We start from the raw sequence: 139,101 nt of genomic DNA, 5'->3' as shown, positions 1-139,101 counted from the left end.
GAGGGGGGCGATGGAGAGGGTAAAGGGGAGACGGTTGCTATAGGCAATGTGGTTAAGATGTGGTCAATCGGTCAGTGGGTCCAAACGCACCCTGAACCCATAAAAGATGACATCTACGAATGGTACAAAGTCACACTCAGATCGCTACGCAACACTCTTTCATCTTTGACTTGTTTAAAGAATACTTAAGAGTAACTTTTCTCTGTATACATCAATGATGTCGCTCTTGCTGCTGGTGATTCTCTAATCCACCTCTACGCAGACGACACCATTCTGTATACGTCTGGCCCTTCTTTGGACACTGTGTTAACTAACCTCCAGACAAGCTTCAATGTCATACAACTCTCCTTCCGTGGCCTCCAACTGCTCTTAAATGCATGCAAAACTAAATGCATGCTCTTCAACCGATCGCTGCCCACACCTACCCACCCGTCCAGCATCACTACTCTGGACGGTTCTGACTTAGAACATGTGGACAACTACAAATACCTAGGTCTCTAGTTAGACTGTAAACTCTCTTTCCAGACTCCTATTAAGCATCTCCAATCCAAAATTGAATCTAGAATTGGCTTCCTATTTCGCAACAAAGCCTCCTTCACTCACACGGCCAAACATACCCTCGTAAAACTGACTACTGATCCTTGACTTCGGCAATGCACCTGTACATAGCCAATCTGTAAATAGCCCACCCAACTACCTCATCACTATATTGTTATTTATTTTGCTCCTTTGCACCCCAGTACCGCTACTTGCACACTCATCTTCTGCACATCTATCACCCCAGTGTTTTAATTTGCTATACTGTAATAATTTCGCCACTATGGCCTATTTATTGCCTCACCCCCCCTTATCCTACCTCATTTGCACACACTGTATATAGACTTTCTCTATTGTATTATTGACTGCATGTTTGTTTTATTCCATGTGTAACTCTGTGTTGTTTGTGTCACACTGCTTTGCTTTATCTTGGCCAGGTCACAGTTGTAAGATGAGAACTTGTTCTCAACTAGACTATCTGGTTAAGTAAAGGTGAATGAATTTAAAAAAAATAAAAAGTCGTGTGTGTGTGTGTGTGTGTGTGTGTGTGTGTGTGTGTGTGTGTGTGTGTGTGTGTGTGTGTGTGTGTGTGTGTGTGTGTGTGTGTGTGTTCATTCCAGGGTGCTGTGCTGTGTTCCACGGGCTGGGTACCACAGGCTGTTGTGTCTGGGAGCGGAGGAGCCCTCTGCCTGCACCGCTACTGACTGCCTTGTGGGGGTGTTGTTTTCTCCACAGAGCCCAGTGGCAGGCCCCAGTCATGAAACAACATAACAGAGACAAGCCACTGTTCTAGTACTGCCTTTGGTCATATCATGTTCTCGTTGATTAAAGGATTTAACATGGCTTATTGTTAGTTTTACATTGTGTTATGTTCGGCTAATGTTTTCAAATCTAAATAACTATTGGGAAGGACTTTTAAGGGCTGAACTCTCGTTCCTACTAGCCAATGTTTCCTTAAGGTTCCTTACGTATTGTATAAAAATGAATATAATTTATAAAGACAGCAAGTTTTATTACCAATTCTAGTGATACATTTGAACTGTATCTGATGTCTGTTCATATTCAAGGTTTTATTGAGCGCTAATGTATGTTACTGTATTGTGTGGTTGTTGGAAATCATTTTGTATGATGTTAAGAATAAAAGTATTGACCTGTCATTCATTTGTACGGGAGCATTATTTTATGAAATAAAACTTGAAAATATATTATTGTGTTTCATTAAACAAAAATACTTTTATATTTTAAAAACATGGGGTTTCTGTACTGTACTTAAAGTGTAAATGATTTGTTTGTAAACAATGGAGTAAATAGCCAACTGTGACAACTAGGCAGAATGAAGACCGTTCTGTTTCAGAATACTTTTCCTTGCAGTTATTTTTTGCTCACTTGAACCATCTAGTGGTGACATCGCAATGTCTTACGGTGGGCTCCAAAATTACTGGCACCCCTGACTGGCAATGCACAAACAATACTTTAATAAATATAAACAATATAATTATAGAGATCTCAAAATACCAACGTGAGAAATACTATACTTTAATGGAACCCACCAAAATCATTTATTGATTTAATTAAAAATCAATGTCCTCCAAATCAAGGTTTCACAATTAATGGCACCCTTAAATATTATTGTAAATAACATCTACCAAAATTAAACCAGGAATTAAATTCCACTTATTGTGTTAATGAACTATATTGAGCCATTACAGCACTTCCTTTTTCACTAGGGTATAAAAATGAGGTAACACGCATGCAATATCCCTTTGTCATCCAACACCATGAAGAAAATAAAAGTTCAAAAGGGACAGATGTTTCTAGACCTTCAAAAATCTGGTAATGGCTACAAGAAGATCCACAAATGATTGAATATACCACTGAGCACTGCCATATAAATTATTTAAACATTCAAAAGATATGGAACAGTTGAAAATCTCATGGGTAGAGGACGCAAATGCATTTTGCCCTCCAGGATAGGGAGGAGGATTATGAGAAGAGAAGCAACAAAATCCCCAAGAATCACTGTGAAAGAATTGCAGGCCTTGGTGGCGTCTTGGGGTCACCAGGTTTAAAAAGACGCCACCTCCACAACCACAGGCTCTTTGGAAGGGTTGCCAGAAAAAAGCCCTTAATGACCCCAAGATACAGATGCAAGCCCTCGGAGTTTGCCAAACATCATTTAAATTATGATTGGAAGAAGGTGCTCTGGTCAGATGAGACCAAAATTGAGCATTTTGGTCAGATACAGCATTGGCATGTTTGGCGTCAAAACAGAGATGCATACAAGGAGAGGCACCTCATACACATGGTGAAACAGAGATGCATACAAGGAGAGGCACCTCATACACATGGTGAAACAGAGATGCATACAAGGAGAGGCACCTCATACACATGGTGAAATATGGTGGTGGGTTAGTGATGTTTTGGGGCTGTTTTAATTCCATAGGTCCAGGGGCACTGGTTAAGATTGATGATGTAATGAATTCCACCAAGTATCAGGCAATTTTTGCTGACAATCTGGTTGCATCTGCCAGAAGGCTGGGACTTGCCCGTATGTGGACTTTCCAACAAGACAATGACCCAAAACATACCTCAAGATCCACACAGAAAGGGTTCTGTGACAACAAAATCAATGTTCTGCCATGGCCATCTCAGTAGCCGGACCTCAATCCAATCAAAAACCTGTGGGCTGAGTGGAAGAGGGCAGTTGATAAGCGCAAACACAAGAATGTGAAGGATCATGAAAGGATCTGCATAGAGGGATGGTCCAAAATCCATCCAAATGTGTTCCTTAACCTTGTCAAACATTACAGGAAAAGACCATGCTGTTATCCTTGCCAGAGGTGGTGGCACAAAGTACTAAATGAGGAGTGCCAATAATTATGAAACCTTGATTTTGGTGAAATGTATTTTGTATAAAATAATTGTATGATTTTGGTGGGTTCCATTGAAACATAAATAAAGTACAGTATTTCTCACATGGTGGTGTTTTGAGTTTATCTCCATAATTATATTGTTTATATTTTTTTAAGTATTGTTTGTGCATTGCCAGTCAGGGGTACCAGTAATTTTGGAGCCCACTGTATGTTTGACAAAGATTCTAAAGTTCTATATTCATACACATGTATTCTGAATTCAGACTGCTATAATACAGCACTCGTGTTGGTTGCAATTGCTGATTGTTTAGTTCTTATTTAGGATTTAGTTCTAGCACAGTTTTGAAGTTTTTAGTTGAGTTTTCTGTAAATAAATATTTTCTAGCTTACTGGTCTCCTCCATCCAAGGGTCTTCTTGGGTCGATTGTTACCTTGATGAGCGGGTAAGTTTGCCATTAATTATACAATAGCTCTCATGTGTATATGCATCTGTTTTGATGTTCTCCTTTACTATTTAATACATTTTGGGCTGACCACATTCATTATAAATCTGTGATATCCTGAACAAAATGACATTGTCTTGGCCATAAAATAAAATGTCCTGTGTGATTCCACTGCTAATATTAAACTCCTACTGTGTGTACAGATGCTGAAGGTGAAGGGTCGCCAGAGACTTCGTGAGATTGAGCAGGAAGTTCATAGAGAGCTGAGTGTGACACCAAGCCAATGTCACCAGCCTCCAGGAGAGGTATACTCATACTTTTCCATTCCATAAACTATAGTACACCATTGCTATGTAGTATACCATTGCTATCACCCACATAGACTGTTTATTGACCTGTTATTGCACCTTTAGTTCACAAAACAGTATGAACTTCCATCTGAAGGTAAACATGGAGGGGCAGCAGCTCCTGACTGATAAGGCCAAGCCATCGATTCCTTCCCCTGAGCCTCTTGATTCTGCAGTTCTGATGAGTGGCGACACAGGAGATATGCTCCCAGAGAAACAGGCCCAACAGGCCCTCCCAGGTGGAGATTCCACAAGAGGTCAGGGAGGTCATGGACAGCCTGCTGGCAGATGGAGAAGCCCAGGAGAAGAAGGCTGAAGTCCTCGTTGCAAACCTGATCCCCTATCCTCTCTCATCCTCAGAATGTTATGTCATGAGGGTCCTTGAGAGCCAGGTAGACAAGGTAAGACTGGATCCTTTATTTGTGCATTTTTGTTATATACTACACTCTTAAAAAAAGGGATCCAAAAGGGTTCTTTGGCTGTCCCCATAAGAGTACCCTTTTTGGTTCCAGGTAGAACCTTTTTCGTTTCCATATAGAATCCTCTGTATAAAGGGTTCTACCCCTCTTCAAAGGGTTATCTATGGGGACAGCCTTTAAGGTTCTAGATAGCACCTTTTTTCTAAGTGCAGGTAGTAAAGCCATTACAATGCCTCTCTTTCTATTCTATGTGAAGGAGAAGACGGTTGAGGCCCTTGGCCTTAGCACATGTCCCATACTCCAAACGGCCCTCACAGACACTGAGACCATGATGAAGACTGCATACAAGACTGCATGAAGCATATCCTCACCCAGGTGCTTCTTCAAGTAGATCCCCAAGCCTTTCAGCTCTTCTGTGGTATATTCCCTGGGTCGAGGTCACTGAGAAGGAGGACCTGTCTAACGGTCAGCAGTGCATTGACACTTATGAGGTGGCTAAGGCTGTCATCAACAACCTGGAGCAGGTGCTAAGCCCAAAACCTGTGCTGGCGAGAGCACTGGGAATCGGGTCACACATCTTGACAAGGTACATTGTTCATCTCGTAGGTCTATGCATTGCTAAGACAGTGCCTGTTATTTATGCTGCCAATGAAGAGGAGAGACGTATTAGTCAGGATATGGTGAACATTTGTCCTCTACCTGCTAGATTTATCATTAGCAGAGATCTATTCAGTGACTTCGTAGTGAAGTTTATATCTAAACTTCATCCAATGAACGGACACGGTACTAAACAGCTTGACCAACAGGCTCTGCTCTTACTGGTCGTTAAAATGGCCTCTGTTGCATTTAACATCTTGAGGAAGATTCCAGGTATTTCTGTGGATGAAATGTTGTGCCCCCCCTTCTGCAACATGAGGCAGACAGTGTTGCACATGCAGACTGCCATGATACATCAGTTTGGCATGACAATCAAGATTTTTAAAAACTGGTTGCCATGAAGGACAAGGTGATCATCTCCACCATCCTCAGCGCTATCTGTGAGGGGATCCTGATGGTGTACAAGGGCATCAGTGACACCTATCCACTTCAAGTCCTCGGCCCACAGTGTCCAATAGCTAGGAGCTGCGAAGAGGCTATGGAGAGCAAGCTCTTTGCAGTAGACCTACCCGAGGACCTTAGGAAGACCATCTACAATCACTACGGGTCCCGGGTCGGGAAACTGGCACTGTTCCAGAAGGCTTTCCCCCTGAATGACCACATCAAGTTGGAATACATCCATCGTGTTTCTCTGCCTCGTTCCTCCAACAGAGATGTAGTCTGGATCAACCCCAAATACTTTGTTGCGGAAGACGATGAAGAGGTTGTAACATCAAGCAGCACAATGCCTGATAATCCTCTTGCTCTCGACGTCAGTCAGGCTGCCTTTTTGCAGCAGTTCCCACAGGCTGATGTTTCTGATGTAACCACAAAGGACTGTGGGAAAGCCTGTGCAAGACCAGGCTCAGATGGAGACAGAGAGGAACAAACCAAAGGTGACAAACCTTGATATTGTTCCTGTTATTCTTGTCAGGAAAGTATTTGACTCTGTCTTCCCAGATTCATGTACAATCAAGCAGCAATACGGTTCATGGGAAGACGTCCCACTTTGCAATGATATGGTTGAGCACATACATATCCAGGTTCAGAAAGAGACATTGAAATACCAGAACCAAAGACTGTTCTTACGCACTCTGAAGAAGCTCAACGATGAGCCAGACAAGATGGCCAAATTCTTAGAAGACGTCTCACTCTCTATCAGGAGCAAGTACTTCAGGACTTTCCATGAGTGGCCATTGGTTAAAGCCCAGCTATACCCATACATACGGTCTCTGGTGGTCTGCGATATCATGGTCCGAGAGGTTATGGCTCACCTGAGGTCTACCGTGACCTTCACCAAGGACACCAAGAAGAGTGATGACCGGCCATACTTCATCAACATCCCGGGCAAGAGAGAGACTAGCACCCTGGATGATACAGGTAGAACACTGTTACTGTTGGTGTGGTACATTCAGAATCAGGCCTCGTCTCTTGTAAATGACTTGTATTCCATAATGTTCTTTCATTCACAATTTCACAACAGAATCCGATGTAGAGTAAACAGCTACATGTAACAGTCAGCTAACCAGTTGGATAAGAACAACTTGAACTCTTCACTTCCGTTCAAATGTCCTATCTTGTCACATTTCCATGTCCCCTAGACAAGACCAAGCTGGGGCTTTGCATTGAGAAAGCCAGCGCTGACAGAATGAAGATTACTCCTCACCCCACTTGAGAAGGTAAGCTACGCTGTATTCTGTGTTGTCTCATTGATAATATCGGTCAACTTGAATGTTGTCTGTCCCGTACTGAGCTGCAGCTTCAGCATTGAATGGTTGCAGATGGTGATGGCTTCCTGAGGTTTTTTTCCCACCACAGGAGGCTTCTGAGGAGAGGTGGGCTAATAATAACGTCTGGATTGGAGTAACTGGAATGGCATCAAACACATGGAAACCGTGTGTTTGATGTGTTCGATACCATTCCGTTGGTGCCATTCCAGCCATTACTATGAGCCCGTCCTCCCCAATTAAGGTGCCTGTAGTTTCGACTCACCAACTCTCTTTGTTCACAGGAACCCGAACCCTTCTGGATGAAGGGATGGATGACAATGATGGAGGAGGAAAATAATAAAAAGAAGAAGAAGGAGAAGAAGAAGGGTTGCGGCTGGTTCTGGGGTTTGTTTTTCCGTGGGAAAAAAAAACTGAGAAAGATTTGTAGATGGAGGATTGTCGCAGGCGCGGATACTAGAAATCACATCCACACAAACCAAACGTATGGACGCACACACATTTACACAGAGGTAGATATAACAACAAATCCTACCTCATATCCCAAACAGACAACATGTGTGGCCTGTCTAATAGCATGTCTTATTTTCCATTTTGGGAGACAGGATGTGTATTTATAGCGTGTTCTCTGTAATATTTGATTTGAAATATAAACATAGTTTATTTGATGTATTTTGCATGACTTTTTATTCTAAAGACATATCTTTTATATGACTTTTATTTCTGATATATTTCTTTAAATCCATATAGAGGAGCCTGATTCTCAATGTAACCAATAACCATCCATTTGATTGTTTTATGGTGTAGCCTGAAAATCAGTGTTTTTAACATATGGTTTTTGATTAGATAAACACATTTACTTTGCTGAAAATACAGTATGTTTAGAATTTTGTGCTTTTGTGATCATTTAGAAGACTTTTCAAATGAATTGGTTAATTAACAGCAATTAACATTTGGTGTATAAATACGCTTTAAATAAAAACACTTCCATGAATAGTCTAGTTATCTGAAACGGATCATTTACAAGAATAAATGGTACAAAGAGTAGAATATGAAATGCTGTAGCCGGGAAAGTGGAAAAAAATCTAGTTGGACCCCTGGACATTTCTAACACTTCTTGACAATCTTGCTCAGAAACGCAGCAAGACCACAGCTGTAATGTAAGGCAGGTGTTTGGAAAGGAGAGCTCACCTCTACATTCAGTAGTCTACATGATATGACCAAGTAGTACCAGAGTGGGGCAGCATGGGATTATAGCTTCGCAACCTCGGTGCGTAAGTGATGATGACGGAACTCCCTCAATCATAACCATGCTAAGATATTTTTCGTATTCTTTATTTAAAAACAATATAACACTTTGTAAAAAGATATTACTTGTAAATTAGAATGCATATCTGTTATGTAGTCTATCAAACGTATCAGGTCTGAGGTTTTTAGGAGTACATTCATGATGTGATTCCAAGGAATGAAGGGAATTATTAACCTGGAGAAGGTCTTTGTAAGCCTGGGTACCAGTCTTGCTAACATTCCACTCCTTGTCACCCCTGTCAAAGACATGGTACCCAGGCTAGGTCTTTGTACCTTCTTACATATAAATACAATTCAAATTAAATTCAAATGACATACAGTATTTACATATAAGACTTCTGTAACCTTCTTGCACTTTGCACATTGACATTATTCTGTCTCCAAATAGGGACCAAGTTGAAACAACATAGATACAGGAGTGTTGTAAGCATAGTGTGGCTCATACAATGTGTGGAAGTAAAAATGGGAGATTTCATTTAGGAGATAAAAACAACGCAAATTAATTGCATATTATGTTTTGTATTGTTGAAGGAGTTTTATTTGCCTACTGTAACCTACAGTTTGTACATAGTCCGCATATGTCCTCTCTAGAGAATCTAGATGTACTGTATCCTGTACAGCCAATCAATACAATTTCCAGCTTCCAGCTTTTAATGCAATTGCACACTCCTCTGTGTAGAAAGCTGGTACCCACAAAAGATGATCTCAGGTCTGATGTTTTTACATAATCCATTGAAATCCCCTTATTCTAAAGAGCTTGCTATATGGAGTCCCTTCAAAAGCAATCTCTTAGTTCTAGTCCGAAATTATACCATATACCCTACTACCTACATAGTGCACTACTTCTAACCAGAGCCCTATGTGGGCTATATAGGGAATAGGGTGCCATTTGAGAGACACTCCCAGTGTTCCCCAGTCACACGTAGCGTCCACTGGACTTGATCTCCGGACACAGGCGGGCCTCCAGGTCCTCTATCTTCATGGACTCTTTCCGGCTGGTCAGACTGGCGGCACGCGTGATCTTGGTCAGCGTCTCCTCGTAGGGCGGCGGCAGGTAGACCATGACGAACACACTGTCCGACATGTCAGAGCTGGTGCTGGTGCGGCGTTCGCCGTGGCTGGTGAGCGAGGAGAGGAACTCATCGCTGCTCTCGGGGTCCTGGAGGTCCAGGGTGATGATTTGGGCCAGGCTGAGCTTTGGAGAGGAGCACCTCCAGTAGGCCAGGAGTACCAGGAGGCCCAGCATGAGGAGGGAGGTGACGGGGAGGACCACGTAGAGGAACAGCTCTGACCTCCCTTCCTGGTTGAGGTTCAGATCATTCCAGTTGTAGCCCTGGTGGTTTTGAAGGGGAAAGGGTTAATAAATCATAAATCACGTAAATTGAAAGGACAGAAAAAAGATTCCCATAAAATACATTCAGGACTATTTTGAAGAATTGAAATCAGAAAATCAGTAATGTGTTCCACTGGATCAGTGTTGATCCTTTTCCATCTTCTCAAACCTGAACATACATGGTTGTGAAATCAAGATATCCTACAGAGGCTCAATAGAGCTTATGCCTTTTGATATTGCCTGAGTGTTATATTCCCCTGTTGACACAATCAGTGTCCCAAATTCACCAGACCAATCGGTTTCAGTGCTCAGATAACGCTGATCCTCATCTGGATGACTGACTAAAGACCGATCAACATCACTCCACTCTGCTGAAAGCTTTTCTTTGCCATTGCCCTGACATGAACTGCACCCAGAAGCACTCACCATAGACATGACATCCAAGACTATTTTAAGGCACTCAACTAACAACAGCAAGTGTGTAACCTGCAAAAGTCTGTATAGCCCAAAGTATGTGGAGTCTGGCTGAAGTACCTTGGACAGCGATCCTCCAGTGAGGAAAAATAAAAGATAATATAAAATAAAAACAATCCACCTAAAAATGTATTTTTCAGAATGATTTTCAGTCTGCTCGTTAGATTGTTAAACCACTATGCCACCTACCTACTCCTAGGTGTCACGCAAAAAAGTAAACTCAAAATCTGCTGCAGCTCTCCAGGACTCGGGTTGCCTACCAAAACTCTCTGGGTCTCACAGCAGTCTATATGTAAAGACAACTACTGAATCAGACTCACTCAGTAACAACAAGCTGATGATCCCTTACCTGTAACTGTCTCTCCACCATGGGGGGAGAAGGTGACCCAGTCACCCAATCCATGGACCCTCTGCCAGCTGGCCCAAACTTTATCCAGCTGCTGTCCAGTAGCGTTCTCATGCTGCCGTGGTGTCGTGGTAGGCAAACAAGGGCCAAACTGAGTAGCAGAACTCAAGACAAACACGTCCGAATACTAAGCGAGCGCGCGAAACAGAGGGTGATTTGGTCGGTAGCGATCCAGCTGTGTGTCCCTCGGTGCCCGAACAGAGTTTGACAGAGAAAGCAGTACTGCCAGGGGTAGGGGGGGGGGGGGGGGGGGGGGGGGGGGGGGGGGGGGCAGGGGAGTGGTGAGACATATCGTGTGCTATAAGCAGGGCAGAACAGGATCCAGGCCAGGGAACCGCCCAATGACTGTGGAGCTAAAAGTCCCAAGGGCAATCTCCTCTTGGGGGGATTTGAGGTAGCTAGTTTTGGCTTTATTGGAGAGAATAGAGGCAGGGGGGGAGGGGACAATGGTTGTCCCCATTTGTCAGTCAACATCGGTGTGATGATGGTAGCTGTATCGAGAGTCTAGACTAATAGCCACATGGAAATGACTTGGGCAGGATAATTGAATATCTTACAATACAGATGGTAAGATGGAATATAGATTACACAGCTGCTGCTGGACCATTGAGTTTGGTGTTGTTTTGTTTTATTGTCACATACACCAGATAGGTGCAGTGAAATGTGTTGTTTGTTGGCTCACATCAGCACCATTATCCCAGAAACCTTAGACCTACTCCAATTTGCATACTGCCCCAACAGATCCACAGATGATGCAATCTCTATTGCACTCCACACTTCCCTTTCCCACCCGGACAAAAGGAACACCTACGTGAGAGTGCTATTCATTGACTACAGCTCAGCGTTCAACACCATAGTGCCCTCAAAGCTCATCACTTAGCTAAGGACCCTGGGGCTAAACACCTCCCTCTGCAACTGAATCCTGGACTTCCTGATGGGCCGCCCCCAGGTGGTAAGGGTATGTAACAACACATCTGCCACACTGATCCTCAAAACACTGCTCAGTCTCCTCCTGCACTCCCTGTTCACCCATGACTGCATATCCAAGCATGACTCCAACACCATCATTACGTTTGCCGACGACACAACAGTGATCACTGATCACTGACAACGATGAGAGCCTACAGGGAGGAGATCAGTGACTTGGCAGTGTGGTGCCAGGATAACAACCTCTCCCTCAAGAAAAAGGAGATGATTGTGGACTACAGAAAAAGGAGGACCGAGCACGCCCCCATTCTCATTGACGGGGCTGTAGTGGAGCAGGTTGAATGCTTCAAGTTCCTTGGTGTCCACATCACCAACAAACTATCATGGTCCAAATACACCAAGACAGGTGTGAAGAAGGCACGACAACGGCTATTCCCCCTTAGGAGACTGAAAAGATTTGGCATGGGTCCTGAGATCCTCAAAATGTTCTACAGCTGCACCAGCGAGAGCATCCTGACTGGTTGCAACTGCACGGCCTCCGACTGCAAAGCACTACAGAGAGTAGTGCGTACGTCCCAGTATATCACTGGGGCCAAGTTTCCTGCCATCCAGGTCCTCTTTCCCAGGCGGTGTCAGAGGAAGGCCTAAAAAAATTGCAAAAAACTCCAGCCACCCTAGTCATAGATTGTTCTCTCTGCTACGACACGGCAAGAAGTACCGAAGAGTCAAGTCTAGGTCAAAAAGGCTTCTTAACAGCTTCTACTCCCAAGCCGTAAGACTCTTGAACAGTTAATCAAATGGCTACCCGGACTATTTGCATTGTCCCCACCCACCCCCATTTTTTACACTGCTGCTACTCTCTGTTTATTATCCATGCATAGTCACTTTACCTCTACCTACATGTACATATTACCTCAATGACCTCGACTAACCGGTGTCCCCGCACATTGACTATGTACTGGTACCCCCTGTATATAGCCTCGCAACTGTTATTTTTTTGTTGCTACTTAATTATTTGTTATATTTCAATTTTTTTAAATTTCTATTTTCTTAAAACTACATTGTTGTTAAGGGCTTGTAAGTAAACATTTCACTGTAAGGGCTACACCTGTTGTATCCGGCGCATGTGACAAATACAATTCGATTTTGATTTGATTTGACGCACACACACCCTTGATAGAAACCTAAAATCCTGACTCAAACAGGTCCGTTTGCTCTTTGGTTTCAGGCATAGGACGGACAGAGCTAAAGAGGTCACACTGACAGATAAGAGATTGAGGTTGTGACGGAGTGCCAAATATCCCACAGACAGCAGCCAAACACAACATGTCCAGTAATGAAGTGATGCATTAGAACAGTGGGATAGAGAATAAGGTCAGGATTTAGGACGAGGAAACACAAGGTTTACAGGAATGAATCCCTTATAAAGGGTATAAATGGTGTTAAAAGCTGACCTGTCATTTAGGTTGGACACCATCAGCTGTCAACCATCAACTAGCGTCATCAAGAAATGTATTGGATGAAACATTTGGCATGGAAATATAGGTCTCTGTGTACTGTCTGTGTGACCTCAATTTGTGTGATTTTTTTTTTTGAAACTGCACATGGGGACAAAGATCATACTTTTTGGAGAAATGTCCTCTGGTCTGATGAAACAAAAATAGAACTGTTTGGCCATAATGACCATCGTTATGTTTGGAGGGAAAAGGGGGATGCTTGCAAGCTGAAGAACACCTCAATCCTATAGAAAATTTGTGGGCAGAATTGAAAAAGCATGTGCAAGCATGGAGGCCTACAAACCTGACTCAGTTACACCAGCTCTGTCAGGAGGAATGGGTCAAAAATCACCCAACTTATTGTGGGAAGCTTGTGGAAGGCTACCCAAAACGTTTGATCCAAGTTAAACAATTTAAAGGCAATGCTACCAAATACTAATTGAGTGTATGTAAACTTCTGACCCACTGGGAATGTGATGAAAGAAATAAAAGCTGAAATAAACCACTCTCTACTATTATTCTGACATTTCACATTCTTAAAATAAACTGGTGATCCTAATTGAACTACGACAGGGAATTTTTACTAGGATTAAATGTCAGGAATTGTGAAAAACTGAGTTTAAATATATTTGGCTAAGGTGTATATAAACTTCCGACTTCAACTGTATAAAAGCATTTGAGACGACAGAAAAACAAAATATAACACCATTGTAATTTATGCTTTATTTGACCAAATCCTGACATGTATTGTTAGCCACTGCCAGCAGTCTTTACCTTTAGCTCAGACACCAGATGCTTTAGCCCGGATAGCTTGGATAATACCTGCCAGTCTGCACAGCGCGATATCAGCCCTGAGCATATCAGACTGCTTTATTCCACGACATCACCGGATTCCTGCTGAAAGCTCTGGACCATTACACCGGATCATCGCAGCTAGCTAGCTTCTACCGAGTGGCTATTTTGGCTAACGCCCTTGTCCAGAAGCAAGCACCAGTTAGCCTCAAGCTAGCCTAATCTTTCGGCTAGCAAACGAAGTATACCAACTACAATACCTCTCTTGCCAAATGGCCTGGACCTTTTGTCGACACAGCAACTGGTCTGCTGACGTGATTCGGCCGATGTGCTCTCAACCAGCCTCTGCTAGCCCCAGCCCACTAGCTTTTCTGAACGCTGTGTCTCCCGCTCGCCCAGCATAGTAACGAGTACCGAACGGCTCCCTGTTTCATCTATTGCTGCTAATTGGACCCTATGACCCTATGATCAGAGTTCTGTCATACTATCCAGGTCTATGCCCAAACAGCTAGAGCTTCTACTTTTAAAAATCCATCTCGCCAGAAATAAGTCCCTCACTGTTTCCGCTTGTTATAGACCTCCCTCAGCTCCCAACTGTGCCCTGGACACCATATGTGAATTGATTGCCCCCCATCTATTGTCAGAGTTCCTACTGTTAGGTGACCTAAACTGGGATATCTTGACACCCCGGCTGTCCTACAATCTAAGCTAGATGCCCTCAATCTCACACAAATTATCAAGGAACCTACCAGGTACAACCCCAAATCCGTAAACATGGGCACCCTCATAGGTATCATCCTGACCAACTGGCCCTCTAAATACACCTCTGCTGTTTTCAACCAAGATCTCAGTGATCACTGCCTCATTGCCTGCGTCCGTAATTGGTCCGCAGTCAAACAACCACCCCTCATCACTGTCTAACGCACCATAAAACACTTCTGCAAACTGGCCTTCCTAATCGACTTGGCCCGGGTATCCTGGAAGGATATTGACCTCATCCTGTCAGTAGTGGATGCCTGGTTGTTCTTTAAAAAAGCCCCTTTCAAAAAATGTAGAACTAAGAACAGATATAGCCCTTGGTTCACTCCAGACTTGACTGCCCTTAACCAGCACAAAAACATCCTGTGGCGTACTGCACTAGCATCGAATAGTCCCCGCGATGCGGGAACCAAAGTCAGGAACCAATATACATAGTCGGTTAGGAAAGCGAAGACTAGCTTTTTCAAACAGAAATTTGCATCCTGCAGCACTAATTCCAAAAGGTATTGGGACACTGTAAAGTGGAGAATAAGAGCACCTCCTCCCAGCTCCAATGAGCTACAATGAGGCTAGAAAACACTGTGACCACCGATAAATCCACTATAATCAAGAATTTCAATGAGCATACCCCTACGGCTGGCCGTGCTTTCCACCTGGCTACCCCAAACCCGGCCAACAGCTCTGCACCCCCTGCAGCAACTGGCCCAGGTCACCTTTCCTTCCACTTCTCTGCTGCCAATGACTGGGACGAATTGCAAAAATCACTGAAGTTGGAGACTTATATCTCCCTCACTAACTTTAAGCATCAGCTGTCAGAGCAGCTTACCGATCGCTGCAGCTGTAAATAGCCCCTCCAATCAACTACCTACCTTATCCCATATTTGTTTTTTGTTTTTTTCTGCTCTTTTGCACACCAGTATTTCTACTTGCACATCCTCATCTGCACATTTATCACTCCAGTGTTAATTGATCAATTGTAATTACTTTGCCACTATGGCCTATTTATTGCCTTACCTACTTACTTCATTTACACACACTGTATACCGATTTTATATTGTGTTATTGTACGTTTGTTTATCCTATGTGTAACTCTGTGTTGTTTTTGTCGCACTGCTTCGCTCGCAGTTGTAAATGAGAACTGGTTAAATAAAGGTGAAATAAAAAAAACGGGAAGAAATAAGTCCCTTGCGTTCATCTTCACTTGCTCTGGGATGCTCTTTAAGACCCACATGTTTGAGACATTACGCAACACCTTTTACTGGAGATTTGCTTGCAGTGCCCATAATTCTAAAATCATGTATTTATTTTTTCCCATCAGCCTTTTGATACTAAATTGTGTGTTGTCTGACTTGTCTGTCTCTGTCTGAGGATGAGTGTCCTCTTCTTGGAAAAGGGGGGCTCTTACAAACAGAGCAATCTTCCTCAGATTTTCTGCCCCCTTGTTTAACCCAGAGACGGAAAATTACAGTTTGGATTATATTGGGAATTATTTGAACAGGGGATTTCAGTCTGCCTGAACTCTTATTTTGCGGCCCTGCTCTACATGGATTTATCTCCATACTCTAAAGCTGTGCAGCAGAAACTGAGATAATTATATCCCTTTCTCTTAATTAAAGATGGCTGCCCACTGTTCAGCTATTCAGTTATTATCTGCATCCATCTCCATCCATTATCCCTGTGTCCAGATTGAGCCATGTATGATGTCCACCAACTGCAGTGGGTCCAGCTGTCAGGCCCAACATCTGTCTCCAATCGGCCTGATGTCAAACAGGAGAGAGATTGGGATTTGTCCGAGCCAGGGGGGATTTGGGAGGCGTGCGGGGGACTGTAATTACAGCTCACGTGGCGTCCAGAGTGGGCCGATCAGTCTGTCTAGTGCACAACTAGGGCCCTGGTCAAAAGTAATGCACTATATAGGGAATAGGGTGCCATTAAAAAGTCTGCCTGGTGCAGTGGTTCCCCTGCAATAAAGAGAAAATAGAGCATAGATGGAGGCATAGTTCAGACATATTAACCCATTCTAAGCTAATCCTGGCATCCTAGTTAACACTACAGCTGGATTATAGGCCAATATGATAGAATATCATTCACGCCATGGACTTAGTGTGACCGACTGGGTCCGAACCTGGGTCTCATGGGCAAAACAAGACTGTGTTAGTCCGATGAGCTTCAAGCCTAGGCATTAATGGCAGGTTCAGGTCTCAGGCAAGGTTACTCATTAATGTGAGCGTGACTCACTGAACGACAGGGTAGGTGGAAAGGAGTGGAAGGACAGGTGATAAAAGAAGCAGAATTGTATGGATTTATATGTGATAATAAACAAGCATTTCCATCATGGCTGGCTGTTGTGAGAAACTCCCACAGGGCATGTGGCATGAAAGCCAGGTCTATTTCATAACACAGTATGTTATGTGTATTGTCATCATAGGCTACATAACATGCAATCAGGTACATATGTGCCAAAGCACTTATGGAAAGCACATTAACCTGTGTGGATTTGGATACACTCTACACACAGACCCAAGTGTTATCGAGGACATTTCCCAAGACTCCATATACAGAAAGAATGTTGTCATTTTTTTGCTCAGCTCTTTTTTTCTATGTCTGCTTCTATAAAAGACTGCAGCTGTAATCTCATAAGAGCCTTAGTTTTTGGTTGTCATGAAGTCACACGGTGTTGATGGTGCAGCACTAAGCATGCTTCGTCATAGCTTTGCCAAAATAACACCCACAGTACCTTGTCATCCAGTGTAAAATCATACCACAGATTTAACTGAAATAAACTATACAATTGTTCTCAACAAGATGCCATATAAAGGATCACTGAGTATTGCTGTAAATGTCATGCTTGTTCATATGCAAAGTGTGCCAACTAGGAACTATATATTTAAACACAGTCACTAAAAGGACCTAAAAAGAGGCTACACCTCAAAAGGCCCAACATGAACACAGGCTGAGATTTTGGCCAGTTTACTACAGTTCTAGTGAAACTCAGCATTACGTCATACAGGGACTTAAAACAATAAATATCCCCCAGGAGAGCAGGGTTCAGCAATAGAAATACAATCTCACTGATTGACCATGTCAAGTCCCTTTTATATTGAAGGAGAAAATAAATGCATGAGCATCCAAGCCCGGCGTCACGAGGGTGCAAAAGGTGGCAGTGCCCCCTTAGTTGGAATATTGCGCCCCCTCAGTTTTGTATCCCTATTGTGTCCCACAATCTGCCCTCTCCGTCATGCCCAACCGATTTGTTGTGTATGCTTCATTCATGCAACTCCCTTGCATGCATCATACGTATGTCATACACATTCTACCGGTTGAATCATTACTTTCAAAGTTACTTACTACCAAAAAAAGTTTAACCGCACAGCTGGATGGAATTTAGCTAATGTTAACAGTTAGCTAGGTAGCTGATAGCATGATGGATATTAGAAAGTGGCTTTTCCAGGGCACACCGGCAGCATCGGATCAAGCGGCGGGGAGGGGGAGTAGCCTGCCACAGAGGCCGAGGCTGCTGAGCCGACGCTAATCACCTAGGCCAAGGCCGTGGAGCCCAGCAGCAAAGGCACCTGCACAACCGTCTTGCAGCCTGGTGACATAGGAGGTACCCAAACCGAGCAGGGGCCTGCAGCCGCCAAGATACCCAACCCACCTGTACTGTGGGAGAAAACTGGCATTTTGTAGCGCGTGGTTCAAAGGCAGAGAGTGGCTGGAATATTCCTGTAAGGAAATACAAGCACCCGCTCCAAGCAAACGGCAAAAAGTAGTGAGTAGTAATCTGAAAGAATATGTGGTCGAAACAACAATGGGCCAGCAAGAAGAGGATAATGAGAGGGAGTGTAAAAGACAGTGTTTTTTAGCACTCTGGATGCTGTACTGGGAGAAATGTCAGCATCAGAAATGTCAACGAACGAAACAGCCAACTTGTTGAGGCCCTGTGTGCCTTGTACCCAGAGAATGAAACCCTTATATGGATGTGGAAAAGGTGAAAACACTGCTTGACTTAATCTCAGGAGATTTTGTGGAAATTGAATACAGTTGAAGTCGGAAGTTTACATACACCTTAGCCAAATACATTTCAACTCAGTTTTTCACAATTCCTGACATTTAATCCTAGTAACAATTCCCTGTCTTAGGTCAGTTAGGATCACCACTTTATTTTAAGAATGTGAAATGTCGAAGTGAAGTGCACCAGTCCCTCCAGCACAAAGCACCCCCACAACATGAGGCTGCCACCCCTGTGCGTCACGGTTGGGATGGTGTTCTTCGGCTTGCATGCATCCCCCCTTTTCCTCCAAACTTAAAGATGGTCATTATGGCCAAACAGTTCTATTTTTGTTTCATCAGACCAGAGGACATTTCTCCAAAAAGTACAATCTTTGTCCCCATGTGCAGTTGCAAACAGTAGTCTGGCTTTTTTATAGTGGTTTTGGAGCAGTGGCTTCTTCCTTGCTCAGTAGCCTTTCAGGTTAAGGCGATATAGGGCTCGTTTTACTGTGGATATAGATACTTTTGTACCTGTTTCCTACAGCATCTTCACAAGGTCCTTTGCTGTTGTTCTGGGATTGATTTGCACTTTTCGCACCAAAGTACGTCCATCTCTAGGAGACAGAACGCGTCTCCTTCCTGAGTGGTTTGACGGCTGTGTAGTCCCATGGTTTTTATACTTGCGTGCTAAGGTTTGTGCAGATGAAAGTGGTACCTTCAGGCATTTGGAAATTGCTCCAAGGATGAATCAGACTTGTGGAGGTCTACACATTTTTTGTGAGGTCTTGGCTGATTTATTTTGATTTTCCCATGATGTCAAGCAAAGAGTTTGAAGGTAGGCCTTGAAATACATCCACAGGTACACCTCCAATTGACTATAATGATGTCAATTAGCCTATCAGAAGCTCCTAAAGCCATGACATCATTTTATGGAATTTTCCAAGCTGTTTAAAGGCACAGTCAATTTAGTGTATGTAAACTTCTGACCCACTGGAATTGTTATACAGTGAATTATGTGTGAAATAATCTGTCTGTAAACAATTTTTTGAAAAATGACATGTGTCATGCACAACGTAGATGTCCTAACCGACTTGCCAAAACTATAATTTGTTAACAAGAAATTTGTGGAGTGCTTGAAAAACGAGTTTTACTGACTCCAACCTAAGTGTATGTACACTTCCGACTTCAACTGTAAGTTTACTGTTGCACGCCAGTTTCTACAGACTGAAATCGCCCGATCTGGAGAAGAAAAATTGACCAACTTTATGCAGAGCATTTTTATTAGATATCCCGAGCCTCTAACAGCTACAGTTGAATTCGGGAAATGCGTGGCAAATGTCAGAAATAGGCGTATACGTGATTTTCTTTATTGGCGTTGCTGCCAAGTCTACTGCTTGATCTCTGTGATTGGATTGGAAATGTTTGGTTTATAATATAATCGGATTGTTTTTCATGTTGTTTGATATAGTAGAAGAGGTGCTTTGCATTACATTGATGAGGGTGGGCAGATCTTGACCAATGGTGGAGTAACAATGTAGCTATAGTGTTGCCATAAACAACTCGTTGTTACGGAATACACATTTCTCTGTTGTCATACGCAGCGTAGTAAGGAACTCTTGTGGGAAGACAGCTTGGTACCTGCGTCCAAGCGCCATTGTACTGATAAATCGTGGTAGTTCATTGTACATTGTACACTTGAATGAATTAGGGAGCGTAAACAAAGTACAATTTTTTTTACATTCGAATTTCAATAGCTCCTTGGTCATGTGACCTACTTGACTCAAGTCAGTTAAGTTCCCATTGACTAAGCACCACGGAGACCAATCAGGAGAGAATACATACAGGTCAAGGGTGCCAATTGAAGGTCAAGGGGTGTGTCTGTGCCTTTTGGATTACTCTCTCTTTACAGAGAACCTCTGTGGTTCAAGTCAAGAGCTACCCTTTCCCCTTCAGTCTGCTCTGCGCATGTCTGAAAGTGACAGAGCCAGCAGCCAAGTTTTTCCACAGTATGTCATAAAAAATTATTATACTTATGAATGTATGTAAAATGCTAATATGAATTAGATCCAGTACAATGGAATAACTATAGTCCACTGACTATGTAAGGGTAGTCAGTGGACATTCTGAACCTTGTTTGAAGTCAGTAGGTCACATGACCAAGGAGCGATTTAAATGTTCAATTTTGAAAAATTAATGTAAAAACGTGTGAGATTAAAATGGACAAACTAAATGGTGTGTGATGTGTAGGCCCACTGAGTGTACAATCTGAACCTTGTTTGGAGTCAGTAGGGCATATCACCAAAGAGCTATTGAAATTTAAAAATGTAAATAAATATTTGAAAATAGTGTGAGATGTAAATCGACAAAACAAAAGTGTGTACAATGTGTGTCTATGCCATCAGGTTAGCTACAACCAGTTTTGAAAGTTTTAGGAGTAATGGTTAAAGAGCTATGGAAATGTGAACATTTTGATTTGTCACTATGTTGATGGTCCCTAACTGCTGTTGGTGGACATAAGGAAAACTATTTTTTATTTTTTTATTTCACCTTTATTTAACCAGGTAGGCTAGTTGAAAACAAGTTCTCATTTACAACTGTGACCTGGCCTAGATAAAGCAAAGCAGTGAGACACAAACAACAACACAGAGTTACACATGGAATAAACAAACATACAGTCGATAACACAATAGAGAAAAGGCCTATATACAGTGTGTGCAAATGAGGTAAGATAAGGGAGGTAAAGGCAATAAATAGGCCATAGTGGTGAAATAATTACAATATGGCAATTACACACTGGAGTGATAGATGTGCAGAGATGAATGTGCAAGTAGAGATACTGGGGTCCAAAGGAGCAAAAATTTTAAAAAAATAACAGTATGGGGATGAGGTAGTTGGATGTGCTATTTACGGATGGGCTATGTACAGGTGCAGTGATCTGTGAGCTGCTCTGACAGCTGGTGCTTAAAGTTAGTGAGGGAGATATGGGTCTCCAGCTTCCGTTATTTTTGCAATTCGTTCCAGTCATTGGCAGCAGAGAACTGGAAGGAAAGGCGGCTAAAAGAGGAATTGGCTTTTGGGGGTGACCAGTGGAATATACCTGCTGGAGCGCGTGCTACGGGTGGGTGCTGCTATGGTGACCAGTGAGCTGAGATAAGGCGGGGCTTTACCTAGCAAAGACTTATAGATGACCTGGAGCCAGTGGGGTTTGGTGACGAATATGAAGCGAGGGCCAGCCAGCGAGAGCATACAGGTCGCAGTGGTGGGTAGTATATGGGGCTTTGGTGACAAAACAGATGGCACTGTGATAGACTGCATCCAACTTGCTGAATATCCCTGACAACCCTGAATATCCGTTGAATATTAGAATATTCAACCAATCTGAAACTGTCTTTACCTCGATACCAGAAATCCAGCTATGTATCATTTTTCCTTGATAGACAAAGGCCTAAAAAGTATATGAAGCTATTATTGGGGCGGCAGGTAGCCTAATGGTTAGAGCGTTGGGCCAGTAAACGAAAGGTTGCTGAATTGAATCCCTGAGCTGACAAGGTAAAGATCTGTCTTTCTATCCCTGAACAAGGCAGTTAACCCACTGTTCCCCGGTAGGCTGTCATTGTAAATAAGAATTTGTTCTTAACTGACTTGCCTAGTTACATTTAAAAAATGGACCATGTGCTACAATGTCATCACTATAGCCTGTACAACAATCCTAGCAGTTTCAAAAGTTTTCCAAGGTGGACATTTGATGTCGCTTTCACAGGGGTGCAATGAACAACATTCATTGTGAAATGCTTGTGTCAATTCTTTGTTGTTATGTTATGTTTGACCACAAATCAGCAGTAGGAGGTGGCATTGATCAAGGTAGGCTGACATGTTTTTACCTGTCCTTTGATGTCCTGCGACTGGAGAGAGATTGGGTTGAGGTCAAGCATCCGATTAGCCACCAATCACCCCATTAAAAGGTGGAAAATATTACCAATCACTCCATTCATATGGTGAATATGATATCCCACACGTGGCTAATCGGGTGCACCAAGGTGTGACTCCTCATGTTTCTTGTACTCAACTCAGATGGGACGGACATATAGTCCTTTTAGGATATATTTACTTTAGTTAACTGCCTAATAATTGCTAGGATTTTCCCCTAGAGTAGGCATATATTCTACAGAAGTCTTTAGAATTAATTATTAGAATGAAATGAGGAAACGGAGGTGTGTCAATTCGAAGAAACGGTGAAGTAATACACCTATGTGTCATTTCCTGCCGGAGAAACTGCGTCCAGTTACTTCAACGACCGATACTAGTCTGATAACACACTTTAGCTTTGCGGTTATGTCTTATAATTTAGGTTAAAGGTAGATTGCTGTTTTTTTTAAATCTAAGAATAAGTATCTCATTGTTTTTTCGGTTCCTTAAATTTCGTGGATTTGTATTTGAAAACGCATGATGTTGGCTTTTTGTGGTTCACTGACATTCCTGATGGTTTTGGTCACAGCGGTTTCCACACTGGGTAAGTTGTTTAACCTGAATGAAAACTTAGAAAACTACATTGCTTTGATTGAAGAATAGTGTGGGTTATTATTCTGATTACAAATGGGAAGGGATGATTTGCGGTAATAGGCGTAGCTATGTAATAATACTGTAATAACAATTTTGTCTGTAGGTTATCTTTTAAAGTCATGGTGTTTTGCCCACTTGTAATAATTCGACACACTATGTACTAAATCAGCTCACATCATCTTTTGTCAGTATCCTAACCTCGAAATGTCCCCAAATGATGTTATAAAAATACAAATGGGCAGTAATTCTGAGAAGTCTGCATGCGTTTGAACCTTCCCTTAGCATAAACCGACTCTACAACTCCCCATTATGTCTCATCCGCTCCTCAATTCTAACTATTAAAACCACAGGTTGATTAGTCTTGTATTGAATTCTAACATACAGTATGTAGGCAACAATTTGCTTAGGACATAGCTGTTAGATAAATGTACTTTGATCTTACATTAGCTTACCTAAACTATAATCTTACATTAGTTTACCTAAACTATAATGAAATGTTAACATCAGATTCCGTGGTATCATAATAAACCAAATCAAATTGTATTAGTCACATGCGCCGAATACAACAGAGCCCCTAACCAACAATGCGGGTAAACAAAAATATGGATGAGAATAAGAGATAAAAGTAACAAGTAATTAAAGAGAAGCAGTAAAATAACAATAGCGAGACTATATACAGGGGGGTACCGGTAATGAAAATGGTCTGGGTATCCCTTCGATTAGATGTTCAGGAGTTTTTTGTCTTGGGGGTAGAAGCTGTTTAGAAGCCGCTTGGTTTAACACGGGTGGTTTAACACGGGTGTGGTGTGTGGCAAATCCCTGGACTGGTTATCTTCTTGAGTGCTTGCTTAGACTGTTAAACACTCTTGACCTGACGAAGAAACGTTGTCAATAAAAGTGGTAATTCAATGTGCAGACCTTTCTGTTATTTTCAAGTAGGCTCATAAAACAAACATTAGTACTTTACTGTGATAAGCATGAACAGGACAATGCTTAGGTGCTTTCTGAAATTGATTGTGGGTAAGGCAGTGTTGCAAAATGGGTGTAATAGTTTATGAGAAGGAATTTTGAATGAATGCAGACGGGCAACAATGTAGCCCAACTCACCTGGACAAAGTAACACTCTTATTTGCTTCCTCATTGCTGCCAATATTCACCTGGCATTTTCAAGGAGGACAAAAGCAGTGTCTTATACATTACAATTGGCTCATTCATCCCCCTGTAACTATTCCCCAGGTCGTTGCTGTAAATGAGAACGTGTTCTCAGTCAACTTACCTGGTAAAATAATGGTCAAATAAATACAAATAAAAAAAGTTAATGGAGATCTCTGGTTGAGATGAGAGTTGTGTCGTTTGGTTGAACATATAGCTGTCTAACAGAAATTGCCCAAGGTGCTGACATGAGGAAGTTAGTGTTGCTCAATCACACTTTGATAAACAAATTGTTTCATTTGATTTAGTGTGTATAGAGGGGTTGGTTATTTAGCAACAAAACCGACGCTTGAACAACTATGGGACAAAACAGACAGGGTTGGCTTAGATTGTTGACAACATAAACTATATTCATCCTTCAAATGTTTATTGAAAACAAACTAAATCATATCAAAGCGCTTTCTCCCCCATCGGTGGAAGTGCATCATTTTCATGATGCGATTGATTGGGGCAGAAATCTGTGTGTTGTTGTGATACTTGATAGCCAGATAGTTAGCAACAATTACAAGAAGCTGCCATATGGGGAATCGTAGGTGGCTCGTTTTGTCTTGTTATTGATACCATCCCTTAGAAAAAAGATTGCAGTTCTGAAACTGCAGGAAAAGTGCAGTAACTGCAGTCAACTGTGGTATTTTGGACCCAGTAGTTGCAGAATAATTGCAGTGTACTGCAGTTGCACTGGAAAATTACTGCAGTAAAAAAAACGGTTATTTTTGAAGTAGTGTTTGCATCATACTGCATTTATACTGCACTCTAACTGCAATTATTAACTGGTTGGTTCGAGCCCTGAATGCTGATTGGCTGACAGCCATGGTATATCAGAACGCATACCTCAGGTATTACGAAACATGTATTATTACTGCTTTAATTACATTGGTAACCAGTTTATAATAGCAATAAGGCACCTTGGGCGTTTGTGACGTATGGCCAATATACCACGGCTAAGGGCTGTGTTCAGGAACTCTGCGTTGCGTCGTGCGTAAGAACAGCCCTTAGCCGTGGTATATTGACCATATACCACACCTCCTCAAGCCATATTGCTTAATTATACCACAGTGTACTGCAGTTATAGTTATAGTACACTCTGACTGCAATTTATTTTCATAAGGGATGTTTTGAGGTGTTTTGACTGTCATTCAAGGTTTTACTGCTAACCTACAAAGCATTACATGGGCTTGCTCCTACCTATCTCTCTGATTTGGTCCTGCCGTACATACCTATACGTACGCTACGGTCACAAGACGCAGGCCTCCTAATTGTCCCTAGAATTTCTAAGCAAACAGCTGGAGGCAGGGCTTTCTCCTATAGAGCTCCATTTTTATGGAACGGTCTGCCTACCCATGTCAGAGACGCAAACTCGGTCTCAACCTTTAAGTCTTTACTGAAGACTCATCTCTTCAGTGGGTCATATGATTGAGTGTAGTCTGGCCCAGGAGTGGGAAGGTGAACGGAAAGGCTCTGGAGCAACGAACCGCCCTTGCTGTCTCTGCCTGGCCGGTTCCCCTCTTTCCACTGGGATTCTCTGCCTCTAACCCTATTACAGGGGCTGAGTCACTGGCTTGCTGGGGCTCTCTCATGCTGTCCCTGGAGGGGGTGCGTCACCTGAGTGGGTTGATTCACTGTTGTGGTCATCCTGTCTGGGTTGGCCCCCCCCCCCCCCCTTGGGTTGTGCCGTGGCGGAGATCTTTGTGGGCTATACTCAGCCTTGTCTCAGGATGGTAAGTTGGTGGTTGAAGATATCCCTCTAGTGGTGTGGGGGCTGTGCTTTGGCAAAGTGGGTGGGGTTATATCCTTCCTGTTTGGCCCTGTCCGGGGGTGTCCTCGGATGGGGCCACAGTGTCTCCTGACCCCTCCTGTCTCAGCCTCCAGTATTTATGCTGCAGTAGTTTATGTGTCGGGGGGCTGGGGTCAGTTTGTTATATCTGGAGTACTTCTCCTGTCCTATTCGGTGTCCTGTGTGAATCTAAGTGTGCGTTCTCTAATTCTCTCCTTCTCTCTTTCTTTCTCTCTCTCGGAGGACCTGAGCCCTAGGACCATGCCCCAGGACTACCTGACATGATGACTCCTTGCTGTCCCCAGTCCACCTGGCCATGCTGCTGTTCCAGTTTCAACTGACCTGAGCCCTAGGACCATGCCCCAGGACTACCTGACATGATGACTCCTTGCTGTCCCCAGTCTACCTGGCCATGCTGCTGCTCCAGTTTCAACTTCCACCTGACTGTGCTGCTGCTCTAGTTTCAACTGTTCTGCCTTATTATTATTCGACCATGCTGGTCATTTATGAACATTGAACATCTTGACCATGTTCTGTTATAATCTCCACCCGGCACAGCCAGAAGAGGACTGGCCACCCCACATAGCCTGGTTCCTCTCTAGGTTTCTTCCTAGGTATTGGCCTTTCTAGGGAGTTTTTCCTAGCCACTGTGCTTCTCCACCTGCATTGCTTGCTGTTTGGGGTTTTAGGCTGGGTTTCTGTACAGCACTTTGAGATATCAGCTGATGTACGAAGGGCTATATAAATAAATTTGATTTGATTTGATTTGATGTCTATGCTAAAATGTGCTAGCTCGTTAACCATTAACTGTAATGATGTATTTGAGAGACAAGTGCTCATTGTGCAAATGTATTTATATTTTCAATAAGAAAAATAATGATTTGTTCTGTAGTCTAGATGACACCAATGGGGGATTGCCTTATTTAGCTTATACATGGGGGGGGTTACGGAGGAAACAGGTTGCATTATCTCAGGGGCATCAACAAGCACATACTGCATACACTCAATCTTCAAAGTTTAGATCACATTTGAAATTATACCTATGATTGAATACATAACTTTACCAAGACAGGTGGAACTGTTTCGCCTTTGCTCCAAAGCTGTTGCCATGAACAACCAGTCGAGTCAATGTACTCTGGTGAAGGTTCCCTTGGTACTAACCCTCATGAGCAAAGCCTCAAGACGTTAACACTGAGACAACCTGCATGGCAGGTTCTTCACCTTGCCTGCATAAGCCTACTAACTAAATGTAATGTCTTCTTTTCCTGGACAGTTCCACCTCCAGAAAATGTGACAGTGAGCTGCAACAACTTTCAGACAACTGTTTATTGGAACTACAGTGAACTGCTTCGTCAACCTCTCTTCAAATTGAAAATAAATAGTGATCTCAAGTGAGCTCTGCTGGTATTCTAATGAGTAGTAGCTACTACAGGCTACTGCTGACTTGGTTTTGGATGACTTCATAATGGCTTACATATGACATATACACCATTGTAGGAGGCTGGTGGGAGGAACTATAGGAAGATGGGAACATTGTAATGGCTTGAATGGAATGGTACAAAAACACACATAAAGAACATGTTTGACTCCGTTCCAGAACTCCATTCCAGCTATTACGATGAGCCCGTCCTCCTATAGCTCCTCCCAATAAGTTCCTCTGATATACACTATGAAAGAACAATGAGGGACAGTGTCCCGGACACAGATTAAACCTAGTCATGAACTAAGAAGCATGTTACAATGGAGATTCAAATTTTAGTCCTGGACTAGGCTTAGTCTGTGTCTGGGAAACCGTCCCTAAATGTTTATTCATGTTTGTAAAATCATGCTTTAATTGTTGATGAAATATGAGTTTGTCTAACTATACTGAACAAAAATATAAACACAACCTGTAAAGTGTTGGTCCCATGTTTCATGAGCTGAAATAAAAGATCCCAGAAATGTTCAATACACACTAAAGAAATCTTATTTCTCTCAAATTTTGTGCACAAATTTGTTAACGTCGCTGTTAGTGAGCATATCTCCTGACAGTTGTATCATATAAAGAAGCAGATTAAACAGGATGATCATTACACAGGTGCACCTTGTGCTGTGGACAATAAAAGGTCACTCTAGAATGTGTAGTTTTGTCACACAACACAATCGCCTCATGTTTCAGCATGATAATGCACGGGCCCCATGTCACAAGGATCTGTACACAATTCCTGGAAGCTGAAAATGTGCCAGTTCTTCCATGGCATGCATACTCACCAGACATGTCAACCATTGAGCTTTTTTTGGGGGTGCTCTCGATCGACTTGTATGACAGCATGTTCCAGTTCCTGCCAATATCCAGCAACTCCGCACATCCATTGAAGAGGAGTGGGACAACATTCAACAGGCCACAATAAACAGCCTGATCAATTCTGTACAAAAGAGATGTGACGAGCTACATGAAGCAAATGGTGGTCACACCAGATACTGACTGGTTTTCTAATCCACGCCCCTATTTTTTTTTAAAGGTATCTGTGACCATATCTCTTTTCCCAGCCATGTGACATCTATAGATTAGAGCCTAAATAATGTATTATATGAACTGTGACGCAGTAAAATCTTTGAAATTGTTGCATGTTACGTTTATATTTTTGTTCAGTGTATATCATTTGTTTGAAAAGAATAGCATCAGATACCTTAACCACAGGGATTAGCCTGTTACTTGAAACGATATCCTAACAGAGGTATCTGCTTATTCAACTATGACACATGATCTATTAACAGTTTCTAACTCTGTTTGTTGGTTGAGTGCCGTCTTTCTGTTAAATGTATCTAATGCTCCCCGTTTTTTTGTAGCCTTAGTTTTCCACTGGATTCCACTAAACAGCATCATTATGACCTCTCCCCCTTCATATGGAATGCTAAAGAATTGGATCGCTACTTTGTGACTATAACGGCCAGTGATGAAACGGAGGAATCGGCATCTCTGGAGTCCTCGATATTCACATTTAGTAGAGACCTTACAGCTGACATCAAGTGTAAGTACAATGTTTTCAAAAGTGTGTTTTCAAAGTGAACATTGAAAACATACCAATATTTTTCCTCCTTGTAAGAAATGTGATTTTTTTGGGACATAAAAAATGACATCCATCCAAGCAACAGAGAGGTACAGTATCAGTCAAAAGTTTTGACATACCTACTCCTTCAAGAGTGTGCAAACTGTCATCAAGGCAAAGGGTGGCTACTTTGAAGAATCTCAAATATAAAATATATTTTGATTTGTTTAACACTTTTTTGGTTACTACATGATTCCATATGTGTTATTTCATAGTCTTTATATCTTCACTATTATTCTACAATGTAGAAAATTGTACAAATAAAGAAAAACTCTTTCATGAGTAGGCGTATCCAAACTTTTGACTGGTACTGTGTAAATATGACAAAATCGAAGTACTGTAGTCCTCCTCCAGGTCAGTATATTGAGGGAGTCCTCCTCCAGGTCAGTATATTGAGGTAGTTCTCCTCCAGGTCAGTATATTGAGGTAGTCCTCCTCCAGGTCAGTATATTGAGGTAGTCCTCCTCCAGGTCAGTATATTGAGGTAGTCCTCCTCCAGGTCAGTATGTTGAGGTAGTCCTCCTCCAGGTCAGTATGTTGAGGTAGTCCTCCTCCAGGTCAGTATATTGAGGGAGTCCTCCTCCAGGTCAGTATATTGAGGTAGTCCTCCTCCAGGTCAGTATATTGAGGTAGTCCTCCTCCAGGTCAGTATGTTGAGGTAGTCCTCCTCCAGGTCAGTATAGTCATTACTGCAGGCTTTTTCTCTAACTCTACTCTAATACCCTTTTCATTTTATCTCAGGCAAGTTGGATTTCCCTGCTGTAAAAGTGTCAATGAAGGATATGGAGGTCACAGTTAGCTTCGACAACCCTTACCACCTGTACACAGAACTGAAAGAGTCTCACATACGTGAAGATGACAAACACTTCCTTTACCATGTAACCTATGAAAATGTAAGTATGATTAAAATGTCCCTTAATTGGTTACAATCTACAGTATACATACAGAGGGTACACAGTGGGTACACAGTGAATAAGTAATGATGACTAATGGATACTTAACGATGGTGTTGGCATTAGCTGATTTACTGGTTTCATATTCTTTCTTCTGTCTGCAGACTGAAGGCTCTTTTAAGTGTCAGATAAAAGACAAAGTCTGTCGCCATCACTTCACAGTCCGGGAGAACAAGGAGCAGTACTGTGTTAGTCTGGAGGGGAATGCAATGAGCCGCAAAGTGATGTTCAGCAGAATAGGACCCATCTGTGGCGATGAAGACAGTAAGTACACTACCGTGGTTGACATTACATCTGTTTGTTATGTCTGGTCCAAGTAGGTGCTATGTAATTCTAGCGTTTTGTTTGTATGAATTATTGCAGTTTTGATGAATTATTATAGTCAAAATGAATAATGGCTATGGAAAGTTCTCACAATGAAATGGTGTGCTAGTTAAGTGATTCAGTGACTGATATGTTTATCTATCTGCAGAAACAATTTCACTGAAATCATCTTTGCTCATGCTTTTGCCATTGATCATCATTGGCATTGTGGCCTTTGTAGTCTTTGTGACAATAAGGCTCTGCAAGAGAAGTATGAGGAAAAGAAACTTGTCCAATTTTCCAAAGACTTTGGTAAGCGCATAATGTGTATGGTGGGTAACGTGCAATGTATGCATTATGTAGAATGTGTAAAATATAGTGTATATTATGTATACAGCAGTACTGTGTGTCGTATACTATTTTCCCCTCTGGGACAAGATCATCTTATCCGATGCTTTTGCTTGTTGCTAGAACAGTATATGTTATCGGTTTCTTTTCTGGTCCAAAAGAGTAACCATACACCCCGAGCTGACTAATCTCAATTTGGCTATGTATTATTGTTTCACAGGCTTCAATCCTATCAAACCCACATGACAAGAATATAATGCAACTGCAATGCGAGATCATAGCGCCCATCAGTGGCATAGAACCAGCTACCACCACATCCCAGAGCATGTTGGAAACTTCCGAAGAGGAGGAACCGACCACTAACGTTGGATTTTCATCTTACCTGCAATACCCCATTAGTTCTGGGCAGGTGGGAGAGGGCTTATTTGACAGAAGAAGCCAATTATGGTCTGAGCTTCTGAAGGTGACACAGCCATGCTCTGTGCTGCTGTGTGGAGATGATGACTCAGAGGAATCAGACTCAAGGACATTGGAGGTGGAGGACATGGATTCCCCAGCCTCTGGCTATGACACACAACACATTCCTCTACTGGAGGTGGAGATGAGTGCAGGAGATGTAGTGGTGCACTATGGCTCCACCTGAGCACCTCTGAACTCAGGCCTCTGTAAATCACACCTTTCACTGTATAGGTGAAAGACAATGACTTCACAGAACTGGTTTACCTAGGTACACTGATACACTGTCGTGCCTCACTGATTTTCAATCACGTCTTCAGTGGTGTAGCTCTTCATTCCAAGACTCAATCATGGACACGCTTACTGACAGTTGTGGCTGCTTAGTGCGATGTATTGTCTTAACCTTCTTGCCCTTTGTGCTGTTGTCTGTGCCCAATAATGTTTGTGCCATGTTTTGCTGCTGCCATGCTGTGTTTTCATGTGTTGCTGCCATGCTATGTTGTCATCTTAGGTCTCTATGTAGTGTTGGGGTTTCTCTCATCGTGACTTTTGTCTTATAATTTTAGATAACGATTAACACTTTGAATATTGTTATTTTCTGTTGTTGTGTTTCTTTTTTTATGGTCCCTGTGAGATTTCTGGAAATCTATCGCCAGTCCAAATCTGTGGGCTGAACTAATCCTCAGTAAACTTTACTCAGGCTGTAAAAAACTTTGGGCTTGTTGGGCATTGAAATATAATTGAATAACCAAATGAATGACACACTACTCCAAATCAAACACTCAGTATTTACTAAAGATATCCACTGACTTTTATTTTCTGTAATTCCTCTCGACAAAACCCCCCCAGGAAGAATCTTTAGCTTTATTGTATAAGGTAGAATGGTTTGTGAACTGCACTCTGATGATTGACATGCTACCTTCAGAACAGTTGATCTATAAAAAAAACTAACATCTGAATTACCCTGGTCCTAGATCTGTTTGTGCAGTCTTGGAGACTCTTACTGTGATGACCATAGGGGTTGGGGAGAGCACAAACAGATCTGGGACCAGGCTACATCAATCTCTGAACACTTCGCAAAGAATGTCACACGGCCCATAGTCCTCGTGTTGGGGTCCTCTGCAAAATGGCAGTTGCAGGGTTGTTATTCATCAGTAAACCAGTTAAGAGGATGAGCACAAAGTCAGTCCCAATTCATCTTCCATCTGGGCAGCTAAGACAGCTTTAGACCCTGGACGTTGGAACGCAGGTTCAACATTTGTTTCTCTTGATAGACCTTTTCCTGTTTGAACGCCTCTTTGTTGGCCTTCTTTTCTGTTCTTCGCTCCTGTAGAAACATTCAAGCAATATGGTGTCAATGGTGAAGGACAAAAAGCTTTCTACAAGATATCTAAATACTTGAACCGTATTCATAGATGACACTTACAAAAAAAATTATTATAGAATGTGATATATATATATATATATATATACAGTGCCTTGCGAAAGTATTCGGCCCCCTTGAACTTTGCGACCTTTTGCCACATTTCAGGCTTCAAACATAAAAATGTAAAACTGTTTTTTTTTGTGAAGAATCAACAACAAGTGGGACACAATCATGAAGTGGAACGATTTTTAACAAATCAAAAACAGAAAAATTGGGCGTGCAAAATTATTCAGCCCCCTTAAGTTAATACTTTGTAGCGCCACCTTTTGCTGTGATTATAGCTGTAAGTTGCTTGGGGTATGTCTCTATCAGTTTTGCACATCGAGAGACTGACATTATTTCCCATTCCTCCTTGCAAAACAGCTCGAGCTCAGTGAGGTTGGATGGAGAGCATTTGTGAACAGCAGTTTTCAGTTCTTTCCACAGATTCTCGATTGGATTCAGGTCTGGACTTTGACTTGGCCATTCTAACACCTGGATATGTTTATTTTTGAACCATTCCATTGTAGATTTTGCTTTATGTTTTGGATCATTGTCTTGTTGGAAGACAAATCTCCGTCCCAGTCTCAGGTCTTTTGCAGACTCCATCAGGTTTTCTTCCAGAATGGTCCTGTATTTGGCTCCATCCATCTTCCCATCAATTTTAACCATCTTCCCTGTCCCTGCTGAAGAAAAGCAGGCCCAAACCATGATGCTGCCACCACCATGTTGACAGTGGGGATGGTGTGGTCAGGGTGATGAGCTGTGTTGCTTTTACACCAAACATAACATTTTGCATTGTTGCCAAAAAGTTAAATTTTGGTTTCATCTGACCAGAGCACCTTCTTCCACATGTTTGGTGTGTCTCCCAGGTGGCTTGTGGCAAACTTTAAACAACACTTTTTATGGATGTCTTTAAGAAATGGCTTTCTTGCCACTCTTCCATAAAGGCCATATTTGTGCAATATACGACTGATTGTTGTCCTATGGACAGAGTCTCCCACCTCAGCTGCAGAGATCTACAGTTCATCCAGAGTGATCATGGGCCTCTTGGCTGCATCTCTGATCAGTCTTCTCCTTGTATGAGCTGAAAGTTTAGAGGGACGGCCAGGTCTTGGTAGATTTGCAGTGGTCTGATACTCCTTCCATTTCAATATTATCGCTTGCACAGTGCTCCTTGGGATGTTTAAAGCTTGGGAAATCTTTTTGTATCCAAATCCGGCTTTAAACTTCTTCACAACAGTATCTCGGACCTGCCTGGTGTGTTCCTTGTTCTTCATGATGCTCTTTGCGCTTTTAACGGACCTCTGAGACTATCACAGTGCAGGTGCATTTATACGGAGACTTGATTACACACAGGTGGATTGTATTTATCATCATTAGTCATTTAGGTCGACATTGGATAATTCAGAGATCCTCACTGAACTTCTGGAGAGAGTTTGCTGCACTGAAAGTAAAGGGGCTGAATAATTTTGCACGCCCAATTTTTCAGTTTTTGATTTGTTAAAAAAGTTTAAATGTCGTTCCACTTCATGATTGTGTCCCACTTGTTGTTGATTCTTCACAAAAAAATCCAGTTTTATATCTTTATGTTTGAAGCCTGAAATGTGGCAAAAGGTTGCAAAGTTCAAGGGGGCCGAATACTTTCGCAAGGCACTGTATATAGAGAGAGATATATAGTGATATTTAAATGGAGCACACTATGACCATTGTTCCAGGAGCTTTTTCAACAATTTTGTTACCCACCCAATAATAAATGAATTCTCCACATGAACACCCAGTAGGGAGGGCCAGACAGAACTATTAGTCGTGAGTATAGTAACCTACCTTGCGCTCCTCTTTGATGGCCCGTTTCCTGGCTTTCCGCTCCTCCTTGCTCTCCTCGCGAGGCCGGTACTGTGTGGCGACGCGGGGCAGGTCTGAGTCGTTGATACGCTCCATGCGCTCAGCCTGCTTGGCTGTCAGGCCCCTCCCGGGAAGGACGTCCAGAGGAATGCCTGTCCTGGTGGATACTCGGATGGGCTTGGCCTGATTAGAGAACACAGAAATACACCACTATCGGTCTGTACTGTGTAGCATCTCATATCAACAGCAACAATGGCCCTGAGCTGATGCCTTGAATTCACAACTTAGTAGCTAATGTTGGGTAGGAAGACGAGCTAAAAGCCTCTCAAAATATTGAACGTTAGACATGCAACTTAATACGTGACAACGTATTTCTTTCTGTCATCTTCGCTCAAACAACCGACAGAGGAAAACATTTCTTACCTTTGGTGGATCTTTGATGATTTTGGGATGGTTATACAAATTCGAATAGGTACCTTGGATAGTAAAGAAAAACAAAGGATTTCAAATATTCATTAAAAAAAAGAAAATGTAGTAATTATGGTAACAAACATCTAGCCAATTCGTATGTCATCAGAACTAAATTATGTCATCAGGCATGTACTACAATGGTAATCTTAAAGTGTTAGTTACTGAACAGAGAGGTAATAGCAACACGGTTAGTAGACTCACTTACTGATAATGGTTTCACAGTCCCACTTCTCTGCTGGTGCCGTCAGGACAATGGTCTCCATCTCCTGTTCCTCTTCGTCCTCATCTTCCTCCTCCTCCCTCACCACTGGCAGCTCTTTAGGACCCAGGGCGTCAGGCCTCTGGTAGCTGAAAGAATACAGTTGATTCGATTACTGTCATTATCTATAGTTAAACACACATACACAAAGACATATAATCCATTGTGTCCAATGAGGATGTCTACTTCGGTCTTTATCTAAGAGTATTGCTATGGCTAGAGTTATACACACACTCACTCTAACTCCTTCTGCTTGAAGTAGTCTTTGATGACCTCCTCCAGGCGAGCACTGTCTGGCTCGATATGCCCTTCCAGCTCAGCGTTGTCCAGGGCCCCAATCTCATCCTCGTCAAACTGCTCGAAAAACTATGCGAGACAGACAGAAACAAGTTTGGAAAACGATACAATGATATTAATTGAAATAATTGTTTGAATTAAATGAATATCATTAGTTGAAATCAGCACCTGAGTGTAGAGTGACAGTATTACCGCCACACCGGTGGTCACGAGTCATGAAGCCAGTCAAATTCCACATGACTGTTTAGTCACGGTAATTAGGCTTCTCCAAGCTGAAGCTGCTGGTCATTAGTAGCCTACCAAACTGCCTGGTACTCAGCGCTCAATTTTCCCTCTAATCACTCTGACATCAATGCAAATGTATTCAAAAATGTATTCAAAACACTTCATGAGAGCCCATGAGCTCATGTTGCGCAACATTTCCATAGGCTATGCAATTGGGGGAGAAAACAGAGTGATGGCCTCTATTAAAAAGAAGATTCCATCAGCTTTCTATAGGCTAGCCCTACTACATTTATTTCTCAACATTCCTAATATTAAGCACATTGCTTCTCTTTACGACAGGAGTATAGCCTACCTGGCTGGCATGAAAATAAACCACGGGGAAAAGCGTCCCCCATTCGCTATTTAAGTGCATAGATGACATGTATTTTTCACGCTGTCCGTGTTGACACATGATAATGGTCAAATCTAAATACAAATTCACACATATGTTATTTAGCATATGTAAAGACAATATTAAATTAAGAATAGTCTGATGGGTGACAATATTAGCCTATCACTTGTGAATCTTTTTTTGTGTGACGTGTTCGAATCATAGTCACACACCTCATGTAGCCTAGCCCATCGGCCTATATGTTGTAATAAGGTTTGTATCGCAACTAAAGTGGCCAAATAACTTCTTAAAATTAGGCACATTAATCTGCTTTACAAGGGGTGTAGCCTAACTGGCATACATAAGCAAACATAAGTTTGGGAAAGATCATTTACACCATACAAATGCACCTTAATAATAAAAGCACTACATACATAATCCTATTTGCAGTCACTTTTGATGGTGTTTTTCGCTAATGGAACATTTGCGCTTATAATGTGAAGAAATAGCTGAATAGTTTATCAACATTTTAAGCTAAATGTTCTGATCTGTGGCTTCACATTGCATAAAAACGTTTTTGTTGATGCTAGTGGTTGTATTAATTTGGGATCCATTGCATCCCACAACTGTCCCAGACTATGTTTGGAATATTTATTTCTCGCACAAAATAGATAGACTTTTGTACTATGGGGGATAGTAGATAGACATAGGCTAGTGCTTTTGCTGTTCTTTAGGCCTACTCATCTTTTTGGCTGACAAAAAGTAAATGTGGACAGCTCTTCCAAGATCTTCAATATGCACCTCGGAATTGGATAAGGATGCCAGCAGTTGCGCATGTCTTAACTTGTAGCCTGTGGACAAGACCCGGTCACGTGACGGAGAGCCGTGTGAGTGAGAGACGCTTCAGATTGCGCAGCGCACTCAGGGAGAAGGGCACAACGCAGCACTCCGGGCTGCAAAAGGCACAGATTTTTTTAGGGTGCATTACGGCCACAAAGGGGATGCCGCTGTGAAATCCGAGGCATTATCAATTGCTTGTCGAATTGTCAATGAGAGGCTATTGGAGTGTGTACAGGTTGCAGAAAAAAACTAAGCAGAGCTCATGCATTTTCAAGCAACTTATTTAAGTTCAGTCTCATCAGTCTCATCATGCAGCCGTACAATGTATTAAAAATCAAAACATAAAACCCAAACGTGTATTAGGCTTCTTAAAATGTGGAAGACAGGAGAGGCTAAATGTGTTTATGTCAATTACCGTGAGACCAACAGTTATTTGCTTGACAATCAACAACTGACTTAATTGTGACCTCCACAGCCCTACCACAGTGTTTATGCTGTTAGAACAGCCAGTCACTCACAGTTTATCTTTACCTAAGGTCACAAAATGCAACCCAGGTCCAAACCCAAAAAGGATGTCCAGGGCTCACTGACCTTCTCAAAGCGGTCGTCCAGCAGCGTGAGCTGTTCGTTCCTCCTCATGACTGACGAGGTCATGGAGTATTCTGTGAAGCGAGTTTTCGTCTCCTCGTCCATGAACATGAACTCCCTGGGGCGCCCCTCGCCATCCTCATCACCAGAGGCCATGTCCCCCTCAGAGTCGCTCTCTTCTTCCTCTGTATCCTCCCACTCTTCATCATCGTCACTGCAATGAGCGAGACAGAGAGGTTTCCAACAGCACAAAGAGCCTTGGGAGAGCACAGCCTTATTGAGACACGACTTCAATTAGCAGATATCAACCAGCTCTCAGTAAGAAACTGAAACCACAAAAAGCAATCCTCTTTCTCAACAATTGTAGCTTGATTGGTATAGCTCATATTAATGGGACTAAGGGTTGGTAAAAACAAATGAAACTGATATAAAGTATATATTCTTACCCCACGCCAACAGCTCCATTGACATCGTTGGCCTTCAAAATGAAATCGTCATCCAGCATGTTGTCTGGGTCGTCAAAGTCAAAGTCCTCATCGAGAGCAGCTACGATGTCTGGGTCCATGTCCAGCCTGGGTCCTTTGAGACAAAACATTTTATTAATTTTTTTTTTTAAATCACCTTTATTTAACCAGGTAGGCAAGTTGAGAACAACTTCTCATTTACAATTGCGACCTGGCCAAGATAAAGCAAAGCAGTTCAACACATACAACGACACAGAGTTACACATGGAGTAAAACAAACAAAGTCAATAATACAGTATACACAAGTCTATATATACGATGTGAGCAAATGAGGTGAGATAAGGGAGGTAAAGGCAAAAAAAGGCCATGGTGGCAAAGTAAATACAATATAGCAAGTAAACACTGGAATGGTAGATTTGCAGTGGAAGAATGTGCAAAGTAGAAATAAAAATAATGGGGTGCAAAGGAGCTAAATAAATAAATAAATAAAATAAATACAGTAGGGAAAGAGGTAGTTGTTTGGGCTAAATTACAGGTGGACTATGTACAGGTGCAGTAATCTGTGAGCTGCTCTGACAGTTGATGCTTAAAGCTAGTGAGGGAGATAAGGGTTTCCAGTTTCAGAGATTTTTGCAGTTCGTTCCAGTCATTCGCAGCAGAGAACTGGAAGGAGAGGCGGCCAAAGAAAGAATTGGTTTTGGGGGTGACTAGAGAGATATACCTGCTGGAGCGTGTGCTACAGGTGGGAGATGCTATGGTGACCAGCGAGCTGAGATAAGGGGGGACTTTACCTAGCAGGGTCTTGTAGATGACATGGAGCCAGTGGGTTTGGTGACGAGTATGAAGCGAGGCCCAGCCAACGAGAGCGTACAGGTCGCAATGGTGGGTAGTATATGGGGCTTTGGTGACAAAACGGATTGCACTGTGATAGACTGCATCCAATTTTTTGAGTAGGGTATTGGAGGCTATTTTGAAAATGACATCGCCGAAGTCGAGGACTGGTAGGATGGTCAGTTTTACAAGGGTATGTTTGGCAGCATGAGTGAAGGATGCTTTGTTGCGAAATAGGAAGCCAATTCTAGATTTAACTTTGGATTGGAGATGTTTGATATGGGTCTGGAAGGAGAGTTTACAGTCTAACCAAACACCTAAGTATTTGTAGTTGTCCACGTATTCTAAGTCAGAGCCGTCCAGAGTAGTGATGTTGGACAGGCGGGCAGGTGCAGGTAGCGATCGGTTGAAGAGCATGCATTTAGTTTTACTTGTATTTAAGAGCAATTGGAGGCCACGGAAGGAGAGTTGTATGGCATTGAAGCTTGCCATGAGGGACAAGAGTTAACTTGAAGAATTCACTGATTTAGAATAATGACCTGGCCATAAAACAAATAACCCAAAATGGCATCTTTCTGGAGTTTGGTTTTGTTACTGGCAGAGGCCTCTTACCTGAGATGGGGGCAGCTTTGTTCAACATTCCCACCTCCTCCTCAAACTCTGACGCAAACACAGAGGAGGGCAAGTTGAAGGAGACGGTCTGCTGAAGTTAAAAAAGAATGTTTAATACTTTCATTTATCACAATTACCTCAAATAAAACTGCTACCCTACGCACTGTGGCTATAAAATGCAAAGTGGTTACTCATAGAAATGTAGTCATGATAGCTAATGTTGCCCCCACACCCCATCCTACAGTCACTCCTACCACAACCTATACAATATGATTTTTGTTTTTAATTGAAGCTTTATTTAACTTGGCAAGTCTGTTAAGAACAAATTCTTATTTACAATGACAGCGGGTTAACTGCCTTGTTCAAGCGCAGAACAACAGATTTTTACCTTGTCAACTCTGGGATTTGATCCAGCAAACGTTATGTTAATGGCCCAATGCTCTAACCACAAGGCTACCTGCCACCCCATCGTGAAAGCCACTGTCATGTGTTGACATGTCACAACTGGGGAAATTTGATCTCCCAAATTCCAGCCTTTAAAAACGAATCCAGCTATCTACAGTGTTAACAAAGGACCAGATAATTTTGCCTTGTATTTACACCATAAGCAGTTTGGTCCAATATATAGCCCAAACATTTTCACAACCGTTCCACACAGCAACAACCACTGGACCTCCTGCTAAACTTACAGGAGTAACCTTTTCCTCCTCCTCCTCATCTTCCTCGTCATCCCCATCCTGGAGGTCATGGGTACGTTTGCCTCTCTGTGATTTGCCAGATGAAGCCCACTCTACAGGCCGAGCCGTTTCTCTCAGGTGCTGCAGATAGTTGTAGTCATCGTCGAAAAACACCCCAAACTCCCTCTGCTCCTCTTGCCGCTTCTCCACCTCCACCTGAACACAGACAGTGGTTACAGACTGACACAAAACATACAATTGTGCACATAAAGCAGGATTACACACACCAAATATCTTGGTTGTCCTTGGTCAATGAAAATCTACAACAAATATGTTTTTGACTTGAAGATTAACTCTTCTACTATGATAAGTAGCCTAAATATTGTAACCAATGGATGTCTTTAGATGAAAACTGTGACCATTTCTTCCATTGCAACACTAAATACCTTAGTACATGTACCAGACTTTACTAACACAGTGGTTCCCAATAAGGGGTACTAGAACCCCTGGGGGTACTTGGTCTATCCACAGGGGGTACTTGACAAGACTCTCAATCAAATGTATTTATAAAGCCCGTCCTACATCAGCAGATGTCAAAGTGCTATACAGAAACCCAGCCTAAAATCCCAAACAGTAAGCAATGCAGATGTTGAAGCACGATACTCAAGACTCATGAGACCATAGGTCCTACTGGTAAAATGCACACGAGTGGGTACTTCAGCAGTACTCAGGGCAGAGCAAAATTCAGTTGATGGTACAGTGAGTACGTTTTCTATGCAATACTCATGTAAACACCTTACTCTGTTTGTCTTAATCGACATAAGGACATAATCGATGTAAACATATGCCGAATAAAACACTTGCTTTTCTGAACAATCTTTCAAATTATTTGGGCATGTAAACACCTTAATCGGCATTCCAGCCGTGTATTTGATCTGTGCTGGCGAGCCTCCTTTAACACGAATGAAGTAAGTATGGTACAACTGAACATATGCGTCTTACAAGTAGTTTTCACATACAAACTTTACATGTTCGAACTCAGAATTAAATATGCTTCCCGAAAATAACATGTTCACTGTGGTAGAACGTTCATTTTGATTAGCGATTTTCGTCATTTATCAGAGCGCCAACAGGTAGCCTTTTCAGACGTGTCCATGTAAACGGATTAGGGGAATTGTTCTTCTTGGAAAACATGTATACGTTTTAATCAAATGTATATTAATCTGACTATCCACAATCTCATTATTTTGTGCGTGTAACCATACTCAGTAACCAGAAAAGCTTGGGAACCACTGTACACGTTACCTTTTGTGCGGGTAGGAGGACATGCTGCGGTGCTTTCTCGTCAGCAGCGAGGGGGTCCCTCTGACTTCTGTGGACCAGGTGGAAGGTCACCGCTTTCTTCTTGTCAATAAATGCCTTCTTCCTTTTGTTAGGCTAGAAAAGAAAGGCATGTAGATAATGTAACTTGTTACATAGTCTTAGGGTCAACTGTATCAGGCTCAGATGCAGCAATATGTCAGTGACCTGTGTTGAGTGGTCACTGTTCATCACAAGCCTTTTGTATATGAGGATCAGGCAGTACACAAAGAACTGTTTTGAAATGTAAATTGTTGTTGATGGACTAGCTAGTTAGCTAACAACAAACACCAACACACAAGCTAGTTGGTTGGCTATTGCTAAAGCTATCAATCTCACCCATATTTGAAAGAACAGATATTAACTAACACATTTGATTTAATAGTCATTGACAATCACAACAGTTGGTATTATGTATGTGACGTTAACGTTAGTAAGTTAGCTACTTATCCGTCGACATATATATATATATAGCATGCTAAGCTAGCAAAGCTAAGACAACATTGGCAGCTGAAAGTGTGCTTACCATAGTTCAATTGGACCGCTGTGAACACACTTCAAAATTATTTTTACAAAAACGTTTGTTACAGTTTATTTCGCGCTAAAAGTGTAATTTACGGGGATTTAAATAGAAAAAATGGTCAATGTTGTTTATCCACGCCGACTCCTTCCTCACACGCTGCTTCTACCATTTTTGGAACAAACCATTTCACAGGACTAAAGGGGTGTAGTTTGTTCACTTCATACACTACATCAGATTGCTATACATTCTTGAATTTGTATTAATATATTATGTTGCCAAAGTATGTATTCTCTGTATGAAATAATTGTTAATTGAAAACCAAGCAAGTGGAATGTAAGTAGCCTGGCGGGTAGGAAGGAGCGTTGGGCCAGTAACCGAAAGGTTGCTGGATCGAATCCCCGAGCTGACAAGGTAAAAATGTGTCGTTGTACGCAAGGCAGTAATTTTGTATAAATATATTATTCTTATTTATTGTTATTAACAAATGAATACAGAAAGTACATGGGGAACACAAGTATATATAAATAATATACAAAGGACAATTGGGCTAGGGGGTACAATATCACATTACACAAGGACCTTAAGGGACAGACATTTATAATTCTAACAGCTTTTTTGTTAGAGTATTTAATTGTCTTAAAATATAGTTCAATTTATTTTTGTAAGGTAAGAAAATGTTTTGTTTAGAAATGTACATTTGTGAATATGAAATGTGGCCAAAATAATGAAATTAATTACATAAAATTGTTTCAACTTATTTCTATCGTAGGTAAAGAATCCAAGCAGTACATCTCTCAACAATAGTGTCAAATCTTCATAAATGCGTTCAATTATAAATATACTGATGTCTTGCCACAGTTTCCTTACATGAATACAATGCCAAAAGGCACGATTTTAATTTTTCTTCAAGTTGTTCATATAGTGGTTGGCAGGATAATATTTATTAATAATTTTAAAGGAAACTTCATTAATTTAGTTAACAAGTAGGTATGTGTGTGGGAACATCCAAACTTTTTCCCCGACACATATCAATAAAACCGTTCCAATAAGGCGGTTACCTTTTGTGCGGGTAGGAGGACATGCTGTCAATAAGGTATGGATAGATACAACATACAACATCTCTGAAACTGGAAACACTTATCTCCCTCACTAGCTTTAAGCACCAACTGTCAGAGCAGCTCACAGATTACTGCACCTGTACATAGCCCACCTATAATTTAGCCCAAACAACTACCTCTTTCCCAACTGTATTTAATTTTTATTTATTTATTTATTTTGCTCCTTTGCACCCCATTATTTTTTTATTTCTACTTTGCACATTCTTCCATTGCAAAACTACCATTCCAGTATTTTACTTGCTATATTGTATTTACTTTGCCATCATGGCCTTTTTTGCCTTTACCTCCCTTCTCACCTCACATTGTATATAGACTTGTTTATACTGCATTATTGACTGTATGTTTGTTTTTACTCCATGTGTAACTCTGTGTCGTTTTATCTGTCGAACTGCTTTGCTTTATCTTGGCCAGGTCGCAATTGTAAATGAGAACTTGTTCTCAACTTGCCTACCTGGTTAAATAAAGGTAAAATAAAAATAAATAAAAATAAAAATAAATACTGCTGAAACAAGGTTCAAATCGCTATGTTGTTGAATGGACCAAATGAGAAACAAATCTTTCCTACAATGAGTCAACAGGATTAATGGAAGGTAGGTTCTGAGGGTCAGGTATTGATTGACACGTTCCTGAATAATAAAGCAAGGCAGTTAACCCACTGTTCCCCGGGCGCCGATGTTGATTAAGGCTAAATGCGGAAGACACATTTCAGTGGAATGCATTCAGTTGTTCAACTGGCTAGGTATCCCCCTTTCCCTAATACACGTGTTCCCCATCTTCCGTTGGTATAGCCCAGACGACCAAACTAATCGTTAATGAACAACAGGAATCGATGCCAAACACTGACGAAGCTGGGCCAATTGTACGCCGCCCTATGGGACTCTCAATCACCGCCGGTTGTGATACAGCCCGTTTTATTTATTAGCACAAAACATACAAAGCTTTTGTAGCGTGAGATGAGCAATAGCCAATGAGAGCTCGCCAAAGAATCCAGTGAGATGACTTTATTTCGCATCACCCATAACGTGTACTCTAGAGAAGGAGCGATGACTACTGTTAGTATACGTTTGTGCTTGCCTTTAATCAAAGCCACATTGTGAAATCGCTAAATCTCTGACGTTCACAAGCAATGTTATTCAATTCTAAATGTTGGCTAGATATTTCAACTCTGGCAAGCGTGAATGTCTGACAGAAAATATTTGAGGCTGCTTTGTGCCACAGCTCCTTCTAGCTACATTAAATCACATTGTTTTCTCGAGACAGCGTGGTATCGATAATCCTCAACACCAAGTGAAGAATCTTGCAGCGTGTGATATCAGAGCCCAAAATCAATATCGATTCATTGGAGATCCACCAAAATATTTGTTTAATTCCCTCTTACCATGCTGAGATACAGTATTCTACATTTTAATATTTTACGGAGAAATCTAAAGATCAGACACAAACAGCAGATATTACATTTATAATATATTTTAATTTGGTTTCATCCCAAACTGAGAAATCAACTGACACAGGGTGTCAACATGATGCAACGTTTATTTTTGGAGCATCTCTGTAAACAGAATTTAATACAAATTCTCCTGATTGTCAAATACAATGTGCATAAGATCCAAACTGTGGCACAATCATGTTGGTTTAGTTTTAAACAAAAGAGTGAATTCAAAACAGACAAAGGCATACAACATTAAAACATAGCTATTACTACATAGCATATGTTCCCAGCAGGAACGACTCGAGATTAGTGTATTTGCAAGCAACACATATTGCATCCCAAGCCTGTTATTTAACTTTGTTCTTCTGCTGGATCCTCTTCAGACATTCATGGAAAGAAGGAGGAACTGAAAAGACAAAAGTCATTTCATAATCAAAAGCAAATCATGTCTTGGTGGGCACATCACACCGGATGGACTTTACCGTGGAAACATATACACTTATTATACAAAATGTAATGTTCATATTATACACATTTTTATTATACCTGCAGTATGTTCATGTTGACCTGGCCTGTCTGGCCTTTGTCCAATGCTTGGAACACCCCTGGGGGAGGAGAAATGTATATATTTTTGTCAACAACCAACAGATTATTGGGTATGTCCAACAACTCCAAAGCATTAAACATCTTGAGTGTTTACTTGTTCCACAAAAATACAAGTTATTTGACCAGCTACATCCCATAAGGTGGTACAGTCCCTTGGTACTCACTGAACATATTTTCTAGGCGGATGATGCAGGTGAGGTAGTCATCAAAGTCGATATCGTAGTTCTCATCAGCGAACCTCAAGCCAAGCAGCTGGAGGAGCTTGGTGTTCAGATGCATGCCTTGGATGGTGGAGACAGAATGTTACTAGTTCGGCTCTGATTCACACCTCAAGTCACACATTTGCCTTCGTCTTTCTGGCCCCCTGAAATGTCTTCTTGAGAGAGCGTGGGAGTACTCACAGAGAAAGAGACCTTCAAGATCAAAGGCAGGATTCAACACTAGCATTCTACCATTGAGATATGACCTTCTATGCAGGCATTTTGTTCTAACCCTATGTACCACGCAGCAGTCTCTCACCTGCTGCTTTGAGAGCTATGCGGAGCTCATAGGAGGACATCTTCCCTGACCGGTCTGTGTCATAAGAAATGAAGAGCATCTGCAACCAACACCATAGACATCGTTACCACCTCCAATCCACACACATGTTCAATATTAAATTGCAGTCATAGGCTATTGTATAACAATGTATATGATATTGTAACTGACAGCAAAATGTAGTCCTGCTGTACTTACAATCCATTTCTTCATCTTTTCCCAGAAGACCTTGAACTCCTGGAACTCAAGCTGCCCTGAATTGTCAACCTGGATTGATCTGTCAAGGGAAGTAGCCTACATGACCAAAAGTGTGTGGACATGCTTGTCAAACATCTCATTCCAAAATCATGGGCATTAATATTGAGTTGGTCCCCACTTTGCTGCTATAACAGCCTCCACTCTTCTGGGAAGGCTTTCCACTCGATGTTGGAACATTGCTGCGGGGACTTGCTTACTTTCAGCTACAAGAGCATTAGTGAGGACGGGCACTGACGTTGGGCGATAAGGCCTGGCTCACAGTCGGCGTTCCAATTCTTCCCAAAGGTGTTCGATGGGGTTGAGGTCAGGGTTCTGTGCAAGCCAGTCAAGTTCTTCCACACCGATCTCGACAAAACATTTCTGTGTGGATCTCACTTTGTGCACAGGGGCATTGTCATGCTGAAACAGTAAAGGTCCATCCCAAACTGTTGCCACAAAGTTGGAAACACAAAATTGTCTAAAATGTAATTGTAGACTGTAGCATTAAGATTTCCCTTCACTGGAACTAAGAGTCCTAGCCCAAACCACGAAAAACAACCCCATTATTCCTCTTCCACCAAACCTAACAGTTGGCACTATGCATTCCGTCAGGTAGCGTTCTCTTGACATCCCCCAATCCACATTCATCCATCAGACTTTCCAGATGGTGAAGTGTAACAGTATAACTTTAGACCGTCCCCTCGCCCATACCCGGGCGCGAACCAGGGACCCTCTGCACACATCAACAACAGTCACCCACAAAGCATCGTTACCCATCGCTCCACAAAAGCCGCGGCCCTTGCAGAGCAAGGGGAACTACTACTTCAAGGTCTCAGAGCAAGTGACGTCACCGATTGAAACGCTATTAGCGCGAACCACCGCTAACTCACATCCGTTACAGAAGCATGATTCATCTTTCTAGAAAACGCCTTTCCACTGCCCCAGGGTCCAGTGGCGGCGAGCTTGACATCACTCCAGCCGATGTTTGGCATTGCGCATGGTGATCTTTGGCCTGTGTGCGGCTGCTCGACCATGGAAATTATTTTAATGAAACTCCTGATGAACAGTCATTGTGCTGACGTTGCTTCCAGAGGCAGTTTGGAACTCGGTAGTGAGTGTTGCAACCGAGGACAGACAATTTTTACACGCTTCAGCACTCGGCAATCCCGTTCTGTGAGCTTGTGTGACCTACCACTTCACGGCTGAGCCGTTGTTGCTCCTAGATGTTTCCACTTCACAATAACAGCACTTACAGTTGACCAAGGCAGCTCTAGCAGGGCAGAAATTTGATGAACTGACTTGCTGGAAAGGTGGCATCCTATGACAGTGAAAGTCACGGAGCTCTTCAGTAAGGCCATTCTACTTCCAATGTTTGTCTATGGAGATTGCATGACTGTGTGCTTGATTTTATACACCTGTCAGCAACTGTGTGGCTGAAATAGCCAAATCCCCTAATTTGAAGGAGTGTCCACATATTTTTGTATATATAGTGTATATTGTAAAAGAATGACTCCAATATTGATCACAATAATGCATTTTCCAAAGCCTCATTATAGGCGTTTAGGACAGGTAGAGGATACATCCATCAGGTTGATGATGCTGTGGCAGGTGTTGAGACTCAGACCATCAAACTTGATCTCTCTCCCTGAAGGAAGAGAGAGGAACATCATAACAAATCCTTAAAATAATCACAATAATATTATAAAATCTGTAATCACAGACCCAGAGTGTGAGTCTGCTTTAAAGAGTCAAGAGTCAACCTATGTGCGTGTGGACGTGTATTCAAATGACATTCGCTGAATTGCTCTTTATGCTAACGCCGGAGTTGTAATAACACACAATGGATGTGACTTTAGAGGAGGGCTGCTTACTCCTGCTAAGTACTCCATTCAACACCTGCTGAAGCTCCATGGCAGAGATGGCCTGGTCCTAAGGAGAAGACACAATAGACAAAATATGATATTCTGGCTATGACCAATGAGTGGCGCGCACGTTTCAAAGTTTATTCGCCACAGGACACAACAGGTGTAAACCAGTACAGTGAAATTCTTACGTTGAGAGCTCTTTCAGGCCAGTACCTTATTCAATGTAGGGGTACTGGAGTGGTTGAGGTGGGTTTATACATAAAAAGTGACTGGTAGTAGGATATACATGTAAACAGGGCTGAAAAGTGACTGGTAGCAGGAATATATAAATACATTGTGGTAATATATACATGTATAGAGGAGTAACAGTGACCAGCAGCAGAAATAGCTAGATACTAATGGAAATCAATAATCAATTAATCACAGCGTAAATGGTAGTAATAAATCGAATCACTAATCATTTTAGCAGCAGCGTAGGTGTGAGGGGGTGTGTGGCGTCAATAATGAGTTTTTGAGTAAGGCTGTATGCGAGCGTGTGCGCGTGTGAGTAAGAGTGACAGTGAAGGTGTGTGCGTGTCAGAGTGGGTAGAGTGTGTGGATCGTCTGTGGGAGTGGGATATTATAAGAGGGAGAGCAGTAGTTGTTAGCCATTTAACAGTCTTATGACCAGGGGGTACGACATTACTGTTTTCCTTCGACATGCTCATAGTATCTGAATCAGTGACATTGCCAGTTTAGCAGAAACAGCTCTCCTCATTTCTTATAATATTTTTACTTTCTTACCGAACCAGCAATCTTTTCAAACATTCTCCTCAGTCCCTTCTCCTCATCCGTCTCCTCCTCTGGTAGACTGGGCATTGGGGGCTGAGAGATACATCACAATACATCATCAACGGGAAGTAAAGAGCATTGCAGTTTTGTGGTATTCAATAGCAGAGTACTTACATCGGGCAAATCAGCATCTACTGTGTTTCCCATCTCCCTGTTGATGACAACATCCTGTGATTAGCTTTCTATCACATACATTAACTTGTCCAGCAAATCTTACATTGAATGACAATTTAGGCTACACGCAATATTTAAAGTCAAACAAATCTTAGTGTGGATTGGCTACAGCCATCAAGGGCTTTCCTTTAACCTATCTGCTTGAAACTAATACTGATTCACAGACAATACTCCCAAACGTAAATATCATACATGGTTCCAGCTGCCCTCTCTGAGAAGATGCGTATGATGAAGTCGGCCTCGTCATGGGGCTGGAAGGTGGTGGGCACCAGCAGGTAGTTTCCTGGAGGCAAAGTGAAGCGCTCGGAGATCTCCCTCACGTTGATGTAGGTCTTACTGCGAGCCTTGGACCCATTGTACCGGAAGAAGTCTTTCCCCAGATGGTCCTCATCTGCAGGGGCCTGAGGGAGAAGAGAGAGGGAGGGACATGTTTTTAGAGACCCTTCAAATTCTAATAGGGAACTTTGTGATGAACCACAATAACAGTAACTATAGGTAGCATGTACTAGGAAATTGAAAGGCAATGGATTCCTATTGTTTGTGCATGTGGTCTCTTTGCCTGTTGTCTCTCTAACCTCGTAAAGAGCAAAGCCGATGGTTTGCAGGTCCAGTCCCTCTTTCCTCAGCGCACGGCGGTTCTTCTGCATCAGAGCGATGACCACGCTGCACTTATCATTATTATCGTCAGCATGCAGCAGGGTCAGCTTGAACTGAGGGTTGGTCCAAAATGTATCTGGGGGAAAACAGGTTTAAATGGTTGTATTGTTGCTGGGCTGGAACAAAAGCCTACATACACTATCTGGCATTCCAGAATCAGTGTTGGTCACTTCTGGCACAGTGGATTCATCATAAAGATACAATTGCCATTCCTTTTATCTGAGTCATCAAACTTGTATGAACCAAGCTGACTGTCACATTACAAAGCTCAGATAGAAATGTACAGTGTAGAACATACATGTTCATCTCTCATGTAGAATAGGGAATCAAGTCAAGTCTATTTATTACATTTCGGTCTGCAACCTTGTCCTCTCACCTATGAAGTTCCTGCAGCCGCCTGCGGTGGAGCCACGGATCCAGTTGCCCTCGAACATGTTCACCTCCCACTTCCGCTTGGTTTCGTCCGTCAGAGAGTCCGGCGTCAGGTTGCAGATCTCTATCTTGTCGTAGTTGGCCTTGAAGTCCTCAAACTCCATCCTGAAATAAGCAACCATTTTGATTCAGAAAAGTCTTGTATACACGAGTGGTCCCCAAGCCACTGGAAAACCTATTGCTGTTGAACATGCGGGAAACTTTGATGCAGTGCCAGATGTAAAACTATTACAATCGCTGTTGTTACTAACCAGAATTCACCATCATCCATGGAGTTCTGAAGAATGCGTTTCTTCTCAGAACTGTCGATCACATTCCACTCCCTGGACCTGTAAGAGAGAGAACAGATGACAGAATAACCACTCTCCTATAATGCATAGTGTATGCTGGTTTTTATTCCTACTCATCTCAGCAACACCTGTTGGAAATTAACTGGACTCACTCATCACTCCAGGCACCGTTCCATTCCACCTGTCCCCAAGGGTTCCTGATCCGGATCAGCTTGACCTTTTTCCCTCTGTAGTTAACCTCCTCAAGGCCTGTGATGGAGTAGGCGTGTCCCTTCACCAGTCCTGAAGCTGTCTGGGCCTCTGACTCAGCAGAGCTGGTGATCTGGAGAGAAGAAAAAACAGAAATTGTATCAGCCACAAAAGACCAGGACTATGTCTCTCAAACCTGGACCCATATTCACAAAGTGTCTCATAGTAGTAGGAGTGCAGATCTAGGATCAGGTTCACCCTGTTTATATTATCTATATTATATTCATCTTATTCAAAACAAAAACTGATCCTATATCTGACCACCACTCCTATTCTGAGAAGCTTTGGAAATACGGGACCTGGTGTCTAAGGACCACATGTATAATGGTCTTTCATTGAAACTGGTCTGGAGGCCCTTACGTCGATAGAGCAGCCCATCATTGAGCCTCTGTCGTAGGCCTTCTTCATGATGTTGAACAGGTCAGTTGGAGCACTTTTGGTCTCGTACGTCTCCCCCACGCCGCCGGTGAAGTCCTCCATGGCCTCCAGGGTAGAGCCTCCCTTCAGGGACTCATAGCTCCCGTTCAACCTGACAGGACAAGGAATGGGTTAACTAGAGATATAATTGGCATCAAATAGCAGGCATCTGAAAATGAATCCAAGCTTTGCGGAGTGTCTGCATGCATTTGGTGAAAAATTGGTTACAATCATCCAATACTCATGTTTTACATGAACTACACACTATCAAGCAAACGTGACGATAAGTGACAATAGTTGTACAAAACACCTATTTGAGTTTGCATAAATGTTATACCTGTACTTTTCAAAGTTTACAAGTTAAACATACTTGGCATAGGCCTTCTCCAGCAGTGCGCTCCAAAACTCGTTGTTGGAGGCAGAGTGGAGCAGCACCAGGCGGTTCCTCACAGCAGGCAGTCGGTCATCCACCACCACGTCCAGCCATCTGTTGTGCTGCCAGAACTGGAGGAGAGAGACTATACTTAAGCAATAAGGCCCGAGATGGTGAGGTATAAGGCCAATATACCACGGCTAAGGGCTGTATCCAGGCACGGCGCAACGCGAAGTTCAGGGCTCGAACCACCCAGTTTATAATTACGGATGACTTCCTTTAACTAAAGAATTGTGTAATCACTGATGTCAATACAGTCAGTACTATGTACAGTGGGAAGAAAAAGGATGTGAACCCTTTGGAATTACCTGGATTTCTGCAGATATTGGTCATAACATTTTCTGATCTTCCTCTAAGTCACAACAATAGACAAACAGCCTGCTTAAACTAATAACACGCAAACAATTAATTGTTAATGTCTATTGAACACACCGTGTAAATATTCACAGTGCAGGTTGGAAAAAATATGTGAACCCTTGGATTTAATAACAGGTTGACCCTCCTTTGGCAGCAATAACCTCAAACAAACATTTTCTGTAGTTGCGGATCAGACCTGCACAACGGTCAGTGGCTTTTTCCATGGTGTCCTCCCATGAACACCATTCTTGTATCGTAGACTCGTCAACAGAGATGTTAGCATCTTCCAGAGATTTCTGTAAGTCTTTAGCTGACACTCTAGGATTCTTCTTAACCTCATTGAGCATTCTGTGCTGTGCTCTTGCAGTCAACTTTGCAGGACGGCCACTCCTAGGGAGAGTAGCAACAGTGATGAAATTTCTCCATTTATAGACAATTTGTCTTACTGTGGACTGACTTTTAGAAATACTTTTGTAACCCTTTCCAGCTTCATGCATGGCAACATTTCTTAATCTTAGGTCTTCTGAGATCTCTTTTGTTCGTGGCATGTTTAGCCAACTCAAATTCTAAGAGTTTTTTATTGGGCAGGGCAGCTCTAATCAATATCTCCAATCTCGCCTCATTGATTCGACTCCAGGTTAGTTGACACCCGACTCCAATTAGCTTCTGGAGAAGTCATTAGCCTAGGGGTTCACATACTTTTTCCCAACCTACACTGTGAATGCTTAAATGATGTATTCAATATAGACAAGAAAAACACAATAATTTGTGTGTTATTAGTATAAGCACACTGTGTTTGTCTGTTGTTGTGACTTAAATGAAGATCAGATCAAATTGTATGTCAAATTAATTCAGAAATCCAGATAATTCCAAATGGTTTACATAATTGTTACAGTGGCAAGAAAAAGTAACATTTAAGACTCTGTGAATATTCTGTGAATATTCATTCTGTGAATAATGTAATATTGTCATATAGATAAAATGCAATGTTCTGTCAATAAAAGTTGATAGTGGGCGATTTTTTGTGGGCGATTCTACCTGGAAGTGGAAGATGCCAGCGTAGCTGCGGTCAAAGCCCTGGTCGTTGGGCACCACTCTGGCCAGGGTCTCCTTATGGAGGGTCAGAGAGGCAATGGCTGCCAGGAGCCAGCAGTCCCCTGGGTGACACAGACAGTGACAGACAGAGAGAGAGAGATTTAGTGAGTCAGGACCTACACACTGAAAGCCATGGACATAACCCCCCATCTTAGCTGTCGTATGTGATGCTAGAGTCTAAGTTTTAAATTCAATGCCCGGGGGCCTTTTCAGGCCGGCAATCTGCTTTCTTGTGGTCCCCAGACAAATATCTCATTGTTATTTCTAGTGTTTGGATATGGATGTATGATATACGATTTGTATCATATAAGAAGCATTATGTATACAAACCTAGTGCTCCTTGACATATGTCTGTCCTGTCAGCCCCACCGACTATGAATTCGGGATTCTCGCAAAGTTCCTGTAAAAGAATAGGAGCAGGTGTAAGAGGCTTAGTGACAGTGGAGAAACAGGTTTAAACGGAGATGGGGTTAGGAGTGACTCTGCCGCCTCGGGTAGGTGTGTTCACATTCCTGGCGTCTTAATCAGTCCCCAGTCACTGGAACGCAGAAACACAGAGAGGCGGTACAGGTATTCATTCACAAGGGTCACCCGAGAGAAAAATGTGTAAGGATCATAAATAGAATCTTAGTTGGATCTTTCCCATTTTAGTATCTAATGTTACAGGGAGAGATGGTTTTCTTGGAGGTTTGAGGTATGCTAGTTTTAATGGTTGATCACCGATCTTATTCGTTACACACTGCTGTATCAACCTTGGCAAGGCACTCACTCTCAATGGCAGTGTATGGTCAGCGGTATGTATTGAAATGCACAGTGTGAAAGTTGTTGTGGATATACAATGAGTGAAAACTGGCTAGCGTAAACTCCTAAGATTAGCTAACCTCTGAGCACATAACCACCACTCCCAGCAAAGTCAACAGAGAGAAAACATTCAATGCATGCTTCAAGGCTACATTCCAGAAGACTGTGCCCTACACGTGAGACAGGCATGTACAGCATCTCTAGCTTCATTTGTGTACATAGGACATTTTAAAGTTCCAAGTTTCAAGACATGAACACTGCAGAAAGGGAATTCGATATTAGCCAAATAAAAGTATCAGCTAATACATTACTTTCTTACAGTACTGGCTTTAAAGGGATGGTTGGATAAAAGCTTGTCATCAACGGACAGAACTGGCCAGGTCATGAGGTTTGATATAATGTGAACAAGGTAAATATAAGGATTATAGTCTTCTGTACTTTAACATTGTAGTGTCTTGCCTTCAGATCAAATTAGCACAATCTACCTACAACAGAGACCCCACCCAGGCCATTCCTTCTCAATGATCAACTACAAATAATCTAATTACACTGTAATTACCACTAATTACTGTATTTGTCACATTAGCGCCCTCGTAGACGACCATTTGTACTATAGCTTACATACCCCAGGCCTCTTCCATTCAAAGTTGATGGGCACGCTCTGGCTGTAGTAGAGGGATGAGTCGCAGGCAGGGAAGTCTGGGTCCTCAAACAGTTTCTTCTTCTGTAGACACTCCTGCCTCAGCTGCTCAAACGTCTTCCCATCCCCTTGGGTGCTGATCGACTTGGCGGGCATCTTGAGGGCTCAGACTAAAGGGGAAACTAGGGAGAGATGGAGAAGGATGGTGTGTGTGTGTGGGAGAGATGTCCCTTGTTTGTGAGCAGTGACAGAGACTGGGAGAGAGAGAGAGAGGGGCGTTGGTGTTTTGCCAGTCCTGTTTCTTTGATGTGTATGTGGTTTGGACGGAGTGACAAGCTTGTCAAGCAGGTGGGTAGATAGGTACACACCCTCCAGACATAAACTGGTTTGTCCACTCCCATGGCAACACACCTGACCTCGCCCACTTTCCCTGCCCAACTGGCTGTTACTGCTCACTCTCTGATATGAGAGTTCACTATAGAATGTGTTCTAGAATGTCTGATTTTAGGTAGTGACAGATTTTAAGTCACTGCTAACATGTTATGTATATTTGAAGTGGAACAGCACAAGATCAAGTTTTAGATCTTAAAGATCAGGATCAATTTGTGGAGAAATAGTTGATCCTATGACGTTATTAAAAAGGCCATTTAAAAAGAAACGATAGTTTACAAATAAAAGGCTGATATGAACAGAAAATGTATGTCAACTGACAAGATTATCCATTTGTTTTATCTTTACCATTATAGATATGAAACAATAAACACTCCAAGTCCAAATCTTTCTCTTAAATTTTCACCTACAAAGAAAAACACGCAACAGGGTGCCATCTCTCTTGGAAAAGAAAAACCAGGTACAGCCAGTCAGAGATTACAAAAATATATTTACACTTCAACATATTACAAATAATGCCACTAACAGAATGGTAAGAAACAAAGTACAGCTGTCATTCTTTCCCTGTGACTACTCTCATATTGATCACAGTTCAGCATTTTATAGCATACCAACATTCTCAATTAGCGGTGATGATGTTTAACATGAGGACAAATGAGGACAAATTCTGGGGAGATGCAGATTTTAAACAACAAGTAATCGAATAGCCAGAGACCCATTTTTAAGATCAATGTGAATTTTGTGCGTGACCGAATAAAACAGGTGTTGACCATCAAGGCACTAGACCCAAAATGCAATCCTCATCCGTAATCATGCCAAGCTAACATTCTACTTTGATGTAAATTTATTGGAAACATTTCATGAGCCTGAAAAGTTGAGGTCTCACTAGTAGGACCCATCAGGTAGTTCTCAGTGAAAATGCCATAAATCAAAAGTCCTTCCCTACCCTCTTCCATGTAACTTCTCATTTTGGTATTGTGGATAAGCATCAAAATAAAACCAAGTCATTTTTTTGCAGTATGTTCAGATTAACAGCTCTTATTCTACTCAGAGATCTTGTCAAAAACAACCTTGAGTGGGCAATTTTAGCAAGTGACCTTTTGGACTGAAATTAAGCCTCTCTGTGATTGGCTTAAGGAAGAAAACATGTATGTCTCCATGGTGACCATGTTTGAGATGGACACAACAGTCTTTTGAACAAAACTAAACAGACAGGCCAAACAAAACAAAATGGCTACTGTCCATGTTTCTCCTGCGCTGTTCCCGTCACCAGGAGCAAGTTACAGGCCATGAACTGGACGTTGAGCACGTTGCTGGTGTTGCCTGTGTAGAGCCCCACCAGCTCGCTGGACGAGCCATCCGCGTGGGTTGTGCTGTGGGAGTTTCGGATGTCCCACACCCTGACTGAGTTGTCCATGGAAGAGGAGGCCACCAGGCTGCTGTCGGGGCTGAACGACAGGCTGGTGACACTGTCCGTGTGGCCCCTCAGGTCCTTGACCAGAGCCCCTGAGGCCAGATCCCACAGCTTCACCCGTTGGTCCTCGCCCGCCGATGCCAGGTACTTCCCATTGGGCGCGAAGGCTACGGACAACACGGGGCCGCGGTGGCCTGTGAACAGGCGCACTGACGCCCCCTGCTGGGTACTCCAGAGGCGGACGGTTTTATCCGTTGAGCCTGTGGCCAGGTAGTTTGAGTTGGGGTGGAACTTGACGCAGTCCACGTCCGCTAGGTGGCCGGCATAGAGCCTCAGAGGGTAGGTCCTGGAGAAGGTCCAGAGGCGGGCGGTGCGGTCATGGGAGCCGCTGGCAAAGTAGAGGCTGCAGGGGCTGACGTCCACGTCCCAGACGGGGTAGGCATGACCCTGGTAGAGGGCCGTGTTGGTGAAGCTGCCCAGGTCCCAGTAGCGAATGGACGTGTCCTCTGAGCAGGACAGCAGGCCCGAGCTGTCTGTCAGGAAGGCTGTGCGGAACACCGGACCGCTGTGGCCACGCAGGGTCTTGATCTCGCTGCCTGAGCCGTCCTCTTCATCTGCCTGAATACAGGGGGGAAAGAGTAAATTGACATTTTCAGAGGACACACCATTGTACTGCCTAGATATGTAAAAGTTTCCCATATTTGGCGGCAGAGATACTAACAACCGCCATGCCATTTATCTAACAACTGACTATTTCTGTAAAAATCACCTCCTCTTCCAGCACGTCACATGCTAGGCGGATGTGTGACACGTCGGTCCGGTGTGGCCTGGCCTTCAGTTTCCTGGCCCTAAGACTCCATAGCTTGACGGCCGAGCTGTCGAACCCGGCGGCAAGCAGCTTGCTGTCAGCTGACACCTCTGCCGTGTTCAGTAGCTGCTCTGTGTGCTGGAAGGCATAGAAGCACACGGTGGTGAGTGACGGCGGCCCCTCACGCACCTTCTTAATGCAGTCCTGCAGTGCCTCCAGGGCCGCCTCGCTCTGCGGGATCCCTGTGGGGACCTCCACCCCCGCCGCCTCTCCTCGCTCAGGGCCATCCGCACCCGACCACAAGGAGGTAGAGTTGGGGGCCGTGGTGGTGGCCCCGGTAGCTCCCGCACCCGTCGTCCCGTACAGCTGGTAGTCAGTGCGTGGTGAGGAGGTGACCTCTACCTGGATGTGGGTGCTGAGGGCCCTGCAGAGGGTACTGTTGTCTTCGCTCTGCAGGTAGCGTAACAAGTAACTGTAGGCCGGCTCCGTCAGGTTCACCACGTACTTGTGGTCGAGTAAGGCCAGGAGCTTGGGGTTGGCGGTGACATCCTGCTGGGTGAGGACATGGCGAAGCTGCTCCACGGTGGAGCGCTGCTCGGCGTCCCCCAGGAAGAGGCTGTGGAAGCGGCTGTAGAAGCCATCCACCGCCCCCTTCAGGCTGCAGCGCACCATGTCCAGGTGGAGGTAAACGAAGAGTGGGTACAGGACGCAGCTCACCTCCTGGCCCCATGGCAACACCGCTTCTGGACCAGAGAAAAATAAACAGAGTAGGGCCACGATCCTATGCCAACAATAACTAGCATAGCATTTACAATACATTGCTTAATACTAAGTGGTAAGCTAGTACGGACACTGGAACATAGCCCAATGTTGCATAGCAGCGTACATATCATCAGTCTCTATGCAATTGTGAAGTACCTGAAAGAAAATTGCGAAGTCTGGAAAATTGGGTCTCGTACTGTTGAGGGTCAGCTTGGCAAGGGGCAGCAGAGACTATGTTTGCACACCCCGACTCTGTCTGCACTGCTCAAAGAAAGAGAGACAATAAGATTAGGTATATGTCCATGAGTAATCACCTGGTACTACTCATCCTAAACTAAAAGATAATGCTTGAGCTTCTCAATAAGTGAGATTTGCTTAATCATGTCTGCAAAAATAGTTGGCATCATTCCCCCATTACATCTGTGATACTAGTTTAACTTGATTTGGTCATAGATCTTTGCAGAAGATACCGGCCAGCTGCCACTTCAAAGCCTCACCTGTGAGGTTGGCAGCCATCTCCTCTGCGGACTGGGACAGTTTAGTCCCCTTCAGGGAACTTTCAGTGTCCACATACTGCCTCCGCTTCAGGTACTGAGCTACAGTGTACTGGATCTGCTCCGTGCGTACCCGCTTCATAACCTCGGAAAATATTAAATAGTATAACACCATGGGCAAAAGTAAATGTTTACCTGCATTAAGACGTTGTTTATCTGCTGTAACTTACTGCATTGAATTTCCATAAATGAGTTAACTCCTTACAAACACTGCTAGAAATTAGATAGCTCTATTAATAACTTGCTGGAATTACAGACCCATGAGTAACTCACTTCAGTGGTGTTGATGATAAAAATGTGCTATATGGCTAGCTAACACTTTCCAACACAACAACCATTCAATAGAACTGCTAGCATGGGTCACCATGCAAACTTGGGAGAATCATGAATGACATGTGCGTACAAGTGAGCAACAAATGCACTGGTAAAATGATGCACCAAACAGCTTAAGCAAAGAGTATTGCAGTCCTGTCATTAGCAAGCTAGCCAGCAGCTAACGTTAGCTAAGCTAGCTAGTCGATAGAAGGGCCACACGGCCCTTTCGGAACTTTAAGCCGGTTTAGCGAAAAACATCTTATCAACAACAACTTGGCCACTCACTGCATATCGTGCTGATATTCTTCGTTGTCAATTACAGCTATTAAGGAGATTATATTTATGCAGTGTGATTGTTTTTTATCACAAATATCCTGTTGCCTATCGTAGCAACCCCATCACGTATGTCTACCTCTTCCATCAAATAGCAGCTCGCTCTCATCTTGCAGTCATCGATCGATTGACTTATCTTGCCTGAATGTGATGGCAAAAAATCTATTTTGTGTTCTGTTTACTGACACCCAAAACACTACAACTAGCTACTTGCAAAAGTCAATAAATTCACAATCAGAAATGTTGTAATGCTGATTTTAATTGAATGGGTTATTCGTAACAATTAGTGGCCAAACAAATGTATTCAGTGGACCAACTATGTACTGCGAATTTGATTTTGTATTTCATGACGTATATTTAATGCGCCTGAAGTTTCATATTGTGCGCGCAAAATAAGAAGAGCTGTCTGAAGTTGAATTAATATTGAGCATTTTGGGGCATAGCTACGATGTTTAGCCCTCGTCCCACCCCTTGTTCAGGCCGATGGCAGTCCTCAAGGGTCACCGGTAGAAAGAGTCTCGCCGGTACACCTACAGGGCTTCTCTTTTCCCCACGTAGGACGTCGTTAGCAGCGAGGTGAGTGTCCATGCTCCATCATGCCATTGTCAACAGTGTCTCTTCAGGCACAGTCAATCGTGGAGTGTTTTTAAACAACTGCTGGCCCTCTCATTTCCAGATCAACTCCCACGCGTGTGCAGAGCTACTCAACTTCAGAAGCACTCCACTTCGATGTCCAGACGTTTGGCTCTTCTCTACCTGTCAAAGTCATGGAGGCTTTGACTATGGCTGATGGTGGGTCATTGACTCTTTCCTGTCATTATCTCTCTGCGAGTTATACATGCTGTAGAATGCATTGTACAGGTCATCCCGATCAATGCTCTACTCTCCCACGGGTTTTGTGTCCCTCAGCTGATGACCAGATCTCTGTGAAGGTGGATGAGAGTGGCTGGGCCTGGATGGTGTGTGGAGAGAGACTGATCATCTGGAAGATCTGCCAGACTGCTGTTGCAAAGGTACAGTTCAGTGGGTCACACCGTAGCAAAGCGCTTTGAAACGGAACACAAAATGAGCCCTCTTTATTGGGCAAGTCCAGGTAGAACCCTACCACTTTGTGTCACTCCGTTTCAAAACTGGATACACAACCCTGGTTGATAATGATGAGATATGCAACACATTGATACAGTGTGTCCTATAATAACAAAAAAAACATGCAGTGCCAATGCGTGAACCTTCTCTGTTGTGTTTCCTAGTTGTCAGTATGTAAGGGCCTCCAGCTGCCCACTAGTGAATTTGTCTACTATGCTGACCTCATCTCGATTTCATCTCCCAGCCCTCTGGAGACTGCCACTGTTCAGGTAATCAATGACCATATCACTAATCAGGAAACTAAACTATTCAACCTCCAAAGGTGGGAACTCATCACACATGTCTGCCTAATGACTTAACTGTTAGCTGTTGAGCAGCTAGCCTGAGTGCCAGTCTCTTTCTGCTTTAGCCTACTTGTTGTTGTCTTGACAAGGCACTGAATAAGCTGGCACCCAGGCTAATAATCAGGAAGAAATTAACTGAAATTCCAATCAACTCACCATCAGTCATGGTTGTTTACTGTTGTGGTTCTTTGTCTTGAATGCTCAGTCTATCTCTGTCATGGCGGTGTCTCCGGAGGGAACAGCCCGGTTCTGGCCCAGTTTGGCCCACGAGGGGAATTACGCTGAGACTGTGGTCGACATGGGCGAAAACCTCTGCAACTTTGTTGTGGCTGTTAGGGTAAGTTGGTATGTTGTGGATGCATTGTTCTTCAAATCACATTTATTGGTCATATACACATGGTTAGTAGATGTTAATGCAAGTGTAGCGAAATGCTTGTGCTTCTAGTTCCGACAGTGCAGTAATATCTAACAAGTAATCTAACAATTCCCCAACAACAACCTAATACACACAAATCTAAAGGGGTGAATGAGAATATGTACATATAAGTATATGGATGAGTGATGGTCGAGCGGCATAGGCAAGGTGCAATAGATGGTATAAAATACAGTATATTCATGTGATATGAGTAATGTAAGATATGTAAACATTATAAGTGACATTATTTAGAGTGGCAATAAAGTGACGAGTGATACATTTATTGAAGTGGCCAGGGATTGGATCTCAATGTAGGCAGCAGCCTCTCTGAGTTAGTGATTGCTGTTTAGCGATCTGATGGCCTTGAGATAGAAGCTGTTTATCAGTCTCTCGGCCCCAGCTTCGATGCACCTGTACTGACCTCGCCTTCTGGATGATAGCGGTGTGAACAGGCAGTGGCTCGGGTGGTTGATGTCCTTGATGATCTTTTTGGCCTTCCTGTGACATCGGGTGCTGAAGGTGTCATGGAGGGCAGGTAGTTTTCCCACAGTGATGCGTTGTGCAGACCTCACTACCCTCTGGAGAGCCTTGCGGTTGAGGGTGGTGCAATTGCCATACCAGGCTGTGATACAGGATGCTCTCAATTTGCATCAAAGAAGTTTGTCAGGGTTTTGGGTGACAAGCCAAATTTCTTCATTCTCCTAAGGTTGAAGAGGCGCTGTTGTGCCTTCTTCACCACACTGTCTGTGTGAGTGGACCATTTCAGTTTGTCTGTGATGTGTACGCCAAGGAACTTAAAACTTTCCATCTTCTCCACTGCTGTCCCTTCGATGTGGATGGAGGGTGCTCTCTGCTGTTTCCTGAAGTTCACGATCATTTCCTTTGTTTTGTTAACGTTGAGTGAGAGGTTGTTTTCCTAACGCCACACTCCCACACACAGCCCTCACCTCCTCCCTGTAGGCTGTCTCATCGCTGTTGGTAATCAAGCCCACTACTGTTGTCGTCTGCAAACTTGATGATTGAGTTGGAGGCGTGCATGGCCACGCAATCGGGTGAACAAGGAGTACAGGAGGGGGCTGAGCAGGCACCCTTGTGGGGCCCCAGTGTTGATGGTCAGCGAAGTGGAGATGTTGTTTCCTACCTTCACCACCTGGGTGTGGCCCGTCAGAAAGTCCAAGACCCAATTGCACAGGGCAGGGTTGAGACCCAGGGCCTCCAGCTTGATGATGAGCTTGGAGGGTACTATGGTGTTGAATGCTGAGCTGTAGTCAGTGAACAGCATTCTTACATAGGTATTCCTTTTGTCCAGATGGGATAGGGCAGTGCGATTGCGTCATCTGTGGACCCATTGGGTCGGTATGCAAACTGAAGTGGGTCTAGGGTGACAGGTAAGGTGGAGGTGATATGATCCCTGTCTCTCAAAGCACTTCATGATGACAGAAGTGAGTGCTACGGGGCGATAGTCATTTAGTTCAGTTATCTTTGCCTTCTTGGGTACAGGAACAATGGAGCATGTGGGGACAACAGACTGGGATATGGAGCGATTGACTATGTCTGTAAACACACCAGCCAGCTGGTCTGCGCATGCTCTGAGGACGTGGCTAGGGATGCCGTCTGGGCCAGCAGCCTTACGAGGGTTAACATGTTTAAATGTTTTACTCACGTCTGCCACAGAGAAGGAGAGGGGGGAGGGCAGCAGTCATTGTTAGCGGGAAGCAACGGTGGCACTGTGTTATCCTCAAAGCGGGCAAAAAAGGTGTTTAGTTTGTCTGGAAGCGTGACGTCGGTGGCTGGTTTTCTTTTTGTCATCCGTGATTGTAGACCCTGCCACATACGTCTCGTGTCCGTTGCGACCCCACCATGTCCCTGTACTGGCATTTCACTTGTTTGATTGCCTTGCGGAGGGAATAACTACACGGTTTATATTCAGTCATATTCCCAGACCTCTTTCCATGGTTAAATGCGGTGGATCGCGCTTTCAGTTTTGCACGAATGCCGCCATCCATCCACGGTGTCTGGTTAGGGTAGGTTTTAATAGCCACAGTGGGTACAACATCTCCAATGCACTTGAATACAGCACTGCTCCGCAATCACAGATAAAGGATTTATAGAGCAGGTTCTCATTATTAGTGGATTGAGAATTGCCAACAAATTCTGTGTAAAATGGTAGCGCACAGATACACGTTGAGCATATTTATCGGATTAAACATTATGTGCTGTTGATTTCATCCCCTTTCCTCTCCTCCCTCATCCCACCATCCCTCTCTTCCCTCAGGGGGGTAGTTTCATCGTGTCATCCTACAAGGGCCAGTTGATGCGTCTCTGGGCGGACCCCTCCGGAAAGCCGCTGCAGAGAGCGCTACAGCAGGGCCAGGGGGTGCTTTCCGGCATCGGACGCCGCGTCTCCAGCCTCTTTGGCATGCTCGCCCCGCTTACCAACAACAATGCACGTTTCTTCTAGTGGAGTCCTATGAATCCCCAAAATATAGTCATTAATAGGTAAGATGATAACAGCTCACATACCCTCTTCTCCCTCTATAGCTCCACAGTGTTCTGTGGGTGGGAGAGACGGGCTGCCTATATACTCTGACCTCCTATGGGCTCAGTAAATGGGAGGTGAATGAGGTCACAGAGCACCAGGTCCTCAGCTGGGACTCCAGCCGCGCTCTGACGGAGAGTGTCGCCGACGCCATCTGGGTAAGCAGAACAACACTACATGAATGTTGTGTTGCGTTACTTTGTCAGGTTGCGTTAAATCATGGTGTGTTACTTTGAGGTGAACTGTCCCATTGGTTGTACAGGTATCTGCCAAAATAAAGGAAACACTTGAGTAAATGAGGGACACAAAGCATGTGCTTCCTGAGTTAATTAATAAATGAACATATCATCATGCTTAGCCATTATGGCTACCATGGCTAGAAGAGATCTCAGTGACTTTGAAAGAGTGGTATCAAAGGAGCATAGGGGGTTTAAAGCGTGTGTGTCTGTCACCAGATCTCAAACCAATTGAACACTTATGTAAGATCCTGGAGCGACGCCTGAGACTGTGTTTTCCACCACCATCAACAAAACACCAAATTATGCAATTTATTGTGGAAAAATTGTATTGCATCCCTCCAATAGAGTTCCAGACACTTGGAGAATCAATGCTTTTCAGGTGGCTAGTGGTGGCCCAACACCCTATTAAGACACTTACGTTGGTGTTTCCTTTATTTTGGTAGTTAACCAGTAGATTGGATGATTGTCCTGAAGGCATGACCTGTTTTTTTTTTTTTCTCTCGCCATCAATCAGGGGTCAGAGAGCAACTATGAGGAAATCAAGGAGGGAGTGAATGTTACCTACATGGACATGCAGCTGAGCCAGTAAGTCGAGCTCTCATCTAGGTTTCTGGATGTGTATTTATCTCACTACATGATTTGACGTAATAGTCAGCTGGTGACTGCGACTATGATTCTACATACTTCTGACTATAATTTTGTGTTCCAGGGATGGCCTGGTAGTTTTGGCAGCAGCCTGGCACCCCTCAGACTCCCCCTGCCTCGCCTACTTCTGCCTGGTCACCCTGCTGGACAACGGCAACAACATCTCTGAGGAGCTCTCTGTGGAGGTCACCAAGTACAACCCCCCTTTCCAGGTCAGTTTTCACTTAACCCTGGTCACTGTTGGGCTTCAACTGAATTAGTGTATTATGGTTTATGAATGCTTTTTTTATTTTTTATTGAATGAGTTTGAAAGTGGCAATAGGTTCCCTAAGTAGACTCGCTCAAGGCTTCATGGCTTTCTACATGTTCATGAATTTCGACAAAATAGAATGCTATTTTTCAGACATGAAAATATCAACCATATTGGTCTTCCTTCAGTTTAAATGTGGATGTTTATTTGTCTAATGGTTGATATGTTGTGTTATTCCCCTCAGAGTGAGGATGCCCTCCAGGCCATGAGGCTGTTGTTACCACTGGCCTCCAGCCCTGCTGCCTTCCTGTACAACGAGGAGCTGGTGTTTGCCTGCTCCACCGGTACCGGCAGCGGAGGTCTACCTGAGGAGAAGATCCCCTTCAACACACCTGGTAAGAGACATGGATAATGGGCTCAAGGTTAGAGGACATTGGGTGCCTCTCAATAGTTTAAAATTGGCCCTTTTCCTCATCTAATTTTCTTAATTAAAAAAACATTTGACAAGAAGAGGAAGCCTTTAGAGACTGTTGACATGCACCCAATGTTTTAAACGGAATGGTATTGATGAGTGAATGGTGTAGATGGCTACTACAACAACAGCTCTCAGTAATACATAGTTATCATACTAATATCAACAACCTTTTGGTCTTTTTAGATCCATTTTCATGAATGGTCCATTTGACTTGACTCGCCTCCCATGTTTCTATTCTCACCGTCCTCCTTCATCTCTCCAGGTGACCGTCTGCGTGGTGGGGGCTGCTGTGCCAACCTGCCGGTGTTCTTCTCCCAGAACAGTGGTCTGGTGGCCGTGGTGGCCAGGGAGAGTGCCTCAATGCTGCCTGAGACCATGGAGGACTCCCTCTGCTTCTCCTTGGCTGGGGCCGGCCCTGAGGTAGAGTCAGATTAAATAAAGCAGGGCTAGGTCTCTGATATGGAACTGGGTCGCCAATTGGGTCATTTGACTTGTATGAATAATGAGATGGCATTCAATTGGTGGACTAGCAATGTTTTTTATTTTTTCATTTTCATTCTTTTTACATAATTGATGAGTTCACATTGTTCACACTTTTTGGTTTCAAGGCAACTGCTATGGAGACTCCGACTAGGATGGAGCCTGTAGCGCAAGAGGACAAAACCAAACTCCTAAAAGCAGCGTTCCTGCAGTTCTGCCGGTAAGTCTGCAGAAAGATTGTGTGACGTTGGCCCCAATTGCTGAAGTTTGAGTTTTTTTGACAGTGACACAGACCTCCTTCGGAAAAACAAGGGAATTTGTTTGTTTCTCCCCTGAAAAAAATGTCCCAGCGTTGAGGATGATGTGGATTTAGGTCTGTGTAATTACTTGCTCTCTGTGATTGCATCTGCCCTGTTGTTGGTAAGCTCGAGCAGCTGTTACTGCCAAATGAGGGTGCAGGGCTCTGTGAGTTTTTTACAGAAAGAGGGAGGGAGTGACTGTGTGAGAGAGTACATGTAGACATTGAGTGAATGGGGTGTGTACACTTTTTAAATGAGTACCACTAAGTAATTATGTGAAATGATTTTATGTGTTTTCAGGAATGACCTGGTTAAATGATCTAAGCTATAAACATTGTTACTATTGAGTTTACCTTACAATGTTGTGAGTAGAACGTAACTGTTGTGTTTATCAGGAATGACCTGGTGGGGGCCCAGAACATGACAGATGAGCTGTTCCCCCCGGAGGGGGAAGGAGACTGGGAGGTGGGCGGGGAGCTGGACCTGGTGGTGACCCGGATCAACCTGGACCTGGTGGACGACTACCCAGCCTCAGACCCCCGCTGGGCCGAGTCTGTCCCTGACGGTGGGAGGGAAACAGAAAAAGAGGGAGAGAAATGTAGACAGGCGAAGACATGGAAACCTGTAGTTATTTTCTATCAAAATGATTGAATATATTGTTCCACATAGAAGTGACCTTGTTTCTGTGTTGTTGTGTCCAGAGAGTGCTGGCTTCCCCCTGACCTCCCTCATCATCCTCCACCAGCTAGAGGACAAGATGAAGGCCCACAGCTGCTTCATGGACTTCCTGCTACAGGTGGGCCACCTGCATAGAAATATATTTCAGTCCCGTTTAATCCGGAATAATTCTAATCCTGTTAATCCCGTTTAATCCGGAATAATTCTAATCCTGTGGCCACCTGCATAGAAATACATTTCAATCCGGAATAATTCTAATCATATGGGTCACCGTGGGATGGGACTTCACTACAGAGCTTCTCACAGATTTCTGAATAAAGATCGATATGTCATGACTGAGTTCAACAACCATACCTCGTAACTCCACACCCCGATTTCCAAACGAGCTTCAATGCCATACAACACTCCTTCTGTGGCCTCCAACTGCTCTTTAACGCTAGTAAAACTAAATGCATGTTCTTCAACCGATCGCTGCTTGCACCCGCCTTCCTGACTAGCATCACTGCTCTGGACCGTTCTGACTTAGAATATGTGGACAACTACAAATACCAAGGCATCTGGCTAGACTGTAAACTCTCTTTCCAGACTCCTATTAAGCATCTCCAATCCAAAATGATATCTAGAATTGGCTTCCTATTTTGCAACAAAGCCTCCTTCACTCATGCTGCCAAACATACCCTCGTAAAACTGACAATCCTACCGGTCCCCGATGTCGGGGCTATTTACAAAATGGCCTCCAACACTCTACTCAGCAAACTGGATGCAGTCTATCACAGGGCCATCCGTTTTGTCACCAAAGCCCCATATACCACCCACCACTGCGACCTGTATGCTCTCATGGCCCTCGCAACATATTCGTTGCCAAACCCACTGGTTCCAGGTCATCTATAAGTGTTTGCTAGGTAAAGCTCCGCCTTATCTCAGCTCACTGGTCACCATAACAACACCCACCCGTAGCACGCACTCCAGCAGGTATCTCACTGGTCATCCCCAAAGCCAACACTTCCTTTGGCTGCCTTTCCTTACAGATCTCTGCTGCCAATGACTGGAACGAATTGCAAAAATAGGTCTCCGAATTGCAAAAATAGGTCTCCAACTTCAGCGATATCTCCCTCACTAACTTTAAACATCAGCTATCTGATCAGCTTACCGATCGCTGCAGCTGTACACAGCCCATCTGTAAATAGCCCATCCAACTACCTACCTCGTCCCCATATTGTTTTGATTAACTTTTCTGCTCTTTTGCACACCAGTATTTCTACTTGCACATCATCATCTGCAGTGTTCATTTGCTAAATTGTAATTACTTCGCTACTATTGGCCTATTTATTGCCTTACCTCCTTACTCCATTTGCACACACTGTACATAGATTTTTCTATTGTGTTATTGACTGTACGTTTATTTATGTGTAACTCTGTTGTTTCTGTCGCACTGCTTTGCTTTATCTTGGCCGGGTCGCAGTTGTAAATGAGAACTTGTTCTCATACTGGTACACCTCCCTTCCCCCACAGGTGGGTCTCCTGGACCGGTTGGGCCAGACCACGGTGCGCTCGTCTCCCATGGCGACGCGCCTGTTGCTGTGTGAACACGCCGAGAAGCTACAGGCGGCCATGACGCTGAAGAACCACCACGCCAAGCACGGCGAGCTGGTCAATCGCGCCATCCTCATTGCCTTGAGGAAGAGCAATGCAACCGTGTCCACCAGCCTCACGGCCGCAGACGTCTTCTTCAGAGAGGTGACAATGACAGAGATAATATCCCCAGCAGGGCTGGGGTCTGGTGACAATGACAGAGATAATAGTTGGGGTCTTCACACAATTTAGATGATTTGAGATTCCAATTTAATCATAAAATCATGTTTTCTGTCAAAGCATTAGCTTTGGGATTGTGGGAAGCTTCTGTCTTATGCCTGAGGTGAGGTTATTAAGAGGTTTGTGTGTGTGTGTGTGTGTGTGTGTAGGTGTCTCAGATCTCCTCAGTCTTTGAGTGTCTACTGGAAGAGGAGGACAGGACTCTAAAGGAGAACCCTGTGGACTCTGTGAAGTGGGCTGAAGTGGTGATCAGTGTCAATACCATCATCAAGGTACACAACACAGTCAGTGCGGGCTCTCTGTATCCGTATTGTTTGTCATGTATCTCCCATGCATGTGTATAGTTGCCTTTTGATCATATGGTGTGCTTATATATACTGTGTATCTCCAGTGAATTTGTAAAGTATTCAGACCCCTTGACAATCTACACACACTACCCCATAATGACAAAGCAAAAACAGGTTTTTAGACATTTTTGCAAATATATGCAAAAAAATATCACATTTACATAAGTATTCAGACCCTTTACTCAGTACTTTGTTGAAGCACCTTTGGCAGCGATTACAGCCTTGAGCCTTCTTGGTTTGACGCTACAAGCTTGGCACACCTGTATTTGAGGAGTTTCTCCTATTCTTCTCTGCAGATCCTCTCAAGCTCTGTCAGGTTGGACGGGGAGCGTCACTGCATAGCTATTTTCAGGTCTCTCCAGAGATGGTGGATCGGGTTCAAGTCCAGGCTCTGGCTGGGCCTCTCAAGGACATTCAGAGACTTGTCCCGAAGCCACACCTGCATTGTCTTGGCTGTGTGCATAGGGTCATTATCCTGTTGGAAGGTGCACCCAGTCTGAGGTCCTTAGTGCTCTGGAGCAGGTTTTCATCAAGGATCTCTCGGTACTTTGCTCTGTTCATCTTTCCTTCGATCCTGACTAGTCTCCCAGTCCCTGCCGCAGAAAACATCCCCACAGCATGATGCTGCCACCACCATGCTTCACCGTAGGGATGGTGCCAGGTTTCCTCCAGATGTGATGTTTGGCATTCAGGCCAAAGTGTTCTTGGTTTCATCAGACCAGAGAATCTTGTTTTCATGGCCTGAGAGTCCTTTAGGTGCCTTTTGGCAAACTCCAAGTGTACTGTCATGAGCATTTTTATTGAGGAATGGCTTCCGTCTCACCACTCTACCATAAAGGCCTGATTGGGGGAGTGCTACAGAGATGGTTGTCCTTCTGTAAGGTTCTCCCATCTCCACAGAGGAACTCTGGAGCTCTGTCAGAGTGACCATCGGGTTCTTGGTCACCTCCCTGACCAAGGTCGATTGCTCAGTGTGGCTGAGAGGCCAGCTCTAGGAAGAGTCTTGGTGGTTCCAAACTTCCTCCATTTAAGAATGATTGAGGCCACTGGGTTCTTGGGGATATTCAATGCTGCAGGCATTTTTGGTACTCTTCCCCAGATCTATGCCTTGATCTATGCCTCCTGTCTCGGAGAGCTACGGACAATTCCTTTGACCTCATGGCTGGGTTTTTGCTCTGACATGCACTGTCAACTGTGGGACCTTTTATATAGACAGGTGTGTGTGCCTTTCCAAATCATGTCCTATCAATTGAATTTACCACAGGTGGACTCTAATCAAGTTTTAGAAACATCTCAAGGATGATCAATGGAAACAGGGTGCACCTGAGCTCAATTTCGAGACTCATAGCAAAGGGTCTGAGTACTTATGTAAATAAGGTATTTTATTTTTCATAAATTTGCAAAAATGTCTTTAATATGTTTTCGCTTTGTCATTATGGGGTATTGTGTGTAGATTTAATGAGGAACAATAATGTATTTAATAAATTTTTGAATAAGGCTGAAATAAAAGATCCCAGAAGTATTCCATATGCACAAAAAATGTATTTCTCTCTAATTTGTTTACCTTTCCTATTAGTGAGCATTTCTTCTTTGCCCAGATAATCCATCCACCTTACAGGTGTGGCATATCAAAAAGCTGATTAAACAGCATGATCATTACACAGGTGCTCCTTGTGCTGGGCCTGGCTCCCCAGTTGCTGGGCCTAGCTCCCAAGTGGGTGGGCCTATGCCCAGTCATGTGAAATCCATAGATTAGGGCCTAATGAATTTATTTCAATTGACTGATTTCCTTATATGAACTGTAACTCAGTAAAATCATTGAAATTGTTGCCTGTTGCGTTTTTATATTTTTGTTCATATACGTACAGTTGAAGTCGGAATGTTACATACACCATAGCCAACTGCATTTAAACTCAGTTCTTCACAATTTCTGATATTTATTCCAAGTAAAAAATCCCTGTCCTAGTTCAGTTAGGATCACCAGTTTATTTTAAGAATGTGAAATGTCAGAATAATAGTAGAGTGAATGATTTATTTCAGCTTTTATTTCTTTCATCACATTCCCAGTGGGTCAGAAGTTTACATACACTCAATTAGTATTTGGTAGCATTGCCTTTAAATTGTTTATTTTGGGTCAAAAGTTTTAGGGTAGCCTTCCACAAGCTTCCCACAATAAGTTGGGTGAATTTTGGCCCATTCCTCCTGACAGAGCTGGTGTAAATGAGTCCGGTTTGTAGGCCTCCTTGCTCGCACACGCCTTTTCAGTTATGCCCACAAATGTTTCTATAGGATCGAGGTCAGGGCTTTGTGATGGCCACTCCAATACCTTGATTTTGTTGTCCTTAAGCCATTTTTCCACAATTTTGGAAGTATGCTTCGGGGCATTGTTCATTTAGAAGACCCATTTGCGACCAAGCTTTAACTTCCTGACGGATGTCTTGAGATGTTGCTTCAATCTATCCACATAATTTCCTCCCTCATGCTCCCTCATGATGCCATCTATTTTGTGAAGTGCACCAGTCCCTCCTGCAGCAAAGCACCCACACAACATGATGCTGCCACCCCCATGCTTCACGGTTGGGATTGTGTTCTTCAGCTTGCAAGCCTCCCCCTATTTCCTCCAAACATAACGATGGTCATAATGGCCGAACAGTTTTATTTTTGTTTCATCAGACCAGAGTACATTTCACCAAAAAGTACGATCTTTGTCCCTATGTACAGTTGCAAACCGTAGTCTAGCTTTTTTATGGCGATTTTGGAGCAGTGGCTTCTTCCTTGCTGAGCGGCCCGTCAGATTCTGTCGATATAGGACTCGTTTTACTATGGATATAGATACTTTTGTACCGGTTTCCTCCAGCATCTTCACAAGGTTCTTTGCTGTTGTTCTGGGATTGATTTGCACTTTTCGCACCAAAGTACGTTCATCTCTAGGAGACAGAACGTGTCTCCTTCCTGAGCGGTATGATGGCTGCGTGGTTTGGTGGTGTTTATACTTGTGTACTATTGTTTGTACAGATGAACGTGGTACCTTCAAGCATTTGGAAATTGCTCCCGAGGATAAACCAGACTTGTGGAGGTCTACAATTTTTTTCTGAGGTCTTGGCTGATATCTTTTGATTTTAATTTTTCCCATGATGTCAAGCAAAGAGCTATTGAGTTCGAAGGTAGGCCTTGAAATACATCCACAGGTACACCTCCAGTTGACTCAAATGATGTCAATTAGCCTATCAGAAGCTTCTAAAGCCATGACATAGTTTTATGGAATTTTCCAAGCTATTTAAAGGCACAGTCAACTTAGTGTATGTAAACATCTGACCCACTGGAATTGTGATACAGTGAGTTAAAAAAAAAGTGAAATAACCTGTCTGTAAACAATTGTTGGTAAATTGACTTGTGTCATGCACAAAGTAATGTCCTAACTGACTTGCCAAAACTAGTTTGTTAACAAGAAATTTGTGAAGTGGTTGAAAAACAAGATTTAAAGACTCCAACCTAAGTGTATGTAAACTTCTGACTTCAACTGTATGTCATGTTGCTTGTGAGGTGGTATTTCTTGTAATGGCACAGTCAGTAATTTGTGTACGTTTTGTGTGTTGTATTCCAGGACATGCTGCAGGCTGCTGGTCAGTACAGAGACACCAAGGCCTCACTGTACAGAGCCTCAGAGAGCACCACTGCTGAGCCAGAATACATCCCATGGACCGGTACATTCGCTGTTGAACGCCTTGTCTCCTTTTGTTAATGTCAACTGATCTGAAAAGACACGATAGGTGAAAGTGATATGTAGATCCCTTTCACTGCGATGAAGGAGAATAATTTAGAGTCTCCCAAATGTAAGTCCATTGAGATGCGCCCTTAATCCCTAAACCTGTATCTTTCTCTCCCCACAGCCTCTAGCGGTCTGGGCGGGGTGCGCACCGTCATCGCCCGCCAGCATGAGGTGATCCTGCGTGACGTGTACCCTCACGCCGACTCGGAGATGCGCAATGGCCTGAACGAGCAGCTGACAGCACTGCTGGATGTGCTCCTGGGAGGCTACGTTGCCCAGCTGACCTCACTGAGACTGGGCCGTCCGGGCCAGCAGGACCACTACAACACCCTGGAGATGGAGTACACGCAGGGTCGCTCTGAGCTGCTCGCACCACTGTGTGAGTGGAGATTGAACGCAAAATACCGGGCGGCCATTTTGGCTTGAGTATTTGGTTACCGGGTCAAGCCATTTTAGAATACAAAATAAGTGGAATTACACATTTATAGCTAAATGTAGCTAATATTTTTCATAAATTATAAGTCTGACTGCTTATTGCATCCATTATAAAGGTATTATGTACACTTAAATAATATTAAGGGTGTTAACTTTTCCTTATGTTCCAGTGGAGCTGGGTCAGTACCAGTGGGTGGCGGCACTGGCAGAGAAATATTGTGACTTTGACATTCTGGTCCAGATGTGTGAGCAGACTGACAACCAGAATAGACTGCAGCACTACATGGCCAAGTTCGCCGACCAGGTCAGACACTAATTCTCTAAAACCAGGGTGGTGTTCATTAGGTGGAGAAATTTTGAAATGGGGAGGTACTACTTGAACTGGTCCAATAAGAAAGCAGATTTTTGTTTTTGTTTGCAAAATGTTTTGCTACTGTGTGCCGTACTGAACACGACCAAATTTTATCACTGGTGTTTTATCAAATCTGGCACTAACAAGGGAGATGTGCATGTTACATTTTAATTTATTTAGCAGACACTCTTATCAGAGTGACTTACAGAAGCAATTAGGGTTAAGTGCCTTGCTCAAATTCACATCGACAGATTTTCACATAGTCGGCTCGGGGTTTCGCACCAACAATCTTTTGGTTACTGGCCTAACGCTCTTAACCGCTAGCCTACCTGCCGTTACTCAGACAGTGCACGTAAATCATACATTGATACCCATTATGAGATTAAAATGTTATTTCTCAAGCTATGACTAGACTAGGATTCCAAAGATGCTGTGTGTTTCATTTAATTTCCATGTCACTTCCTGTAGAACTTTGCAGACTTCCTGTTCCGCTGGTACATGGAGAAGGGAAAGCGGGGCAAGCTGCTCTCCCAGCCCATCGCCCAGCACCAGCAGCTGGCCAGCTTCCTGCAGTCCCACGAACACCTCAGCTGGCTGCACCACATCCACGTACATGACTTCAGCAGTGTAAGTGGAACACACTCACTCACTCACTCACACTCACACACTCACACATATATATCAGTTGACCTTAGTAGCTAACTTGTGAACATGCTGCTTCATATGAAAAGACATACAGTAGATATAGTGTAGTTTCCCATGTTAATATAAACAGTGTTGCATTTGTAATATTTATTTTACCATCTCTTTCTCTTCCCAGGCCCACAAAACCCTGTATGGCCAGGCCAACATGGAGACACGTTACTTTGTGAAGAAAAAGACCCTGTTGGCTCTCAGTAAACTGACTGCCCTGGCATCAGACATGCCTGAGGCTGTGATGAAGACACATGTAGACGGTAAAGGGCTACTTGAGATAATGCTGCTTAATTCTGCTTCAACTGTGTTCATATTTAGAACACCGCAGCCAGCTGAGGTATTTAGTTCACTGTGGGGTGTCTAATTGGTGAGTTCTGCAGGGATATCAACAGTGTTTTCTTTGTCATCCTACAGACATGGTAGAGCAGGAGCGGTTCCTGCTGCACCAGGAGACTCTGCCCAAACAGCTGCTGGAGGAGAAACAACAGAACCCTGACACCATGCCCCTGCTCAGCGCTCACAACCTTATTAATGTAAGAACACACATCAGTGGACCCCTCACATTACCACATAACCCAACACAGACAACGTTATCAATGCACCATTATAAACTGGGTGATTTGAGCCCTGAATGCTGATTGGCTGACAGCCATGGTATATCAGACCGTATACCAGAGGTATGACAAAATGTATTTTTACTGCTCTAATTACATTGTTAACCAGTTTATAATAGCAATAAGGCACCTCCGGGTTTGTGATATATGACCAATATGCCACACCTAAGGATTGTATCCAGGCACTCTGCGTTGTGTCATGCATATGAACAGCCGTTAGCCGTGGTATATTGGCCATATACCACACCCCCTCATGCCTTATAGCTTAAGTAGACTATACACGCACAGTCGCACAACCAGTAACTACATAAATCCACATTCCTGCCACCACACAGATACACGATGACAATACAACACACACATCTATCCTCCTGTCACCAACTGAACCCCAAAAAGCAGCTCCCACAAATACCAATGGACTGACCTCATTTTTCTCTTTTCTCACCAGCTGTATATTTGTGATGACAACCGACGAGCCAATGAGTATGACTTCAAGAAGGCTCTGGATCTACTGGAGTACATAGACGAGGTAGTCCTACTACCGCTAGCATGAATCATTAACTCAGGGTTGATTAATCAGGTCTGTCAGGGTTCACTGATATGGGCCATATTCTTGTTGCAGGAGGATGCTGTGGACATTGAGGGACTCAAGTGTGAGATCTTCTGCAAGGCCCTCAAGAAAGATGAGTAAGTACCGCTCAATGGCCCTAATCCTTCTATCTCACTCTTACTCCCTTTCTTGCTAATTTCCTAATTCCAAATTTGAAAGGATTTGATAGGTGTAAATATGCTGTTTGACACTTCTTACATTTTTGTTATTTATTTACGCTGTCAATGAGCTTTATATAGTAAATGCAATGAATTTATAAGTATTATTATTACTGTAAGTTTGCATTGAGCTTCCTTCACGCTGTGTTTCTCACAGATGGTCGTCTGCTGATGGGAACGATGACCCTCTGGAGGCAGCCAAGGACAGCATCTTTGTCAAGATCCTCCTCAAGCTCATACAAGAAGGTAAGCACTGCAGTAGTCATTTTGTCTCGGTGTCTGACCAAAGGATTTCACTGTATTCTCATCAGTTAATTTGTTTGATAACAACACATTTCAATAGTTACTTAAGAGATATTTAGGAGATTGTTGAATTGTTGTAATATTTTTTTGTTATTAATGACAAAATATTCAAAAGGGTATCGAGTCTCTGCTCTGTTTATGTACCTCTTTATGACCATTCTAACCTATTCTGAATATCTTCTCTTGTTGTTTTCCAGGTGTTCCTCTACAGACCTACCTTCCTGACTTCAAAGACCTTCTTCAACTGGACGAGATGGAGGCTTTGAAATCAAAGCCCACTTTTGAGTTTGTAATGCGGGCCAACTATGAACATTACCTGCAAGCACAGATCTGATGACCCCTGACCCCTTTCACAACTGTCTCCCAGGTTGCACTTGGTTTGTTCCTTTCCATTTTTACTGTTTGTTTGACAAAAAGATAACGTGTTGCATTTTCTAAATAAAAGTCATATTTCTGTAAATGTTCTATTCTTTTGATTTTGGCATTCACGAGACTCCTTTTAAGTTTTTGAAAAACAAAATATATTGTTTTATTTCCTTACCTCTATAACCTGGGAAAAAGCAACATATGTAGATACACATCCTGAATCTCCAATACACCTATATCTCCTGTGATAATTGCTTGAGTAAAAGTCAGGAGAGTAAATGTCATGGATTCAACTGGAGCCATTAGGCTAGGACCAGAGATGAAACAGTACACACCTCGTGTACTAGCCGCTCAAAATGAACACAACATCCAACTCAACAACAACCACACTCATTGACTAACATGCCATAATAGGCTATTGGATTTCTGCAGCAAGCCATTGGGTGCTCGTAGCCTACATTGCCAACTGTATTGGGTTCTTGTTTAAATAGCGGGGCCTGACTCGAGTGTCTCCCTCCAACCCTTCGAGGAGTCTGCAACTGATCCACTTTCACTGATGGCAGAAGCAGATGGCCTCTGTCTTGTTCTAAAAATAGAAAATAGAGGTTAAATTAGGGACATACACAATAAATTACCACCACTGCTGTTATGGGGGAGGGGGATTGAAGGTTCAGTAGCCCTATATGGGGGGATTGAAAGAACTCCCTCTGAGAAAGTGTGCTTTTGATAAGCTTCTAAGCATACTCTTTCAAACCTAATCAATAGTCTTGATTGACTATTTTGAGTAGTTGTCATGGATGCTGACACTATGTTGAAACTTTCACTGATCTTTGACAGATTGTTTGTGTGGGAGCTCTAGGTTTGGAATATTTTATTACAGGACTTCCTGTCTGGCTTGTAGAACGCCTCCATGGATGGTGGTGTTGTATGGTTGGTATGGAGATTACATTTACGAGCCTGAGTATTGGTCCCGCATGGCGCTTGCAATGCCAGGGTTGTGGGTTTGATTCCCACGGGAGACCAGTACGATAATGTATGCACTCACTACTGTAAGTCGCACTGGATAAGAGCGTCCGTTAAATGACAAATGTAAACATTGTAATATTGGTATACGAAGTAGGCTATCCCATCAATAACATGGCTATCAAAGCTAAAATTATAGGGACCAATGGAAGTTGGATAATGCAATTTTAAACATTTCGTTTTCTTGTACTAAAATACCTTTCCACAAGTATATTTAGTTGAATACTTTGGCAGTGATGAGTTAGCATTTGGACAAACATATCAGTTTATAAGATGCTTTTTTTAAACGCTGGGCTACAAAAAAGGAATTGTCCATGCCTTGGTGGCTGGCTGCAGCTGTTCGACTGTGCATGGCTAGGGTCCTATCTGCTTTCACCTACCCCCCCCCGTTCAGAGCTACCCCCTGTTCAGAGAAACTAGACCATGGCCACTGTAGTAAATGCGGAAGTTACAAGTGACCAGCTACCACAAACGCCCCCATCTCAAACTTGACACAATCCCCCCTCCCCCCTATCTATTTGCTGTTGTTGAATCTGCAGAATAAAGTCCATGTTAAATCAGTACCCTTGTGAAAAGTTTGAGAGATTTTTATTTCAAATTTTCAATGTGTTTTCAAACTTTTTGTTCAAAAATAGTACTAGACTAACAGCTACACATACACATATTTGAAACACCATTTGAGAGACAATTCCCCCCCCAATTTTTTTTAATAATCAATTAAAATAACATTCATCTGACAAAGAACCGGGTAAAATACACTGAGATTCACTGTATAATAATTTGTAGTGTTCAATTAAACAACCCTTATAAATTCGCACCTGCTCTAGCTGTAAAGGAATCAACATAAACCAATAAAATAACATGAATAGAACATGGGCTACCTTGACGAGGTGCGCTCGGAAAGCAAGTCATTTGCAAAGAAAAAAATAAAGCCACAATCAATATCCTTGCATCATTGAATGATTTGGCATTGCATGCTGTCATAGAACGAAGGATATGGACGTGTGTAGTCCTGCGTCGAAGCGCGCTTGTGTTCAAAATGCCATGCAGGAGTCCGACGGATTACACCCCTCGGCTCTCCATACACGGGCCGAGCGCTACAGTTTGGATTCGGGACTACCTCTCCATATATGGACCGTCCTGCGCATTACGAAGTGCGACCCTGAGCTCTTTAGCGCTCGTCTACGGGAGTGTCCAGTGCGCACCCGTCCCAAGAACCAAATATGGATGAAGGGGTCGGGAGAATTCCTGTGGAATAGATGGACATTCCTAATGGTTGTCAGGAGACGAAAAAAGGTGGATGGCGTCGGGTATATAAGGTTGACGGCGGTTGCTATCAGTCCTTAGCTGGAACCAGAAGTGATAAAGTTCTGCAACTGAGCTTCTTCTAAAAGAAAACCAGGTAAGTGAACGGGTCCGTGGAATATTACACCACGCTGCTGCACCAGGAGGTCAATACGAGGAGTGGATTTTTTTTCCTTTCTCTGGGACATTACATCGTGGACTCTGAATAAGGAATTAAACAAATCAAAGATAATCTACACAGTATTGTGACAGTCAGTGAAACTTGGCAGCCAATCACCGGCTCTGTTTAACTTTTAGCCTACTATCGTAAACTAAACATATTTCACCTGACTGTCAAATGATTATTATAATAATAGAAGATATTGGATTAAAATTAATTTGATTTGGTACATTAGTCTACCTGCATAATATGGGCTAATGCGTCTTTGTAAAAAATTATGTTGATTTAATTGATAAATTATAATTGGTCTTTGAGATAAAAATATATATATATATATTGGTAGTTAATTTGCTTTATTAAGATAATGTAAGACAAAATAGAGAGCAAGAAGAGAAAGAGATCCACAACTTTACATTGAATCAAAAGTTCCTGGAAGGACTGCATTACATGCTTATACCTACCCTATATGATAGGTTACCCAATATGTGTGTTGATTGTCGATCTATTTAACCAGTTGATGTGCATTACCTGAAATCCTTATTAATATAAAACGTATATGTAATGTAAAATGACTCCATGGAACGATTTTTGAAATGTTTGTCAATGTCAATGTGTAGTCTAACGTTATCATGATCACTTTGGTAAAATTCCCGAGACCTGCGTGTCAGACTACGATTTCATATTTAAGCAATAAGGCATGAAGGGTGTGGGTGTGGTATACGGAAACAGCCCTTAGATGTGGTATATTGGCTATATACCACACACCCCCGAGGTGCCTTATTGCTATTATAAACTAGTTACCAACGTAATTAGAACACTAAAACGTTATTTTTTGTCGTACTCGTGAACACAACTCTTACTTTAGAGTGCGATAAAATAGCATACAAGCAGGTTAGCTATGACGTCTGCAGTGCATGGCCATGGGGTAGTGAAATAATTCTGCAGTAGGAAGCTTAAATATTGCATTTATGTTCCAAACAACATTCTTGGAGAATACAACATTTTTGTGAATACAATAATAATTTAGTGAAAAATGTATAATTGATGCAGTACTGTGGATACCAATATCCCTGTGAGCATCCCAGGCTCACGAAGTGCATCTAAAGTAGGAGGGCCTAGTGTCTGCAGGTTTTGTTTTTTCCTTTCAATTAAGACCTAGATAACCAGGTGAAGGGAGTTTTTTACTAATTAGTTACCTTGATTCATCAATCAAGTACAAGAGAGGATTGAAAACCCGCAGACACTCGGCCCTTTGTAGAATGAGTTTGACACCTGTGATCTAATGGTTAAGAACATACATTGTGGGAAGCACTGATGCAGGCAACCTAATATGCATTCTTGGTCAACTCTCAGTGTAATGTGATTCATTCTGTTTGATCATTTGTTACGCGTGGATAATCTTAAGTGAGCATACATGATGCATCAGCAATACATCCGAAAGTATCGTTTTTACGCACAGAATGTTTTCACGCATAGAATGTAGATGCGTAATGTCAGTGAGACAGTAAGTAGGCTACTTACAGTATACTGTATGATAAATGTGTGTTCCTTTTGCACATTGTCTCAGAACCCACCAAGATGTGTGACGACGACGAGACTACCGCTCTTGTGTGCGACAATGGCTCCGGCCTGGTCAAGGCTGGCTTCGCCGGCGACGACGCCCCCAGGGCTGTCTTCCCATCCATTGTCGGTCGCCCTCGTCACCAGGTACGTAAAAGCACCACTCCTAGGTATGGCTAGTAAAGTGAATTAAGGCACCATATCTTGTCTCATGATATAGCCAACTATGATATCCAAAGTGCAAAAATATGCGTAAAAAGCATATTGGCAAATATATACGAATTAAAGTAAAATAATGCATTTAGGTATAGTTTACTAGTGCTAACGTGTAATGTGTTAGGTGCGATGTGCCGTTTTAGTGTCCAATGTGTACCGTTAGATGATAATGTGTAGTTGTTAGGCGTGCGCCATGTCCTTGCCGGTGTCTCAACGGGCTTGTTCTGTCTCTTCCAGGGTGTGATGGTGGGTATGGGTCAGAAGGACTCCTACGTAGGAGATGAAGCTCAGAGCAAGAGGGGTATCCTGACCCTGAAGTACCCCATCGAGCATGGTATCATCACTAACTGGGACGACATGGAGAAGATCTGGCACCACACCTTCTACAACGAGCTGCGCGTTGCCCCCGAGGAACACCCCACCCTGCTCACTGAGGCCCCCCTGAACCCCAAGGCCAACAGAGAGAAGATGACACAGATCATGTTCGAGACCTTCAACGTTCCCGCCATGTATGTGGCCATCCAGGCTGTCCTGTCCCTGTACGCTTCTGGTCGTACCACCGGTAAGAACTTTCCCCGCTCGCGCCTTTTTTCGCACACAACTCGTTATTTGTATTTCAAGTTGTTGATGGTTGGGTTGTCTGCTTTACTGAATTGTGGTGTTTTCTGTGTTTAGGTATTGTGTTGGACTCCGGTGATGGTGTGACCCACAACGTCCCCATCTATGAGGGTTACGCTCTCCCCCACGCCATCATGCGTCTGGATCTGGCTGGTCGCGATCTGACTGACTACCTCATGAAGATCCTGACCGAGCGTGGCTACTCTTTCGTCACAACCGGTGAGCATGAACTTTGTGTTTTTGCATAGAAATGCTTGTTTGATCAATTTCAAGTATTATAACGTTTTACGCACAAAAGCGCAGACGCACGGGGATATACTTTTACGCATTAACGGAAATGTCTCATTTCAGCCGAGCGTGAGATCGTGCGTGACATTAAGGAGAAGCTGTGCTATGTCGCCCTGGACTTCGAGAACGAAATGGCCACCGCCGCCTCCTCCTCCTCCCTGGAGAAGAGCTACGAGCTTCCCGACGGTCAGGTCATCACCATCGGTAACGAGCGTTTCCGTTGCCCAGAGACCCTCTTCCAGCCTTCCTTCATTGGTGGGTATTTACCGTTATAGGCCTATAATATAATCCAACATAAAATCTTCGGCCTAAAGAGTGGTTGAATATTAACATTGATCTTTGTATACCTGCACAGGTATGGAGTCCGCTGGTATTCATGAGACTGCCTACAACAGCATCATGAAGTGCGACATTGACATCCGTAAGGACCTGTACGCCAACAATGTGCTTTCCGGCGGTACCACGATGTACCCTGGTATTGCTGACCGCATGCAGAAGGAGATCACTGCCCTGGCCCCCAGCACCATGAAGATCAAGGTAATTACAAATAAACAATACTTTTACGCACAGTAAAATAGTGAAAAGAGATGCCATAGGTCTGCATAATTGTTTCATTGTCATTGTGTTACCTGTGCTACCTGTGGTACTCAGTATCTAATACTCCCTTTCTCACTTGGCATAGATCATTGCCCCACCTGAGCGTAAATACTCCGTCTGGATCGGTGGCTCTATCCTGGCTTCCCTGTCCACTTTCCAGGCAATGTGGATCACCAAGCAGGAATACGACGAGGCAGGTCCCAGCATTGTCCATCGCAAGTGCTTCTAAATGCATTGTCAACATCTCGCTCAGGATCCAAGCAACAACGACACACCGACTTGCGATCAAGGGACAACTTTATACAACTGTTACATTGTAACAGCGAAAGCTCAGCAAACGGAGAGAATGACGTCAATATCACGACGTGTGAGGAAAAATACCAACATGTGAATGTAAAATGTACATAAATGTTATTTATTGATCGTCCATCATTTGGTATTTTTTGGTGAGCACAGTCTGTTTTGGTGACAAGCAAGAGGGACAGAGGGTGACCACAACGTTGTTTTCTCTGGTTACCAGATAATGGCTCAGAAGTACGTGCTATCTGTACTCAGCCAAACATTATCAACTACTAACCATCAAGAGATCCACATAGGAAATAAAAAACCATCTATTTTCAAACGTGTTTCTGTTTTTTTTTCTTCTTGAGGTGCATTACAACACAATCAACACTTAAAATAGGCCTTGGTGTGCGTTTTATGATGCGCAACTATTAAAAACCCATTAGGGCAAAGATTAATTCATTTTTGGCACAAAGCAACATGAATAGCCTAAACATTGAGACACTTTAAATTTGGATGCCTTTCAATGTTATGAAGAACAAGGGCCAATATGACTACCTGGAACTGGAAGGACAAACAATGAGCTCAAGTAGGCCAACAAGTGTTTAAGTAAATTGTTCTAAATGTCCCTGACAAGACAAACAATGTCATGGATATAAGGCTATAAATTGAGCAGACCTCCTTTGTGATATTAACTCTATTTTACAAAAATATTATCAATGTGCCAAAAATACGAATTGTTCTCCATAACTATTTATTTAACAAATATTTGCCTATATTTTATTGAACTGGGAGGGAATTAATGTATTTTCTGTGTTAGATTCATACAAAAAAATGACAGCATTCTTTCACCAAGGAGGTAGTCACAGCAAACCCTTGCTCACAGCAGATCTTCTTTGTTTCCAATTTTGTCCATTTGACTACAATACCGATATTGATTTTAAATCAAATGAGCAAGCTAATCATTTGATAATTCACAACTGAAAATAATACCATTGAGGCTGACCCCCCCCCCCCCCCCCCCCCCCCCACACACACACACACAGAATTCGCATTACCATGTGTACTCGTTAATCAACAACAAAAATGTACACACTTGTTGAAGCAATTACACGCTGTAGAATCACATACATCCTAGGAAGAGACGCGCGCCAGTACCATGCAGTTCTGGGCATGCGCATTGCACTTCCTATAGCTTTTAATGGAGAAATATCTTTAACGCCAGGGTTGAGAGGGCTATATTCTGACGACGATTCAATGCCAAGATATGCGCAACAACAGACTGTTATAATGGAGGAATACTTGAAGTGAAAATTATGTTCTGTAATTCTCCATAATGAAGTCCGGGTGAGGGGTGAGCTTATATGCACCGGTAATAACCTGTTCTGGTCGTGTTTACAACCACTATAGTGCGCAAGTAGAAGAAAACGTCGACGCCACCAGATGTGCATGTTTTCGTCACCCTATTGCCTTTAAGTATTTACATGTAATAAATTACTTTTGGTATGTGGACTAACATTAACATTTCTGTAGCGATAGACCCGTGCACAGTGTTGTGATAAAGACAGCGGTATTGGCGTCAGCAATGTCTGCCTCAATCAAACAGCAGGCTCTGCTGCTCCACATTTGGGCAACAGAAACAGCCGATAAAGTGATTTTTGTCGTGGAAACAATTTAGGCCATGGCTGGTTTGTGAATGGAAATGCTCTTAATAAACTATATAACTAGGCTACATAGGGCCTACATTATCCCCATCTATTATCTTATAGTATGCTAGGCACAAATAACATTCTAATAACGATGCTATTACTACATATAGATTAGGTGTATATTTCTAGCGTCAGATGGGCGTTATATGGGACAGCGTATAGATAGCCATCAGACGGCATGGGCTACTGTGTTAGAGGGAGGGAAATGCCGACAGGTAATTCTAGAAGGCCCAGGTGCATTGGATTGCTCTGGGTTGCTACAGGCTTTAGATCTGTGGCGGGACTGTCACCAGCAGTCTGCAATGACACATTCCACACCAAATATAGAAACGTAGGCCTAGTTACAGTTGCATTGTAGGGCTGTGTATGTAATAACACTTCTCTTTTCTCCTCTCCTCCATAGTTTGTGAGATAATCAAAATTGGACCTAAGCAATAACAGGAATCATGGTGACTAAGAAAATCCGTACGGAGTACATGAAGAAATTCAAAGAGCCGAAATGGGAGACGTTTTCCAAGTGCTACGAGGACTCAGTGAAGTACAGGTTGACTAGGCGGGTGATGGAGCACGCTCACAAACCTCTGTGGTTCTGGGAGGGTTGGGATACCTCGACCGGGTCAGACTCCAGCGCCAGTGGGCGGTCGACCCCCAAGGTGAGGAATAAAGTCACGCCTGTAGACATCAAACTTCAGACACCACCAGTGAAGTCAGAATCAAGGGAGAGCCCGAAACCGAAGCCTCGTTCTGTGAATGGGGAACCAGAATTGGAGGCCAAGGAGTTTACCCTCTTGGATGCACTACCACCCACAGGTATCTATCTTCTACCATTGCAAATACTTTTGTACACCTGCATGTTGATCCTATTGTAATAAGACTATGCTTTTGAGCTACAAACATAAAGTTAAAATGTCTTAATTTGTTAGGTCTATACACTGAGTGTTCAGAACATTAGGAACAACTGCTCTTTCCATGACATACTGACCAGATGAGGTGAAAGCTACAGTAGGATCCCTTATTGATGTCACTTGTTCAAACCACTTCAATCAGTGTAGATGAAGACAGGTTAAAGAAGGATTTTAAGTTTTGAGACAATGGAGCCATGGATTGTGTGTTTGCCATTCAGATGGTGAAAGGGCAAGACAAAAGATTTAAGTGCCTTTGAACGGGCCAGCATCCCTGTGAACGCTTTCGACACCTTATAAAGTCCATGCCCCGATGATTTGAGGCTGTTCTGAGGGCAAAAGGGGTGCAACTCAATATTAGGAAGGTGTTCCTAATGTTTGGTATTGTGTAGAATTCAAAATTCAAAAGGCACTCACACATCTGAGATATCTTTTTTGCAGGTAACAGTTGAATAAAATGAGAAAAAAGAAGAAACCCGCACACTGTTCTTGATAGTATCACTGCCCTTTATTAAGCTTTACGTATTGGCCTCACGGCCTTCGTCCGAGCTTTTGACAAAAGAGCAGTGATACTATCAAGAGCAGTGTATGGGTTTCTTCTTTTTCTAATTTTATTCAACTGTTACCATGCACCTGCAAAAAAGATAGCTCAGATGTGCGAGTGCCTTTTGAATTTGGTCAGCGCTTTTGATAAAAGCTCAGACGAAGGCCGTGAGGCCAATACGTTAAGCTTATTAAAGAGCAGTGATACCTAGCAGTGATACTATCAAGAGCAGTGTGTGCGGGTTTCTTCTTTTTTTGTCAGTATAGTGTATAATAAAACTTCATCACTTTCTGCTCATTCAAAGAGTCTGTAATAGAGAACGGGGGCCTAAACGAACCAGATGAGGGGACAGTTAACGGGTCAGTAGTACAACATGGTCCAGTGGCTGAAACGCCAACAGATGAGGGACCAGCAGGCAAGGCGTCATCAGACGAGGAGCCGGTGAAGACTGAGCCTAAACGTCGCCACCGCCACCGTGTCCCTCACTCAGAACCATGTCAAAGGGACTGTTCCTGTGACGACATCAAGTCTGCGCCTGTCAGGAACCCCTCCAGAGCAAAGAGCCAGCCCCCAGCCATCACCACAGAGAAGGAGAACAGACAACCTTCGTCCCGGCTCGACTGGGCAGAGAGACACGCGTCATCTGCTAGGAGGTCTACAAATGAGGTAAGAGTGTGTGTGACTGTGTGTGTGTGAGAGGCTGGGCATATGTGAGGTTAGGAAAATGTTTGATATTCTTTCCATTTGATGTTATTTCAGTACCAGACTTGCAGTTGGTTTCTTAGGCCAGACTAAGACTATAATTATCAAAACAGGCTAACATTATAGGAATACTGGATGAAAGCTGTGTTGCTTATGTAATGCATGCTTACTGTGCGTCAAACATCTATTCTGCAAATAAGATTGAGTTATTTCAGGGATAATAGATAGGAGGGCATTTTGAGTCTTTTGGCACATCTTCATGGAAAGGATACCAGAGAAACGTATCTCATCATCCAACACTCCCCCCAGAAACTATCTATAATAGAAGAGTGGTATGTATTTCGGAAGTGAGCGCGTAGGGCCTATCCTATCTCATTGCCCTAACCTCCCGGGCACCTCTCGCTCTCCACAGAGTCGCACATCCGACGCATGCATCCAGACCAGACGGGAGTCGGATAAACGCTGTTGGAACGTGGAACGAAGGAGGGCACGGTCCGCTGACCTGGAGAAGATACGGAGGTCGGAGTTGGCCGTGGTGGATGACCGTTGGATGACCGAGTACATGCGCTGCTTCTCTGCCCGGTTGAGGTAGAGCACAAGGATCATGGGTATTCCACCACCACCCGTCGACAATTCTATTTTTAACACCATGTTTCCTTATTGAGGATTGGTTAACAGAACAAAATTATTGGATTGGTTTAGACACCAATTAGGGCCCTGAGGCCACGTAACCTGACTAGGAAGAACTCAGGTCCCTAATCATAATGTATGGTTGATTTGTTAAGTTGATCGCTGAGTTGGCGATATGCCACTTTTCTTCCACAAGGGATGACACAATCATAGTAGAATATTGCAAGATATGTAGTTATGCTTCTAGAAATTGGACTGGTTTGTACATGTTTATGCTGCTGACTACAGAGTATGATTTATACTGTATTATTAGACATTCCAAGCATGATGATGGTCTTTACACTTCGCTTTAGTTTGGTGGCATTTTTTACATTCTGTGTTGCTTATGTCATTTCAGGCTATATCACAAAGGCAGCTGCATAAAATCCAAAAGATAGATCAGGGGTATTCAACCGGGAGTACTGCAGGGGGTCCGCAATAATATATATACTAAAAGCTACAGTAGAAAATAGGAGAATGTTTTTATTTGAAACTATATTTCTCTATTCCTAATATTGAGCAAGTTACACTCATTAGAGCTAGTTACAGTCATTGGAGCTAATTACACTCATTGGAGCTAATTACACTCATTAGAGCTAATTACACTCACTGGAGTATCTGACATACTGTAGGCTTTGACAAAGCACCCGCTGGTAAGCTGTCTTGTCTTGCATATTCATTTTTGTGAACACATTCATCCCCCAAAAATGTGGAGTTTACACTTCCCCTTCCAATTATAATGGGGGAGGTCAAAATAATGAAAAACGATCTACCAAATCTATTAATTTAAAAATGTTGATTCATTCTCCTTGCCATTCACCTGATGATAAAACAAGACATGTGGAGGAAAAAGCAAGCATAAGATGGGGGTCGCCGGTTTACGGGCGGGGGTTCCTGGGGAAGAATTTAAATGTTTTATTTAACTAGGCAAGTCAGTTAAGAACAAATTCTTATTTACAATGACGCCTACCCCGCCAAACCCGGACGACGCTGTGCCAATTGTGTACCGCCCTATGGGACTCCCAATCATGGCCAGATGTGATATAGCCTGGATTTGAACCAGGGACTGTAGTGACGCATCTTGCACTGAGATGCAGTGCCTTAGACCGCTGCACCACTAGGGAGCAAGGTTGAAAACCCCTGAGTTAGATGAAAGGACCAAACAATTATTGTTTTAGATATTACAGTATTTTCTAACGACTAAAAGCCATAGCCAAGGGGTTGTGGCATAGAGCTGCAGAGAACGAAACTGCTAGCGGGCTAATATCCTGCATTAGCTTTATTGTATTAGGTTGCAAATTTCAATCTAAATATAGAATGCATTCCAGAGGATTGTTTTTATTAATATTTACATTAAAGCTCTTATCAACAGTACCATGGAAATTGAAGTTGTAAAGTTGGAGAAAGATACTGTTAGACATTGTATGACATAGTTATTGCGCTCACCCCTGTCTGTTTTCTCTCCTTTACATCTTGGCTAGCCTCGTACGAACCATCCTGTTCTCGCGAGCTCACATTCTGTTTCGCTAACAAGGATACAGAATGTGAGCTCGCTAGATCAGGATGGTTCGTACGAGGCCACATCTTGGTAGCTTCGCCCTCTAATTTGGGGTTGTCTTATATTTTGCAATCACAAACACTCACCGCCTCAGTATTGTAGTGGACAGAATGAAATTGCAATGTAACGTGGTAAAGAAATGCCCTTATGTGCTACATTACCAAATACGGTTTTTAGAGTATGTCACTCACCATCACCATTGTCTTTGACAGGGTTTCGTAGGTTGACTTATTTGATGGTTATTCATACTGAATTGTGATGTCAGTACCAAGTTCTGTATCTGTAATTTAAATTGAGGGCTATTTTGACAGAAATGAAGTGTTGTATTTGAAATCTTGGTTGTTGTGGGTTGTGAATAATGCTCAGTTTATATACTTTTCCAGTTTTTTGGAGTGGGGAAATGGGTGTGGCTTTAATTGACTAATGCGTGTGCAATCTGATGAGACTTCCCTTGTGTCTGCCAGAGGGGCGTCTTTAGTGTGTGTGATTGGTTGTGGTTGTATGGGCAGAGAGAGCTCACTGTTAAGAAGATTGGACTGGCATTATCTTATGGTCATCTTTATTCAGAGTGGTCAAAGATCCATTGCTGGTCATGTGACACTTTCCTCCTATGTCATCATGGATTGGCAAAACAACCAAGTCATTCTTTACTTGAACATTGCATTATTTATAAGAAGTTATAGGATTTAATGTCAGGTTATGACCATGTCATGAAAACTGAAGTGGCTGCTTATATCACAGACAGGTTTGACTAGTGTTTGTGTATTCATTGTCCTCTACAACATTCCTTTATGAAAATGTTCATTCCAAGAACCATCTCTCAGGAAGGAATAAGACACTAATGATTTGTCTATAGACTTACTGTAACTACAATGTGAGGAAATGTGATGTACTGTTTCAGGGGTTTGGAACACACTGATTCAAAACTAAAATGATTGTTTTATATAGGACATTAATTGTTTGCGCTCTCTGAACAAAGATTTGAGTTATTTTTATGTGTGGATTTGATTTGCATAAGATATTATTTGACCAAAAGTGATATGTGTATCATACCATAGTACATATAACCATGTTTGTGTTTTATTTCAACAGATGTTGACTTTTTTTTTCACTGTATTTGTATTTCAAAACATGCACAATGATATATATTTTCATCCACTTTCAAACATTACTGTGAATTAAAATCATATTTGCATAGTTGAGTTGTATGCTTTTGTTTATGCTTATATGGGCATTTTAATAAACAACAACACTCTGTTTTTGCATGACCCCTATGATCCATAAGGACACCATTTGATCAATTAATACCAGTGACATGATTGGTTTTAATTAGATTTCACTCCTAATTTTAGGATATTTCAACCTAAAGCCCTTTCTACACTGCTGCTCTGAGGTCTGTCTGATGTCACTGTCCTGCATTGACACCAGGGTTAAGAGTAGAGTACAGTAATCTATGGATAGTATCCTGCTGCTATGGATAATATATGGGTAGTATCCTGCTGCTATGGATAATCTATGGATAGTATCCTGCTGCTATGGATAATCTATGGATAGTATCTTGCTGCTATGGATAATCTATGGATAGTATCTTGCTGCTATGGATAATCTATGGATAGTATCCTGCTGCTATGATTAATATATGGGTAGTATCCTGCTGCTATGGATAATCTATGGATAGTATCCTGCTGCTATGGATAATCAATGGATAGTATCCTGCTGCTATGGATAATCTATGGATAGTATCCTGCTGCTATGGATAATCTATGGATAGTATCCTGCTGCTATGGATAATCTATGGATAGTATCCTGCTGCTATTGATAATCTATGGATAGTATCCTGCTGCTATGGATAATCTATGGATAGTATCCTGCTGCTATGGATAATCTATGGATAGTATCTTGCTGCTATGGATAATCTATGGATAGTATCCTGCTGCTATGGATAATCTATGGATAGTCCCACCAACCTCCATCAATGTGAGAAATATATAACTACTTGTTTTAGTCAAAACAAGTACTCAAATTTGCTACCATATTGATTTGTTAGTGAGGTATTGTGATATTCGGAGACACTCCTTTATGTCACTTTTCTCTTTTAGTTAAATGACTTCTTGTTCGGTAAGGTCATCTGCACTCTATGGTAATGGAAAGGTTCAGTGAAACGTTAGAATCACATACCAGATCATATTCTCCCTCTAGAATACTTCTGACGTTATCGTCCTCTATGACCCATGTGTCCCAGTATAAGATACGGAGTACTGTATGATCCCAGTGAGGTGACCACCACAGCGCTTACAAGGCTGTTGTATTAAGTCGTCAGCCTGACACAATGACAGACTAGACAGGACATTTCAGATGTTATGTATGATGACTGAATTCCGGTACATAATACATCATTAGGTTCAGACAAAGGGCCTCTTAGTATGCAGATCTCCTGACAAAGGGTTTAGCACTGGCTATAAATACCAACCTGTCACATACCCACCTCCGGCAGCTGATGGAGAGCGACAGGGTGTGTATGTGTGTGCTCGCACATGGGTGTTTAAAAGAGATAAACAAATTGAATTTGCAGGTTTTGGGAGAGTGTGATGGTTCTCTTCTGATTGTTTAAAAGAGACAAACACTTCCTTAAATCTTTATGAGTGTGGCTATCTTTTCCTGTATGTGCGTGTGAGTGTCCGAAGTCAATAAAATCCAATCCCCGTTAACACAGTAATACATGAATTACAAAGTAATAGTGACAAGCAACTGCATACAGTGAGTCCTTCAATCAAAGCCAAGCACATTCTACTTGAGAATTCCACCCTCCAGACATCTTCCCGCTCTATTTAAAGCCACCTGGCATTTCAAAACGCAATAGGGCCAAAATAGGTGCCTTCGGGAACACCACCAGCCGCCTGGGACTGAAAGGGGGGGGGGGGGGGATTTGTGCGTTAAATATAGCCCCTCCACGTATTCCTTTGCCAGCAGAGAAGGACCCCTCCCTAATTGACAGTGTTTGAAAAACGTGTCTTGGGAAAAGGGGTGGGCTCTGGGATATTGCATGGGGGAGTGGTAGTGGTGCAGCAGTATGAAATAGCTTGAATGGTCGAAGCTGGGTAAATTAGAGAGAGAATTGCTGCGTCAACAACAGTGAGTTGTGTCTGTCCATAAATGCAGTGGTTGCTTTGAGTGGAGCCGCTGAGCCACAGGAGGTCAGAACAGAGCCAGAGCTGTGGTCTTTGACTTAGGTCTTTAATGCTAGTCAGAGCTAATATGCCAAGTTGATGAGCACAGCTAAGAGGGGGGATGAAAATATCCCCCTTTGCCAGAGCAGCCAGGTCCTCTAAAAACCGCCTGTTGCTTCTAGGCAGAGGCACTCAATAGTACATCTAGAATACTATAAAGTCTGCTGTTTGGAGCCACTATGTAGTTGTGCTACATTGTTGAGGAATAGGTGTGTCGACCTACAGTACAGTGCAGTAAATATCTATATTATACGGATTAGGCAACTGAATGATGAATTGATGTCTTGAAATTCAGATAGTATGAAGATCTGAGACACTGTGTAATGACTTCTCTAAACTCAGACCTGTAAACAGAATAAAGAGATCTCTGCCACTAATAAGATATGTGAGGTGATGGAGATGCGCTGACCTTAGGCAGCTTGTGGAGCATGAACTGCAGCTCAGCATTTGTAATGCTTTAGGGACATCTAGTGGCAGCGAATGTCAGTCACGACAACAGAAGATGGCAGGGTTCTCTCCACAAACTCCCTCAAAATTTAACAGGTTTTACATTATGGACATATACGATTTTCTTATAACTTTGAAAACAAAGAATATTTTATATATTTGGAACAGAGTACACGTTGGAACAGACAAATAATGGATGAGTGAATAGGAATTTGAAGCTGCCAGCTGTCCCTGCCAAATGCCTCACAAATTAACCACACCAGCATGTCAACTTTCTCAAGCTGTTCAAATCTTGGTGACAGGATTAAGTGAGTTCATGCACCTGTCCTCTCCTCCCCCAGTAAGTCAATAGGGACAGTACAATAATAAAACATCAAGAGTACTACAGAATATTGGAGGCATTAACTATGTAAAACAATAGAAATAAGCATTTAATTTATAACAAAAAAACAAGATAGCAATCACTAGGGCCGGACAAAATCACTGTTCTTATCATTAACTTTATATCAATAATCAGTAAAAGCTTTCATTTTTTTCTATCATTATCATACTTTATTTGAAATCCTTTAAATTATTTCAGCGTGCTTCAGAAATATCTCCACTTGCAGATAGTATTTGCCAATTAACAATAATAAATAGATCTTGCATCTTTGGAATGCATCTCTAGTGATATGAACCCCATTCCCCAGTGATCTCTGTTCTCTTTATGGTAAAGCTCCAGCAGCAGGGGGACAGGGTCTGAGTCTTGCTTAGTCTTCCTAGGCAGACGGTCTTGGTTGACATCAGAGCAGGGCTAAGGTGTGATGGCACTCAGGGGACTGGGTCAGCCACCATATGCCCAGCTAATCCAATCCAGGTGGTCCTGTCTCATTCTATTAGAAAGCTGCGTACGGCCTCCACCGGAGAACCACTACGATTCATCACCACGACAGACCTGACCAGGGATCAGGGAGGAAAGCCATACCAATTGATCTGCAGATTAGAGTCAGATTAGAGTCAATCTGACTGGGAAACTACAGTATCCTTTAGCTCTGTTTGGTTGGGATGTCCAGTAATGTCAACAACTGATACAGGAACTACTTGAACTTGAAAGAGCGATCATTGTACAGTGGGGCAAAAAAGTATTTAGTCAGCCACCAATTGTGCAAGTTCTCCCACTTAAAAAGCCTGTAATTTTCATCATAGGTACACTTCAACTATGACAGACAAAATGAGAAAAATCCAGAAAATCACATTGTAGGATTTTTAATGAATTTATTTGCAAATTATGGTGGAAAATAAGTATTTGGTCAATAACAAAAGTTTATCTCAGAGGTCAAATGTTTCTGTAAGTCTTCACAAGGTTTTCACACACTGTTGCTGGTATTTTGGCCCATTCCTCCATGCAGATCTCCTCTAGAGCAGTGATGTTTTGGGGCTGTTGCTGGGCAACACGGACTTTCAACTCCCTCCAAAGATTTTCTATGGGGCTGAGATCTGGAGACAGGCTTGGCCACTCCAGGACCTTGAAATGCTTCTTACGAAGCCACTCCTTCGTTGCTCGGGCGGTGTGTTTGAGATCATTGTCATGCTGAAAGACCCAGCCACTATTCATCTTCAATGCCCTTGCTGATGGAAGGAGGTTTTCACTCAATCTCACGATACATGGCCCCATTCACTCTTTCCTTTACATGGATCAGTCGTCCTGGTCCCTTTGCAGAAAAACAGCCCCAAAGCATGATGTTTCCACCCCCATGCTTCACAGTAAGTATGGTGTTCTTTGGATGCAACTCAGCATTCTTTGTCCTCCAAAAACGACGAGTTGAGTTTTTACCAAAAAGTTCTAATTTGGTTTCATCTGACCATATGACATTCTCCCAATCTTCTTCTGGATCATCCAAATGCTCTCTAGCAAACTTCAGACAGGCCTGGACATGTACTGGCTTAAGCAGGGGGACACGTCTGGCACTGCAGGATGAGTCCCTGGCGGCGTAGTGTGTTACTGATGGTAGGCTTTGTTACTTTGGTCCCAGCTCTCCGCAGGTCATTCACTAGGTCCCCCCGTGTGGTTCTGGGATTTTTGCTCACCGTTCTTGTGATCATTTTGACCCCACGGGGTGAGATCCTGCGTGGAGCCCCAGATCGAGAGAGATTATCAGTGGTATTGTATGTCTTCCATTTCCTAATAATTGCTCCCACAGTTGATTTCTTCAAACCAAGCTGCATACCTACTGCAGATTCAGTCTTCCCAGCCTGGTGCAGGTCTACAATTTTGTTTCTGGTGTCCTTTGACAGCTCTTTGGTCTTGGCCATAGTGGAGTTTGGAGTGTGACTGTTTGAGGTTGTGGACAGGTGTCTTTTATACTGATAACAAGTTCAAACAGGTGCCATTAATACAGGTAACGAGTGGAGGACAGAGGAGCCTCTTAAAGAAGAAGTTACAGGTCTGTGAGAGCCAGAAATCTTGCTTGTTTGTAGGTGACCAAATACTTATTTTGCACCATAATTTGCAAATAAATTCATTAAAAATCCTACAATGTGATTTTCTGGATTTTTCTCATTTTGTCTGTCATAGTTGAAGTATACCTATGAAGTATACCTATGATCTTTTTTAGTGGGAGAACTTGCACAATTGGTGTCTGACTAAATACTTTTTTGCCCCACTGTACATGATCTGATATAGGTTAATAAATAACATTGAGAGACTTTGTCAAAATGGCGGACACAAAGTAAGTTTATGGTTTGGCGTTACAGTTGCTATTGGCTGGTTTCTCGTAATCCTCCACAACATTCTCCAATGGTGACCTTTGACACTTGATGGGGGTTTCACAGAATGACACAGAGATCATTGTGAAGTCAGTCATTTCGTTAGTAGTCTCCCCAGCTACTGGATTTGCTAATTCAAATCAATTCAGACTTGTTGTGCCCTCATCATGGCCTTGGAACACAACATCGTGTCCTACCCGTAGTCAACATAAAGTATCACAAATGCTGAAACTCTGCATTTCATTCATTATCTTGCCAGCAATGATCATTCTTTCTAGTGCTTCCCCTATTTAGATATGAAATAAGTCTTTGGATAATACATTTAAATTTTCCAACATATTATTGATCCAGGTCTGTTTTCCTGAGTGATATTATATATGGAGTGAAAAAAACTAAAGACTAAACACAAGCTTAGAAAAATGTCAAATCCTAAACAGCTGCTTGGGGGTTCAATCAAACTCTCCTCCCACACACTCTCCTGCCACAACAACACAGCTCAGCTTCTTCCACCAAGTCTCAGAGAGACTCTTGATCTTATCCGGGGTCTTCTTCCTCAGGCTCTGCCTCTGCTGGAGCTGCTGAACGTTCTCCACTGGCTGGATGCTAGCCAAGATGGCCTGGTCAAACACCTCCTTCAGATTCTTCTGGGTCAGACCCGAGCACTCTATGAAGGACACAGCCCCGATATCCTTCGCCAGCTGCTGGGCCTCCTCGGTGCTCACAGGCCGCTCCTGATTCCTAGCCAGCTGGACCAGCACCTGGACGTCTTCCCTCAGGTCCAGCTGGGTTCCCACCAGGACCATGGGTGCCCCGGGGCAGTGATGGCGAATCTCGGGCGCCCAGCGGTCAGTGGCGTTGCGGAAGGAGGAGGGGCGCACCACACTGTAGCAGAGCAGGAAGACATCGGCATTGTGGTAGCATAGAGGGCGGATCCGGTCCAGCTCGTCCTATAGGAGACAGAAAGGGAAAAGTCTCAAGTTGAGGAAGTGGTAGGGTCAGAGATACCCAATCCCAAATTGATTATTTTGCCCTGACCTTACAGCATACCATGTAGATCTGATTCTGAAAAAAACTACTGTATGGTTAGCAATATGGTCCACTAATACTTCCATTTCCCTCTCTGAGTTCAGGGCATTTTGATTATTACACATATCCAATCCTTTCAGATCTACAAAGGTGCCTATTAAGGAGTAGGGGAAGAGTTGATTTGGAACTGGGCATGAGTCAGGAAGAGCAAGGTCTGTGAGAGTCATCCAAAAGGGGGCGATAAAGCACAGATAGCCAGAGGGGACAAAAGAAGGTATCGATTCTGGGGGCATGGGCAGGAACCTCCTACAGGGGGCGATATAAGTCTGAGGATCAAGGGGGAGGGGAGGCAACGACTATGAGAGATATTCTGCCAGGGGGTGTAACTACTGACACAGGATCAGAGAGGGGAGGGTGTGCAGGGGAATCCCTACAGGGGGATACCAAGACACCGGTAGAATGTGGAAGCAACCTATGTTGGGATAAGTGAAGCTGTGGAACCTAAACAAACTACTGACCACTGATAGAGAATGGCTTACATTAATAGTGTCATCCTCCATCCCCCATTTCTCTCATTTTGAGCAGAGCATGTGTAGAAAGAATAATGTGTTAGCTCTACCACTTACAATAGAATATCCTGGTTAATGTGTCTATAGGTTACTAACACTCATTTAGTGTTGGATTCAAAAACAACTTTGACTCACCTGGCCAGCCATATCACAGAGTTGCAGTCTCACAGGTTTTCCATCCACAACAACCATAGCTGAGAAGAAGAAGATGGTACACAGATTTGTTATTGATGGTGACAGCATTTAGAATTTTGTTCAATGCCTACCTGTCATAGCACTATGCATCGGTGACGTTTACACAATCAAAGTATATCAAATAGTAACCTATTATTGATTCAGAGAGATCTAAAAGAACACACAAAAGCAACAAACAAAAACAAGAAAACATTTATAAAATGCAACATGTGGATAAATCAATTCATGAGTAAAACCTGTGACAAAAGCGGTCAAATTAACAATAACTCAACGTGATTTTTCTGATTTCTCTCATAAATGACCTGCAAAGTTGTCGAAAGCTGTTGGAATGTATTCTGTCGGATAACCATTTGTGGTGTAGCTGACGATAAGACTTGTCTTCCCCACCGCTCCATCTCCGACGAGGACGCAGTTCACCTTGCGCTCAGGTACGGAGCCCGACCGCCCACGCGTTGAAAGAGGAACGTCTCTGTTCTTGCCACGCCGTGGTGGTACCGGTGGAGCCGAATCCGAGATCCGACGGGGTTTCTGCACTCTTATATCTTGAGGAAGCATTTTGCCGTCGAATAACTGGCCTAATCCACGGGGAATAACGCTTCAATAATGCCAGAGCCGTCTGGGTCTCTGCACCTTGATATCCCATATGTTGGTTCCCTTCCCAAAGTTGATAGAACCAGCACGCACCTGACTGTCCGTTTCTGTCAGTAAGTCATAGAAATTTAGAGAAATAATAATCCAGGTAAACTACAACTGAACTCGTGAAGCATACTGTAAACGCAAGACTGCAGTTAAATTTCTCCACGCCGCATGGTCTATTGATTGGCATCATCTGCATCTGGTGTGTTAATGGTTGTAAGAGGATTACTGCGCGCCACATGAGGTGCGGTGCGTGTCCCAGGGCTTTCAAAGTGAAACAAACTAAAATCCTTTGAAACTCTGATCCCCTGTAGTAAATAATGTGATCCACTTTGTCATTTACACAAGTAAATATGGTGAATATCTAAAACAAACGTGTAGACCTACATTGGTCATCTATTTAAGGATAGGGTACACTGAATGTTAATTGGTTTTATTTTTTCGTTCAATTTTAGCAACAACATAAGAAGAATTTGTAGCCCAGTCTAACAAAGTTGCATTATCCTTACATGGAGTAAAGGAGGACTCCCACATCAGTTTTAACCCTGACACAGGCATACTACAACATAGTGCCTCTTGGTAGACCTTAGGCCTAGCAGAATGGCAGGGATGTGAAATCATGACTGGAGTATTTGCTGTAGAATTGATAGAAACATTGGATTTCTATCACTAGACTATTTATATGCTATTCAAAGTTGAACATATTTCTTAATTAACAGAAAACTGCATGTAGAGCCACAGCAGAAGTGAGTGGGAGTGAGAGTATGCACAGAGCAACAGTGAAACAGGGTGTACAGTGAGGAGTGAGACCAAGTGGGAGTACAGGGAATGTATATACTGCTTTACAAAATCCTGTAACGTAAGAACTATAGTAGATAGAACATCCATTCTCAATCTATTATATTATAGTTGTAGAGGAAGCCCTTGTTATTCATTTCCACAATATATGTTACGGTTTTCTTGTGTCGAAGGAGAGGCGGACCAATACGCAGCGTGGTTGAAGTTCATGTTTTTTTTTATAAGAAAAACTATACATGAACAAACTACAAAACAATAAATGTGAAAACCCGAAACCAGTCCTGTATGGCGCAAACGCTAACAAAGGAAACAATCACCCACAAAACCCAACACCAAACAGGCTACCTAAATATGGTTCCCAATCAGAGACAATGACTAACACCTGCCTCTGATTGAGAACCATATCAGGCCAAACACAGAAACAGACAAACTAGACACACAACATAGAATGCCCACTCAGATCACACCCTAACCAAACAAAACATAGAAACATACAAAGCAAACTATGGTCAGGGTGTGACAGTACACCCCCCCCCCCCCCCCCCAGGTGCGGACTCCGGCCGCAAAACCTGAACCTATTGGGGAGGGTGTGGGTGGGCATCTGTCCGCGGTGGCGGCTCTGGTGCTGGACGTGGCCCCCACTTCACCATAGTCTTAGTCCGCCACATTGTCTGCTTCCGTGGCCTCCTAACCACGGCGACCCTTCTAAATGACCCCACAGAACTGAGGGGCAGCTCAGGACAGAGGGGCAGCTCCGTACTGGCTGACGACTCTGGCAGATCCTGGCTGACTGGCTGCTCTGGCAGATCCTAGCTGAATGGCGGTTCTGGCAGAACCTGGCTGACTGGCTGCTCTGGCTGCTCCATGCAGACTGGTGGCTCTGGCTGCTCCATGCAGACTGGCAGCTCTGGCTGCTCCATGCAGACTGGCAGCTCTGGCTGCTCCATGCAGACTGGCAGCTCCTTGTGGACTGGCAGCTCCTTGCAGACTGGCAGCTCTGGCAGCGCTGGACAGGCGGGAGACTCCGGCAGCGCTGTAGAGGAGGAAGGCTCCGGCAGCTCTGGACAGGCGAAGCGCACTGTAGGCCTGGTGCGTGGTGCTGGCACTGGTGGTACAAGGCCGAGGACACGCACAGGAAGCCTGGTGCGGGGAGCTGCCACCGGAGGGCTGGTGCGTGGAGGTGGTACTGGATAGCCCGGACCGTGCAGGCACACTGGAGCTCTTGAGCACCGAGCCTGCCCAACCTTACCTGGTTGAATGCTCCCGGTCGCCCTGCCAGTGCGGCGAGGTGGAATAGCCCGCACTGGGCTATGCAGGCGAACCGGGGACACCATGCGCAAGGCTGGTGCCATGTAAGCCGGCCCAAGGAGACGCACTGGAGACCAGATGCATAGAGCCGGCTTCATGGCACTTGGCTCAATGCCCACTCTAGCCCGGCCGATACGCGGAGCTGGAATGTACTGCACTGGGCTATGCACCCGCACTGGGGACACCGTGCGCTCCAAAGCATAACACGGTGCCTGCCCGGTCTCTCTAGCCCCCCGGTAAGCATAGGAAGTTGGCGCAGGTCTCCTACCTGGCTTCGCCATACTCTCTGTGTGCCTCCTCCCAAGAAATTTTTGGGGCGGACTTTCGGGCTTCCGTCCGCATCGCTGTGCTCGTCTCTCCAACTCCATTCTCCTATAACCCTCCTCGCACTGCTCCAGCGAATCCCAGGCGGGCTCCGGTACACTCCCTGGGTCGACCGCCCACCTGTCTATTTCCTCCCAAGTAGTATAGTCCATACTTCGCTGCTCCTGCTGCCGTTGCCTATCACCACACCGCTTGGTCCTGTTGTGGTGGGTGATTCTGTTACGGATTTCTTGTGTCGAAGGAGAGGCGGACCAATACGCAGCGTGGTTGAAGTTCATGTTTTTTTTTATAAGAAAAACTATACATGAACAAACTACAAAACAATAAATGTGAAAACCCGAAACCAGTCCTGTATGGCACAAACACTAACACAGGAAACAATCACCCACAAAACCCAACACCAAACAGGCTACCTAAATATGGTTCCCAATCAGAGACAATGACTAACACCTGCCTCTGATTGAGAACCATATCAGGCCAAACACAGAAACAGACAAACTAGACACACAACATAGAATGCCCACTCAGACATATACATGACAATATATGTATATGGTGACGGGCATCTCAGGGCTTCATTGTCTACCAGTGCCAGTGATATTTAAACTTTTTATTCAAAGAAGATTCCTAAAATATGCAAATCAGAGACGTGGGATCTTTAACCAGGCGATGACTTCGTTTCATTAATAGGATTAACGAAGAGTCATGGTGAAAAGACAGAAGGTAGCATCACACAATGAGGACTGACGACCAGCCAGCACCCCACTTCTACTAGATGGTACTATAAACATATCCTCTGTGAACACCATCATCATACAAAGCCACTATTCCACCCTTGGACAAACAATCTTCCCAAAGACCCACAAGCTGATAGACTAGACACCTAATCAGAACCTTTAGGGAGCGCCAGGCGCCCTTTTAAGGTTTGCAGAGCTGGCAAATATATTTACTCAATTTTAGCGATTGGGATTAAGGGGCTCTGGGGCTCTTCCCCCCACACCCTCCCTCCCTCCTGCCTGCCTTCATTCCCTATCTTTATCCCTCCCTCGTGCTCTACCCTCTCACTCTCTTTTTGATGGGATCAGCTGAGCGACGCATTCTCTCCCTCTCTCCTTTTCGCTCCATCTCTCTCTGTATCCCTCGGGGACCGGGTGCTCGGACTCTATAGTTATGGGCCGCGGCCATCTGTCAGCGTGAGGCGTTCACGCAGCCACCAGAAGGCCACAACATGTGCTGATTTAAATGGAAAATCCAACTTTCCCAGGACAGGCCTGACCCCGGCAGCCGTAAAACCCTCTGTACCCCCCCACCAGCACCATCTCCATCCCCATCAAACCAACCTGCCCCATCTCCATCCTCAGCCAGCTATCCCAGCCCCAGCCCCACCCTCCCAAGAAATACTGTCTGCATGCGAATCAGTGAATTAAAGCCCCACCCCTCCTCCTCCCCTGTATGGTGTATGGTAATGACTGTGCAATGTGCAGAGGGGGAACCTTCTTACACACAATGATGGATTTCCACCTTAGCAGCTGATGTTCCCAGGGTCGGACGGGTAGGGTGGGGTCCGGTGGGGTGGGCTACTAAAATGGGTGGGGGGGGGTGTCTTAAAATTCCTGCTGGTGTGAGAGCTAGGGATCAGCTGATTGGTAAAATTGATTCTAAAGGAAGAGGGGGTATGGGTTTAAGATAGAGAGTAAGGTGGGGGGTTGGTTGTCTGTGCCTGTGCTGGGGGACCCTGGGGGACAATGGGGCCAGGGCGGGGGTTGGGGAGAGGGTTGGGGCGGTGAGTGTCACACGCTTTTGCTTTGTGGCTCGGTCAACAGGCGTGTGCCACGGTGTTGTCTCAACTCCCGCGCCTGCTGTCCACCCAGCTCCGGGGATGGGGGAGAGGGCCATGAGAACCATCCCTGGGTCTTTAATGAGGGGCGTGCTGGTTTTTATCAAAGATGGACAAGGCATCGTTAGAATCACCATTAGAGCTCCATACAATGGGGGGACAAACTCCCTGAGCTATGGATGGGAATATCATACACAAATGCCTAAATGCTTATATGAGCATGATTGGAGATCTGCTGTACTTTATATTACATTCACTTTTAGGCTATATAACCTCTAATATTGCAGTGAGGAAGACTTATGGTACACTCAATGTCATTTTATAATTTAGTGGATGCAATACGCTTGCAGAGCTTTTGTTTTCAGTGTTTCTTCACCAAGCTGTTAGTCTCAAAGTTTCAAATCAGAGGATGCTTTTTTGGGATACACACCATCCTTCCAAAATATAGTTTTGACTGTAAGTAAATGTTCTGTGCTTTTCTCATGTGTTGTAATGGTTACTTTACAAACTTAAATGTTTTCCCTTATCATTTAACTCCATTCAATTCCATGAAAGAAAAAAGACAACAGTCAATACAGCCCTATTATTCAGTACAGCTTCCAGAAACCACGTTGTAGCATTGTTTTAATGATTATCTCATGATGTAATAACATCCAAATCATGACTCGTCTGTCTTTACAGACACTCCATTTTATTCACCACAGAGAGAGAATCGATATCACTAGAGGTTATTATGTCATACACCATATCCCACATGGTAGTTTGTCATCATTAACGTTTAGCCAAAAAAAACATGTTGTGGCCCTGTAGCCCTTCTAGGAGTCCCTACAAGTCCTTTATTTAATGGGCTCTGCTGGCCTGGCCAGTGTGACCAGAGAGAGAAGCATTGTCATAGTGGAGACTGTGACGCTACAGAGGTGGCAGCTGGCATCCCAGCTTGCAGGCCCATCTCGTCACAAAGGAGGGCCTTCCCCCTAGGGGCAGTGTTTTAAGACAGGGGTCTCTGGACAGACCCTGGAGGGAACCCCTTATGAAGAGGACACTGCTTCTAAACCGGCCCCCCTCACCATACACCCTTCTATAGCCCCCCTGCTGGTTTCCGCACCATGTAGCCTAGCTTACCCTCACCCCCCTCCACCTTCCACCCAAGCTCCCCTCCTCCCTCTTGGGACAGAGGCTAATGGTCGTGGTGCAGCAGGGAAGGGGATGGAGAATTCCTGAGGTGTAGTGCTAACGCTAGCTAGTTATCCACATACAATGGGGAAGACAAGACAACAGGTGTGTTTGGATCCTCTGTCCAGTAGCAGCTGAGGGATAGGGACAGGGCTATTATCGCTATTATCTAGGGCTGCCAGTGGGCTTTCAGGCTACTTTTCCCGCTCATCCTCATAGAACAAAACCCTCCTCTGTCTTTAACCTGCTCCCGCCCTGTTCCTTGTTGTTCCCATCAGCCTCCTCTACTGAACCACAACTAACACCTGCCTGCTGCTGCCCCTGGCTTGGCCACTCCAGAATTGCCCAAACGGCCACTTAGGAGATCAGCGTGATAAACTAAGCTGAATACATCTCCATTGCTTCTCTATGCTTTTCTAGTCAAGTCTCTAAAGCATGAGAAAATCAAACGCCTTGGTGTTACTACTTCAACTTCCAACAACAACAAGAGACTTTATATAGCCCCTTTATTACATAGCTACAAACCCCATCTCTCAAATGAACAGTCTTAGAACAGATTGCATTGCCTGGCCACATGATATTGCTTGTGACAATGCCTCTAACAGAGCGTGTGTCCTGAGGGGATATGGAGTATTTGGTTACCACACCCTTGGTCTATCCCATTGTGATTGGTCGAGTCCCAGAGAGGTTGAAAGGGACATGTGTGCATATGTGGGCCGACAACGCAGGTGCCTACATCTGTTCATGGCTGGGCAGATGTCGTGGAGAGAGATAGAGAGTGACTGGAGAAATAGAGAGAGAGAGAGAGAGGGAGAGAGAGAGAGAGAGAGAGAGAGAGAGAGAGAGAGAGAGAGAGAGAGAGAGAGAGAGAGAGAGAGAGAGGTGTCACTTTGCCATTCACAAGGTCTATTGTGGCAGACAATTTCATCCAGATTGCACCGGTTCAGAAATGAGAAAGACTGAAAAAATCTCGGAGGTACTACAAATGATCGTCTTTACAAAACTACGGCCATACTTTCCACATCGTTTTTCATAAGCAATAAAGATCATGCCTGGGGTAGTTCCTATTAGTCCTAAACTAGAATGATACAATAATTAATCAGACCCTAATTCCATGTCATGGTTGGAGTTATCGACACTAAAGAGTTGGGGGGTATCAAAAACCTCTTTCTACTCCATGTACTTCACCTCACTATATCTGCATTGATTATTCACTGATTATATCACATGTCACCATGAGTATTTGTTGTGTGTGGAAATGTGTCATACAAATGATCAGATGTTGAATTATCGATTTATGCATAGGGACCGCATATGCTCTGATGCGCCAACGCATGGGCGTTACCCGTGGGGAACGTGGCAGATGTGTTTTTATAAACATTGGCACGCGACAGGCCACTGCTCCTTGAAAAACTTCGACGCATTCTCCTCCTCCCCCCTCCCTCCTCTGTCCCTCTCCCCCTCCCTCCTCTGTCCCACACACTCACACGCGCGGGCGCGTCTTCAGGGGCCACCGCGTAATTATCGCGGCACTCTTCCCCAAAGAGAGCCCAGCACGTCCTCAGCCACAACATATGCAAATGTGACAGCAGCACGACTAGGGGGCACCCATGGATTGGCCTGTGCCCCCTTCAAGCAGCTGGCCATAGTAGTAATCTGATCTGGACACAAAGGCCGCGCTGTTCCTGCAGAGTCCAAGGATTTCAGCAGGTAAACAGGCGGGTCAGAAATTATGGAAATGGCGAGAACCCCGACCAGAGAAGATGAGTTGCTGGTATTAGGCCTATATCATCAGCCCTGATAAGACAAATATAAAGTTGCCCTTCAGTCGCCAATCTTCTTTGTGCCGAAAAATGACCACACAACGTTTATATTTCACGAGACAGAAGCTATAGCCTGGATGAGAGTTTGGGGGGAAAAATAAACGATTTTGGTCGAACCAATAAGTAGGTGAATCGTGCCAACAGTCTGAATGCTCAGAAAGAATCAATAGTATGTCGATTGATCACTTGGTAACAGTTACCAACCCCCATTCAAGCTAATCATCTTCTCCACACCACTTCATATGATCGATATCGTGTGATGCGCGCCGTGTTTACGTTCCCATGAGCTACCATGTGGTGTCTACTCTTCGGGGACGAAAACTTCTGGCTTCCCCTCGCCATATGGCCCAGCGTAGCCATACCGTTACAGGTTCTTTAACATGCTTCCAGTTCAATGTAGACAGAGCCAGCCAGTGGACAGTGGCATATAGACCCGTGCGCTTGAGGGAAGATGGGGAGGAGGGAGGGGGAAGAGGAAAAAACGACGTTTGGGTAGTGGCAGATGGCTTGTAAGGGTCTGGCCGCGTCTGAAGGCGTGTCGTGGCCCTTCACGGAGAATCCCCAAGGGCTACCCGTGCATTCAGAATCAATGAAAATTGAAGCACAGAGAATGGATGAATAGTCAGACCTCGAGTCACCCTTTTTGTTAGCAGCAGCTACTGGTGGGCAGGAGTTAAACTACAACAGCCCCCTACAGTAGCACTTTAGTTAAACAGTCACCCCCGTAGCCATCATTTTTGGAAAGGAATGAAGGTAGGAAAGTAGAGAAGGGGGCATTTTGCCAAACTCAAGTCTGAGTGGGTTGGCAGCACACAAATAAAAATATGTATGCGGAGAGAAGTTCTTATGGGTGCCTATAGGGGTGGGTTTTGTGCAATGGAGAAAGCAGTTTCTCATGTATAACTACTGCGCAGTTTATTTGCCCAAAGTGTTCCATATGGAAAAATGTTGGGCAATGGTTAGACGCATCATGCTGTTTCTGGGTCATTGCCACCGAGAAGAAAAGACGAACCCAAACTGAATGAACTCTACTATAAAAGTTATTCAGAGGCTTTAATGCAAAAACAACGCCCTTTCTACTGTGAAATAAATGTGAATGATTTGCGTAATCACAGCACAGCTGTCACATCACAAACATCACAAACAACACCGATGTATTCGTTCTGTCTATAGGCTGTTTGTGTTGTCAATAGGGATAGAAAACAGGTACAACAACAACAACAACTCTGGCTGTTCGATAAAAGGGAATTTAAACCACCCCGACTTGCATATCTTAGCAGTGACGCAATGTATCTGTGTATGGTAACTATGGACCTCAGGCCATGGCTATTATCCAAAAGAAAATCACACGTATAATGAACGACCTAATTAAGAGAGACCCCTATACCCCACCCCCACTCTGCCTCCCGTTACACAAAAGTAGGCCTACTTGAATAATAGTCTGCCCTAAGTTTGGTTCAATAAATAAACACATCGTGGACACAGAAATAGAGTATTCATTGCATATGCGAGCAAAGAGGGAAAACCCAACTATATATTTGACCTACTGTTTGAGTTTTGTTCAGGAGGGGGCTCGTTCTTCTAAATGTTGGGTACATTGTAATTGTGTGCGGATAGCACCGCGCGCCCAAGGAAGCTCACTCACTGTATATTAAGGGGAGAGCAGGTGCTGCGGAATTACCATACAGCTGAGCGCACAGAGAGAGGGAGAGCAAACTTATTCCTTCAGCACACAATAACAAAGTGCCCTCAGGGCGGCCACGCGGATGTCTCTCTCTCTCTCTCTCTCGCACACACTCACATACCCACACGTGCACGCACGCACACACACGCACACACCTTTTCTTCACTCCACAGAATGCAAAAGGAAAAGCGAAAGAAAAACTGTGCCCATACAAATGTTTTTTTCTACTTTACTTCACCACACACCCTTGCCAGAGAATGTTTTCATTACTCAATCCTTAATTCAAAGTATTCGATTTTCCCACAACTAGAAATGCCTAAATGTTTGAAGAGGGTGGAGTTATGCTGCACAATCAACTGAGTCAGGGTTTGACAAATACACTACGCATGGCACGCCATATTTTGGCTTTTTCAGAACTCTCCCTGAAAATGTTAGAAAAACATAAATGTTGTTTTCTTTCCTAACATAAAAAGTTAACTACCCCATCTACATGTATAAATAAGCTTAAACACCAAGTGTAGGCAGATCTGTACAATACATTACTGTGAAATACTGATATATAGTTATAACTGAAATCTGGTTTAAACTGGAATAAATAAATTAACCATTCTGTTTTGTTATTATGTGCTATATTTTTGAATCTCTAATGTTGTGGAAAGTGAGTCATTCCAGGACAGGTTGCTGAGACAGTCTCATACAGTTTGCTGGAATACTTTGACATTCCTCCATTTTCAATTTTCTGACCCAAGACTAGCTTGTGATTTGAGACGATTGGGCTTGGAGAGGTATCCATTGTGATCCCTTGAGCCAGATTGGGGGGGGGGGGGGGGGGGGGGGGGGGTAGCTCATTTGCATCTTATTACCCTAGCATGCGCCAGCCCATATAAAACTGGCGGCAGGCGGCCTTCACTCAAGACAGACGCACAATTCATGTTGAGGAAAGAAGGAAGAAGGTGGCGGGGAAGTATGTTGGATCAGTGACAACTCTTTCCTTGGGATAGACCACGTCACACAAAAGCAATTTCCTACATTTGTTGCCCTCTTCGTTTTAACAGGGAACAAACTGTGTCAATTTTTTTTTTTTACATTTTTGGAGTGGGATTATCGCATTGTAACGGAATTTTGAAGACAGTTCAGGGCAGTTCCAATATCTATTTTGGATTATCTTTTTGTTTCTTGGACATGAATGAAATCGGCGTGGCTGACACCAGAAACTGATGAGAATACCTCTTAAGAGAAGAAGCGTGCTCAATGATTCATTCCCAGAACATGATTTGAAAGGAGGCATATTGAGCCTAAATTGAGCTGAGTCGCTCCAATACTTTTTCCTATTTATTTATTTGTACTTGTTTAATATGGGGCGCGCTATTCTTCTGACAGTTGCGGTTATGCTCGTCTTGATATGCAAGGTAAGACAACTACACAACACAGTTACCGTACTATTCAATTGATAACCATTTCAAGATTTTACATCACAGAGCCTATGTTAATGATTGTGTAATATATACAATTATTTCAACAGGGTTTTTGTTCAGGAGTTTTCGAACTGAAGTTGCAGGAGTTTTTGAACAAGAAAGGGGTTCAGGGCAACATGAACTGCTGCAAGGGAGGGTTGACGTCGGTTTATCAGCAACAGTGTGAATGTAAAACGTTTTTCAGAATCTGTCTGAAACATTATCAGCCAAACGCATCACCAGAGCCACCTTGTAACTACGGCGGCGCTATAACGCCTGTTCTTGGGTCAAACTCTTTCCAAGTTCCGGAAGCCATGTCTGACAGTTCATTCACCAATCCCATCAGAATTAACTTCGGTTTCACATGGCCGGTGAGTACTCTTCCTTGGGTTAATTCATAAACAAGTAATTCATATAAACCTCTAGTGACGAGGTCTTTAGAAATCCGTGCGTACAAGTTGGTTCATTTACATAGAGTGGTTTATTCAAGACTAAACGTATATATAAACATGTTCGTCTTGTATATGTTTGTATTATCGTCTCGAAATGTTATTTTACCTTCTAGTATAGAGAACATGTTAGATGGGCCTATCTCGTTCCCCTTCTCCGTTGGCCACCTGTCTTATGATGCTATTTGTTTATGTCCTCAGGGGACGTTCTCGCTGATCATTGAAGCTCTGCACACCGACTCCAAAGACGATCTTTCAATAGGTATGATCAAAATAAACTGTCCTACAGTTGTTTGGCTTTACGTGGTTTGAGGTCGAGGATAACTTACATTTACACACATTTCGCTAAAGTTCCGTTCTTATTTCCATCGGTAGAAAACCCAGACCGTGTTATCAGCACAATGACCACCCAGAGACATCTGACGGTAGGAGATGACTGGTCTCAGGACCTGCATACGGGAGGAAGAACCGAGTTGAGGTACTCCTACCGCTTTGTCTGTGATGAGCACTACTATGGCGATGGCTGCTCGGTCTTCTGCCGCCCACGAGACGATGCCTTCGGCCACTTCACCTGTGGAGAGCGCGGAGAGATTGTCTGTGACGCCGGGTGGAAAGGCCATTACTGCACAGAACGTAAGTGAAACTTGATGTTCAGGTGTTTTGGGGGAAATATTTGACTAAATATGATTGTTATTCATGTTTTACATATATGCACTTTTTCATGTCAAATAACATTATTATGGTAGCTAAATAGACGTTACTTTTTATGTTAGGTGGCGTGGCTATAGACATTTTAAAATGGAGGCAACTTGTACGAAAACACCACGCGCCCACACACTCCCATACACACGACCACTTTATTTATTCAAATCGGGCGGAGGAAAGTTTTCGGAATAATCTCACGCGTGCCATAAATTTACATGCTACGTCCGATTCGTTACTCTTGGAGTGGGTTGGCCGCTGATTGGCTTATGCGGGTGAGGTATTGTTTGAAGTGGGCAGCTGCGGGGAGAGAGTAGACAATGTAGCAGCTGTCGTGCACTGGCATCATACTCACCAGCTGTCCACTCTTATCTGCCCCAATCCGAGACATTAGGGGGAGTTGTGTGCACAGAATGAATAAAAGAGTTTTGACCCACAGCGATGAAAAAGGGGCCTATACTGAAAGAGGGATAGCGAGAGAGAGTTTGCCGTGTGCACCCTCCCATTGTCTCTATGCACTATGTTAAACGGAATATTCTTCCACCGTGATAAGGAGATTGTGTTGTTTTTTAGGTAAAACAGCTAATGGGTTTAGTTGCTCCCCCTTTTAATGAATTTGTTCAGATTTAAGCAATACGTTTTTTGTTGTTGCTCAAAGCCAAACTTAACAAAGAGCATATGTGTAAGAAGTGTTTTTATTTTGCCATGGTTCTTACCCCATGTTTGTCTCCTTTGTAGCTCTCTGCCTTCCGGGATGTGACGACGAACACGGCTTCTGTGAGAAGCCTGGGGAGTGCAAGTAAGTTAGAGAAAAGACAACTATGATTTTCATGTATTAAAACACTTTCTCAGTTAATATTTTCAGAAATAATCTGTGAAATAAAGAGAAATTTGAGTGGGTTTCTAACCAATGTGTTGTAATTATTGTGTGACAGGTGCAGAGTGGGTTTCAAAGGGCGGTACTGTGATGAGTGCATCCGTTACCCAGGCTGCCTCCATGGGACCTGCCAGCAGCCGTGGCAGTGCAACTGTCAGGAGGGGTGGGGAGGCCTCTTCTGTAACCAAGGTGAGTCCTACTGGAGAGAGAGGGAGGGGAAAGAGAGGGATGGAGAGAGAGAAGGGGGTGAGAGGGGGATTTAGAGAGATGACACAAACAGTGACAAAGAGCTAGGTTGTGAGAGAAAATGTGAAAAAAATTAATAAAAAAAATGTGAGAGTGACAGAAAGACATTAGTTGGGCTGCTGCTGTTGTTGTTCTGCCATATGTTCCATTGGGACTAATGGACTAATCCACATGTGCTGCTTGTCCTCCTCCAGATCTGAACTACTGCACTCACCACAAGCCCTGTATGAATGGAGCCACTTGTAGCAACACTGGCCAGGGGAGCTACACCTGTTCCTGCAGACCGGGCTTCACTGGAGATGCTTGTGAGATTGAGGTCAACGAATGCACCCTGAACCCCTGTCGAAATGGAGGAAGCTGCACTGTAAGTACTGTACAACTACATCATTGTGTTAAAATGTACACTCAATTACAACAAGGATTTGGAAGATGTGGGCAATCACTGTTGTTGTGATGGTGATCTAATGCATTTTGGAGGAATGTATTTGTTAAGCTTATGTTTCAATCTTTTTCTCAAAGGATATGGAGAACACGCATGCCTGTGCTTGCCCTCCTGGTTTCTACGGCAACACCTGCGAGCTGAGCGCCATGACTTGCGCCAATGGTCCCTGCTTCAACGGAGGCCGCTGTGCCGACAACCCTGATGGCGGATACTTCTGCCAGTGCCCCACCGGCTACGCTGGCTTCAACTGCGAGAAGAAGATTGACCACTGCACCTCCAGCCCATGCTCCAATGGTAAGGGCTAATTGAACAATTTACACAAATATGTTTTCAGATCTCAATTTATGTACTTTAAAAAATGTAAACAGGTACCTTTCAGACTACAGCCTGCCCCCACATTATTGACCACCCATTAATTCCCAATCGCTCTGCCTCTCACACTAGGTGCCCGGTGTGTGGATCTCGTCAACTCCTACCTGTGCCAGTGTCCCGATGGCTTCACAGGCATGAACTGCGACCACACTGGCAACGAGTGCTCCATCTACCCCTGCCAAAATGGTGGTACATGCCAGGAGGGTCTTGATGGCTACACCTGCACCTGCCCCCCGGGCTACACGGGCCGCAACTGCAGTTCTCCCATAAGCCGCTGCGAGCACAACCCTTGCCACAACAGCGCCACCTGCCACGAGAGAAACAACCGCTATGTGTGCGCTTGCGTGCCTGGTTACGGTGGCCGCAACTGCCAGTTCCTGCTCCCAGACCATGCAGCTATCCGAGGCTCGGAGATCCCCTGGATGGCGGTGGGGTCTGGGACAGCTCTGGTGCTGCTTGTGCTAGCAGGGTGTGCAGTGCTGGTTGGCTGCGTTCGCAACAAGGTGCTGCGTGGTAGCCAGGGCGATGCCACCGTCAGCGAAGGTGAGACCATAAACAACCTGACCAATAACTGTCACCGGGGTGATAAGGACCTGTCGGTAAGCGTCGTAGGGCTCGGGCCACAGCCAGGTGTCAAGAACATCAATAAGAAAATGGACTTCGGAAGCGATGCCGACATGGACGGACCATCGCCGTCGTGTCGGAGCAGCTACAAGAGCCGCCAGCCGCCGGCGGACTATAACCTTGTGCATGAGGTGAAGTACGAGCAGGTGGCCAAAGAGTCAATGCTGAGCTTGGAGGCCTCAGCTTACGAAGAGAAATGCCAAGCTTTGGACTCGAGTTTTGAGTATGAGGAGTGCAGAAATAAACGCAGCAAACATTTAAAAAGGTAAAGAACACACAATAAGATAATAGATGTAATCATATAACATGAAAAAAAATCCAAAAATCATTTGACTGTCAGATGACTAATATGGATCTTTGTCTCTCTTCCAACAGTGACACATCAGAAACTTCAAGAAATGAAATGAAACTTCCAGAAATGTCCGCATGTGCAGACACCAAGTACAAATCCGTGTTTGTCATGTCGGAGGAGAAGGACGAATGTATAATTGCAACTGAGGTGAGTTTGGATACTTCTCTTCACTTTTCCTCATTCATAATTGTTTGATAAAGTCACTGCATTTCCCTACGAGCTTTGTAAACAACAAGTAATGCGCATTTTGTTTCTCTCTTGTCTCCATAGGTGTAACGCAAACCACCAATAGGCTGTCCGTTGCTCATTTGCTCTATGGGAGAGTTTTTATACTCCTTTAAATGCTGCTCTAACCCTAGGGGGAGGTGTCCCGCCTTGAGACTGCTGCTGATACTGAGACGTTTAACTGATATTCAGAGTGAGCTGGTTCTCTACTGGAAAATAAGTGCAGGCCTGTGGGTTAGGAATCGGTGGGGCAAAACTTTTTTACCTTTCAAAGCGACCTCAAGCAAAGTTTTTATAACGAGATCGAAAAATGGACAAACAGTCATGATAGAGGTGATGTACGATGTCTTCGGTTTCGGTTGTAACAGAAACGTAGGTTTGAAGTTTTTGCAACATTTGCACCCAGCCCTTTTCTTTATCCCCACAAGCTGTTGCTGAGCACATGAACTGCATCAAAAGGTGGATGTTTGGCCATACTGGCCTGTACAAGGCTGTTAACATGGATTCTGATCCAATCTCTAGACCTGTGAGGACTGTACTACGTATACTATATCACTGTGTAAAACTGAAGTGTGTTGTTTCAAAGCCCCCCGAACAATTTATGACATTGTATTGATTGTTTTTGGAGATGAAAACTTTGTGTTAAAATCTTTTTTTGCTTCGATACGGATTTTGTCCATTTGTAAAAAAATTAAAATAAGTTGTATGATTAAAAAAAGAAGTATGATTTAAAGTTGTATAATTTAATTTAATTTAAGGATTTTGTATTATTATTATTTTTTTATTATATTGTATATTTGCTATGTTATGAATATTTAAATACATTTTTTTATGCTGATATTTGCAAAGGCACTTCAGGTCAAGGAATTTGTTTTAAAGAAATGTTATTTAAAGTAAGAGGGATTGTACAACATTTTATTATTGTTGCTGCCTCTGCGACTGTTTTTTAATGAATAAATATAATTGAAAGTACAACTTTTTTGTGACTGTGGTTTGTCAGCCCATGCCTAGCCATTCTTTGGGTTCTGTGAGGAAAGTTAATCAGTAACATCTGTTGTCTACCCCATGGTGGGCTATTCTATGCCGATGCTGTTGGTCACTGCCAGGAGTTGAAAGTGTTTCCGTGGAGACCAACGGGGGCTATTCATAAAAAACAATGTCCCCACGCTTGATGTACTACTCCGATGGAAAAATGTGATAAATGCAAACTAATGCTTTTTTAAAAACATCCTTATATGACGCAAGAAACAATGTAAACTATTGATGAATGTTCAGTTCACAACACTGACAAACACCCAGTCAATGTAACTTATCCAAATGTTTTTCTTGTTGAATATGCTTTATAATACATCTACTATAATATTTGATATCTGTAGTCAAATTCTTCAAAAATCTGATTTTTTTACTTCCCCCATTGATTCTAACATTTTTCTATTTTCTACACGTTTGATTCCTTAATAGCCCAGCGAAGAAATCATATTTGTTTTAAGCCCAAAACGTTGGGACACAATAAAGTAACTAAATTGTCAACCCTAAGGTTGGCCTCTAAAGGCGGGTATAATATAGCCTGCCTCGTGGCATCATGGGAACAGACTTCAGCAGTAGACAATGATGGAATTGACAATGGGGCCACACAAAAGGCCACCCTTGGGAGAGCCTGTGTGTCCCTTGGCATGCTGGGAAAAAAAGAGAGTAACAGGAACAGATGTTGTTGAGTAACAGATGCCTTCTGGCCAGAGTTCCGGCACTACCAGCCAGACCTTCAAATGCTCAATCTGGAAAGAAAAAGATTATCTATAGCGTTTAAGAAAAGAAAGCATTTTATATTGTCTCTCATTTAAATTGGTTAGGATCAAGGGATGTAGACTTAACAGAAAACTGTGAAATTGGTCAACAGCAAAATGTATTACTTGTTTTTAGTATGGGATAAAACCAAACCTAAAACAAAAGATATTCAAAAGTATTTTGATAAGAATACATACGCTTGTTTTAACCCCCTATACCTTTTGGTCAAATAATCAACTGTAGGACAACAAGTTGGCTTGTAGCCATACTTTATTTGGAGAAAGAAATGTTTGAAATGTTTAAAATCATGTTTTAAAATTCAATAAAGCCATTGAAGTACGTACATGTAATTTTTCATAAAAAGTTATATCATGCCTTTTAGCTTTTCCATACATAAAACATGTGGTATACATAGCATGATTGGTGCTTTATAAAATTACATATTTTATTATGACATATTTGACTTGCAGTTATATTCAAATTTGCACAAAAAAAATAAGACATTTATCATCCCCTTCAAAGAAAGCTAAATAAAAAAATGCAAAACACAGTACATCATTACAATAATGGTTGCGTTCTTCTGACATGGCTTTAAGCACACATAATACAGTACTGTACACAGGTCCACCTCAGACAAAATGTACTAGAAACATTTGAGTTGCTGAGGATATGAAAATCTCTGGAACAGCCTAATCACCTGTTTGTTCACAAGGGTTGGCCGGAACTATATGCAGAACAGATTTAACTGATCTATAAATCATGCGTAGCTCAAGGAGATCATCCTGATCAAGTAGAATGTTTCTTCATTGTGGGGGACATTTTATGTAAAATTTATAGTGAGGACCAGAAGGGATCTTAAAGGGGTATTACTGGTCTTACTGGCTCAGTTGCCCTTTATGTTTAGGAGTGTCTATTTACTGCATATCTAAAATCACCTTTAAGGTGGGAGGTTGGAAACAAAAGACTAAACATTTTAAGATCTCCATGATATAATATACATTGGTAATCTTAGGGCAAATATATTTTTCTAAGGTCAAATATCTAGGGTAGGACAACATATAAAGCTGAATTAAATTACACAATGTGCAAAAATGTATTATGCATAGTATCATTGTCAAATTGTAATAAATATTAACGTGGTAATTAATTCCACTCTGGGTGATTGTATTTTCCTCATGATTTATTTCGTTACAATAAAAACATTTTCATTAAGTATAAAATGAAGCCGTTGGAGAACATTTTTATAGTTCACAGCAACAAACCTTCCCATTTATTGGCAAGTGCCCCAAAAGCACACATAACCCCATACACATGGATTAAAAAGCCTGATAAAAGTACAGATTTTCAAATTTATCCCAAAAAGTGTCACTTATAGTTGAAAGATCCCTTTTCACTTTTTTAATTCATTGCCTTATTGTTTTCGTCTTCATCAATAAATCACAAATGAGCGACAAATAAACTCATATCGACAATGTAAAGGAATATTATGTCAACTCTTTTTAGTAAGGTTTTAAAAGGAAGGGATTTCAGGTAGCTTTAGTTCCCACTGTTTTGCTGTTTGAAGTAGCTATTAAACATGTGTAGCATAATGCCTGTCTTTGGACCGCCGAGGTATTCTTTGAGGTGTGTAAAACATGCTGAAACGTTTGTCACATTTCAAAATAAAAGTTGTGTCCTTAATTCATTTCTTGTCTCTTCCTGTTTAGAGGTATATGATCCTGGGTCGTCCAGTGCCTCCTGCATGTAATAGTGTTCCTATGTCGTCTTGATGTATGATGGTAACTCTCATTGATACATTCGCTCTCTTCTTCATCGGTTCATCACCCTGCACTCTTTTTCTAGCTGTGGCTTGTTTTGCTTTCTCTCTCCCTTTCCCTTTTCTGTCTCTCTCTTTCTCACCCCTCCTACATGTCCTCCCTTCAATCTCCAGCAATTAGTCTCGAACAGCTTTCTGCTTCTCTCCCTTTTCCTCTCTTTTTCTTCTCCAATCGCAAACCAATTATCACCCATTTTTTCCATCATTGGCAACTCCCTCTTGCATATCTGCAAGGGCTTCATAGGTGTGAGAAATATGGCACATACTCCATCCAGCCTCCAATAGGTCTAGATGGAGCATCAATCATGTTGCTCATACCTAGCAATCCTCTCGGAACAGAAAAGGGCTCCAGGATAGGGGTGATGGATCAGTTTGAGATTGGGCCCCCCCCCCCCTCTCTCCCTCTAGGAGGGAGGCCCGTGGCTGGGCATGTTGGTCATGGTGCCGCCCATCCCAGCTGGGCCGCACATGCCCGAGGGCCCTGCCAGGGCTGGAGGGCTGTGTTTGGGGGTCTCCAGGAGGCCCTGTCCCTGCCCTTGGCCCTGGTTGGCCCCGTGATGGGCGTGTTGCAGGGCATGGCGCTCCAGCAGGGTGCGGTGGGTGAAGGCCCGGTGGCACACGGTGCACTGGAAGGTGCGCTCGGCCCGGTGCGTGCGCATATGCACGTTGAGTGAGCTCTTCTGTGTGAAGCGCTTGCCGCACACAGAGCACTGGAAGGCGCGCACGCCCGTGTGCACCACCATGTGCTTGAGGAGGTAGTCGCGCAGGGAGAAGGAGCGCCAGCAGATGCTGCACTGATGAGGCTTTTGACCTGAGGCACACACAACAGAAAATAGGATCTGTTAGTATGACATGTGTAGATGTCATACTAAGATCTGTTAGTATGACATCTGTTATGTGGAGTTTTAACATGTGTATACAACAATCATGAACAGTAAATGTTTTGTAGGAAGTGATAGTAACTAGTATATATAGAAAGTGGTGGCTACCGGAGTGTATGAACATGTGCTTGCTGTAGTTCTTCCTGGAACGTAACGATTTCCCACAATGAGTGCAGTCGAAGGACGTCTCAGAACCCTGGGAGGAAGGGGAGGGGCCTGGCGTGCCACAGGTTGACAGAGCAGGGGTCATTGGTGCCGGGGGCGGAGCCTGTTGGCTGTGCTCCGTTCCGGCCATGCTGTCAATCACCATCGGTCCGCCCACAAAGAATGAGGCTGATGGCTGTGATTGGCTGACTGGGTACTGAAAAAGTAGCTGAAAGGGAAACAGGAATTGAAATAATGGCCACCAACGACTTTCATGATTAAAGTCTACAAATTGTTGCAATAACTATTTTAAAACGATGTTTACATTTGTAACTGACCTGGTTGTTGATGGACTGTGAGGAGGTAGATGGAGACAGTAGCTTGTTTCCTCTTCCTCTGGGGTTGAAGGACATGGCCTGAGCCGGCTCGTTCTGGGGCCAGAAAGCCTCGGGGGAGAAAACTCCAGCCTCATCATAGAACACACCCTCCTGTAAGACAGAGAGACAAAATTCACTTATGACTATTTACTAACTTAATTAGCCCTAATACATAACCTTGAAATGTCTATAAAACTGTGATAATGATAAAATAATGAGTATAGACACTTTTATCCAAAGCAATTTACAGATTCCGAACATGCAGCCCATACGGATTTTGAACCCACAACCCTGGTATTTTTTGCCAGCACCATGCACCAACAACAAGTTGCTGTCTAGGACAAAACAAGACTCACCTGGCCGAAGGTTGCCATGGATTCCTGTGTGCCCTCCTGCCCTTCAACCCGTCTTCCCTCCTCCAAGCCAAAGACCCCTCCATCCGGCTCCTGCACGCCTTCATCCTTCACCACCACTTCCTCTCCTACAAGAACCTAAGAGAAGGTAAAGAAAAATATATAGTCAATTAGAGTATAGAGTCTAAAATTGGTGTTTCAAACTGTGGTGTATGGTCAGGAATGTGAAGACAGTAAAAAGACAATTATAAACCCGGGTCGTTCGAGCCCTGCATGCCTGATTGGCTGAAAGCCGTGGTTTATCAGACCGTATACCACGGGTATGACAAAAAATACTTGTTTAATGTTCTAATTATGTTGGAAACCAGTTTATAATAACAATAAGGCACATTGGGGGTTTGTAGTGTATGGCCAATATACCACAGCTAAGGGCTGTATCCAGGAACTATGCGTTACATTGTGCATAAGAACAGCCCTTAGCTGTAGATTATTGGCCATATATCACACTCCCTTATTGCTTAGATATCAATTTCTCAATGGACAAATTAAGAAAAAAGGTGCAATTTAGAACCTAAAAGGGTTTGAAGAACCCTTTTGGGTTACATGTTCTACATTGAACCCAAAAGGGTTCTACCTGGAACAAAAAGGGCTCCCCTATGTGGACAGCCGAAGAACCCCTTTGGAACCGTTTTTTCTAAGTATACATAATTGGCTTAGGTACAATGTAACAACAACTAAAAAGAGGTGCTAGTTGGTACTCCATCCAAAACTTAACATGTTTAATGAGCCATAGAAGGGGTGTTCACTGTTTAATCAGTCCATGGAACATTATCTAGGAGGACAGCCTAATATAAAACGTCTGGACAGCAACTTCCTTTCAATTATGTTTATTGCTGAGACGTTCAGATCTATAGCTTAATTCCCAGCAATGACACAATGAGAGTAATTGCCGTCTAGAAGTCCTGCTTTATTCACTTTATGATGTCTGGCTGCATATCTGCCTGCCTTACAACTGTAACCATTGGGAACTTACCTGAAGCCTGAGTGGCTGCCTCTGCTTGCGGCTGTGTCCTCCTGCCCCTCTGTCTCTGTCCAAGTCTCTCCCTCTGTGATGTCCATCCATCTCCTCCTCCTCGCAGTATCTGTCCATCCCCACGAGCTCCTCCGAGAGGTCAGCCGCATTGCTGCGGATACTGTCCCGGCCAATGCTGTCCACGCTGCTGACACCAGAGCTGCAGCCGACCGAGAGATTCCCTGAGCTTCCAGCATTGGCGCCGTTAGCGGTTGCAGCTAGCAGGTCTCTCAGCTTGTACCTCACATCCTGGGTGCAATTTGAGTTCTTCATGAGGACCCCGGCGGCCCCTGAGCTTAGCCCGTCAGCCCCACACAGGGCCCCGGGGCTGCCCATGTCAGCTAGAGCCATCAGCCCCGCTGGGTTAGCCTGCTCCAGGGCGCCTCCTGGGCCGCTCTCACTAACATTAACGTTCAAGTTTGCTCCGCCCAGGCCTGTGACCATGTTGCTCGCCCCGCAGTCCCCCAATGCGAAGTTCGAGAAGCTCTGGTAACCCCCACCACCGCTGACTGCGCCACCCCCACCAATACAACCACCACCGCTGTCCCTCCCTTTACCCCCTCCCCGCTCCTCCTGCTTGGGCAGGACCCCAGCTGTCATCCCCCCTCCTCCTCCACTTGCTGCGGCGGCCGCAGCAGCAGCCACCTTCCTCTGGGAGATGATCTGGGTGCACTCGTCGATGACCGTCTTAATCTGCAGGATGCTGGCGGCGGTGAGGATGCAGAGGGCCTGCGACTGCACCACCACCAGCGAGCCGCTGTACATAAAATCCACCAGCTGCTTCACCGTCTCAGCGGGGACCAGCGGCGGCACCGAGATCTCAGAGTGGCCCAGCAGCAGCTTGTCCTGGAAGAAGGGGCTGCCAGCGGCCAGCACGCAGGCATGGGCACGCAGCGAGGCGTCGTGGATGCGCACCGTCACATCGCAGAAGAGGCCCTCACGCCGCTGCGTCCGTAAAGCCTCCAGAACAGACTGGCTGGAGTTGTGCAGGTGGATGTAGTGCACCGTCTCCGTGCCCGCAGCCATGGCCTGAGGATGAGGGACGGGGTGGGTTGGAAGAGTGTCTGTCGGCTCTGAATCAGCTTGAAGGGGAGGGAAGGCAGGGAGGGAAGGGGGTACGGAGCATGGGCCACTGCAGGGCCGGGTGCCTCCCCTTAAATACTCATCGGGCTGCTTAGAGGTAATGAAGTTGTATCCACTGTGTCAGGAGGTATAATAGGATGTGTGAGGTTACCTGAGTGATGCACCTGCTTTGGTGGAGTGGGTTTCCTTGGCAGTCTTGCAGGTCACCCCTAACCATGCAGTCAGTCACCTCAAGCTCTCAGTGCAACCCTGCTGGAAGCAAAGATAAAATTATGTTCAACAAGAGTATTGTATGTGCTGTAACATAATATAACTGATCTAGCTAAATCCTTACAATATTTAGTTTTTATCCCACAGGTACAAAATCACAATTAATAGTAAATCATTAGCAGGTGGCAGTGTCCTGTACTAAATGGGGTATGTAGCCTAATGGTTAGTGTTGGCCCAGTAACCAAAAGGTTGCTAGCTCGAATCCCGAAGTTAAAAATGTGTCGTTCTGCTCCTGAACAAGGCACTGTTCCCAAGGCCATCATTGTAAATAAGAATTTGTTCTTAACTGACATGCCTAGTTAAATAAAGGTTACACACAAATGACCACAGTAACATGCCTGATTGGACAAGGCAAGTGATTTATAAGGGCGGGAATAAGTGGGCGCGTGGGACAGACAACAGCGCATGATGATAATTTAAAAATAAATAATGATCTGCATAGCTAGCTAAAGCCCTTTTTGTGTGGTTGAGTGACAGTGGAAAGAGCGGTATGTGTGAATTGCAATAATGTCGATGATATAAATGTAATGCATCATGATATTATATTTCGTAAGACATAGCTATGTCAATAGGCCTATCTCAGACAAAAATATCTATGCAACCAGACAGGCAAATAACTGTCAAATTGTCACAGTAAATGCTACCATAGGCTAGCTAGCTATCAAGCCAATGTTATGTAGGTTGACATTCTCCTTTACGAATTGTCTTGTGAGCACACAAACATCTTCGTTGTGCATTTGCATGAACTACGAGCATGTGGTTTGTAGAAATTTATTGACATTACAATAAATTCTAATAACCAAAGCTGACACCTACCACGGTTCAATTAGCATGGCTAACTTGACTAGCTGGCCACTGGTTGAAAATGGCAAGCTAGCTACAAACTAACGTTAGCTAGCTAGTTAGCTTCCTGGCTAGCACAGCCTTCTTGCATTGGTCTTCGACCTATTTCGTCTATCGACAATTATTCTACCGTATTTACATATCTGCAGTGTGCAGCGATAATAATACGAGTATATTAATATGCATGCATTTCTGTAAACAAATATCTAACAGTTAGAATTAGCGCGTATTCCTCCAATATTTCTGCTGCAAAAACAGTGCCAGTGACTGCACAGACTTTGTGCAGAATCACACACAGATCTGTATATATGGATGGTTAGCTACATGTGGTGCATAATTGTAACGTTAATGATTTAGCTCACTGATTCTCAACTGGTTGGTCGCGACCGAGGTTTTGAAAGGGTCGCGAGTGTCTTGAGTAAAAAAAAAAAATTATAATTGTATTATTTGTAAATTAAGAATAGTGCAGTCTGAACTTAAACTACTAAAACCAAGTATAACGTTTGTAGAAATTATAATGAACCTATATGTTTTAATAATTTAACATCTGAACTATTTTTCAATCACAGTATTTTCAATATAGTTATTAACAGCGCTATTTAGACTTCGCTGATTTAGAGGTCTCAAATCATTGAGTTTAACATTCTTCATCAAGAATATGGGCAACATGGTATGATTCACAATGAAAAAATGTGGGACTGTTGTTCCCAGTTTATCATTTGTACATTTACTATCAATATAGCATTTCAAATAGTTTTCCAGATTGCATTTTGGTGATGCTAGTATTGGATCGCAACTGAGACAACAACCTTGTTGAATTTGTGTCCCGATGCAAAACCATTCGAGAACCACTGCTTTACCTAAACTAAGTTTTATATGGAATTTTAAACATCATGTCTACCTTTAATGAATTCTGCTTTTTCTTTGGTGATAGACAACAAGGAAGAACCCTTGAGTTGAAGAATTCTGTCTATTTAGGTTTAAAATAGCCCATCCACCATTGGTGTTGTCTTTTGCTATGTCTTGAAGCTTATTGTAGAATCAGCTCCACCTGTACAGTGAAATTCTAAGAAAGAGACATCTCCACAGTATTTACTGCACAACAAAATATAATTTAATGAATTCACTTGTCACAGTTTGGAACACAAATCTATTTTGATATATAAAATAAAAGGATCCAGGACCCTCCATTTGTCTCAGAATAAGGCATGCAGTCTTCATAGAGCTTTGGACATGTAAAGCTACAGGTCATGTTACAGTAGGACTCACAGAGACATTCAGGTCATGTTACAGTAGGACTCAGAGACATTCAGGTCATGTTACAGTAGGACTCACAGAGACATTCAGGTCATGTTACAGTAGGACTCACAGAGACATTCAGGTCATGTTACAGTAGGACTCACGGAGACATTCAGGTCATGTTACAGTAGGACTCACAGAGACATTCAGGTCATGTTACAGTAGGACTCACAGAGACATTCAGGTCATGTTACAGTAGGACTCGCAGAGACATTCAGGTCATGTTACAGTAGGACTCACAGAGACATTCAGGTCATGTTACAGTAGAACTCACAGAGACATTCAGCCACAAGTACACACAGAAGCGCTCGGAGTAGCCACTCTTGTCTTGGGGCCCAATTAACATTTATTATTTCTGCACACAATGCGTAGGTATAGGTGGGAATGAACACAAAACACAACACCTAAGGTATAGTAGTAATTCACATATATGTAGCAACAAGGTAGTACACTTTAACTGGGGGGGCGGGGGGGTCATTCAACTCTCCAAGCTCCTCAGAAAAAGTGGTTAGGTGAAGGCGGAATACTGTATTATGTGACTTACTTTTGACATACATTTACACAAAAAAATAGTAGTAGACTAGTACATTGTGTGAAAATAGTATGTAGGTGGTGTGTAAAATTATGACTTTTTACAGCCGTGACTCTTGCTTTCCACCCTATAAACACAGGCCTTTTTGGAAAATATATATAAAGAGTGTAATCACTATAAAGGAGTTGTTGTATCATTCATTGGATTAAATGTTCAATGGTTCAATTGAGAGTTCCACCAAAATACTATCACTCTTGTAACTCGCATATCCAGTAGAAAGTACAGAGAACTTTTTGTTTGGTGCAAAATCCAACTTTTGTTATACAATACACACGTTTTGCACTATATTTATCAGATACTTAAGACAACATGCTATCGAGGAAAATTTACAAACATTTAAATGATAAACCCTTCTGGTGCATTATAAATAAATAAAGGTGAAATATTCTAGTATTTTTACTTCCCTAAGCATGCGGACATGTCTCCGGCTGTGAGAGTGGCCAGGTGGAGTCACGGCTGTCGGGGCTATGGGAAGATGTAGAGAAGAGCTGTGCGGTGGGTGGAAGAAAAGTTGGAGTAGCAGGGCGTTGTACAGGTGATGGGAGGGGCGACTCATTACGCTTGCTGAGCCGCTTGCTGCGCCTCTTGCGCTCTCTGGCGACAGCCCACGGCTGTGATGAGGGCTGCACCCTTGCCGCTCCCATCCTCCGACAACAGGAAGTTGACGTTACACTTGGGGGCGAGCTCCTTCACTGTCTGGTGGAAGATCCGGGAAAAGCTGGAGAGACAGGCACACATAGTCAGACGAGTATAAGGATAATTGTCTCTTATAGGACATACAGTGGGGCAAAAAAGTATTTAGTCAGCCACCAATTGTGCAAGTTCTCCCACTTAAAAAGATGAGCGAGGCCTGTAATTTTCATTATAGGTACACGTCAACTATGACAGACAAAATGAGAGAAAAGAAATCCAGAAAATCACATTGTAGGATTTTTAATTAATTAATTTGCAAATTATGGTGGAAAATAAGTATTTGGTCACCTACAAACAAGCAAGATTTCTGGCTCTCACAGGCCTGTAACTTCTTCTTTAAGAGGCTCCTCTGTCCTCCACTTGTTACCTGTATTAATGGCACCAGTTTGAACTTGTTATCAGTATAAAAGACACCTGTCCACAACTTCAAACAGTCACACTCCAAACTCCACTATGGCCAAGACCAAAGAGCTGTCAAAGGACACCAGAAACAAAATTGTAGACCTGCACTAGGCTGGGAAGACTGAATCTGCAATAGGTAAGCAGCTTGAGCAGACGTGTCCCCCTGCTTAAGCCAGTACATCTCCAGGCCCGTCTGAAGTTTGCTAGAGAGCATTTGGATGATCCAGAAGAAGATTGGGAGAATTGGGAGAATGTCATATGGTCAGATGAAACCAAAATATAACTTTTTGGTAAAAACTCAACTCATCGTGTTTGGAGGACAAAGAATGCTGAGTTGCATCCAAAGAACACCATACCTACTGTGAAGCATGGGGGTGGAAGCATCATGCTTTGGGGCTGTTTTTCTGCAAAGGGACCAGGACGACTGATCCGTGTAAAGGAAAGAATGAATGGGGCCATGTATCGTGAGATTTTGAGTGAAAACCTTACATCAGCAAGGGCATTGAAGATGAAACGTGGCTGGGTCTTTCAGCATGACAATGATCCCAAACACACCGCCTGGGCAACGAAGGAGTGGCTTCGTAAGAAGCATTTCAAGGTCCTGGAGGGGCCTAGCCAGTCTCCAGATCTCAACCCCATAGAAAATCTTTGGAGGGAGTTGAAAGTCCGTGTTGCCCAGCAACAGCCCCAAAACATCACTGCTCTAGAGCAGATCTGCATGGAGGAATGGGCCAAAATACCAGCAACAGTGTGTGAAAACCTTGTGAAGAGTTACAGAAAACGTTTGACCTCTGTCATTGCCAACAAAGGCTATATAACAAAGTATTGAGATAAACTTTTGTTATTGACCAAATACTTATTTTCCACCATAATTTGCAAATAAATTCATTAAAAATCCTACAATGTGATTTTCTGGATTTTTTTCTTCTCATTTTGTCTGTCATAGTTGAAGTGTACCTATGATTAAAATTACAGGCCTCTCATCTTTTTAAGTGGGAGAACTTGCACAATTGGTGGCTGACTAAATACTTTTTTGCCCCACTGTATCACTGAATTGATGATGCGGATTCATTACAGTTGTACTCAGAGTTCTATTTCTATGATATCTAAGTAGACAAGATGTAGCAGATGTGAAATGTCCTTATCCTCTGACACTAATATCACACGTCATTATGGAAATGCTTCTAATTTCCACCTTTTAACATTTTAAGGAAGCTTTGGATTTAGTTTACTATGAGCTAACACTGGCTCTCCTTTTTTCCCTCTCCCTTCCTTTCTCTCTATCCCTCCATCACTCACTGTGGGTGCAGTTTGTATAGTGTTCCGTCAACCCCCACAGTGACGTCTAGGTGGTCCAGCCCTCTGTTCTCACGAATCTTGTCCACCACGCCGGCCATTCCGGCTCCGCAGATCTGAGCCGCACGGAGGGACACGGTGCTGCATACCTCCTTGACGATGATACTGTCGTCACATGTGCTGTCCAGACCCAGCTGCTGTAGGATGGCCCTGACCTGCAGCAAGGCCAGGCGATCGCTGGGGGAAGAAAGGGTTAAAGGTCCATCAAGAGCCATTGGATCACTGGATACTGAATAGTTACTTGTGCATACAGGTAGGCCTAATATTGGTTACAGTCTCATAAAGGTGTCTATCATATTCTTATGTGTTTGTAACAATGTAGATGCAATTGTTGTAAACAATTTGTAATTGTATTAAGTGTTGGTTCTCAACAGCGTAGATAATCTCTGTACACCCCAAATTACAACAGGATTCTTATGCACACCCCCAGGTGTATATCCTTAGTTAATAGGGTCAAATTTAAGTACAGCGAGAGATTTTTTTGTTTAATCACATGTTCCCTACCTCTCTATCTGGGACAGGAACTTGGTCTCAAAGATGCCTCTGGTCTTCAGCGTCTCAGAGATCTTTCCACGGAACAGGAAGCCGCGCTTGGTCAGGTCAATCAGGATGTTCCTCACAATTTCTCCCAAGTACATGCCGCTACACATCTTCTCATACCTGAGACATGGAGTGAAACATACCCAAAATTTGAGGCATATAACTTAGTTATTTAGTTTGGCCCATCTTTCCTCAGGGAACATAGTACAGTAGACCATAGATGACTCTTAGTCTAACATACCAACAATCACAACCAAGCACCATTTTATTATGGATAACAATAAAGTATTTTAGAGTCAATAAAGGATTCTGGTTCAAATACGATAAAGTACAGGTGCATGCTCAGGCCATTAACAAAACACTCAGGCCCAAAAAAATAAAAAATAACCTAAAACAAATTTCAGCCATTTACTAGTTTGGCTGTTCAATTGTCACCTCTGTTTGCCCTCGTTGAGTGAGTTCTCGTCCACAGCGCAGTCGTACTGCGTCCTGATATCGTCCAGGCACCCATTGTCCCCGAAGGCGCCCCACTCCATGTTGACGCACATGCGTCCCTCGTTCCCCTCCACCGTCTCTATGTTCCTCATCTCCTCCATGTAACACGCATTACTACCTGTCCCTGTTAGAATGCACATGACATCCCAGGTCTTAGGTTTATAATGCACGTGACATCCCAGGTCTATAAATCTATACAGTATTACATGTATTGCGGATATACTGCTTATTACAATGTACATTACAGTAAATTATATACAATTTGGTATAAAAGTTTTAGCCATTAGCGTTGTATCCAATTTCATCAACTTATTTTGCATTTGATAGAAAAAACAAGGTTGTGTTGATTAAAATAAGTAGTGGACTGTATACCTGCAATAAGTCCAACCTCACAGGTGGGCTCTTCATATGCACACGTCATCATTGTTCCAACAGTGTCGTTCACCACAGCTACCACATCCAGATCAAACTCCTACACATACACACAAACAACATTATGAGTTGAACAGTACATTTGAGTGAGTTGAACTATACATTTTCTGCTTCACCCAATGCTTTAAATAGTAACCTCATTCGTCACCTTAATTTACTGTCACAACCAGAAAACAAACCTCCATTTAGAGTCATGCATCATGTTGTAAAGCAAAAAACATGATATTATTTTCAGTGTGAGTGTTGGTGTGTACAAATGGTTATTTCTCAGTTATTTCTCAATGAATTATCCACTTTCCCCCCCCTGGAAATGTTAGTGAATGGCTGGTTCAACTGAAAGATGATATCAGACATGGCAACCTTTCAAATAGCACTCCAAGAACAATGCAACCCACTGACCCTCCACACATTCATTATTATGCAGAAGCTCAGACAGGAGACAGACAGGCATACACACACATACACACACAATTGACAAAAAGATATCATATCCCCATTCCCATTTGTAAAGATCCTGATTTTTTGTTGTTGTTGCTAGAAATATAAACTCGCAATTTGGTCACAACAATGGTCACAACAAACACTCTCAAGTTCATTTGTCTTATACGTTTCCTATAACTATTTACAGTAATTTTTGCATTCTTGTTTATTACAATTTTCCCATGTTAATAACATGCTATTTAAACAATTTCCACACCTCTGCATTGCGGTAGTCCTGGAAATCCAACCCTAGGCAACACAGTGACTAGGGACTGGTTTCAGTAATTGACTCTTTATGTTATAGATTAACTACGTCACTACCTACAGTACATCGATTAAAAAAAAGCTATTATCTTGGCTCTCCAACAAATCATGAGGCAGTCATGCCTGAACGTCGCGATTCAAAACCAAAACTTGCAGGAAAAACCTTTGCAGTGGTTTTAGTTAAAGTAGTTAAAAATAACCAAAGTGATCTCCATCTTGCTAGCCAATATTTAGTATTTTTTTATTTTGCCAATATTTAGTATTTTATTCAAGCCGATAAAGTAGTGACGTAGGTAATTACGTACTTCCTCTATGCCAAAATAGTCCATAATTGAAACCAGGCTCTAGTCACTGTGTTGCCTAGGGACAGGTTTTCGAGACTAGCATTGCGGCTCTGTTTTACTGTTTTGGGTTTTTTGCCCGAATCAATTTGCTCATTGACATTCAACTAATACTTACTCTATCCTCCATCTAAAAAGGTGAAATTGATCAAAAAGATACTGAGAAACATGTTGGTGTGTGATTTGGGCTGAGAACCCCTCAGAACAACAAGTCCAGAATGACCGAAGCACATTGAGTATAACCGAGTTACTGCAGCACGGCTGAAAGTTGCCAATGGAGACATTGCATATGCTACTAGCATATGCTCCTAATGCTAACTTAGCATGATATGCTATTGTTTTTTTATTTTTATATTGTGGTCTGGCATTTTGCATTGTTGAATCAATTGAAACATTGTTACTTGGGATGGTATCAGTATTTCCAAATGCATAGAGTGATTTATTGTTGATAAATGGTGTTATGAATGAGATCAACCTTTACGTGGGGTGTTAATGTTGATGGTGACTGAGACAGTGTAGTGGCAGTTCAGTTATGGCGCATGAGTGTAATGACAGTTCCACACAGTATTGCCAATTTAGCGATTTTGTTACTATATTTAGCGAGTTTTCAGACACCTCCAGCAACATTTATTGATAAAAGAGCCTAGCAACAAATTCACTACTTTTCAGGCTGCCTTTGGGGAGTTTTCCCACAAAGGATTTCTATGGTTTTGATAGCATTTAGCGACTTTTCCCACTCAGACTTTTCTGCCGCAAAACATGGGAGACGCTGTCTGTGCAATAAAGGCACTGCAATGGTGCACAGATAGGCAGAGAAGCACAAGGGGAGGGGGTGTGCAGTGGGAGAGGTGGCGAAAACGCTATGTCGGGAACCGCAGCTGTGCAGGGCAAATTGGTGCTGTGACTTCGTCATGGCAACGGCAAAACGTCACCCAGCGACTTCTAGCAACAAATCAATGAGCCAATAGTGATTCTCACTGAAAAATGGTTGGCAACTGGTTCCACACCAGTTATTTGATTCTACTCTATGGAGTTATATTGTGGGGAGGTGTTACATATTATCACAGTGGTGTGAAATAAGGCGTGGTGTCCAACCTCACCTCTTTCCTCTTGATGCCTTCCCGGAGAAGCTCCACCACGTCTTCACCCTCACAGTCTGTGCATTTGAAGCCTTTGGTCCAGTTCACAAGGATACCCTGAAAAACAGAAAAGGCACTTTTTGGTTACGCTACTATCACCTAGAGCTGGACGATATGGCCAAAAATCCATATTGCGATAAATTGCATGAATTTATGCGATAACGCTAAAATAGAACGATACATTTATATATATATATATATACATTTTTTATAATGTACACCATCATTTTATTATTACACACAAAAAAACAAAGATTGTTTGAGCATCAATTGTCCCATTAACAATCACCCATATTAGCAAACTTCTAGAATTTCAAACTTCACATTTCTCTAGTATATGCTACTTATCACAATGAACGATATCAGCAAAATGCCTTCGGTGTCAATAATTTTAGATTTATCGTCCCAGCTCTACATATTTTATAGTTACATTAGATACGACTATCACTCAGAACGATCAATGAAATAAACTGTGAAATGCGAATGTTGATCATAATTGTCAGTGAGAGTGATTCCATTTTTGGAGGCTCTTGCGTAACAGGATATATTTTGGGTTCTCATCCAGGGTAGATGTTAGCCAGCAGATAAACTACTCACTGCATCCAGGCTCTTCTGGTGGCAGGGGAAGGAAAAGGTGAAGCCCAGAGGCAGACGGGCACTCTTCATGCCCATGTAGTCCAGGAAGTCAGAGATGCAGTGCACAATGTGGTCAAAGAGCTGGAGGAAACGGTGGAAAAAAACGGCTTTAATAATCATACGCTGACTGATGATGTGCTGACTGTATTTATTTCAGTGCAGACAGAAATACATTAGACTCAATTATTTGGACATTTGAAAACGGATGAATCATAGTTCATGAATTGAGACTGAATCGAATGGCTTTTGGCTAATGACATTTAGTCATTTCAGCCATTGCTGTACCTCCTCTCCCGTGCCCTGCATGACCTCGATGGGAATGGCGTAGATTTTGTTGTGCATCTCCACTGTACGCCTTTTCCCACTACGGATCTTAACCAACAGCACCCGGAAGTTTGTTCCTCCCAGATCCAGAGCCAGAAAATCCCCATTTTCTGTAACATGAGAGCTGGCTTATTAGCTAATGATTTTACAAAACCATACAAACGACCACTATTTCCATAAGATATTCTCATGCTTCAAATGTCGATTCTCATAGTTCTACCTGTATGAATTGCTTGAGGTCGGTGACATTCATCTGCTGTTCAGATTAGGCAGGGATATTGGGTAACGGTTCAGTAAAAACAAAGGGATTCTAACATGCAAATGCCCAAGGATTATACAAAAAGTACAAAAAGTAGACCAATTTTGAAAGTACTGAAGCTTTTAAACTTTTGCGGGGGTCAGTCCCATTTTATTCCCTAACGGTTGAACAAGGAATTCCTCTATGGAAGTGTAATTGAATTCTTGATTCGACTACAATTCAGATGGAACTGATTCCCGCCAACTCTGAATAGTGGTGAGAAGATATATTAATTCCGCATTTAAATCCTTCATGCTATCCAGCCATCCATCCTTCCACAACCCCCTCCTGTTGGTCACCTGTTCCGTCAGGCGTGCTGCGCACGTAGGTGGGCAGCATCTTGACTGTGGCTGAGTCGTGGGTCTTTTTCCCCAGGCCGTTCTCGATCTCTGTCCTCATCCTCTTCTTCACCTCCAGCAGCTGGGCTTTGCTCAGACGGAACTCGGCCAGTGTCTGGGCGATCTGACGTGTCTGGTCGGCCAGACGGTACGCTACCGCCGTCACCATGGCAGCACCCTTGGCACTTCCACTCTCGGACAGCAGGAAACGGACATCAGAGTCGGGCACCAAACGCCGCACCGTCTTGTGGAGACGTCGGGCATATCTGCAGAGAGAGAAGGGCGGATGAATGGAAGAGATTACAAGCTGTTTGGATTTTTGTACTTGTCAAGGAAATAGCAATCTTGATATGTTATTGCATCATCACTTGTGGTAGAGACCAGCATATTCTTTACACCTGTGGCTATTTTGAAATTCCCTCCTGTTCTCTTATTGTGTTCTTGCACAGAGGAGGTCCTATCAACCTCCTGCAGGTTTGAGTACTCACTGAGGGTGCATCTTGTACATCGACCCATCAATGCCCACAGTGGTGCGCAGGCGGGCGACTCCCTTGTTGTCCTTCAGCCGAGTAAGGATACCTCCCAGTGTAGCTGCGATGAGGTTCGCAGAGCGGAAGGATACGATAGTGCACACGTGTTGTACGGCAACACAGTCCTCTTGAGAAGGCTCCACCCCAAGCCTCGTTAGAATCTCTTTGCATTTGGTCAGGCCTTCCTTGCTCCTGTCATGGGGAGAGAGAGTTCAATGGCAAGAATTTATGTAGTGCATGAGCTCTACAGCTCACTTAGCCTCAAATAACATTTCATTGTATGTAATGGAGGTCATATAGTCCACAAAAACAATGGAGTTGTGTATATTTTCCTTGGAAGAAACTCCATGGTTGACCTCTTACTTCTCAATGGCTGAAACATGCTTCGTTTCGATCTTCCCTTTTGTCAGAAGCTCAGGGGTTATCCGACCCTCGAAAAGCAGTCCCTCCTTGGCCATCTTGACCAGGATGAGGCGGACCAGCTCTCCCATAAACATCCCGCTGGCCATCTTCTCAAACCTTCCCAGACACAGACACAACAGAGACACTGTCAGTTTATTTTTAGGGCTTGTAAACAAATACACAGCTTTACGTTCTCTGAGGATTTATTGTTTTGTGACATGACTCTTCCCAGAGATTTTGTAAATACCTGCTTGGGTTGAACAATGTCTACACTGTTTTCTGTTTTATCTTGGCGGTGAGGGTGGCAAGCCCCTGGCCTGGAGCCCTATATATTTATCACTTGTAGTGATTTTTAACTGACAAATTTAACTGACAAATTGTACTGTAATTAGCTTTAGGTCATAAGTCCGTTATAGCAACAACTATCAACACATATTCCACATAGCAATCCCGAGTACCATGTAGGCCCTGCTGTCTTGACTTACAGCTGTTTCCCAGGGTTGAGGGAGCCTCGGTCGATCTCCCGGTCAAATTCTGTACGGAGGTCCTCCAGGGACCCGTCGTCCCCGAACGCCCCCCACTCTGTGTTGATGCACATCCTGCCCTCGTCTCCCTCCACCAGGTCAATGTGCCGCAGCTCCTCCATGTAGCAGGCATTAGTACCAGTACCTGAAAGTACACCCAGCCTAGTAAATAACCTGTCTGGAGCACTACGGCAAGCCACAGTAGAATGCTGTGCCGCAAAATGGGCATCTGCTTAATTTTCACTTAATTTTAGAAGTAACATGAGTCTACAATGACACAATCATTCTTTGCCATTGGCAAGCTGCACAGTTCTTTTACCACCTTTTATCAATAACCCTTTTGAGTGTATGCGAACATACATGTCTTGAATGCTGTGTATCCTCACCTATGATAATGCCAACTTCACATCGTTGATCGTCGAACCCACAGGTCATCATTGTTCCGGTTGTGTCATTGACCACTGCCATGATGTCAGCTTCATAGTCCTGACAAATACAATATGTTTTCTAATTCTCTTTTAGTGGCACACGTGGTAATTCAATTATGGTTAAGAAATAAGAAAACTCACCCCTCGTTTCTTGATGGCCTTGTTCAGAAGCTTCACAACGTCCATGCCTTCTACACCACTCACTTTAAACTTCTTTGTCCAAGTCACTAAGACGGCCTTTAACAGACAGCACTTTCTTTAATAAATCTGTCCTATGACCACCTAGTGTTAGTCTTAGCTAGTGTTAGCTGGTGTTGACTGGTGTTGACTGGTGTTGGCTAGTCTTAGCTAGTGTTAGCTAGTGTTGGCTAGAGTTAGCTAGTCTTAGCTAGAGTTAGCTGGTGTTGGCTAGTCTTAGCTAGTTTTAGCTGGTGTTAACTGGTGTTGGCTAGTGTTGGCTTTTAAAATGGCTTTTAAAATTAGGATTTTGTCCCCCAGGCAGGTACCACCCCCGCAGTTGTATACTCTACAACAGAACTGTGCAAACTCAAACCCTAAAAGTTGTCTTATACTTAAATATAATTAAACCAATTATGCCATTTATTGTGGTTTATCAACATCTCAAATAAAGCATTAAAACATTATAAAAGCATACATTATTGGAACCTCTTACCTCGTCCAGTTTAGTTTGTGCACATGGGAAGGAGAATGTGAATCCTACAGGGAGTTTTTTATCCTTGATCTTTTGCTTCTCCATGAAGTCACCAAGGCATTCTGCGACATGGTCAAAGAGCTACAGACATAAAAATAACTTGCATTGAGGAGTGAGACAGAAGCACGCAGTTATACAATTACACATAATAACAGTAGAAGCAACCCAACCCTATTGGCTTGTCAAACCCCTAATTAACAATTTAACTGGTTTGAATTGGTAAATCATGATGGTGGCCAGCAGTTCTTCAAGTCAGTCCTCCACTACGACCACTCTGTAGGCCTATAGGTTACAGTGTGGAATGTTTTTTTTTGTTTCAACCAATTACAATTGATCTCTCTCGTTACAGAATTGTTGTGGGTATCACGTTACTGTTGCCAACTGCCCTCTCTCCCGGGAGTTTCAACAGTCAACAGATGTCAACAGTGTAGTGATGGGGGTCTTGATGTCACACCCACTTCATAAAACAAACAGATCCATACAACAATATTGAGTGACTGCTTTTATACAGAGTGATCCTTATTGTTTGACCCGGTGAACCTCTGATGTGAGTGAATGAGACTATCGGCAATGGTCTGGGAGTGTTTGGGCAGTTTTGAGGGTGTTTTTTGTTGTTTGAGTTTGTTTTGTTGTATTTTTGAGGGTGTTTAGTTTTATTTTTTGGTGGTGTTGTTGACCTGCGTCCCACTCCCATGGATAATGTCCTCAGGGGTCTCGTAGACCAGGCTTTCCATCTGAACCGGCTGCTTCTTGTCTTGTGTCACCTTCACGCGCAGGATACGGAAGTTGGAGCCACCCAGATCCAGAGCTAAGAAATCCCCCTTTTCTGTCAGATTGGAGAAAATTAAATAAAAACACAGAAGAAAATACATGAACAACATTACCTATTTTCTAGTGTCTTTCAAGCAGCGTGTTACTTTCTACAAAATGTATTTTAGGTGAACTGAATTGATTGCCTGCCAGGTGCTATATGTCAGGATTATGTCATTCTAGGAAGGGAGACAAAATCATACTGTGTCCTCAAAAGGTAAAGAAAGGCCTGTTTATATTTGATTGTATATATCAAGCACCAAGCTGTTTGTGTACTCCAGACACTAAGCTGATCTAATTACACTATCTGTCTGGTGTTGACCACAGAGCATTATCACAATCTGTTCCCTTGACCTGTCTGGAATGAAATGTCACTGAGCTGTATTGGATGGAGGTGTGTCTGATGGCCTACAGACTAGACGATGGCTCCATTTGTAGCTGCCATTAAAGCAAAGTAGAATTCTATCCTCAGGCTAACTAGGTAATGTTCTGTTATAACACTGTTATAGAGTACTGCTGTTCCATCTAGATTGTAGTTTACAATAAAGGGCCTGCAGTTAAAAGAGTTCTCCACTGTTGATAGTCATCTTTCCATACTCTGTAGAGAATACCATCACAGAAAATATATTGCATGTGTTGCTATCTTGTTGATCATGGCATTGATGGCTTGTGATTGGCCTGTGTAACTAAGTAAATTGTTGATAATACTTTTGCACACATCTCACATACTTGACACATATCAGTTGTCAGCTGTCACCATAGCCTCAACTTTGAACTTTGACTGAATCCCCCTTCCCAGACCCTCTCATGTCCAGTGGCTGAAAACTATGGCTATTTATAACATGCAAGATGACAGGGAACTGCTCATGGCAGGCTGGCTTTATGATACGACCCCTCTGCAAGGCTAGCCTTGTTGGGCCTCGGGATTTACTGTCCACAGGCCACTCTGTTTACAAACAAAGATAGGCCACCCTGGTCTATGCATAGGTTGGATATTTGGAGTAAACCTCTTGACAATGCCCTCTACTATCAGCAGTGGCCTCTACAATCAGCAGTGGGCTCTACTATCAGTGGCCTCTACTATCCGCAGTGGCCTCCACAATCAGCAAGTTCAAAATAGCTTTCTGACATTTTATTATCAGGCAACATTTTACATATAGTATTTTCCATCCTCTTCTCCAAAGTAGTAACTTTATGCTGGGAAGATTGCCTGTTGACATTCAACATTCCATTTGTTAATGTAACCCAATACTCTAGTTATTTATTAGCGAGGGCTGGGCATTTTAACTGATGTTGACAGGCAATCAGCTGTAAACAAACAAGGAAACAAACAGTGAACTCATCTCCTCTTTTTTCATGTCTTAAACTATAAATCTTACATGTAACTTTAAATTTCAACTACAACATATACATTGTATATACTATAAACTGAACAAAAATAATCCCAACTGTCCCCAATAAACCGAACTACCCCAACGGTGGACCCCTGCATCATTTTGCATGAGCTCAGTGTCTCTGTATCTAGCAGTTGAATGATCAGCGTCAGTGATATTAAATGTTATCATGCACTGCTATAGCACAGCTAATCATACTGACAGCCCCTAGACACTCTAGTGGCCACAGAGAGCACTGCTTTGCTCCTGAGCTCACAACAATGGCGCTAGGTGGCCATATGACCTGCCAAGTTCAAATACAGGGGCCACACAGTACACACAAAAAGCCTAATGGCACAGAATGGCACAGGCCATTTAAAACACCTCAGCACATTTTTGAAGCATAGATAAGCTGCGAGTGTAGTGTGCTTTAAAGTGCTTACAGTATAAACACTATTTTCAATGTAGAGTTAAAAGTGCTTTTACTAGAAGTAGCCTGAAAGGACATGCTAGTAGATATGCAAGCTGCAGGTCCAAATGGGATCCACCCCATTATCTTATGATTATGAATGTATAGGTTTTTTTGTAATGCAGAGAGGCAGTGTGGATTATTTCCAATGTACGTATATATTGCTGTACTTTATTAAAGAGATTGAAGGCGATATTAATTAAGCACTTTCCAATTCGTAACATATCATCCGAATTGCAGGAATATTATTATAATAATTTTTTGCAGGATGTAACATCATATGAAATGGATGACTTTGTGCACAATTTTCAGGAACCCGTTTTGGCTCGTGAACCAACTGAACCACACAGAACCACTATTGCATTGAAGTTTACTCTGTATTGACTTGACACTTTACCTGATCCATCAGGGATGGACCTGACAAAAGTGGGCAGCATCTTGACGGTCGCGGTGGTGTGGGTGTCGCGGCCCAGCCCGTTCTCCAGCTCCCGCCGGAACCGACACTTGATGTCATGCAGCGTCTCGTCAGAGAAACGCATAGAGTAAAGGTACTTGTCGATCTATAGACCACCACAGGAAAGAATGGATACAATATGTTATGATGATATGTCATCATGATACAGTATATACGAAGATTAGGGTCTTGAGTTTTACTGACCCTAACTATTATGTATCGTTATGATACTGTATATTACTCAACCAATGATGGAGTGCAGGTACTTAGCAATATGAAGACAGACAGACATTAAAAGTTGTTATATTATTCCAGAGTGCAATGGAACACAATCCACAGGGAACAACTGGATAGGATCCACAGATTATTATATAATCTCTTGCAGTGGCATTAGTATTCACCAGTCGCTATGGGGCTCCAAAAAGAAGAGCTGAGCTGAAAAATATTACTGCTGTAGAGCCGATAGCTGGAGAATGATTGTCCTGATATAAATAGCATTGTGCAGCCTTCACATAGAGACGAGTATGTGTGTGACGCTAGTAATTAAGTAGTAGTAGGCTACAAACGAATGAAATGCACACTATCAGAGACCATCTGTTTTCATCACAATGGTAAGTATTAGTACAATTTTGGGGCATCAAAAAAATGTAATGATTAAGATAATTTAATATTTTGCTGAATCAGCCCTCATACAGGTCTTAATCAGGAATGTAATGGTTAACTGAGTTTATTCCCAGGGGCCTTAACATTTTCACTGCTGTGGTGAATCACACATTAGTAACTAGCTACAGTACTAGGGGCACGTGCACATGCTGCACTACACGTCACGTATGACATCACAAATCCTATCCCACACTTCGTCAGAGAACGAGCCACTCTGTCTTTACTCAGTCTCTAGGGGATGTCACATAGGTCAAGTCAAAACCAATGAATTTATTCATGTATAATGTGTGTCCTGAGACAACTAGATTCTCTGATGCTTCTCAGACATCTACATGTTGTACCTTGTTTCTGTTCTGATCTGAGGTCAACATCTGTCTATCACTAACGGGCGTGTCCCCTCCTATCCACGGGAATGAACGAGGGAATTGATTTGGTTACAGGCCTAGTGTCAGAGGAGGAGGATGGCGAGGCAAGGTGGGGTTTGCACTTTAACCGTTTCCATGACGATGGAGAGGGAGAGACTGAGAGAGGAGTCAGAGAGAGAGAGAAGAAGAGGGGGAGGGAGAGAGGAAGTGCTCACAGCTTCCTTCTAAGCAGCCTCTAGCTCACAGACACCTGTCTGCTTCAGACGCCCCGGCAACAGACGCCCCGGAAACACTCCTTAGTGATGAGAGGGGGGCTAGCATGCACTGCATCACGACCACCACCAGCTAGCCCACCAAGCTGGCACATCCTAATCTCAAGGACACACAGTGTGTTTATTAAAAACTGCACACTCCTGTTCCAACACTTACTCTAGACAAGACTAACCACTCATCAATATTAAATCAGATGTCCATCATGGCTTCCCTCCCAAAGCTCAATCCTCGCCCAGCCTCATCACATGTCCCAGAGGCATATTGATATGCAGATAGCATCAACCATCAACCAGTGTCCATGACTGTCAGCAGCGTCTACTCTTGCAAAACTGACCCATTCTAGAGGGAAGAGTACAGTAAAAGTGTTGTAGTCACTCACCTTCTTAACCTGGTCATCCTTCAGCTCAGTGAAGTAATATGCCAGAAGCTGTGCCGCTATCATCCTGCCTGCACGTATGCGAGGGCTGTCAGCGACTGACGGACGGAGGGAGGTGAGAGAAAAGGGAGGAAAGAACAACCGATATCCAAGCTCTCTCTTGTCCTTCACTGATCCCTTCTTTATTCTAATGAGGAGGAAACGCAGACCTGAGCTGCCCTAGTCCCCTTTGAAAATAATTGTGAGGTAAAAGTGCTAGTAAAACAGTGAAGAAGAAGAAGCTGTGCCTTGGTTGCACACACATAGGCACACACACAGTGTCTTGTCTGTGTCTCAGTGCTATGGTGCTAGCTCTTCTAGCTGCTCCCTGCTAGCTGCCTGTCTGTTGGTGGATGCAGTGCTGCACTGGAATGGTGGTCAGCTAAGCCCTGCCCCCACCGTACACTGATTGGCTGAGCCGGGGCTGCTTGCGGAGGGTATGGCAAGGGGAGGGGGGGTTGAGGGCTTCTCCTTCAGCTCAGGAAAGGAGGACAGAAGAACGGGGGATAGGAAGAGAGAGAGAGGTGGGAGGGAAAGGGGGATTGCAAGAGAAATGGATAAGGGAGGAAGTGGAGGCTTGGTTGATACAGTATCCCACCCCTCTCCTCGAAGCAGCAGAGAGAGAGTCATTGAAAGAGAGGGATAGAGAAAAAGAGAGTGAGAGACTCCCGGCCGGCATGTCTGTACCCAGGGGAGGACGTGCAAGTAGGAGGGCAATCACATGATGATGTCATTCCTCTCCTCTGCATCACCATCCTCATGCTGGGGCATCAGCTGGATGATTGTAGGTGACTGAAGGGCACCCTGACAGCTCTAGGGACATATATAGAAATATACTTTAGGTTAAGGTCTCTGAGTTGAGTGTTTGTGTTAGTGACACCTATTCTACTTCTATTGCCCCATCAATGTTTTATGTGATGTAGTCTGTGACCCTGTGACCTCTCTCCAAAGTGGAACCAGTGGACATCGCAAGTTATTTTTCATAATTGTATTGATGAGGTCAACCTCTTGAAATTTAGGATGGGTTTGGATATTTGGTGGGGGCCTTTATAAAACAGACAATGTATCAAGTCAGAGATGATTCAGTGAAGAGTCTGGATGGAACAATGTATCTAATGACTTGAGTGCTTGACGTACGTGGTCTTGAGGTAGAGAAGAAGTTGAAAGCATCTCACCACTCTCACCAACTGTTGTATTGAATAGAAGCGGGCAGAAATCTTGAGGAGAAGTTCTGTATGTCACTGTTTTTGAATATTATGAATACCATCCTATCGTTTTTTTGTCAAACAATTAATCAATACCGATTTACCAAAACAGCTCATATGTAATGTGTATCATTCCATCAGAATTATATTTCTTTCTGTTTTGAAATGTCACTAAAATGTAAATTTCTCAATATATTACAGCTGCTTATGACAGTCACCTTTCTTTTGTCTTTTGACCTTCAAGTTTGAACCACAAGAAAATGCCCCATCAATGGTATAAAACACAAGGACTGAAACACCGTATCAATTTCTGATGATCTGATGCAACAAAACTCAACATTACTATACCTGGTCTTGAAGGTGTTAAATATCCCCCTTCTCTGCAGTCCCCAGTACGTCAACCTCACGCTTTACGTAAACCGAACCATCTCGGCTGACTCAATGACGCGTGGCGCTTCTGACGTCTTTTTCCCTCAACTCTATAGTGAATTAGGACCTCCCCCTCGTTTCTCCCCTCCTCCCTCCCTACTCCTTTCCCTCTATCCCCCTCGAAGAAGGGTTTTCCCTCTCTCTGTTCTGTCCTCCAAAGGAGCAGCTTGAAAGAGAGAAGAGTGTGCTTTGTGTTTGGTTGACCTGTCGCTCTCTCCTCCAAAAAGACTGCCTGGTGCCATCATGGCCGCTCCAAGGTGACCTTGTCTCTGGCTTCACTGTGAGAGGCCACAGAGACAGAATAATAAATGGATACTATTGACACAGAACTACACTATACAGTCACCTCAAATTATTTGCAGCCTTGATAAAGTTGAGCAAAAAATACTGTATATAACAAGGTTATTATATTTTTGTGTTTTTAAATCGTTTTTTATTTTTATTGGTTTTAATATTATTTGAAATTCAGTTTATTTTCAGTTAGTTTTCAGATTCACTTTACTCGTTTTTATTTAGTTTTAGTGTTAGGGACAGAAAGTAGCCT

At 43.3% G+C, this 139,101-nt stretch overlaps 13 protein-coding genes across 23 annotated transcripts in view; 6 read left to right on the top strand and 7 right to left on the bottom strand.

The window, feature by feature from the left end:
• Positions 1-1,694, top strand: part of LOC109893499 (UPF0575 protein C19orf67 homolog) — a 5,109-nt gene extending 3,415 nt beyond the window's left edge. For 4 of the 5 annotated variants that reach the window (XM_020486773.2, XM_020486848.2, XM_020486900.2 and 1 more), the window contains exons 7-8: positions 1-122; positions 1,158-1,694. The exon at positions 1-122 is cut by the window's left edge and continues 43 nt beyond it. In XM_020486773.2, the coding sequence (XP_020342362.2) occupies positions 1-122; positions 1,158-1,308 (273 nt within the window). In that variant the 3' untranslated portion in view covers positions 1,309-1,694. The remainder of the gene's footprint in view (positions 123-1,157) is intronic. The other variant, XM_031830764.1, reaches the window with a different exon arrangement.
• Positions 1,695-8,303: 6,609 nt separating this feature from the next.
• smim28 (small integral membrane protein 28) lies at positions 8,304-10,709 on the bottom strand. The gene is made up of 2 exons (XM_031835262.1): positions 10,447-10,709; positions 8,304-9,623 (listed from the first exon to the last, which is right to left on the bottom strand). Exons 1-2 carry the CDS (start codon positions 10,555-10,557, stop codon positions 9,207-9,209), a joined length of 528 nt encoding a protein of 175 aa, XP_031691122.1. The 5' UTR covers positions 10,558-10,709; the 3' UTR covers positions 8,304-9,206.
• A 12,031-nt stretch (positions 10,710-22,740) lies between these two features.
• LOC109888906 (interferon gamma receptor 1) lies at positions 22,741-32,084 on the top strand. 2 transcript variants are annotated; one of them, XM_020480062.2, is made up of 7 exons: positions 22,741-22,977; positions 27,287-27,404; positions 28,843-29,024; positions 29,844-29,995; positions 30,160-30,319; positions 30,528-30,670; positions 30,927-32,084. In XM_020480062.2, the coding sequence occupies exons 1-7, from the start codon at positions 22,911-22,913 to the stop codon at positions 31,347-31,349; spliced, it is 1,245 nt and encodes a 414-aa protein (XP_020335651.1). In that variant the 5' UTR covers positions 22,741-22,910; the 3' UTR covers positions 31,350-32,084. The 2 variants fall into 2 exon arrangements, with proteins under 2 accessions (XP_020335651.1, XP_031686601.1); XM_031830741.1 differs by lacking the exon at positions 22,741-22,977 and having other exon boundaries at positions 26,257-27,404.
• LOC109888888 (protein LTV1 homolog) lies at positions 31,951-42,155 on the bottom strand. Of its 2 annotated transcripts, none has more exons than XM_020480050.2 (11): positions 41,932-42,155; positions 41,352-41,483; positions 40,059-40,262; positions 39,370-39,460; positions 37,909-38,041; positions 37,466-37,676; positions 35,381-35,508; positions 35,089-35,231; positions 34,836-34,888; positions 34,395-34,595; positions 31,951-32,489 (listed from the first exon to the last, which is right to left on the bottom strand). In XM_020480050.2, exons 1-11 carry the CDS (start codon positions 41,932-41,934, stop codon positions 32,376-32,378), a joined length of 1,413 nt encoding a protein of 470 aa, XP_020335639.1. In that variant the 5' UTR covers positions 41,935-42,155; the 3' UTR covers positions 31,951-32,375. The 2 variants fall into 2 exon arrangements, with proteins under 2 accessions (XP_020335639.1, XP_020335644.1); XM_020480055.2 differs by having other exon boundaries at positions 39,370-39,457; positions 41,932-42,129.
• Positions 42,156-44,497: 2,342 nt separating this feature from the next.
• LOC109888915 (calpain-9) lies at positions 44,498-54,424 on the bottom strand. The gene is made up of 19 exons (XM_020480069.2): positions 54,082-54,424; positions 52,986-53,055; positions 52,599-52,717; positions 51,141-51,274; positions 50,714-50,882; positions 50,257-50,426; positions 50,066-50,143; positions 49,759-49,919; positions 49,301-49,458; positions 48,918-49,126; positions 48,666-48,702; positions 48,504-48,584; positions 47,727-47,784; positions 47,436-47,500; positions 45,817-45,885; positions 45,601-45,679; positions 45,246-45,362; positions 45,022-45,080; positions 44,498-44,881 (listed from the first exon to the last, which is right to left on the bottom strand). The coding sequence occupies exons 1-19, from the start codon at positions 54,250-54,252 to the stop codon at positions 44,855-44,857; spliced, it is 2,031 nt and encodes a 676-aa protein (XP_020335658.1). The 5' UTR covers positions 54,253-54,424; the 3' UTR covers positions 44,498-44,854.
• Positions 54,425-54,956: 532 nt separating this feature from the next.
• On the bottom strand, positions 54,957-58,816 carry LOC109888938 (TAF5-like RNA polymerase II p300/CBP-associated factor-associated factor 65 kDa subunit 5L). 2 transcript variants are annotated; one of them, XM_031830725.1, is made up of 5 exons: positions 58,625-58,816; positions 57,968-58,109; positions 57,627-57,731; positions 56,670-57,448; positions 54,957-56,518 (listed from the first exon to the last, which is right to left on the bottom strand). In XM_031830725.1, the coding sequence occupies exons 2-5, from the start codon at positions 58,104-58,106 to the stop codon at positions 55,721-55,723; spliced, it is 1,821 nt and encodes a 606-aa protein (XP_031686585.1). In that variant the 5' UTR covers positions 58,107-58,109; positions 58,625-58,816; the 3' UTR covers positions 54,957-55,720. The 2 variants fall into 2 exon arrangements, with proteins under 2 accessions (XP_031686585.1, XP_020335678.1); XM_020480089.2 differs by having other exon boundaries at positions 56,670-57,451; positions 58,625-58,814.
• A 304-nt stretch (positions 58,817-59,120) lies between these two features.
• LOC109888926 (nuclear pore complex protein Nup133-like) lies at positions 59,121-75,678 on the top strand. Its single transcript, XM_020480078.2, has 26 exons — positions 59,121-59,248; positions 59,349-59,464; positions 59,582-59,685; positions 59,923-60,027; positions 60,308-60,439; positions 62,793-62,963; positions 63,059-63,214; positions 63,810-63,880; positions 64,005-64,152; positions 64,435-64,585; positions 64,928-65,085; positions 65,274-65,365; positions 65,840-66,009; positions 66,146-66,240; positions 67,635-67,859; positions 68,084-68,206; positions 71,886-71,985; positions 72,172-72,429; positions 72,656-72,789; positions 73,306-73,464; positions 73,658-73,793; positions 73,948-74,066; positions 74,596-74,676; positions 74,770-74,834; positions 75,073-75,161; positions 75,416-75,678. The coding sequence occupies exons 1-26, from the start codon at positions 59,121-59,123 to the stop codon at positions 75,550-75,552; spliced, it is 3,423 nt and encodes a 1,140-aa protein (XP_020335667.1). The 3' UTR covers positions 75,553-75,678.
• A 2,120-nt stretch (positions 75,679-77,798) lies between these two features.
• On the top strand, positions 77,799-81,973 carry LOC109888949 (actin, alpha skeletal muscle 2-like). Its single transcript, XM_020480099.2, has 7 exons — positions 77,799-78,009; positions 79,640-79,779; positions 80,086-80,410; positions 80,524-80,685; positions 80,818-81,009; positions 81,110-81,291; positions 81,437-81,973. The coding sequence occupies exons 2-7, from the start codon at positions 79,651-79,653 to the stop codon at positions 81,578-81,580; spliced, it is 1,134 nt and encodes a 377-aa protein (XP_020335688.1). The 5' UTR covers positions 77,799-78,009; positions 79,640-79,650; the 3' UTR covers positions 81,581-81,973.
• A 743-nt stretch (positions 81,974-82,716) lies between these two features.
• On the top strand, positions 82,717-88,917 carry LOC109893798 (centriole, cilia and spindle-associated protein-like). The gene is made up of 3 exons (XM_031830697.1): positions 82,717-84,152; positions 85,093-85,454; positions 85,903-88,917. Exons 1-3 carry the CDS (start codon positions 83,789-83,791, stop codon positions 86,080-86,082), a joined length of 906 nt encoding a protein of 301 aa, XP_031686557.1. The 5' UTR covers positions 82,717-83,788; the 3' UTR covers positions 86,083-88,917.
• Positions 88,918-93,733: 4,816 nt separating this feature from the next.
• LOC109893951 (rho-related GTP-binding protein RhoU-like) lies at positions 93,734-96,805 on the bottom strand. 2 transcript variants are annotated; one of them, XM_031830682.1, is made up of 4 exons: positions 96,229-96,805; positions 95,867-95,925; positions 95,702-95,731; positions 93,734-95,083 (listed from the first exon to the last, which is right to left on the bottom strand). In XM_031830682.1, exons 1-4 carry the CDS (start codon positions 96,479-96,481, stop codon positions 94,586-94,588), a joined length of 840 nt encoding a protein of 279 aa, XP_031686542.1. In that variant the 5' UTR covers positions 96,482-96,805; the 3' UTR covers positions 93,734-94,585. The 2 variants fall into 2 exon arrangements, with proteins under 2 accessions (XP_031686542.1, XP_031686552.1); XM_031830692.1 differs by lacking the exon at positions 95,702-95,731 and having other exon boundaries at positions 96,229-96,802.
• Positions 96,806-106,422: 9,617 nt separating this feature from the next.
• On the top strand, positions 106,423-112,225 carry LOC109887830 (delta-like protein A). Its single transcript, XM_031830672.1, has 11 exons — positions 106,423-106,918; positions 107,032-107,334; positions 107,614-107,674; positions 107,788-108,045; positions 108,853-108,913; positions 109,050-109,180; positions 109,432-109,601; positions 109,757-109,973; positions 110,124-110,940; positions 111,051-111,174; positions 111,298-112,225. The coding sequence occupies exons 1-11, from the start codon at positions 106,865-106,867 to the stop codon at positions 111,301-111,303; spliced, it is 2,202 nt and encodes a 733-aa protein (XP_031686532.1). The 5' UTR covers positions 106,423-106,864; the 3' UTR covers positions 111,304-112,225.
• Positions 112,226-113,289: 1,064 nt separating this feature from the next.
• LOC109888960 (zinc finger and BTB domain-containing protein 45) lies at positions 113,290-121,101 on the bottom strand. Of its 3 annotated transcripts, none has more exons than XM_031830661.1 (7): positions 120,778-121,101; positions 118,915-119,015; positions 117,642-118,709; positions 116,612-116,746; positions 116,217-116,366; positions 115,843-116,107; positions 113,290-115,664 (listed from the first exon to the last, which is right to left on the bottom strand). In XM_031830661.1, the coding sequence occupies exons 2-7, from the start codon at positions 118,978-118,980 to the stop codon at positions 115,258-115,260; spliced, it is 2,091 nt and encodes a 696-aa protein (XP_031686521.1). In that variant the 5' UTR covers positions 118,981-119,015; positions 120,778-121,101; the 3' UTR covers positions 113,290-115,257. The 3 variants fall into 3 exon arrangements, with proteins under 3 accessions (XP_031686521.1, XP_020335699.1, XP_031686518.1); XM_020480110.2 differs by lacking the exon at positions 120,778-121,101 and adding an exon at positions 119,850-120,227; XM_031830658.1 differs by lacking the exon at positions 120,778-121,101 and adding an exon at positions 119,850-120,227 and having other exon boundaries at positions 118,915-119,012.
• Positions 121,102-121,483: 382 nt separating this feature from the next.
• LOC109888971 (hexokinase-1) lies at positions 121,484-137,286 on the bottom strand. The gene is made up of 18 exons (XM_020480121.2): positions 136,888-137,286; positions 135,151-135,313; positions 132,779-132,927; positions 132,063-132,182; positions 131,531-131,626; positions 131,348-131,447; positions 130,923-131,106; positions 130,399-130,554; positions 129,994-130,227; positions 129,467-129,771; positions 128,831-128,979; positions 128,507-128,626; positions 127,871-127,966; positions 125,626-125,725; positions 125,194-125,377; positions 124,723-124,878; positions 124,162-124,395; positions 121,484-122,485 (listed from the first exon to the last, which is right to left on the bottom strand). The coding sequence occupies exons 1-18, from the start codon at positions 136,948-136,950 to the stop codon at positions 122,323-122,325; spliced, it is 2,772 nt and encodes a 923-aa protein (XP_020335710.1). The 5' UTR covers positions 136,951-137,286; the 3' UTR covers positions 121,484-122,322.
• Between the last annotated feature and the right edge of the window lie 1,815 nt (positions 137,287-139,101).

The sequence above is a fragment of the Oncorhynchus kisutch genome, linkage group LG1 (genome assembly GCF_002021735.2).
Source record: "Oncorhynchus kisutch isolate 150728-3 linkage group LG1, Okis_V2, whole genome shotgun sequence".
Classification (NCBI taxonomy): domain Eukaryota; kingdom Metazoa; phylum Chordata; class Actinopteri; order Salmoniformes; family Salmonidae; genus Oncorhynchus; species Oncorhynchus kisutch.
This window is presented reverse-complemented; position numbering and strand designations above follow the sequence as displayed.

Excerpts from the sequence above, each read along its gene's own strand:
- smim28 (XM_031835262.1), bottom strand. The coding sequence starts at position 10,557 with ATGAGAACGCTACTGGACAGCAGCTGGATAAAGTTTGGGCCAGCTGGC. Across the intron at positions 9,624-10,446 it reads TGGTGGAGAGACAGTTACAG|GGCTACAACTGGAATGATCT; the intron begins GTAAGGGATCAT and ends CAAAACCACCAG.
- LOC109888906 (XM_031830741.1), top strand. The coding sequence starts at position 27,142 with ATGTACTCTGGTGAAGGTTCCCTTGGTACTAACCCTCATGAGCAAAGC. Across the intron at positions 29,996-30,159 it reads ACCATGTAACCTATGAAAAT|ACTGAAGGCTCTTTTAAGTG; the intron begins GTAAGTATGATT and ends TTCTGTCTGCAG. Across the intron at positions 30,671-30,926 it reads CCAATTTTCCAAAGACTTTG|GCTTCAATCCTATCAAACCC; the intron begins GTAAGCGCATAA and ends ATTGTTTCACAG.
- LOC109888888 (XM_020480050.2), bottom strand. Across the intron at positions 40,263-41,351 it reads TCCTCCTACCCGCACAAAAG|GTGGAGGTGGAGAAGCGGCA; the intron begins GTAACGTGTACA and ends GTCTGTGTTCAG. Across the intron at positions 35,509-37,465 it reads TGGACGACCGCTTTGAGAAG|TTTTTCGAGCAGTTTGACGA; the intron begins GTCAGTGAGCCC and ends TGTCTCGCATAG.
- LOC109888915 (XM_020480069.2), bottom strand. The coding sequence starts at position 54,252 with ATGCCCGCCAAGTCGATCAGCACCCAAGGGGATGGGAAGACGTTTGAG. Across the intron at positions 45,680-45,816 it reads AAAAGATGAAGAAATGGATT|ATGCTCTTCATTTCTTATGA; the intron begins GTAAGTACAGCA and ends TGTTGGTTGCAG. Across the intron at positions 45,081-45,245 it reads CCGCCTAGAAAATATGTTCA|GGGTGTTCCAAGCATTGGAC; the intron begins GTGAGTACCAAG and ends CTCCTCCCCCAG.
- LOC109888938 (XM_020480089.2), bottom strand. The coding sequence starts at position 58,106 with ATGAAGCGGGTACGCACGGAGCAGATCCAGTACACTGTAGCTCAGTAC. Across the intron at positions 57,732-57,967 it reads GATGGCTGCCAACCTCACAG|TGCAGACAGAGTCGGGGTGT; the intron begins GTGAGGCTTTGA and ends TTCTTTGAGCAG. Across the intron at positions 56,519-56,669 it reads GTGACGTGCTGGAAGAGGAG|GCAGATGAAGAGGACGGCTC; the intron begins GTGATTTTTACA and ends CCCTGTATTCAG.
- LOC109888926 (XM_020480078.2), top strand. The coding sequence starts at position 59,121 with ATGTTTAGCCCTCGTCCCACCCCTTGTTCAGGCCGATGGCAGTCCTCA. Across the intron at positions 63,215-63,809 it reads GTGTCGCCGACGCCATCTGG|GGGTCAGAGAGCAACTATGA; the intron begins GTAAGCAGAACA and ends GCCATCAATCAG. Across the intron at positions 63,881-64,004 it reads ATGGACATGCAGCTGAGCCA|GGATGGCCTGGTAGTTTTGG; the intron begins GTAAGTCGAGCT and ends TTTGTGTTCCAG.
- LOC109888949 (XM_020480099.2), top strand. The coding sequence starts at position 79,651 with ATGTGTGACGACGACGAGACTACCGCTCTTGTGTGCGACAATGGCTCC. Across the intron at positions 80,411-80,523 it reads CGCTTCTGGTCGTACCACCG|GTATTGTGTTGGACTCCGGT; the intron begins GTAAGAACTTTC and ends TTCTGTGTTTAG. Across the intron at positions 81,292-81,436 it reads CCAGCACCATGAAGATCAAG|ATCATTGCCCCACCTGAGCG; the intron begins GTAATTACAAAT and ends CACTTGGCATAG.
- LOC109893798 (XM_031830697.1), top strand. The coding sequence starts at position 83,789 with ATGGTGACTAAGAAAATCCGTACGGAGTACATGAAGAAATTCAAAGAG. Across the intron at positions 84,153-85,092 it reads GGATGCACTACCACCCACAG|AGTCTGTAATAGAGAACGGG; the intron begins GTATCTATCTTC and ends GCTCATTCAAAG. Across the intron at positions 85,455-85,902 it reads CTAGGAGGTCTACAAATGAG|AGTCGCACATCCGACGCATG; the intron begins GTAAGAGTGTGT and ends CGCTCTCCACAG.
- LOC109893951 (XM_031830682.1), bottom strand. The coding sequence starts at position 96,481 with ATGCTTCCTCAAGATATAAGAGTGCAGAAACCCCGTCGGATCTCGGAT. Across the intron at positions 95,926-96,228 it reads AGCTTTCGACAACTTTGCAG|CTATGGTTGTTGTGGATGGA; the intron begins GTCATTTATGAG and ends TCTTCTTCTCAG. Across the intron at positions 95,084-95,701 it reads TGGAGGATGACACTATTAAT|GACGAGCTGGACCGGATCCG; the intron begins GTAAGCCATTCT and ends TGTCTCCTATAG.
- LOC109887830 (XM_031830672.1), top strand. The coding sequence starts at position 106,865 with ATGGGGCGCGCTATTCTTCTGACAGTTGCGGTTATGCTCGTCTTGATA. Across the intron at positions 107,675-107,787 it reads CAAAGACGATCTTTCAATAG|AAAACCCAGACCGTGTTATC; the intron begins GTATGATCAAAA and ends TTCCATCGGTAG. Across the intron at positions 109,974-110,123 it reads CTCCAGCCCATGCTCCAATG|GTGCCCGGTGTGTGGATCTC; the intron begins GTAAGGGCTAAT and ends CTCTCACACTAG.
- LOC109888960 (XM_031830661.1), bottom strand. The coding sequence starts at position 118,980 with ATGGTTAGGGGTGACCTGCAAGACTGCCAAGGAAACCCACTCCACCAA. Across the intron at positions 116,367-116,611 it reads CCATGGCAACCTTCGGCCAG|GAGGGTGTGTTCTATGATGA; the intron begins GTGAGTCTTGTT and ends TCTGTCTTACAG. Across the intron at positions 115,665-115,842 it reads GCACATGTTCATACACTCCG|GTCAAAAGCCTCATCAGTGC; the intron begins GTAGCCACCACT and ends TGTGTGCCTCAG.
- LOC109888971 (XM_020480121.2), bottom strand. The coding sequence starts at position 136,950 with ATGATAGCGGCACAGCTTCTGGCATATTACTTCACTGAGCTGAAGGAT. Across the intron at positions 132,928-135,150 it reads GTCCATCCCTGATGGATCAG|AAAAGGGGGATTTCTTAGCT; the intron begins GTAAAGTGTCAA and ends CCAATCTGACAG. Across the intron at positions 128,627-128,830 it reads TGCAGGGCACGGGAGAGGAG|CTCTTTGACCACATTGTGCA; the intron begins GTACAGCAATGG and ends CGTTTCCTCCAG.